We start from the raw sequence: 136999 nt of genomic DNA, 5'->3' as shown, positions 1-136999 counted from the left end.
ATGCTGCAAAATGTAAACAGTGCTGCTTGCACCCATCTTTCCCAATTCCAAGTGCAGCAGAGACCTTCTTCCAATAGTCTGGAGCTTAAAAATCAGTTTTAAAAATACTGGATAGTGCAACTTTTTCAACACATACCTTCAGTCCTCTTGGAAGCAAATTGGGCTGGTTACCCAAGACTTGCTGCCAGGTACAAACAGGGCCCAAGGCTCTCAGTGCCCCAGACTGCTCTTTCCAAGTGGGTTCCCAGGCTCAGAAACATCGTGGAATGGTGCAAGGACTCCCCAGAAGATCCTCAGGACAGCTCTGGTTTATATGAGCAGCTGTTTTCATCAACCACAGCCGGCACTGGGCTGCTCTTTCCAGGGCTGGTGTGAGTGGGGTCACCTTTGGCTCTGGGGGCTCAAACGTGTTCCTAAGGTGTGTGTCCAACCCTTCCCTGCTGTGCAGAGCCCCAGCCTGGCCGAGACCAACGTTCCTGAAGAGGAAAAGATCAGAGTCATGATGATGCAGTCCTGCTCTTACTACGACCCCAGCAAGTGAGTGTGGATTGTGTCAAATCTGGTCGTCGAAGGCGGCGGAAGAATCGTAGAGAGGTTTTGAAAAGGGAGACACGTGCAAGCCTTTTCCTTTTTTTTTCCCCCCAAAAAACCTGCAGTTACCTGAAGGTGCCCTTGGGTCCACTCCCACCACCCGTTACTTGCTTCAAATGCGGACAACAAGGTCACTGGAAGAAGAAGTGCCCAAACCCAGGGGTAAGGCCGGGGAGAACTTCTGGGCTTAATGCAGTTTTTATAATTCTTTCCCTTGGCGATTATGCCACAAACACATGAAGGATTGTTTGTCTTGTGTGGAGGTCAATAATGCTGAGACAATCCCAGCTTGGGGGCAAGAAACTGCAATGCTTTATTGGACTTAAAGTTCATATTGAAAGGGTTTAGGGTCTACATATTCAGCAGAGGGTTGTAACTATTACAGTTGTTACAAATAGGGGTTTTCAGGGGATGACGTAAGGGGAAAACCCAGGTTAATAAATGTGGGGGTTTACACATACATCACAGGGGAAAACCCATTTTATCTTGGGGGAATTACAGGGGGAAAAAGGTATTTGGGTTTACAGAATGCAAGGATTAAGGGAACACAAAGGGAGAGAGAAAGCACAAAAGGTCTTCTGCACAGGTTTGGTGAGATCAGGGTGCTGACTCCCTGGCTTGGGCAGGGCATGTGATAACCATGCAAAGAGTTTCCTCACATCCTGCTGGAGAAGGCAGGAAAAATCCACAAGGATGAGGTCAATGAAGAGGGGTTTTTCCCAGCTTCTGTAGCCCATGGCTTTTTGCAAAGATCCCTCAAATCTCTCTCTGCAGATATTATATTTTGGGGTCCAACACTCTTGGGGTGAAATACAAAGGTTATGTGCCAGTGTTGTAACACTCTTCAAAATTCAAGGGAGACCTGAAGTTATCAATGCAAAATTTCCTTTTTCCTAGGTCATAGACATTAAATATGCCTGTATATCTCTCTCTGTGAGAGACACATATTTTTATATATTGAAATATATATATATTTATAAATATTCTGAAAATTTTGATGGTTTAAACGCTTTTCAATAACAATTCATGGTATTTGGTATTCTGTTTAAAAACACAATGTTTCTGTTGACCTCATCTATTGAATACTTGTGTGTTTTCATTGCACAGGGCTCTGGCTGAGTATTCACACCCTTTAATGTTTAAATGTGTGTGCCTGGGGGATGAATTGAGCCTCAGCTGTAGATGGGGAATAGAAGTTTTCCCCAGTGACTGATTCAGAGCCCTGGAGGAGGGGTGGGTTTGTGTCCCTTCTCTGAGCCAAGGGGTATTTCACCTGAAATTAAGTCCAAGGATGTCAACTGAGTTCAAAACACTGCTTCAGCCTCTGGAACATCCTGGCAAATTCATTATATATCCATGATTATTCCCATATTGACTCTGGGAAATCAGTATTTTGATGGAGCAGCCCCTACATTAGGTAGAAGGAGAGGATTAAAGGTTTTGCCACTTCAAATAATCATTGAAACATCATTCTAAGTGTGGGTTTTTTAGATCAGCTACGTCTGCATTTCTTTTCTCAGCAGAACAAAAGCACTGAGAGTGTTCCCAGGATCAAAAGGAGCTCAGGGATTCCAGCGAGTTTCATGGTGGAGGTGAAGGACCCCAATGCAAAGGGAATAATGATAACCCCCAAGGGAAAATATGCCATACCAATTATTAATGTGTGAGTATGGAATTCACTGGACTGATCCAGAAGGGAACAAGGGGAAACCACGTGGAAACATCTGAGTGCCAGTGTCACCACAGTGGCAGCAAAAAGGAGGGAGAAGGACTTTTTATACGGGCAGATAGGGACAGAGCAAGGGACAGTGGTTTTAACCCAACAGAGGGCAGGGTTAGGTGGGATATTGGGAAGGAATTCTTCCCTGGGAGGGTGGGGAGGCCCTGGCACAGGTTGCCCAGAGAAGCTGTGGCTGCCCCATCCCTGGAAGTGTCCAAGGCCAGGTTGGACAGGGCTTGGAGCAACCTGGGCTAGTGGAAGGTGTCCCTGCCCATGGCAGGGGGAACTAAATGGTCTCCAAGGTCCCTTCAAACACAAAATGTTCTATGATTCTCTGATCTGTCATTATGGGTGTGCTTATGCATTTTAAAAGGCACTTGGTAGCCCTTCTGTTTGTCTGTCTTGAATCTCCTTTGGCAGAAGCTTTAACACAAACTTCTTCTATTTATAAAATGTATTTACCCAGAGACCAGCTTTATTATGAGTCTGTAATTTACCCTCTAGCAAAGGGAAGGTGGAATTCATTTCATCTCATTTCTAGCTGTCAAAAAGTTATTTTCTACTCTGAGCTCATTTTTTAGTTGATGCAATGATGGGAGAGTTTTGCAGAAGGAAAATTGTTTCGCCCTCCCCCTTCTCGTATTAAGGCTACAAAAAAGCAGATTAAACTAAATGCCTGCAGTTTAGGGGGTTAAAGTGGACTGAGAAGAATTCCATCCGTTATTTTACTTTGATAAAACCCAAAGCATGGAAAAGTTTTCCTTTATACACCTTTACCTTTTTTCTTTTTCCTTCCCCTCTCCCCAACCCCCCTCAGGGAAGCTTATGGCAGAGAAAAGAAGGAAAAGCCTCCCCTTTTACAAGAGGAGCCAACTTCTTCCTCCTCCTCCTCCTCCCCAGCTCCCATTCCAGATAAGCTGTCATGTGTCATTTGTAGAGAGATAATGACTGATGCAGATGTGATTCCCTGCTGTGGAAGAAGTTACTGTGATAATTGTAAGTGTTAACCCCACATTTGTAAATTCAGAACATCACACCTGATCTTCTGAGAGCAGAAACTGGATGGAACAAAATGGCTGTGTTACCAGTTCTAATTAATACTTCAGTCTACCCTGAATAGGAAAGGACTTGTCTCATGCAAAGACAAAAAAAAAAAAAAGAAAAGAAAAAAAACAGGAAGCATTTTTCCCTTTGCTGTGATTTAGGTGTGGTATTCCCCAATTTAGTGTTCCCACTGAAACACTCCAAACTTGCTCACTCCCCATCCTCATCCCTCTCCCCCTGCAGCAGGATGGAGAGGAGAACTGGAGGCACAAAAGGTAAAGATCACGGATTGAGATAAGAACAATTTACTAGGAACAGCAATGAATTAAGAAACAAACAGTAGCAGCAACAATATTAAATAGCAGAGTGTACAAAGCAGGCAAACGATCCCCACGCAGAGCCTGGTGCTACCCTGACCACTCCCTGTGCCACTGCCCTGACTGGAAGGGTCCCCCCCCCCGTCTCTTTGTTGCCTAAAATCAAATAAAAATTCTCTGGACAATTTTAGTATAGAAAGGTAGAGAGCTGGTCTTTAATTGAAGGGCCTTAAGGTGCATAAAATACATTTTTGCACAAGCACACAGGATAGCTTCTACAATTCTATGATACTAACTAATTATCATATATATAATTATCATATCCATCCCAAAAATTGTTCATCCCCCAGGACCTTCCTCAGGCACTCCCTCAGGCCCACATCCCTGAATTGGGTGGGTGGTCTTCTACCTTCCTCTACCTTCCTCCATCTTCCTCCATCTTCCTCTTCCTCATGATGTTCTGTCCTGCTTAGAACAATTTCGAGGATTCTGAGCTTTCTGAATAGATTTGACCAAAGTTATATCAACAAATGCACTGGTTATATCTTGTCCTTGTACACTCTCCACAGACTAGATGTCCTTTAGCTTGCTAAAGATCTCTATTTACTGAAATCCTTGACTAGAAACGTAAGCAGTATTTTGGAATTTGGTACAAAAGTATTTAGTTAAAAGCTCCGCCCTAAAATTACTAAAAAGTGCTAAAAGCTACATTAAAATCTATATACTTGTGGATCTTAAGGCATCACCTTGTGCATGGTGTGAGGTGGTACAGATTAGCCCCAGGGTCCTGGCCATGCCCCTCCTGGATGTTTTCCAGCCCTTATTCTAAACCATCTGGGTCATGTTGCTTCCATGGTCAGTGGAGTTCATTTAGCCCATGGCTGTGGGTTCTATCCATCCCAGATGTCTGCCAGAGCAGGAGGGCAGGCTGATGGTTGTAAAGTGCATCAGGAGCCCATGGCTGGTGTATCTGGAGCAGTCCCTGCTCTTGGTCCATGGGAGTGGACACAGGGGCAGTGTCGTTCAGCAGCCAACATCACACAGTCCAACATTACAGACTGTCCTCTCCCAGAAATCAAGTCCCACTAAGGTTCACGTCGTGTCTCCCTGTCCCTCTGCACTGTCCACCCAGTGGACCCAGGTCCTTGAGCAAAAACAATCCCACAGATGGGTTTGCCCGTGGTTGAGGCAGGACTGACCCAAACTGCCACTGTGAGACAGGGGAGTGGAGGCACAGCCTCGACATCTTCAGATGCCACCACAGCTAAATGTCAGAACTGTAATTCGTGGCATATTAGAAACTGCTTCCACTGTTGAACATTTAGAGCCTCATGGTCCCAGTTCAACACCATATTGACCCATTTTCAAGTCCATATTCACCCATTAATCTTGTACATGTTTTTACAATTGGTGAGAACCCCCAAAATTTCTTTCGTTTGGCTAAAACCTGTTTTGATTGCTCTAATTATACACAGGTATTAGAACAGCATTGCTGGAATCAGAGGGACACACCTCCCCAATATGCCATCAGACAGGTGTTTCTGCTGATTCTTTAAATGCCAACCAGCCCCTAGGCCAGGTAACAAAGACTTTTTTTTAAACTCTTTGCAAGAAAAGCCATTTGTAAAAAGCAGAAAGGGAAATAAATATTAATTTACATCGCCTTCAGCAGGGCTAAATTGAATAAGGCTTAATTTATTCCTCAAACACATTTTCTGCCATTGCAGAAGCAGACAGCTCTTTAGACATGGTCTGGCAAACCCAGATCACACTTTTGTTGAACGTGGTCCCCTCACTTCCCAACCTGGTGTTAACACTTTAAATACAGGTGCTCTGGGTTACCACTCATTGCTAACAGTGTTTTGTGGGATGTGTTCCTACATCTGCCACTGAATTACTTTTGGACTGGCAGCAGCTACAGCAGTACACAAGCAATTCTCCTCTGGGGAGGCTTTTGTTCATAAGTCTACCGAAGATTCATGGTACCTGTTTGTAAATGTTCTTCTGCCTCCAGGCTGGGAATGACTTCCAAAGTGGCAAACCGACCTGGGAACTGTAAGTATTCCACAGAAACGCAATATTTTGGACTTGTGATTTATAATGAAACAAGTATGCACAGGTAGTTGTGGAGAATAAAAGTGGTCATTAATTTTTAAATGGCTTAATTTGGGTGGGCTTTCACAAAGGGGATCTGTGCTTACAGTAAGATTATTTAAAATAAAACTCCATCATATGATTGAAAAGAGGACTCTGAGCTCTTTTTGGGGAAACCATAAGTACATATAAAAAAATAAATATAATTAAAGGATGAGGTGGAAAGCTGCCCTTTTGATTCCTGACTGAAGAAGGCTGAAGAAATTAATTTCCCAATAGAAATCAGTCTCCAACATTCTTTCTTTAACAACTTAATTGATTCTGATTGAGCAAATTACTGGAAAAGTCAAGGCTGTTATTTTATGACGATTTTGAACACCTTCAATTTAGTCATCTCAAAGAGCCAGGCTGCTTTCTCAACTGGAGAGGGAGGAATCTGTTTTATTTACTTAGTCCTTCCTTTTGGTACATTTGCTAGAAATGGATTGTAAGGGTGCATTGTGTTTGTAAAATCTTACAGAGAAATCAAAACAAAACCCAGAATCCATCCCACAGATGGTCTAAAAATTCAGTAAGCAAGAAAATAGCACCTGAGGGACAAGAACAGGCCAAATCCATCATCCTGAGCCAACAGCACAGGGAGCCTCTGTAGGAGAATTAAAAGGAGTTTGAGAGCAGATAAGTTAATATCTGCTCAGGTCTGAGGCTGTGGAGTGTGAGGTGCTGGGTGAATCCAGGAGGGCAGAGGAGCCCTGGGCACAGGGGAGTCTCTCTGGAGCACGGGCAGCCTCCCCCACAGTCACAAAGCTGAGTGTGAAAAGAGAGAAGCCTGAGGGAACTGCCAGGGGGAGGATGTGGAAATGAGGGGAGTCTCGAGGGAACAGGCAGCCGGAGAAAAATGAGAAAATTGAAAACATGAAACACTTGCCACTGTGATACCCCTCCGTTCACCTTCCTCTTTAAAATCAGGGCAGAGAGTAACAAACAGGGACACACGTTTTGAGGTTTCTTTAGAAAAGAAAACCTGATGTTTCTTATCTCCCAAAATCACTTGGGCAGGACTCTGTACTACAGGTGTCTGTGGGTGATGCTGTCAGAGCCTCTCCCAGAGTCATGGCTCTGAGTCACCTTCCCAGAGGCCGAGTTTAGAAGCTTTCAGAAATGACTTTTCTCCAGTGTGGTCACTGGCCTTGGTCAGAGCAGAGGGCTGTGCCAGAGGTTTCTCAGACATCTGGCCAACAGAACACCCCTCTGTGTCAGCTGCAGTGCCAGCATTTGTCATCCTGTACAAACTGACAGATGAGGAGTGAATTTAGGCTGAGGTGGCATTTTAAAACGGAGCTCTGCTCTTCAGGCTGAATCGTGTTTTCTCCGTGGCTGGTACTACACTGCAGCCATTCAGACCTGCTCTTTTTGCTTCTTCCTGCAACAAAAACGATTCCAGCTGCATGTAAGTGCAGAGGAGTGCCAGCTGTGTGCATTCTGTACCAGCAGAGGCCAGTGTCACCCTCTTAAATCCATCCATGGCTCTGGCAGTTCAAGTGACACAAAGAGAGTGGAGATAACCTGACCTTTCCTGGGTGGGTTTGCACTCACAGAGCAGCAGCTGTTCTACCTCGTCAGCAGAAACTTTTACATTACCAAGTTCTTCCAGGGGCAGCAGTCAATGATGCCATCCTTGGCAGCAAGCTGAAACAAGCTTTGACATAACCATATGAGGAGGGGGAAAAATAAAAACCCAAACCAAATTCGGGTGGAAAACGACAGAGAAGAGTGACTATTTCGAATGAAGTTCCTTTTTTTTTGTTTTGCTTTGTTTTGTTTTGTTTCACCCCCACACAGAAAACTCCATTCACGGCCAAGGTCTCCAGGTGTGAGAGATGAGCCTGTGAAAGCAGATTCTGTGATTTTCAAACCCAGAACAAGAAATGGTAAGAGGAAGAGGAAAGCAAAAGTGACTGTACAAAGACAATTCAATCAAACCAGCTCAAGCTTCCCAAGACAAAGTAGACACCGACATGGAAAACGTCCTCGAATGGAACCTCCTGTGAAGGAGGTGAAGAAGGAGTAGCCAACCTTATGTTCTTAATTCATCTTACTATTATCCCTTGTAAAGCATTTCTGAACAAGAAACAATATAGGCCAGAAAAAACCCTGATTTAGTGTGGTTTTATTTACATGTGCTGTATATCACAAGCCAGGGCAGGTCACTGGACATTAACTTGATTGGCCACTGCCTCAGGTGGCTGCCTTTGACATGGGTTTTCTTTCTCATTCTGTATGCATCAAAAAGCCCAAGAAAATAAGAACAAATCTTGAAAGGTAAAAGTAAAAAGAGGCAATAGTTGTAAAAGAAATAAACCCCAGGAGATGTGTCACAGATGAGTTGCAGGAGTCTCTCACATTGGCATGTCTGACAAAAGAGCAAAAGGTGGCTGGGCTGGGTTTGGCTGGGGCAGAGTTAATGTCCTTCCCAGGGGCTGGCATGGGGCTGTGTTTGGGATCTGTGCTGAATACAGGGATGATAATGGAGATGTTTTTGTTATTGCTGAGCAGTGATCACAGAGAGCCAAGGCCTTTTCTGCTTTTCATACTGGCGAGGGGGCTGGGGGTGCATGGGAGGTTGGGAGGAGACAGAGCCAGGACAGATGGCCCAAACTGACCAAAGGGATATTCCAGACCACAGGACATCGTGCTCAGTGTACTAAGTGGGGGGAAGAAGAACTCGGGGGGTATGTTTGGGGTGATGGTGTTTGTCTTCCCAAGTCACCATCGCACGTGATGGGGCCCTGCTCTCCTGGAGGGGGCTGAACACCTGCCTGCCCACGGGAAGCAGGGAGTGGATTCCTGGCTTTGCTTCGCTTCCGTGTGCTGCCTTTGCTTCCCATGTTAAATTGTCTTTATCTCAACCCATCAGTTTTCCAGCTTTTACCCTTCTGACTCCCTCCCTGGTCCCGCTGGTGGGGGAGTGAGTGGCTGTGAGGGGCTTGGGTGCTGCTGGGGCTCAACCAGTTTTTCATCGGCTGAAAAACTCAGGATGCAGGAAGTATGTTCCCTCTCCCTGTTTTCAGGTTTCTCAGTCCTTGAAAGGAGACTTGCAAGCCCTCTACGGTTTATTTCCCCCTCCAACTCCAAAGCAAGCTCTTTATCCTTTCAGCCCGACATTGCTGCCATCCAGCTTTGAAAATGGAAGGATTAAGGGTGAACAGAGTATTTTTTAGGAGGGGGGTTGTGAGTGGGGTGTTGAATGGATGAGCTTCTTTTTTCTTCTCTAACAGTTTTAGGGGACATTGGCAGGAGAAATCATTTCACTGGCTTCTTTACAGATCACTGCTCAAGCTGACATCACACCTAACTTTGAGCAAATTGTACAAAGGCTTCACCCTTTGCCCTGAACCCCAGAAAAGAAAGGAGTCCATGCCTCTACAACCCCCTAGCTCAGCGAGGTGGTCACAGGGGTCCTCCTGCACCCCCTCCAAAGGGAACAGCACACATTTGATTCCACTGAAAAAAGTATATCCCCCCCAGACCCTCTAAAACGGGCCTTGGGTTTGCTGTGCAAACTTGAAATCTTTTAGGAAAGGAACAAAAAGAGCCCCAGGCTTCTGACAATAGCTTTCCTACATTATTTGAAGGAACAGTGGGAATTCTGTGGGAAAATGTGACACCTGGAGAGCTTTTACTTGCAGCAGGGTTCATTGCTCAGCTGCTGATTCTGTAGTCGGCTTCCTTACTAGATGCCAGTGCTTCCATGTAGGATTGCTTTACCTCTCTGATCCATAAGGAAAGTGCCAGTTATACTTGTTACAGAGTTTTTGCTGCCAAATGCTTCCCCAGCATCTTAGACCTGAGGCTCAGGTGAGCTAGTGTTTTTTGAGGCATGGAGCTGCACAGACGTATAAATTCTCCAATAATGCAAATATTAATACCTAGAAATGTTTAATGCAAAGCAGATAAGTCCAGGTGAAGAACTGGGGGGTGTAGTCCTGACTGTACTTTGTCTGTGTGTATTAAGTTCTCTTTCTGGGTGCATTTTATGATGACATGACCAAGTTTCAGTGATTTTTTTTTTTCCACCAAGTTTCGGTGATTTTTTTTTTCCTGAGGACACATTATTTTTTTTTCCACACAAGTACGTGTCTTCAGAAACGCTTGATTTTTCTCAGAGGCACTTCACTCACATTCAGCTAGCTGGGAATCCCAAATATAACAATCCTTTCTCTCATGTGCTCGTGCTCTGCCAGGCGTTCAAGCCCAGCGAGTGTTTGTGTCAGTGGGTGGTGAGAACTCGCGTGTTTCTGAAAGGTTTCCGCGGGACACAGGAACGTAAGTGACGGTGTTATGTCTGACTTCTTAAAAATTATGTTTGACGTGTCATAATAACACACGAGAAGCGCTTGGCTTTTACCTGTGCCCTTCCAGTTCTCGCCAAACCACCACACGGTGGCGGTGGGGACTCGCAAAAGGAGTCAGTGTATGAGGACCAAACCCGCCAAAGGGCAGATCCAAGCGGAAAGCATCACTACTACCCTGGAAGAAACTACGTCAGGACAGAAAGGTTTGCCTGCCTTTCATGTGCAAACACTTATTTGCACCACACTCGAGAGGCAGCACGGACTCCTTTCCAGTTATATGTACTAATAAATTTGTTCACTCTCGCAGAATCCAGCTACATAATTGAAAACATCCCACAAAACCAGAGCTCACTGAAGTGCCTCGTTGTTCACACCTGGGGCCGCCCCACCTGGGAGGTGACTCCCCTCAGTGCTCCCAGTGCCCTCCCACTGCTCCCAGTGTCACTCCAATAATTCCATGATTCCACCTCTTCCTGGGGCTTTTCCCTTTCCACAATGTGCCGTGGGGCTGCTGACAGTGAATCCCACAGCCAGGAGCACTGCAAAGCTCCTCAGTGGTGTGGGATAATGAAGAAAGGCTGAGTGTGACTGGCTGCCTTCTGATGGGGAACTGCTCTGCTCTTCCCAGTCTTCTCCACTACCTGAGAAGAGGGAATGATGTAACTTTGCTCTAATATCACCTAAAATCTTTGAATGGGGTTCTGAGCAACCTGGGCTAGTGGAAGGTGTCCCTGCCCATGGCAGGGGGTGGAATGAGATGAGCTTTAAGGTCCCTTCCAACCCAAACCATTCTGAGATTCTATAATCTACTGCTGAGGTGTCTTACTGCTATAACAGGGTGATCCTAAGGCTCTGGTAAGGGTAAAGAATTTCCTCTAGCCTGAAATCATAGAATCACAGAATCAGCTGGGCTGGAAGGGACCTCTGAGATCATCAAGTCCAACCCTTGATCCAACCCCGCTGTGGTTCCCAGCCCATGGCACTGATGCCACATCCAGTCTCTTCTTAAAAACCTCCAGGGATGGAGAATCCACCACTTCCCTGGGCAGCCCATTCCAATGGCTGAGCACCCTCTCTGCAAAGAAATTCTTCCTAATATCCAACCTAAACCTCCCCTGGCACAGCTCAAGACCCAGCCCTCTTGTCTTGCTGATGGTTGCCTGGGAAAAGAGCCCAACCCCCCCATGGCTCCCCCCTCCTGTCAGGGAGTTGCAGAGAGTGAGGAGGTCTCCCCTGAGCCTCCTCTTCTCCAGGCTGAACAGCCCCAGCTCCTTCAGCCTCTCCTCACAGCACTTGTGCTCCAGTCCCTTCCCCAGCCTCGTTGCTCTCCTCTGGACCTGCTCCAGTCCCTCCATGTCCTTCCTGAGCTGAGGGCCCAGAACTGGACACAGCACTGCAGGTGTGAAGCAGTGCCTGCCCTAACTCCTTCAGCCTGGAGGTGGGGATCTGCTCAGGCATCTCGTCCTCACAGCCCCGGGGGTGCAGATGTCAGCAGGAAAGTCTCTTCAACAGAGAGACCTGGTCTTGTCTGCAAGCACCACCTTCTCCCTCCTCCTTAGGGCACCGGTGAAGTCACTGTTTCATCACCATCAGGGCAGCCCACGTGGCTGCAGTGGGCAGTGACATCATGTCATGTGCCTGGGTGAGATGTTGTGAGAACAGGGAAAAGGTTTCTCTAATTAATGCTAATCGTAGTACGGACTGGAGGTTTGTGTGCCACATTCCTGTTAGAAGGAAAGCCAGGGATGCTGGGGCACTGGGAGCTGCCAAATTTAGAGAAATACCAATTTAAAAGGCGAGGTCCAGGGTGGAATGTTCATACTTTTTTCTTTCCTACTCAGAATAAAGGTTGTCAGTGAAATCAGCGGCAAAAATGTTGATTGTGGTGTCAACCCTTAAAACTGGTGTTCTGGGAGGAGGGCAGGCAGACGGGAATGTGCTCTCTGGGCCAGTGTCAGCAAGTCCAGACCACTGCCAGAGCCACTCCTTTATTCTGCCCCTGTTTCAGTGCACTAAACTGGGGAGGTGCCTTGGAAACTCCTCCATTAATCACTTCACCGACTGGTTAGACACAAATAAAAAGCAGCTGAGCTTCCATGAAGGTGAGAGAGAAACACCAACTGATTTTTGCTAAGATTAGGATCTTCCAAGAGAAGATTTCAACCCCAAAATAGAACTGCTATTTCGGATTTCTACACCTCCTGAATCCTTTGGTTTTCCCCTGCTGTAGGTGTAGGGAATGCTGAGATTCCCTGTTTTGAACCCCAGCATCAGAGGTTGTTTCCAATTATTCACCAAAGCAAGGCACTGAGGGTGCTGGATATCCAGGACACAGGATATGGACAAGGCTGAATCCATTGGTGTTGGGATAGTCTTGACAAAATAAATGTGAAGCCACAAGAACTTGCAGCCTTTTCTTCCAGGACAAGAGGAAATGGCTCTTTTGGACTTTTTCAACTGTCCTGGGGCTTTTAGATCAGTGTTGGGCACTGCTGCAAGTATGGCTGGATCGGGAAATTTTGGGGGAGGACTCATCACACAGTTTGGATGAGCTCAGCCCCTCCTGCCCCTCCCTTTTGCCCTGAACATCTCACTCAGCTAAAAGCTTCCTCAGCCAGGGAGATTCATTTAGGGCAGCCAGACAACGCTGTCTAAGGGGGATGAATCTGCAGCTGAGTGCAAAAACCATTCAGGGAGTGGCTTTTCCTTTATTCTCCACTGCAGGAGTTGATATTTCTGGACATGCAGTGGTCTGTGTGAGCAGCAGCTCCCCTCCAGATCCCAGCTGGTTAATCCTGCCAGCACAGCAGCACCAGCTCATCCAATGAGTTCACGTGCCAGTGCTTCAGGTCTGAGAGCTGCACGTCTGATTCTGAGGTGATTCGTTGCCCCACAGAAACGAATTCCTCAAAGTCTTTCTCTTGAAAGGACTTGCACCTCAGAGTCTGTGTGTGGGTTAGGAACACACTGGATTCCCAGAACGAGGTCACATCTTTGCCACTGCAGATCTGTGAAAGAATGGTCTGCTCTGGTGTCAGCTCAATGCTCAAATATTCCACCTTGGGGAGGCAAGAGAAGCTCTTGGCATCTGCCAGCCTGTTCCTGCTCTGTCCTGGCTGTGCAGCTGGGGCAGCTCCTGGATCATTTTAATGCCAAAGGAAGAAGATCCTGTTTGGGGTATTGCCCTGTGTTCTCAGGCACATGGATTCCTTTGTTCCTCTTGGCTAATGGAGCTTCAAACTGGCCCACCCTGGATGCTCTGTTTGCTCAAGGCCAAGCTTGGCTTTGTCCCCAAAGCTGGGATGAAGAAAGGAGGGACAGATGAGCAGAGTCCCTCAGTTTGGAGTGGTTTCTGACACAGGGATGGACACATGACAAGTGCCAAAGGGCATGGGGGCATTTGCCCTGGTAAAACAACACACCTAAAACCCAGGGCATCCCTTAGGGACACACACCATCTGTGTCCCATCCCGGGGCAGAGCAGAGAGGGGCCGAGAAACAGCTTCTGCATTTCCACAGCAGGAATTCCCCATCACTGTTTATGCCACCTGGGCCACTCCTATTCAGACCACCTGGATTTCTCCCACATTTCAAGCCCCACCTTGGAGGTCTGGGTACCTCACTCTGACACAAAGCTCACCCTGGGCTGTGTAATAGGTTTACAGTTCAGTTTTTTTCTAACTCCTTGCCCCTCCACGAGGAACAGTCCAAGGGTTTGAAAGCCAGGGAGACGTGGCAGCACCTGCTAGGAGGGAATAAGCAGGTGGAGGCTTGGCTTCCCTCTGCTTTTCCTAAGCACTTTGTACCTAGTGCTCAGATAAACACCATTTACTTCTTGGTGCTGCAAGACCGGGCAAGGAGGTAAAACACATGGATTTACAAACTATCTCAATAGTACAGACATGCAATTAGGAGTCAAACGTGGCCTGTGTGGCCTGATCAGTGGGTTTGGTTTGGGATTGCAGTGACAGAGCTGTCCAGCTGTGTTTGGAAAGCAGTGCAATAACGAGTCACACTTCTGGCTCCCTGCTCCTGCTGCTGACTTAGGGCAGGAGGGATTGAACCCAAGGCTGGAAGCAGTGGGAATGCTGGTGCTTCTGCAAGGCTTGCTCTGGTTTTTTTAACCCAGGTCATGGAGTTGGGCATCAAAGTTTTCCTTAAGCTCAGGAGCTTTGTGTGCCTTACCACAAAGTAAGTGGGTTTCAAGGGCCACATCCCTCTTGCACCCCATAAGCAGCTCAAAGCAGCTTCTGGGATCAACCCTCTCACTGCAGTTAATTCTTAAGTGTCCCTTGCACTAAAGAGTAGATGGAAAATTATTTGCAGTGCATTTGTGCTCTTCACTAGTCATGGAATATATTTGTTCCTCGCTTGACTCTTCAGTTTTGCTTTGCTCTTTTCCCCCAGCAGCTCAGCACTGGGATCTGCAATGGGCCCACAGGGTGTGTGCAGGGAGCTTAGTGGCTCCTGGGTGGAGCTTGGTGGTGACAGACACTGCTCCCGTGGGGAATTTGGGCTGGATTAACACCGGGGAACGGTTTGGGGGTTAGTGGAGACCACAGCCCAGCTGCTTTGTCACCCCCAGGGGTATTTTGCAGCTCCTTTGCACAGATCAGGGCAGTACCGAGCCACCAAACTCCTCCAGCACTGCCTCAAAACACAGCAAGGGGGAAATAAGCATCTCCAAAGTGGTTTTGGAAGCCTTTTTGCCTGAGGATATTGGGTAGATTTTCCAGAGAAATATGCCCAAATTGTTGTTGATGTTGTTGGTCGTGTTGTCCAGTTGCCTCTGACCTTGCCCAGCTCAGAGCTGATTTTCCCTGTAGGAGTTTCCCCATGTCTCTCCAGGGTGCAGGGCTAAGAAGGCTTTGCATTTTTGGGTGGATAATCAGTAAATCACTGGGTTTGCCAGACTTTTCCCCCCCTCCTCTTTACTTCTTTACGAACCTGCTGCTCCACTGAAACCTTGGCCATTTAGGAGGCAGGTGAAGCCAAAAGTTGTTACCTGGACTCTGTATTTTTACCCTTTATTTAAGCAAACTTGGACCCTGAAATTGTGAAACGAGGAAAACAACCTGGGTTGTGATTTTTTTTTAGTAATCCAACCACCCTTTCCACTCCCTGGGATGGGGTTTGGTAACGTGTTACAAATGGGGCAAGAGAGCTTTGGGGAGCATCTTGCAAGACTCACACCAGGAAATATTTGTTGATTCCTACCTCCCAAGAGGCTGGAATTTCGTGCTGGTACCCTGGGGTACCACTGGAGGAGTTTCACTACTTGGGGAAGCAGCTTTTCCCTCCTGAGGAATCATTTCTGGGGCCCCCCCGAGCTGCTTCCCCAACACATCAGTGTGACGTGTCCCCACGCCCCGGGGCTGCCCAGCAGCTCAGTGCTCACCTCAGGCACCCTGCAATGTAATAATCTGATTTTAATGGGTGGCCTTAGGCATTAAGACATCACACCATCCACTTCTGCCCACTGCTGCTGTTTCACTGGACGTTTGGCTCAGAGGTTTATGACAAACAGAGGGATATAAGACAGTGGGACACAAGCTAAGGGTTGGCTGCCTCTGGAAAACCCTCTGAAGGTGTTGGGCAGCTGCTCTCTCGTGGCTGCAGTGCTTGGTGTTTGCAGAGATGATGAGGATAAGTGGAAAAGAGGGAAGACCTTACTCTGTGTTCTTTAGAGGCTGCAGTTTCTTGATTATATACGAAGCTGGAGTGTTGTCTGCTCTGCTGGAATTGTCTCCTGACATACTGAAATCTGCATCCAGGATCTATGGATCATCTTCAGGATCAATTGTAGCTACAGCTGGATTGTGTGGGTCTGATATAGGTAAGAGCTGTGCACTTCTGTCCATTCTGAGCCTAAAGAGATCAAATATCTTGGAATTTGGGAGTTGCAAAAGGGTTTTTTTTAATTAATCAGTGATTAATTCCTCAGAATTTTGCTTTATTGACTTCTGGAAGAGTGGAAAACATGAGTAAACTGACCAGCAGAGATAAAACAGATTAGATATAATTATTAAATAAGTCATGCATCTTATTAATTTGAATTAATAGTAAGCATGTCTAATATAAAAAACAAGTTCTCTCCTTAATAAGTCATTTGGGCTTGCTGGTAGATTCCCAAAACACAGAGGGGAAAGAAAATACATTAGGGGGGAACACAGATTCAAGAGCCAACAGGAGGAAAAGTTTTACAAAGGCTTCTTGTCAGTTTTCTCCCACATCTCCAAAAATTTTTAAGATGCCTTGTGGAGAAAATCAAGAGAAATGGGATAAGAAAACAAGATACTTCTGTTTCCTGCAATTTTGAAAGTCCTTGGAAAATTTGGGTCCACTCATGAGAGGCTTAGCCCTAATGAAAATAATGGCTCTGTGTGAGCATTTCACAACATGGTAAAATGCCCCCTTCCCAGGTGGAAGTGCAGCTCAGCAAGTACATAAATAATACGTAATAGTATGTAACTAATCATGTAAGGGATGTAGAATGATTGCTCTGCTTTGCTTCAGATGAGTTCAAGAATACCATCCTCAGTCGTCTGACAACCTCCCTCTGGGGGCTTGTTCCTGGAAAAAGAGTCCATAAAGTCTTAAGGTATGGCCTGGACAAACACCTGCCTCCCAATGCCCACGAGCTGGTGTCTGGGAAGCTGCACGTTGTCCTCACCCGTGTGCACGACTGGAGAAGTGTGACCGTGTCCGAGTTTGCCTCCAAGGAGGACCTGATCCAGGTGGGAGCAGCCACAGCAAGGGGAGATGTGTGGGATTTCCTGCCTGGCTATGTCCCACAGCACAGAGTCAGGGAATGGGTTGGGTTGGAGGGGACCTTAAAGCTCATTTCATTCCACCCCCTGCCATGGGCAGGGACACCTCCCACTAGCCCAGGTTGCTCCAAGCCCTGTCCAACCTGGCCTTGGACACTTCCAGGGATGGGGCAGCCACAGCTTCTCTGGGCAACCTGTGCCAGAGTCTCACCATCCTCACTGTAAAAAACTTCTTCCTTATTTCTGATCTAAATCTCACCCTTTTTAGTTTCAAACCCAACCCTAACCCTTGTCTCATCCCGACAGGCCCTGGGGCCTCGCTGTAACCCACCCCATGATTTCTGCCCTTACCCCTCTGAATCCAGACAGGGTCACAAGCTGAAATAATACAATCAATCAGCCCTTTTACTTGCTGGCTGAATTATCCTGAGTATGCAGGGAACAAATTGAGGCATTTCACAGGTTCCCTTCCCACTTCTCCAGCCCTGGCTGTGGATGTCAGGCATGGTCTGGTGCACAATAGTGATGCCCAATAACCCAGCTGGGGGTCTCTGTTTTGGCATTCACAGATGAGCCACCATTCCCAAGGGCAACAGGTTTTGTGGCTCTTTGCTCACCTCTGTCCTTCCTGTCTCACCCACAGGCCATACTGTGCAGCTGCTTCATCCCAGGGTATTTTGGACTTTTCCCTCCTAAATTCCGTGGGGTGGTGAGTACCTTGTGGTCTGGAGACCCTGCCCCAGGTCAGGCCAAGGGCCCCTCTAGGCTGTGCTCTTTCTCCAGTGGTGGTACTGAGGATGTTTATACCTGTGTTTGCCACCAAAGTTGCTCAGTGCCACGTTCCCACAGTGTCTACAGAGGGAAGAAGGTGCCCCGAAATCTGACCTTACTGCAAACTGAGCGGACCCTCTCCCAAAATTGTCCATCCTTCCCCTGTCCCCAGGGTTGGCTCAACTCCTTTCTGCTGCTCTTCCCTCCCAGTTAAAGAGTGCTTTTGTGGCTGGAAGGGAGGAGGTGGTGGGTGTGGACCTGGAGCACACAAAACTGTGCTGCTCCTTCGAAAGGCACCTCTGTACTCCCAGAGCCTCAGCCTGGGTGGGGAAGAAACCCCAAATGGGACACAGCACTGCTCTCCCTGACACCAGGAGGGCCCAGGGTCCCCTGCTGTCCCTCCTAGCGTTACGTGGACGGGGAACTGGCCATGTGGAGAGCTGACTTCGTGTCCCAGAACACCATCACCGTGTCTGCGTTCGCCGGCGAATACGACATCTGCCCCCGGGACGGCGCCGCCGCCTTCTTCAACTTCCAGCTCTCTGACTGCACTTTGCACCTCTCCACGAGGAACCTCTGCCGCTTGCAGCACATTTTTCAGGTCCCCAAACGCCAAGTGAGCTGCTCCTACAGGTACCCAGAGCCACAAGCCCCCTTTTCTCTGGCCCAGCTGCCCTGACTGGCACCTCCCCCCTGCAGGTCATGGACCGGTTTTTTGCCTCTGGCTACCAGGACACGGTCTGCTTCTTAAAGAGACTGAGTAAGTGACTGGGAGTGAGGAGCAGGTAGGTTGGAGGCTTCTCTCACATTTTTGGGTTGCTGACAGAAGGTAAGAGTTGCTGCCAGTGCACCCAGAGGGTCCTGGGCAGAGGGATCCCTGCATCCCTGGCATTACAGGATTATTTGACTCCCAGCCTCTCCTGAAGCTCCCTGGTCACTCTCTGGTGATGTCAGATCTTTTCTCTGCCACAGTGGGCCTGGTAGAACTTTCTCCCAGGGAACTCAGGCCCCCAGGACCTGGACAGAAATGCAGACTTATGTGCCCTGTGAGGTGTTAGATAACCCACTGATCACAAAGCAGCAAAGTTTGGTGATCCCTGACCCCCAAACCCAACTCCAATTAACCATGGGGTCACCAGTATCCCTGTTTTCCAGTCAACCCTGGTCATGCCTCACACTGCTGGAGAACAGGTCGTTGAGGAACAGGCAGTGAGAGCTGGATTCTCTTCCCAACAGTTGATTTCCCTGTAGATTACTTCAAAGGCTTTAAGCTTTCATTCACCAGTGGATCACATCAGAAAGGTGAGGAGACCCTGCACTGGAAGCCAGAACTGAGAGAACTTTGCTCCAGAGCCACAGACCCTGAGGAGGTCACTGAAGAGAATCGAGGGACCACCCAGGCAGAAGATGAAGCCCCACATCACCTTCACCACCCCCAGAAGGGTAAAGAACCAGCACTTCCTTTACCCCACCAGTTTCCATGGGCTAAGTGACACTTGGCCCAGGGCTGTCACTGCCAAAAGGGGTTCTCTGGGACTTTGGAGACTCCAGAAAAGATGTGGGGACATCAGGAATGGGTAAAAAGGCCCCCCTGGGTGAGGGGTTATTAGTGAGGCTTTATGCTGAACCTGTTTTAGGTGAGGATTAAGGCTTGTAGCTGGCTCAGAAGGGCTCTTTGGAACAGCAGCTCTTTCCATGGAGAAAGCCATTTATTTACTCAGCTTGCAAGGTAATAACAGGTTCTGTCCACACATCCTTTCATTAAGGGTGTCTCAAGGGTTCCAGGGTCAAATCCAGATTTCTCCTTAGTCACTCTGGTTGCAGCCAGAGAAATTCTGAGTGCAAGGAAGGCACTGCAGAGCTGGAGGTAAACCTCTACCTGTATCATTTTTGAGCAACACAGGGCAGGTTTAAATCCAAGACTTGTAGTTTTCTGCAATCCTATGCAAAATAATGCCCTCTCCCATTTCAATTTTGAACAGAAAACCAGTGAATCCTCAGCATTTCAGTTCCCAGCTTGTGTTATTATTACTAGAGAAATACGAAGAAGTATCTGCTGGAATGCAACATTTTTTACAATTTTTTTATTTCCTTTTTCTTTTTGAGTCTTTCAACATTTCAGAATTTGTCAGCTTAGGTGAATTGTCACAGCTTTTTCAACATGCTGATTATTTAAAATGTTGCCACATAAATAAAAAGTAAAAAAAAAAAAAAAGACCTGAATATTGTTCTAGGAGGACCACACCAAACGAGGAATATGAAGAGGAAAGAACAGGACTGTTACCCTTCCAGCTCTAAAAGCAAAAGCTTGAAAAGCATAAAATAAAAGCAAGGAAGATCTTTCCATGGAAAACAAACCAGCTCTTGGCCCACTAAGAAGTGCAGGACACAGTATGAGGCTGTTGCTTCCATGGTTGCATTTTTAAAGGCTCCATCAGTCTGAGCTACGTGGAGCTTTTGGAAGCAACACAGTAGGAATGAGGCCTCTTTGGACTCCTGGGCTATCAGGAGTCTCTGTCTCTGGTTTGCAGCTGGGCTGCAACATTTTTCACTGAAATCAGTTTACCTGTGGGAGGAATCAAAACTCCTTTGTTAGGCCAGGGAGCAACCAAGAGATGAGTCTGGGCTCTCAGTCTCCAGAGGAGAAACACAGGAGGTTTTCCATATCCATGAAGGAAAAGCCCTGATGATCTAGGCCAGGAAAAGGCTGTTTTATTGTTTGTCTGTGCAATATCATTGATGTTGCCAAATCAGCAGGGGGATAAACTTGTGAACAACTTTTCTTGAGTAAGTCCTGTTTCCAAAGGACACAATCCACAAGGATTTGCCTCTCTATCCACATGCCCAGCAGGACAATTGCACAGGGAGTTGCACCCTCCTTAGTCCTTGCACTAGAAGCAGAGTCTGGCACAAAGCACCTGCAGCCAACAGCCAGGGCCACAGGCAGGACTGAGCACAGGCTTGGTTTTGTTTGGCTCCATTGCTTGGATCAGATTCTGGGATTCTTCCCTCCCTAGAGCTGGAGGAGCTCCTGCTGCCTTGGGATGCCTCCAAACTCTCATCCCATCCACCCGAGGCTTCACATTTCTGCTGAGTTCAAGGGGGCAAACAACAGCACAGTGGTGGGAGGGCAATATTTGAGGGATATCAAAACCTGCTTATCCTGTTGCCCTTTGGACAGCAGGAGGGAGGGAACAGCTCTGCTCAGGTACTTGAATCCAGTTTGTCTCACAGGAACTGCCAGAAGTGTCTGTCAGACAGAATAATGTGGTTTTCCTCCCTTTAGGGCCAGGCCAGCCACAGAAGAGCATTTTTGGCCCTGCTGCTGCCTTTAGCTCCAGTTTATCTTTCAAAGAGAGAATGAGGAACTTGCAGCCCAGCCTGAAGGCAGAGCCTGACCTGCACTGAGGAGCACAAGGATGTGACAGTGACAGTGACAGTGACATCAGCAGCACAGGCAGGACCAACAGCCCCTTCTATCCCTGCCCCAGACCCTGGTGCTTCCCGTGACCCACCTCAAAGGAGGCATTCCAGAGTGATCTATCCTGATGGGTGCAGCTGGGTTTCCAGTCTGCTTCCTTGGGGTGAAACAATGTCCTGCACAAGGTGATTCCAACTGATGCCAAGATTTATCCATTGCCTCTGGCAGAGCCTCCTGCTGCCCTTAGCTCCAAGCTCGTGCAGAGGAGGCAGCACCAGCTGTGCTTCCTTGAAAAGGTGAGGGATTAATAAAGCAAAAACCAGCTGATTTGAATATTGAGTTGTTAAATATTTCTCTCTTAGCAAATCTCTGCAGGTTTGGAGCAGGAGGGCTTTTTGTGGGACTGTTTTGGTTTGGGTGTTCCTTGTGGGTTGTTTTTTTTGTTGAAGTTCTCGAAGTTTTACTGAGCTTTTATGACTAAGCATCATAGGGGCAGGTGGGACACACAGGGTAGTTCAAACTGTGCTCCTGTTTGTGGCTGAGATTTGCAGACACATTTAGTGGATTTGGGTGTCCAAAAAAAAAAAAAAAGAAAATTTTCTTTGGGGGATTTTAATTCCCATTTGAAGTGTAACTGCTTGAGTCTAACTGAAGTGGGAATATCCTGCCTGGAGGTGCTTGCTAGGAAGCCCAGGACCTTTCCCACCCAAACCATTCCATGATTCTATGAAATAAGCATCCAGGTTTCTTTTTGCAAGCTCATTCCAGAGAAAATATTCCCAAGTCCCTGATTTCAACCAAAGATAGCAGAACTTGGTGTATTAATCTTTCACAGAGCATTCAGAGCTAACTTTGGATCTGTTTACATCAAAGCAGCCTTCAGCTGCTCCCCACATTCATGCCTGCAGTCCCCAGGGCCCTTTGGATGAAACTTCCCTCTGTTCCATTTCCCTTTGTGCAATTAAACAGGCTCTTTATTCACATAAACAGCTTGTGCTGTTGGGATCCATTTGTTGTCCATTGGGAACTATCAAACAGGGGAGACTCAGGTTGAAGCCAACCCATCAGTCTCTGATGTGCAGCTCGGATTTGGGACAGTTAAGAGAGCTGCCAGTTAATTCTCTGTACAGACCAGCAACACGGGGGGTGTTTGCCTGGGCCCTGCACTGTGGGTGGCTGCAAATTAGAGACAATTCCCTGAAAAGAACTAATTTATCTGTGAAATGTCAGGGAATGCACAGACTGCAGGACTCTGAAGTAGGAGGAGGTTAATCTTCAGGTTTCTCCATTCTTGTCCACGGCTGCAAATTTGAGGGGGATCCAAATGTTCTCCCACCTCCACAGGCAGGAGAAGCAGAGCTATGGGGGTGTGTGAAGCTCAAGGAGAGAGAATTGGTAAAGTAACTTCAGAGAACTGGACAAAAATTGGTTCCTGCCCAGTGTGATGCTCCCTAAGGCTTCTCCCTTGCTCAGATGAAACTGCTCTGGAAGTTTTTGAGTGGGAGGAAAACACTTAAAATGTGGCCTTTCATGGCAAATTCCTGCCCTGTAATCTGCATCAAAAGAAGGGATGGGAGGCTGCTGGTGATGAGGAGGGAGAGAGGGGAAGGAAGCAGGTGCTGGGCTGTGGGTGCCTGCAGGTGAAGCTGCCCAGTGGCTCCTGCAGCCTCTGCTGGGTCACAGGAGCAGCACCAGAGCTTTGCCTCGCCTGTCACGTTAGAGCAGGTCAGGCCTGAGCAGGGGCAGCAGCACTGGAGGCAGGATCAGCTCCCAAGTGAAAAAAAAACACCCTCCAAACTATTCCACAGAAAGCCAGCAGCCGTGCTGGTGTGTGAGATGAGCTCTGCTCTCACCCATCCCCTCCCGAGGCAGCAGAACCAGCGGCATCAGAGACCCCCAGGGCCTGTCCAGGACAGTTACCTGTGGGGACAAAGGGACACCTGAGTCGAGATCCACAGACCAGGAGCCATGAGCAGCCCCAGGGGTGTCTGACACCAAAGGGCTTTCTCAGAGCTGAGCAGTTTGTAGCTGTGTGGAATTGTCCTGGGCCAGTCTCCTTCCAGCTGCTCATGAAGGGACTTGCAAGCAGGTTTTGGGGAGATACGACTTAAAAGCTGTCGGTGTGACAAGATAAGTGCCTCAAATCCTTGAGAGTTTAGTGCCAAAACATCTCTCAGGATCTTGGTGAGCGTTCCTGATGTCGTGCCAGGGCAAAGCCCAGCAGATAAATATCTGGAACACGATTATGTTGCAATAGGGAAGCAGCACTGAGCTGTTTTGTAGCTCCTTTGAGATATCAAAATAATATCATGGGGGAAAAAAATAGCTATTTTTAATGTGGGCTACTCCAGATTTGGAGATTTTAGCCATGCTCAGCATCAGTGACCCATGGGTGAGGTCCCCCAGGGTTTCCCTCCTCTCCCTTTGCTGAGGGTTTGCATCCTCTGAGCTTCTCACCTCCTGTCCACAGCTCTCTTGGGCAAACCAGGCACCAAGGTTTGGAGGAGTTTATGGAGTCCTTGTACCAGGGAGGTGACACCTTCCAGCAGCCCCCACACCTTCTTCACCCTGCAAAAGTAAAATAAACAGCCTGAGTTTAATGATGGGCAAAGGCAGGAAAAGGTGTTAATGGTAAATGCACACTGTAACAATCTTTTCCATAACCAAGTGACCCTGTGGTGTTCCCACCAGCCATACCCACTCTCCCTGAGAGTTTGCCTTCAGGGAACACTAAATCCCTTCAGCTGTCTCACCACTGCTGAAGCCACGACCCCTGGTTTGTGTGTCATTCTCTGATGCCTCTCTCAGGGTGTTCTTACCCCTTCCTGAATAAAGCTGGAAGCCTGTATGGCTGCAACAGGATCCTGGCCAGGGGATCCTGCAGTCCATTCATCTGCTCCTTCTTCCACAAGCCTGTGCCCACAAACGACAACACAGAAGGATCAGTAACAGAAATAATCAAATAAATGCAAGAATCCCTCTTGTCCAGTTGCAGCTCAGGTAGATGCTTAAGCCCAGACCCAAGTCCAGCTTGAGCCACCCTTACAAAGACTCTTTGTGAGCAGCTACTGCAGATGTAGAAATATTTACTATAATAAATAACTCAATAATGTCTTAAATATAACACTGCTCCTCTTGAGGACTGCAGCAGCCCTAAACCTGAGCTCAGCACCCCAAATCCTCTACCTGGCAGGAAGTAAGGAGTCAGGCTCTCAGGGACCCTCCTGTACAGGCCGGGGTGTGTCCCCTTGGATTGGGTGGAGTTGTTCTTCCCACAGGTGCTCCCGAAGCGGAAATTGCCATCGAAGTAGTTGAATCCAAAGGCATCTGTGGGACATGGAGAGAAAGGGATGATGTTTGTGTCTGTCAAACATCTGCCCATCAGGTCTTGGGGTGGCACTTACTGTTCCTGTACAGGAAAAGGGCAGTGTCCTGGTACCCCTGGGAGAAAATGTCGTTCAAGACCTGCAAGGAGAAAGACTTGAGGTCACTGAAGAGCCCCAACCCAGGCAGGGCAGGGTAGGGCAGGATCTATCCAAAGCTGTTTGACCATGGAGGGTCGGGATGGCCCATTTGGGAAGGCAGCAAGCACAGGTTGGTTTCCAACCACAGAAACACTGGTCGTGGAATCACAGAATGGTTTGGGTTGGAAGGGACCTTAAAGATCATCTCATTCCATCTGGTCCTTTGCAGGTTGTGGACCCCCACCCCAGGTTGCCCACCCATCAGCAGTGTCCCCCCCAAATAATGTCCTGCCATAACAGCTGGTGCTCCCCCCCACCTTTGAAATCTGATTAATAAGTGGTGGAGATTGAGCTGAACCCTAAAGCTTGGGAAGGCAGGAGCAGAATTGATTTCTTTTAACCAAAACAAAGCTGGGAGAAGCCCTGGTGGGCTCACCATGGTGCTGGGTGGGAAGAGAGCGTAGCTGATCCTGCAGAGGTTCTCTATGGAGATCTGGACGCTGCCATTGAAGATCTGGAAGCAGAAGAAGATGGCAGGACAGTCCCGGGGGCAGATGTCGAGCTCTCCGGTGAAGGGGGACACGGTGATCACGGGCTCCTCCAGGCTGGACACGGGCTGCAGGCCAGTGAACCCCCCGTCCACGTAGCGCTGTGGGCAGGAGCAGAGGGAGGGTTTGCTTTGAGGGTCGTGGCAGTGTCACCAGGATGAGAACCAGCAGCTCCACGGGCGACAGAGAATCAGAGAATCACAGAATCACAGAATCACAGAATCGCAGAATCACAGAACCACAGAATCAGCGGGGTTGGAAGGGACCTCAGAGATCATCAAGTCCAACCCTTGATCCAACCCCGCTGTGGTTCCCAGCCCATGGCACTGATGCCACATCCAGTCTGTCCTTAAACACCTCCAGGGATGGAGAATCCCCCACTTCCCTGGGCAGCCCATTCCAATGGCTGAGCACCCTCTCTGCAAAGAAATTCTTCCTAATATCCAACCTAACCCTCCCCTGGCACAGCTGAAGACCCAGCCCTCTTGTCTTGCTGATGGTTGCCTGGGAAAAGAGACCAACCCCCCCCTGGCTCCCCCCTCCTGTCAGGGAGTTGCAGAGAGTGAGGAGGTCTCCCCTGAGCCTCCTCTTCTCCAGGCTGAGCCCCCCCAGCTCCCTCAGCCTCTCCTCACAGCACTTGTGCTCCAGTCCCTTCCCCAGCCTCGTTGCTCTCCTCTGGACCTGCTCCAGGACCTCCATGTCCTTCCTGAGCTGAGGGCCCAGAACTGGACACAGCACTCCAGGGGTGGCCCCACCAGCGCTGTGTACAGGGAAAGAATCTCCCACCACGAACCAGTCCCAGCACATCCTCTCTTCTTTCAACAGCATCTCTTCCCACCCTTACTCTTAATCCCAGGCTTTACGAGCTCCTCCAGCTGCCCTGCCTGTGGCACCCAGCCAGCCCCTCAACCAGGTGCTGTAATCCACAGCAGTAATTAAGATGGGAATATAATTATTTTAATTCACAAAGGTTTGTAAAAAAAAATAATTTGGCAGTTGTGAGCCAGTTCAAACATCGCCAAATGCACAGTGCTGTATAACTTTCAAGTCCTGAACTCGAGCAGTAGGGCTCCCACTTTAATAATTGTCTGTAAAGCCCTGGGGGATTGCTCACTGGGCAAGGAAAATGTCATTTGCTGTGTCCCAGAAGGAATCTGAATTTGCCATCCACCTCAGTGGGGTTTGAGGTTGCAGCTGATCAAGTTAAATGTTCATGAAGTGACGGTGCAGGGGGGCCTCACACAGCAATCATGGACCCAGGGAATGGTTTGAGCTGGAAGGGACCTCAAAGCTCATCCCGTTCCACCCCCTGCCATGGGCAGAGACACCTTCCACTAGCCCAGGGTGCTCCAAGCCCTGTCCAACCTGGCCTTGGACACTTCCAGGGATGGAGACCTTAGAGCCCCTTCCAGTGCCTAGAGGGGCTCCAGGAGAGCTGGAGAGGAACTTTGGCCAAGGCCTGGAGTGACGGGACAAGGAGAATGGCTTTGCACTGCCAGAGGGGAGGGTTAGATGGAAAATTGGGAAGGAATTGTTCCCTGTGAGGGTGGTGAGGCCCCGGCACAGGTTGCCCAGAGAAGCTGTGGCTGCCCCACCCCTGAAAGCTCTGGAAAACACTGACGTGCTCCTCCTTCACCCAGACAAGCACAGGGTATGAAAATGCACAGGGCTGGGGGAGGATCCTCCCACAGACTCTCGGTGTCTCAGCCATGCAGGTCTGCACCTGATCTCAGTGACACCTGCACTGCAGGCAGACCCTGCCCAGGATAACTGGATTATGTCTCTAATTCCTGAGCGTGGGATTCCTCTCAGCTCACGTTGGAGATCTGCAAGGCAAGACTGAGTCATCCACGCTCTGTCTGTGGGCAAAGCAGGAGAGGCCTCTCCAGATGGCAATTCCACCCAGCTATCACCTTAGGATGGGATGGAGAACAAGCTGAAAGGCTTTATCCTCCTCCATTAGCTAAAGAAAAAGCCTGGACCTACATAGTCCACCCTGCTCAAGGGAACATGAAGTTCAAACCCAAGAACACGCTGCTGGGAGCGTGAGTTTTATTGGAAAGATCACTCACCACTCCTCGGTAGGATGGAGGGATGAATCCACAGTAAATAGGAAGGAAGCAGCTGCAGAGGAGAGCCTGGGGGAGGAGAGGGATTGCAGAAGTCAATGTTCCTGTCAAAGTTCCCCTGGACAAAAGCTGTTGACTGGGTGCCTGAAAATTCAGCCTTGACAAAGTCTGGAGCCAGGCTGCCAGTGCCACCTGGACTGTGGCAAGAAAGGCTTCAAGAAGGGCAAAACAGCTCATTTCGTTAAAGTTGAAGTAATTCTCTTGAGCAGGGCAAAGCCCTTCGGATTTTAATTAATTTTAAAAATTAAATTTATTTAAATTTAATTAAAATTGATTTAATTAAGCCCTGCCAGAATTAATAGGTGTAAATCTACATATCACTGTCCAACACTGCCCTGTGAGAGTGGCAAGGTGAAGCTTTGGGGCCATTGTTCATCTTTGCAGGTTTTTGGACAAAACCAAGACACCCTCACAACTCATCCTCATCCTGCTGGGATTTGTCAATGATAAAGCCACTGCTGTGGCATTTGCAACTATATTCCAGCAACCCCATCAGCTGGGAATGAGCTCCCTGGGCTCCTGGGTTGCCTAGAAGAGGCACCACGGGGTGAACTCCAACATCTCCATGGAGTTGCCACCCTCTGCTGTCACCCTGTGACAAGCAAGTTTAAGACCTCACAGTCTTTGCCCCGGGATTCTTCCCCCAGGTAATTAACCAGATAATTAACTGCTTAATCAGCTGCTTGTTGTTTGGCAGCAGCTTTGTCCAGCTCTTGCCTCCCAGGAAAGTGCTGAGGCAACAAGGAAAACCACTGCCAATGGGATTTGGCTGAGGAGAGGCCTCTCCAGAGAGCTGAGCGCTAACAGAGCTCTTAAAGAGTCATCAGCACTAATTAGAGTATCAACATCAGCTTTATGAGGCTGGAAAGAACCCCACTGCTTTTTTAGCATGATTTGTTCCTGTCTGACTCTGGACCTCACATCTCCCTCCCTCCAAGACTCAGGGAGCTTATTGTGGTAGGACCACAGCTCTGGCAGAGCTTCTTGATCCTCTCAGCAGAAAATCTGGCAAGCACTATAATGTTTATTACTCAGGGTAGAAAACAGTGCAGTTAAAAACACCAGTTTAGGTTCCTGCACCCCGAGCAGTGGGCAGAGATCTTCCTCAGCATCAGAGGAATGACTGTGTACCTGAATGAGCTCCTCTTTGGAGCTGAACTCCGAGGCCATGACATTCTGGCCATCTGCCACCCGTGTGAGTGAGATGTGCAGCCTCCCTGAAGCCAACTGGTAGGAATCCTCTGGGAGCATTCGCTGCAGAACAGCCTTGATATTGGCCAGCAAGCTGCACTTGGGAGAGAGGGGGCCCAGGATGGTTTTCCTGACTTCTGCTGCCAGGGCAAAGAAAAATTCCTTCAGGTCATCTGAAACAGAGACAGGGGAAAGACAGAGAGAAAGTCAATATCCCTGCTGCCCTACCAGTTATATTTTTCATCCTATTCCTAACACTCCCCACAAACAAAGCCTCTTGCAGCCCTTCTGTGTGACCCCAGGATGACATTGCTGGGGAATGTTGTGGCAGGGCAGAAAAGGGGACATCACCCCCACGATGTCCTCAAAAGACAACGTGTTGCTGAGTGTGACCCCGTCTGTGAAATCCCCGTCTGCACCGGAGACAGGTGCTCAAGGGAGGGATTAGGGAAAGGTTCCAAAGAACTCTGCAGACAGAGTTATAGGTGCCAATGTGACCTGCACAACACGTTCCTGCCTTCCACCTCCAGTTTTCCAGCTGCCTGGGGGAGATGGGATGGCTCACGGATGAGGATGAGGGGCACCTACTCTGTGTAGGGCTTTCCTGCAAGCCAAGTGTCCTGGGACTCCCCGCTCACCTGAGCTCCCCCAGCCACCTGTGAGATGGTGTTAATAACCATTACATGTGTCTGCACATCCCAGGAGCTGGATTAAAGGAGCAGAGCCCTGGCCAAAGGCTCAGGACACTCTGGGTTTTAAAGGCTGTGCAGTGATGGGGAGGAAGAGGAGTGCAGCAAACTCCTGATCCCAGGGAGGGAGTTTGGTCTGTGTGCTGACATGGGGAGCTCCCCTGGGGGAATATCCCACCCTGGGGGTTAAACTCCTTCAGCAAAAAGCTCATGTAGCTCCAAAAGAGCCGTCCTTGCACCCAGGGGAGCTCCCTGGGGCCCTGCACTGGCGCGAAGCCTCAGCACCACAGCTTTGTAGGGGCAGAGGTTTCCATGCTGTCTCATGAGACTGCTTGGACAGACAGACGGATTAGATGGAGTGTCCCGAAGGCACCTGGAGCCACACAGGTATTAAGAGGGGTTATGTGTGTTTGAGCGGATGCTGAGGCCATGTGGTGATGATTAGTGCTTGTCAGGGTCACACGGGGTCCTCGGGGATCCCAAAAGAGCCAGAGACACCCCAGGGAGGTGGTGCACCCACAGGGCGCTGTCTGGCTGCTCTGTATCCTGGGAATGAGGAAAATGTGGAAAAACTGCCCACAAGCTGCTGGGTAGGAGGTGAGAGACGATCCCAGCTTGGGGGCTTTGGTTCGGGGCACGCAAGGGATGACCCTGGCAGCAGTGCCATGTCTGTCCCTGCCTGCAGCAGCTTGGTGACCAGGCGTGTCCCCAGGAGATGACCTGTGGGGTGGCAGAGGACAGACTGGCTCGGGGAGCTCAGACCTCCTCACCCAGCCCAGGTCAGGGCAGGGGACAGGGACCTGACTGCAGCCACCCCAGGGACACCAAACACACCTTTCACCCTCTTTTTGCCCCAGTGTGAATTTGACAGAGTTTGTGCCACTTTCATTTTCCTTATTAGAAACCCAACCAGCGTCATCACTACCCAAAATGTCTTTTCTTCCCCTGGGGAAGGTATTTTGAGCACAAGATCATCTCAACCCCTCTAAGTGGAGGGTGCCTTTCACCCCCATGGAAGCAGAGCCCTGTTTCAGGACTGGCGCCCCCAGTAAGAGCAGTTCCTAAATTTATTTACCCTGTTGGACATCCCCAGCTCCATCCATTACACCAGCATGAGGAATCAGGAGGAAAATTTGGGGCCCTTGCTGATTTGTAGAGGAGTTTACCCCATATGGGCAGAAATGTTTATTTCTGCTCTTTCTAAATATATATATATATAAATATATATATATACACTGCTGTTCCATCAGGCACATCCCACTGATGAGCCCTTGAGCTTTTACCACAGGGAAAGATGCTCCATTGTCTGGAAATGGGAATTGCAGCACCTCTTCCCTTGTTCTGGGAAGGTTGGGTGGGATGACTCAAAGTGACATGCAAACAGGGCTGTCACCTCTGTGGATACCTGTGAACACCACCCATGTCCCTTTGTTGCTAAGGAACCCAAGGGACCTGATCCATAGGGACAAAGGGCCTTTCCATGGGCATATCCCATGGAGATGCCAAGTCTGCAGCCATGTAGACTTTCTTTGGGACACATCTCAGCACTCCTCAGATCTCGTAGCAGAAGGGAAGTTCGGCTCCTTCAGCAGGAGAAGGAAAATGAGCCAATGGAATACAGGCACATCCAGATTTCCCCACACAAGCATCTCCCTCCCATCTGATAATGAACACTCAGACTGTCACAACCTGCTGTTGTCCCCTTATACCACCCAAAATTGCTCCAGCTTGGCTGCCAAAAGTGACAACACCTCGGATTTCTTCAGTGCCTCACGAGCGATAGGAATCACACCAGCATTGCATCCCTGTTGCCAAACACCCCTGAAATCCTCAGGAATGACAGAACCCTCTTACTCTGCATTTTGGGTGTCAGAACCACTGCCTTTTTGGTGTTAGAAGACAAGGCCTCACTTCATTTGCAGCTCTGGGTGTACATGTGGCCAACAAAAATCCCGCCTCCACCCAGACACCAACACGTCATTTTTTCACCTGTTTATAAATTTTTAACAAATTTAAAGAAATTAATGTTCATTGGTTCTAAATTACGTCATTCCTTTTCATTAATTATTATTCTACCCACTACTGGTTATTAATGCCTCATTGCTCATGCTAACTAGTTCATACTTTTAGTCTTTTTGGTATCTTTGGTGGGGACTTTCTGACACAAACATTGAGCCTTTGTTAGACTTCTTTGTCATCTGCTGGTTTCTGCAAAAGGTCCTGGTTTCCAGATGTCCAGTTTCAACAACACATCTTTCTCTCACAGGCTTTGTTCACTGAAGCCTATCAAGGTTAACTTTAAAACTTACAGTTTTAGCCCTTTTCCCAAGCTGTGTTCTCACAAAAGTTGCTTACGACAACTTTTTGCTCCGTGCCGGCTAAAAGCGATTTAAGGCCTAACACGCAACCTGTGATCAATGAGAACAACTAATTAAAGGGCTCATTAGGACCATTAAAAAAAGAATTAGAAAAGTTGTATCATTTGCAACACCCCCCCCCCCCCGGCACTTCGAGGCACCATTTTTGAAATAAAACTCTCCAGGGAAAGGAAATGGAGGTGAGGGTTTCCTTACCCAGCCCGATCCCGCACACGACGGCGGCGGCGATCAGGGACCCCGCTGAGGATCCATAGACCTTGCACGCGGATTTGAGGAGCTCGGGAGCCAGTTCCAGGAGGGACTGCACCACCCCAACCTGGTACAGGGCCAGGAAACCACTGCCCGAGAAGGAGAGCGAGAAAGGGGTGCTGGGAGCCCGGAGATCCTCCACAGCCATCCCGGGATCCAAGCGCTGGGTCCGGCTCGGTGTCTCTGGTTGTCCTTTTTCACCAGGTGAAACTCAGGCTCTCTTCTGCTCTGCTCCCTCCAGGCTCATCTCTGGTGCAGAGGAGTCCAGAAGATGGATTTTCTGCCTCCTTTTATGACAGCTCCCCGAGGCGTTGAGATTCCTGAGCTATTTTAATTGCTGCCTGTGCTAAAAACAGAAATTTTCCCCTGATCAAAACAGCTCTTATAATCCTCAACCACAGCCAGGCTGATGCTCAGGGCTGAGTCAAGGCTCCCCTCTCATTCCAAGGGGTCTGCAGTGCCCCAGGAGCTCTCCCAGAGATAGTTCTGATGTTCCTGTGCCCGGCACAATTGGAAACATCCGTGCAAAAATTCCTCTTTGCTTTGTGCTTTCTTCATCAAAGGGTGTTTTCCTAAATAGGATTCTCCATTAATCCTGGCTTAGGCACAGCTCAGTACTGAGTGAGTAAAGGCTTGTATAAGACACTTAAAGCCAGAGGGTGTTACACAAGGGGTGGATGCAGGGCTGGGTTAGGTTTGGAAATATTCCTTATATTTGCTCCCCATTGGAAGGGTTTTTCCTTGCCTGACTCTTGGATATTATTTGGGGGGGTGTAAAAACCAAAGAGCTGGGTTTGTTTTTCTCTCCCCCTCCCAATGAGGTCCTACAGTAGCACCACATTCCCCCAATCTGTGGTTACAGAACCAAAATCAAAGTGCATTTGGGCTGTCTGCATTTCCTGGGGTATAGTTAAAAAAAAACCATGGAGAAATCCAGTAGATTTCTTGTGTCTTTTCAGCCTTAATGCTCCAATGCTGCTGCCAACATACAGAATAAAAAATGCCATTTTCAACAGAAGTGTTTAATAAATATTGGTAAATATTTATGTTTATGTTGTCCAAATCCATACAACCTGAACTGTATGTGAATACTACATATATTGAAATGAGGGATTTGTCTATACAACACTGGCATGTGGATGATGACAGGCTGAAGGAACAAACTCTCCTTCCCCATGTCATGCACCAGCCTGGCCAGGACGATACAGGGAAACAGAGGATGGTCCCAGCATCCTGATACAACCTTTGCAGGGCGGTTTCACCCCCAATTTTTATACATTTTAACTTGTCCTCTCCAGCTGTTGCTGCGTCCCCACGACAAGAGCTGTGTCCTGGGAGCAGAGATGTGCCAACTGTCCCTGGGTTGAAGTGTCACTGGTGGACATTGCCTGAACCCCAGGTAAATGTGACAGCACAGCCAGGGCAGGTCTCTGGTGCTGCCTGGATGTCAGGACACACAGCAGCAAGTTCTCAGCTCCAAGACATGTTGAATAATTATCTGAGTTATCCTGGAGGTGAACAACTGCTTGAATCAGGGCTTTCAGATCACAGCCTTACTGCAGCTTCTCATTTCTTGTCTTTCCAGTGTTTGATGTTTTGTATCATCCCCTCCTTGGGTGAGTCTCCCACACATTCCAGCCTTTCCACCAGCCTCCTGGTGATATCTGAGCTTTGAGCTGTGTGATTCAAGCCACTGGCTCCTGCAGCCCTTGGGAAAGCAAAAATCCTTTCATTTAAAGGACTTTCTTCCAGTACTGCAAAGGTCAAGAAGGACAAAAATATCATCTCTTGCTGCAACTGGTCCAAACACTCCAGAGCATCGGAAGTGCAGGAGTGTTTGCACACTGGAAGGAATTGTTCCTGTGTTCCCTGGGGGTGAGCTGTGCCTGTGGTGCGTGTCAGGCCCCCAGGGAATGCACCAGGCTCTGCATGGAGAGGTGTAGGATGCTCCTGCTCCACTCAGCGCTTGCACTGCCTTGGTTGTGCCCAGCCCCGACTGCCAAGAGTTGGGAAAGGTGTAAATGATCCCACGGGACCTGCAGGAACACGGTCCTCTGTCCTGCAGTGAGTCATGGGGGCTTTCTTAAGGGGTCTGGGAGTTGCCAAATCCGCCCCTGCACCCTCCCCTGCTGCAAACACTGAGGCCCCGGGACAGCATTCCAGGAGACATCATCCCCCCTGGCTCAGCTCCAGGGTCCCGTGAGAAGAAACCTTGTCATCATCCTCTTAGTGACAGCAAATTTTGCATTAATTGGCTCATTAAGTGCCGGGCTGATTTTCTAAGCTGCCCTCCCCACCTGGCAAAGCAGGATTAGGAGGGCCTGACAGCTTCAGAGACAGAGGATCCCGGCAGCAGGTGGGTTTGGGGAGAAGGTCCCCGGCTCACACTGAGCACCAGGCGGGCTGGGGGCTGTGCAGGGCACGGGGCTGCTTCTTGCCTGGGCAGGATCAGTGCCCAGATGGCCGGTGTCTGTGATCCCAGGGATTTTCGTGCGAGGGGATTGTCTTTGCTGTTGGAAGCCACCACGGGGTGTTTAGGAAAGGATGAAGGTAATGCCAAGAGCTGGAAACTGCTCAAACCCCCGGGACTTATAACTTGCCCTTCTTTAAAACCTTCTTAATATCTTCAGTGGCCACAGGCAATCAGGTTCTCAATTTTATAACCAAGAGATTAGCCCAAGATGCCGGAGTCACTCACAAGAAGGACATGAGGTGTTGTACTAAACAGCAGCTGTGGCCACATCTGACCTCATCCCACTGTGCTGGGCTGGAGCAACATCCCTGCTTTGGGTTGGGCTATTTGAGGGCAGGAGCCCCTTGTTCAAGGGGATGGGCACATTTTGCTCCTCGCTTTCCAGGCACTGCTGCCCTGATGGGTTGGAAACAGTCCAGTGACCACGGAAGGAGAGTATTTGGTTCAGCTGTGGTGTTGGGAGAAGCACAGGAGCAGGGAATGGGAGAGATGAGTTGTTTGCCTCACTGATGTTTCACCTGGCGGGTGTGTCCCACGTGCTGATGGAAGATGAAATCCTCTGGGACGTCAGGGAGGAAACAGAACCCTTTTTTGCTCCCACCCCTGGCATTGCACGAGCTCAGATGCAAAACAAATAGAGGCATTGCATGATCCTCCAGATGGGTCCCCACCACCTCCCCACCATCAGCTCAGCCTGCCCTGGTCACAGCCCAGCACAGTCCCCAGGCTCCCAGCAGGGAACGGGGACATCGGGACAGCTACAAACAGCCAAGAGCAGCTTCTGTCTCTCTTGCAGTAAAAGTCTCCCAATTTGGTTCCTGGCCAAAAGGAAACATGGTGCTGATGCTGCACTTGTTGTTGGCAGGATCCAGGAGCGGGATTTGATGTTTTCCACAGTCCTAATTACCCCAGGCTAAATTAGACAGAGCCCCTGCAAGGTATCCCCCCTCCCCGGGGCCTTGAGCAGCCGGTGACTGAACTCTCTGGGTCTGCCAGATGTGCCCTTGAAGGCTTAGCAAACAGGGATGTGGATGTGGGTGGGGAAGGGCTGCTCCCGTCCTGCAAGGGCTCTGCTTCCCTATTTTCTGTTACTTAGGGTTTTAAATGGACTGAGAACCCAGGAGAGGAGGTGCTGGACAGACCCAGCTGGCACCAAAGGTCCACAGGGGACTGTCACCCCACACATGGCCCTGACCCAGACACACATATTTGTTTGCTGCCACCATCACCTTCAGCCTACTAGATCACCCCACCTCTTGCACACTCCAAACCCCAAAACTTCATCTCCTTCACTCCAGGCTGGGTCCAACCTCGCAAGGGAGATGCTCCTGCTGGTGCCACCACACCGAGCCCTGGCAACACTCCCCCCCCACACCCCAAGCTGCCTTAATCCATGGCCCTGCTTAGGGGTCTGGGCAAAGATTAGCTGGAAACATTCCCAGTGATTAGGGTTTAAATCCCTTTGACATTTCACATCTTCTTAGAGCTTGTAGGTGAGACCCTGGCAGCTGCAAATCCCCTCGGTCCTCGAGGGAGTGACAGCTCCTGCGCCGCTCAGGAACGAGCTTTACCCAGTTCTTGGTGTTAACCCAAGCTGCTTTGGGCAGTAAATCTCCTGCTGGAAAGGGAATGACTCTAAATCGTAAAATTGGCAGGACAGCACTGTGTATCTGCTGTCTGAGTCCCTTGTGCCACTTGGAAAGGAGCAGCCACAGCAGCTGGAGCAAAGCAAACGTTATTCCATCTATAAAAACCTCACACAACACCCTGAAGATAAGCCTGGCTGGCATTTAGGCACCAATTTATTTGAGTTTTATGGTTTTTTCCAAACTGGATGCTTGGCCGACAGCAGAAACTACAAAAATTATGTTGTACATTCACAGATACATATAGAAAAGGAGGTAAATAAATACATATACACAAACACCAACAACCCCTGAGGTTCAACACATGCACTTGGTGGGAGCTAAAATCAAATACAGGGTGAAATCTGGGCTTTGTTTGATTTACAGACTCTCTGCCCCCAGCCAGGAGGGTTTTTAGCATTTCACAGTGCTCTGGCTGTTGCTCAGGTTTTCCTTCGAGGATTTTAAATCCAGGGCTCAGAAGTTCACCCCACATCCAGGTCACCATCAGGGATTGTCCTCCCACCAGTAAATCTTCATCCTTGGGTTCCCAGGCACCACAGGCCCTTCACAGCAGCTGATGTCAGTCTGGGCTGTCACAGTGGTCTGTCCTGAGCTTTTCTCTGTTCTGCTGAGACAGAAGAAACGTTCATAAAATCGTGGAATCATGGAATGCTTTGGGTTGGAAGGGACTTTAAAGCTCATCTTGTTCCACCCCTTGCCATGGGCAGGGACACCTTCCACTAGCCCAGGTTGCTCCTAACCCTGTCCAACCTGGGCACTTCCAGGGATGGGGCAGCCACAGCTTCTCTGGGCAACCTGTGCCAGGGCCTCCCCACCCTCACAGGGAAGGATTCCTTCCCAATATCCTACCTAACCATGACCTCTGGCAATGGGAAGTCATTCCCCCTTGTCCTGTCACTCCAGACCCTTGTCCCAAGTCCCTCTCCAGCTCTCCTGGAGCCCCTTTCAGCACTGGAAGGAGCTGTAAGTTCTCCCTGAAGCCTTCCCTTCTCCAGGCTGAACACCCCCAGCTCTCCCAGTCTGGCTCCAGAGCAGAGGGGCTCATGGAATCCCAGAATGTCTGGGTTGAGAAGAGACCTTAAAGCTCATCCAGTTCCACCCCCTGCCTTGTGCAGGGACAGCTTCCACTAGTCCAGGTTGCTCCAAACCCCGTCCAACCTGGCCTTGGACACTTCCAGGGATGGAGCAGCCACAGCTTCCCTGGGCACTTGCCCTGACTCGCTTCTGGAGGCTCAGCCCCGGGCTCATCCTCCTCCTCACCTGGAGAATTTTGCCGTAGGGCGCAAACGAATCCTCCAGGTACCGTGTGCCGAAGCCCATGATCCTGTTCACTGCCTGGCTGCAGATTCCAGCCAGCGTGGCTGTGAGGTGGACCGTGAAGGCAAACTGGATCTCCTGGGGGTTGGCATCGGCCCTGCTGGCCGTCATTTCCCGCCGGACGTAGGCGTCGGCCAAGTCCTTGAAGGAGCTGTAGGACATGTCCCTGAAGAACAGCTGCAGCCGCGCGTCCTCCCGCATCTGGGGGAGAGGCAGGGGAACAACGTCAGGAGCGAGGGATCCCACGGGTCAGCCCCGTGCTGGTGCCTTCACCCCACGCTGAGGGAGGACACACAGACAGCCATGACCACGCCCAGGCAGGGAATTGGGAGTTGCCATTTCCTTGATTTTACTGATCCCTGCGCCAGGGGATCGATGGTGCTGCTGCATTTCACAGCAGTGCAGAGCTTGGGCCAAATTCCCTCAGCTCTCCTCTCACCTGCCTGTCCAGCTCATCTCCTGCGCTCCGGAGCAGGGCCACGATTCTCCTGATGGGTTCATCTGCAGACAGAGATCCCACATTATCTCCAGCCCTTTCTCCAAGCCTCCCACACCCACATGCTCTGTTTAGTCCCCAGAAAAAATTCCCTGAGCAACATTTGTCCATCTCCATCCCTCCAAAAACCATTTCAGCCTGTTGCCAAGTGCCTTGTTACCCTCGCCCAGCAAAACCACGCTCCAGCCTTTGAATTTTGCCCTTTGCGTGGTCTAGTTGGAAGTTGTCCCTGCCCATGGAAGAGGGAGGGAATGAGATGATCTTTAAAATCCTTTCCAACCCAAACCATTCTGAGATTCCATGAATTTCTCTCTCCCCCAATCAAGACCTGATGCTGAAAATCTCCACCAAAGCCTTTGTATTCCCTGGATCAGGACTGCAGCAGGGGTTGGGTGCTGGGCAGGCTCTGTGTGGGGACAAGTCTTGTGTGCATATCTTTTCTGTAGGTGCCAGCAAGGGCAACACTCACCAACCCCATCGGTGCCAGGTGGCTGTGGGGGCTCCCCAAATCCACTTGCTCTCCTCCCCTGGCTCTCACTGCCCTGCACGATCAGCCCAATCTCTTCTGAGACCTCTGTGTAGTAGCCATCGGGCTGCTCCACCTCTGCTGGAAGAAAAACACACATTCAGAAGTGAGGATTATTTTTGTTGGTGATTGATTGAAAGGGAAAAGCAGCTGCAGCAGGGACTGGATGTGCTGGTGCCCACCCTGGATTAGTGCATTCCTGTGCTGGAGGATGTGGCTGCGCTTTCTGAGCCACAGCTGAGCAGCTGTGACTTGCCCCAAATCTGCCAAAGCTCCTTGTAAATCCCCTCACCAGTGTTTTGGCACTGGAAGGGGTGGAATTGGGTGTCCCACGGGCTCTGCTGCACCACACCCACCCCCATGGCAAATGTCAAACACCTTAACATCGGCCCCGGAGTGGTTTAGGATTTAATCTTAGGTCTCAAACACAGGTTTAAACTAAACCACCGTGACCCTTGGTTGCCAGAGGGGCAAAAACTTGTGCTTGGGTGGTTACTGCCAACATCAGGCTTGGGGTGATGTGTGCTCAAAGCACGGGCAGATCAACCCTTTCCTGGGGCAGTGGGTTGGGATTGGAGTCTCCAAAGCCCACCCCAAAACCCCAGAAAGCCCCGGGAGGGTGACACCTCATTAGAAACCAGCACTAAACATGATGGTTTTCCCAAAAGAAGCCCGGGGAGGTCCCGATGGATGAAGGGGTGGGTCAGGGGTGGTTGAGTGGGGGTCCCACCTGGCGTGGCCGGTGCCAGGACGTGCCTCAGGGGAAGGCAGCCGGGTCGCTTGGTCCTCGCCCCGGATCCCGCCTCTCCCCGCTCCTCCTCCCCGTGCTTCTTCAAGGAGAAAACCTTCTTGAGGCTGGTTTTCCTCTTCGGGGCTCTGCCTGGCACTGGGGACGTGCTTGAGTCTACTCTGTGTTTTTTGGCTCCTTCTGGTTTGGAGCCCTGAGAAGCTTTGGCATCTTTCTCCTTGGCTTTTTGCCCTGCGTTTTCCTTCTGGTCCTCAGGGCTCCTCTTGAAGAAGAAATTTAAGAAACTTTTCAACCAGGTTGGTTTTGAACCCGAATGTTGGGTTTTGCCTTGGGAGGAGTTTTTTGTGCTTTTCCTCTTGGGCTTCGGCCCCTCTTTAGGGACCTCCTGGGGAGCTTTGCTGTCATCATCCAGAGCCTCTTCCAAGTCCAGCACTCTGAGTCCCTCCTCCTGGTTCTTCTTGGGGCTGGATTTGGCACCTGAGTATGTACAGAAGTCGCTTTCTGACCGTTGCAGCCCGTCCGTCTTCCTCCCTCGCCCTCCAGTTTTCTCCTGTAGGGTTTGTTTGGCCACTGGTGGGTTCTCACGGCAGCTCAGCGAGCGCCTGACATAAATCTCCAGCACTTTCTTGGCCCCTTGCCTGTCCAGGGAGAGGATCTTGCCCGACGGCTGCCTCCCGACATCCCACCGAGGCACCTCCTCAGCCGGAGCCCTCACGTTGCTGGGGAGAAAAACAACATTTTCAGCCTGGTGTTTTTGCTTTCCCCAAGTGGCTGCACAGTGGGGTTGGGCATGATGGAAATCCCCCCCCCCCATTCTGGCACCCAGGGGTGCCTGGGACTGTTAATGTTCCTGGTTACTGATCAGCCAGTTTTACAGTGGTTATCTGGCTGCTCCTGGTGCAGGGTTTTATGATGGACTGTAGACACCACTGATAAAGGAACTGAAACTACAGGGAGCGGGAGATGGGCTGGGCATGTCTCAGGGGAGAACTTGGTCACCATCCAGGGGGTTTCACCCAGTAAGGTTATCACCCAGACACCCTCCTATCACCCCATTGCAACGTGTTCCCACATTGCCATGAAAAATGACACCCCGGGAGCACACGGTGAATGACACAATGCAGATTTTTGAGTATTTCCCCTTAAAGTATTGGCTGCTAAAAAGAAAATCCTCCCTCAACAAGGCTGGAGAGGTCAAGGGAAACATGGGCTCTTGTAAATCTGCTCAGTGACATTGTCCCTCAGAGCTCCCACCAGCACAGGGCTGTGAACAGAGCTCGGACCACCCACTCCCTGCCTTTCCCATCACCCTTTTTCTCTGTATTGGCAAGCAAAATTAAACAGGAATGTTGCTATTGAAAAACCAGGAAGCCGTGACTGTGCCTTGTGTTGGTTTTATCTTTGAAACCAATTTCACCCTTCAAAGAACCAGACCCAAAACAGACTTTCTCCGCCACTGAACAGCACAGAGGGAGCAAGCACAGAAACCTGGTACACTGGGCTGTAAAACCACCCTGGAGTTGGGCATCAGCCTCCCCTCAGACTCAGTGAACATCATCACAATGCCCAGCACACCCACCCACCCCACCTTGGCCGGTTCTGGGGATCAGGAAGACAAGTTTCCTTCATCCAAGCCAACACCAAAACCCCACCAACCACCCAATAACAAATCATACCACTGAATTTAATCACAGTAAAGCCACAACCCCCATCCTACTTCGATGATTCGAGTGCACTGGCCACACTGTTCATTATTTGGTTTTTACCTTTCCATCAGTATTTCTGCCTGTTTGGACACAGGTCAAGACAAGCTCCTCGGCCACAGGCGCTAAGGGTTCTTCTCAGGCTCTCCTGGGAGGTGCCCTTTTATGCCCAAGCCGGTGGAGGGCTGAGATAATTCCTATTTTTAGCAGCCATTCAGGTAGGAGAGCGGCCGATGCTTCCGCCCGGGATCCCCGTTATCACCGCCCTCGTGGCGGAAACCAGTGGGCGTGAGTTTCACTGGAGGAGAAAACAATTTCCTTATGACAAGTGGCAGCAAAAACAGCATAAAAATCACCTGTCAGCCGGTGTCAGAGCTGGCCTTTGAGACCGGTTATCTCAGGCAGCTGCTTGGCTTTGGGTTTGGTTTGTTTTGTTGTTTTTCACTGTGTGTGGTGCCTTTTATGGGCTTTTCTGGGTTGTTTTTGTAAAGGGAAGTCATAACTTTTCTCAGACAAAAGAAGGAAGCAGATTGCCCTGCTCATGTCAGTTCCCAGAGGATGTTGCGGGACCACAGACACTCTGGGACACGGTGCTGTCAGGTTGTTGAGACACAGAGTCAGAATCACAGAATATTTTGAGTTGGAAGGGACCCACGAGGATCGTCGAGTCCAGTTCTTAAGTGAATGATCCATACAGGGATCAAACCCACAACCTTGGTGTTATTAACACTGGGCATGGCTGGGCTGAAATCCTCAAACCCCACCCTGGGGTCCTTCAGACCCACCCTAAAACATGAATCAGCAGCAGCTCATGACCCGAATCCTTCACACCCCCGGGGCTCCCACTCAGCCTCTCCCAGGAACACAGCATCTCCCACCGGGCACATCCCAACACCTACAAACCGCACCCGAGCCGAGAAAATCTTCTTAAGATCAAACCTTTCTTACACCAAAGCTCCTTTTGACCCCAGGGCCAGCCCTGTGCCCACCCCCCGTGAGTGTGGCACCCTCCGGCAGGTGCTTCCCCCATTCCCCATCACTATTTTGCCACCTGATGGCAAAATTCCGCACTGCACCTCGCGGGGAGGGAGCCGGATGCTTTTGCAGGCTTTGGAAAAACCCCTCCTGGAAAACCCCTCGGAAAGATTCCCAGCCGAGCAGCGATGCACTGTCTCTGGTTTTCAGCTGGGATGATGTGCAGCCAAGGTTTTCCCTGGATACAAATGGCCTTTTCCCGATAATGGGTTCAGTTTGCAGTCAGAACAACCCGGGATTATTTTCTTCCTTTCTGTAAACTCTCTGTCACATGATTTCCTGTGACTGGGAGAGATCCAGTCCACGTCTCTCCTGAGCCCACACTGATGAATCAGAGTCTAGTATTGATTAGGAATTACCTGGCTCGGTTTTTCAGCATCCCCATTTATTGATAAATAATTAAATCCTCCATTAGGAGATCTGTGCTGCTCCCCAGCACATGTCCACATCCTTCCATAAACAGGTCGATTCCGGGGGAGGAGAAGGACTTTCACAATCAATTTTGTTGTTTTTTTAACTCTGAAACATCCATAAAACAAAAAGCCACATCCACTCCAGCAGTTTGGCCACCTCCAGTTTGGAGATCTTGCTACTGGAGGTTATTCAAGGCTGAGTCTAAATCCCACCTCTGCTCATGGAGGGCTTCTCATGGTTCAGCTGGGAATGAGTATTAACTTATGACCTTTGCAGACTTCTGCTCTTTGTAGTAGCAATTCCAGACACAGCCTGGAGATGGGATACCTGAAGTGACACCAGGAAAAATCTTGACCTGAGCTGTGATTCTGGATCCAGATCTCTATCCAAGTTCAGACCCCTCCTGGGATTTGGGACAGGCTCAAAGCCAGTGGGAGAGGGGCATAAGAAAAAGATGTTTGCAAGAGACTGAGACGAACCAAAACCCCACTACAAGAGTGGAGGGGAGGGATCTGGATCCAAGTTTGTCCACTTTTCTCATCAGTATTGGAGAGAAGGAGGAGGCTGGTAGGAAATGTGGTCATGAGGAGGGAGCACACAATGCCAGGGTTGGTATCTTCAGGCCAGAGATGCTGGAGGGAAAAGCAGAACTAAACCCATGGGGACACAGGAGGGGATAACCGACCTCCTTGCAGGAAATTCTTTCAGAAGATGGAACAAAATGAAAGGAGAGGCACTGCCCACATGGAGCTGTGAGGAGCAGGGGATTACAACAGGCTCAGAAGGTGGCAAGGGTCAAATCACCCAAATTTCTTTGGAAGAAGACCGACAGGACACAAGGCTGAGGTTGGACATCAGGAAAACTCTCCTCTGCAGGAGGGTGGGACAATCTCAGACTGGTGTCTAGAGGGGTTGGGAATCACCATCCTTGGAGGTCTTCAAGGCTTGGCTACCCAAAGCCACAGCCAACCTGAGTGGGTGTTGGAGGCTGCTGTGTTTTCCATGGACCACAAAGGTGCCCTGCAGCCAACACCAGCCACCAGCCAACAACAACCTCCTGGGCACAAAAACATCCATAGTTTCAAATCTGAAGCATAACAGGGGTATTGAGGAGAGCACCTGAACCATGACAGGAGTGTTGGGGAGAAAACCTGAACCATGACAGGAGTGTTGAGGAGAAAACCTGAACATCCCCAAATGTTCAGGAGCATTTGGGGAGCACCTGAACCACAACGAGGGGTGTTGAGGGGAGCATGTGAACCATGACAGGGGTGTTGAGGGGAGCCTGTGAACCATGACAGGGGTGTTGAGGGGAGCCTGTGAACCATGACAGGGGTGTTGAGGAGATAACCTGAACCACAACAGGGTGTTCAGGGGAGACACTACTCCCTGCACCAGCCCCAGTTTGGATGGACAGCACAGCCAACACGTGGCTTTGGTGGAAACCTCTCAGCCCAGTTGTGCAGTTCATCTGATCCAAGAGGGTGCTGGGCACCAGCCCCCAAAGAAAATCCTCTTTTCCTCCACCCCTGAGCCTGGTTTTAGCTGCTTCCCCCAGCACATGAGTGGGGTAAGAAAACAGCCACTGTGCAATGCTCTGCCCCAAACACTGCCAGACCTGGTGCTGCTGAACTGTGGGTGATGTTCTCCAGGGATCAAAGCACCTGCAAACCTTTGGGAAAGCCCACATGGGACACCTGCCTGTGTTCCACTGCCCCTGATTCCAGCCATGTCAAAGGCTGTGTGCTCTCCCTCCCCACACACCCACACCAAACTCCCCGGCACAAGCAGTGCTGACTCCATTGTTTACCAACAGGGATGGCTCCCCATTCCAGGAAATCAGCAGATTTACAGCCCTCCTGCCACTGTTTATAGCAGGGAAAGACACACATTGCCCCAGGGAGGATATGAGAGATTCCTAGGAACTCCAAAATTCCCAAATTGCACCTTTCCCCCAGGAACGAAAGCCCTTAGCCCAGGTCTCTCAGGTGCAGGTGGTGGGACACTCTTGGCACTCCATGGGCAGCAGGAGCTTTCTGTGAGGGCACCTTTTGTCTGGGAGGAACCTTTGTCCATATTCAGTTTTGGGAGTGGGACTGGCAATTTCAGCTCAGTGTTCCTGCAAGGGAACAACAGCCCTTCCCCCAGGAAAGAAAGCTCTAACCCTCGGTGTCTCAGGTGTAAGTGGTGGGCCACCCTTGTCCCTACATAGGCAGCAAGAGCTTTCTGTCCTGGCAACTTTTGTCTGGGAGGAATCTTCACCTGTATTCAATACTGGGAGTCGGACTGGCAGTTTAGGGCAGGTTTCTACAAGGAAACAGCAGCCTTTTCCCCCAGGAAAGGAAGGCTGGAAACTTTAGGTTTCAGGTGCACTTGTTGGGCCACCCTGAGCCAAGAGTGGCTGACCAGCTGCACATGAGAGACAGACAGTAAGGGCTTTCTTTCCTGGGGGAAAGGGTTGTTGTTTGTTTGCAGGAGCCTTGCACTGAAATTGCCAGTCCCACTCCCAAAATTCAGCATGGATAAAGATTCCTCCCAGACAAAAGGTGGCAGGACAGAAAGCTCTTGCTGATTATGGAGTGCCAATAGTGGCCCACCAGCTTGACCTGTAACACAGAGGTTCCAGGCTTTCTTTCCTGGGGGGAAGGGTTGTTGTTCCCTTGCAGGAGCCCTGGGCTAAAATTGCCAATCCGACTCCCAAAAGTGAATACAGGCGAAGATTCCTCCCAGACAAAAGGTGGCAGGACAGAAAGCTTTGCTGATTATGGAGTGCCCTGGGTGGCCCACCAGCTTGACCTGTAACACAAAGGTTCCAGGCTTTCTTTCCTGGAAAAAAGGGCTTTGGTTGGCTTGCAGGAGCCCTGTGCTGAAATTGCCAGTCCAACTCCCAAAATTGAATGTGGACGAAGATTCCTCCCAGACAAAAGGTGCCCTCACAGAAAACTCTTGCTGCCTATGGAGTGCCCAGGGTGTCCCACCAACTGCACCTGAAAGCCAAAGATTATAGGCTTTCTCTCCTTGGGGAAGGGGCCATCACTCGTTTGTAGGAGCCCTGCGCTGAAATTGCCAGTCCCGCTCCCAAAATTCAGCACAGATAAAGATTCCTCCCAGACAAAAGGTGGCAGGATAGAAAGCTCTTGCTGATTATGGAGTGCCAAGAGTGCCCCACCAGCTTGACCTGTAACACAGAGGTTCCAGGCTTTCTTTCCTGGAAAAAAGGGCTTTTGTTGGCTTGCAGGAGCCCTGTGCTGAAACTGCCAGTCCCACTCCTGGAAGTCAATACAGGAGAAGATTCCTCCCAGACAAAAGGTGCCAGGACAGAAAGCTCTTGCTGCCCATGGGGTGCCCTGGGTGGCCCACCAACTTTACCTGCATTACAAAGGTTACAGGTTTTCTTTCCTGGGGGAGGGCAGTCATTGACTTGCAGGAACCCTGGGCTGAAATTGCCAGTCCGACTCACAAAACTGAATACAGAGGAAGATTCCTCCCAGACGAAAACTGCTAGGACAGAAAGCTCTTGCTGCCTGTTATGCTCTTCATTAGGCTATAAGCCGCCCAGAGCGGTTACATTTTTATTTAAGACTTTTTAAAAGCCTTTTGGTTCGTTATAACCTCTAATTAGCGTCCGGAGAAAGAGTCACACGCTCTTCTCTAAGAGAAATTCTTTTTAATTTAGTGGGAAAAAAATAAGATATTTTGGCAAAAGGTCTTTACAGGAGTAAAATTCAACCAAGAAAAAAGCATTTCACTAAAACATTTAACATTCCAGGCCAGAGTGAGCTGTGCTGTAGCCAGTCACAGGCTGCAGGGGTGTGGTGTGCTCGGGCTACCAGGCAGGTCTGCCTTGACTGACAGCCCAGCTACAGGCCTTCAGCTCTGCCCTGTGCCCTCAGCACAGGCCTTACCACGTTCCTGCAGGTCCTTCCCCACCTGCACACACACACAGAGTGAGTTGGTTCTGACCCATATCAATAATTCAGCAAGATTCAGATCCAGGATCTCACACCTTCCCCCCAGGAAAGAAAACCCTTACTGCCTGTCTCTCGTGTGCAGGTGGTGGGCCACTCTTGGCACTCTTTGGGCAGCAAAAGCTTTCTGTTGTGGCACCTTTTGTCTGGGAGGAATCTTCTCCTGTATTGACTTCCAGGAGTGGGACTGGCAGTTTCAGCACAGGGCTCCTGCAAGCCAACAAAAGCCCTTTTTTCCAGGAAAGAAAGCCTGGAACCTTTGGATTTCAGGTGCCCTTGGATTTTCACCCTCTGAGATCAAGAGATCAAGGAGTGTTGAGGGTTTTTGGCAGCTTCCCAGGCAGGAGAGGAAATTCCCGTCCAAGTCCAGAGTGATCCTGAGTCATCACAGGAAAAACAAGTGAACAGAGGTCATATCACAAGCACCAGGGTCACCAACTGTCACCTGCTCCAACAAAACAAGCACACAGGTTGGGGAAGTGATGGAATGCTCAGTAACCATCAGGGCTGTTTGCATGGCGAGAAAGTGTAGGGATGTCTTGTTAAGAGAAGGTCATGAAAAATGCACCCATGGGTGTGTGTTCCAGGAGTGGCACAGGGCCAGCGTGGGACAGTTGCCAAGGAAGGAAGTCTGCTGTCCCACCAAAGATGTCCATCAAGGCTGGAGAAGATTTATTTACCCTTACTCTGATGGATTTTATCCCAAGAAAGATCTCGTTTTAATCTTCCCTGGGAAAAAAAGCCCCCTCTGTGAGAGGAAGGATGAGATCTGGGTGCTTCACTGCACCTTCCTGGTGTGGTGCAGCCCCAGGCTGCAGCTTGGTGGGTGCTGGGTAACCTCCAGCCCCTCTCCTAGCAAGGATTTTGGCCTCCCTTCCCGGCCAGGATCTCCCACAGGCTGTGACCTTACGCTCATTTACCCCATTAGAGCTTCTCCTTTCCTTCTCCTCCCTCCCTTGAATTGCCAAGCACCTCTTTTTTGCCAGTGAGCTGGTGGTTTTTTGTGGAAGTGAAACTTCTCGGGCAGTGTTTCTGGAGCTGCTGAAGCTTTGCCAATCAGCCACCACCCATCCCACCTCCACCTCTTGCTGGCTACAGCCCTACCAGCATCTCCAGCCTCCAGCTGTAAAGTAGTTTTGGAGGAGCAACACCAGTTACAGCAAAAAAGGAACTGTAATTTCAGGTTGGAAACAACCAGTTTTGGTGGAAACCTCATGGTGCAAAACCCCCCATGTCTGTGCTGTGTTCACCCATCAGCTCCTGAGTGGCTCAGATTGCTGCACTCAGGTGTAGAAGTTGCCCAAAGACCTTTGTCCTGGGGAGGAAAGCTGGAATTTCCCAGTTTCAGACCTTTAACCAGCAAGAAGTAGGATTTTCAACTTTACACAGTCACAGGATTTTATTTCCTCAATGAAAAGCAATGTGAAAATATTAGTGGGTATTTTGTGTTTTCAAACACACACACACAAACACACTCTGTTCCCTCAAGGCATTCCTGCTTCAAACTCAAAGCAAATAACCACATATCTGACCAGACTGGGCTCATAGTCATGACTTTGTTTCTTTTCACATTATTCAATCAGCTAATTACAAAAAGCATCACCTGGAGGGAAAGGAGTTAAAGTGAGAACCAGCTTAGGGCAACCCTGGAGCTTCAGCCAGGCCTGATCCAGGCAGATATTTCACCACACTCCCACCCTTAATCACAGGGGAGCCACTGTGATTCCAGTGTGCACCATTTCTGCAATACAAGTCCATTTAGAAGTCAGGGAAATGGCTCAGATTCAGAGCAGCACGTTCACACTCAGGGACACCACTCACTGCAAAGGATGCTCAACCCAGAGCACACGCTCTGCCCTGCTCAGCACATCTCACTGGAAGAACAGCATGATCTCTGCCAGCAAGTTCGAGCCTTAAAGACAAGCATCAAAGTTTTCAGAGCAAAAATATCACATTCTCTCCCTGAGGGCAGGGGAGAAACAAGCAGAAGACCAGCCCACACACATTCACATGCACTGTCGGGGCTGGGGGACGGTTTCTGGGGGAGTTTTGCTAATGTGGCCCCAGAGATGTCCCAGCTTTGGCTCAGGGCAGGTTTTGAAATCCAGGGCCAGCTCTGTGGCCTTCTGTCCAGGAGATGCAAGACACACCAGCACTTCCCAGCAGAGCACAAGTCTGTCTGTGAGGCACCTCCAAAGATTTTCTAGAGTGAAACCTCCAGTGGGTCTTCTTTTGAATCTTCATGGTCCTCATTCTCCAGCTGCTCCAGTTTGCTGGATTTCTCATGGACAATCTCCCCAGGAGTCTTCAAAAACCTGTGATACATTTTTGTCATGACTTTAGGGGTATGTCCAAACCCAGCCCCAAAGCAGGCTGTAAATACTGGAGCCTTTGCCCTCAACAAGGCCAGGTTGGATGGGCCTTGGGGCAACCTGGTCTAGTGGAAGATGTCCCTGCCCATGGCAGGGGAGATGAACTTTAAGGCCCTTTCCAATCCAAGCCATGATCAGCTGAGCTCTGGAGCTCACCAGAGGGGATCTGCCACCCTTGGGCCTTGCTGAGGATCCCAGCTCTTGCTTGGAACCCAGGAAGCACCATCAGATGGGGCCTGGGTTCATTTCTCTGTTCTGCTTCGTCTCACCTGAACAGCAGCTTCTGCCCTGGCTCCTTTTTGATGATGTTGAGTTTGTAGTAATGTCTGAGTGCTCGTGACATCTTCTCATAGGTCATGTTCATCCGGTTCTGGAAAGGGGAAGAATTGTGGGGTGTTGAGTGAAAGCAAGTGCCGACACCTGGTTTGGGTCTGTCTGCAGCAGGACCACAAGTGGAACATTCTAGATGGTTCCAAAGTAGGTCTCCAACCCAGACTGCCTTCACAATCATCATTTTCCTTTCCAGGGGATGAGAAAGTCCCTCTTTCTTGACCAGGTTGGCATCTCAGCACCCACCGTGACCCCCCTTCCCCTTCCCTGTGCCATCAGCCCTGGGGGACAGGTCATGAAAGGGACCTGCAGAAGCCCAGGGGTGACAAATTTGTTCTCAGCTGCATTTACCTTGTGGTTCCCCCAGAGCTGGGCGAGTCCATTTGGGTTAACCACCCGGAAGACCTTGGCTTCCTTGTCTTCCCACCTGATGTAGGGCTCGTAGCGGCGGTCGGAGAGGAGCTGGTACACGTATTCCCACAGCAACCTGCAGTCTGAGCATGGGAGGGGGGAATAAATGGTCACAGAGCTCCCACTGTGCTCCAGTGGGGGTGTATCAGCAACAGGATCACACGTGGTAGCAGTGACAATAAATATAAGAAGAGCCCAGAGCACTTCTATTGCGAGATCTCAAAACACAGGCACGAACCACAGTTTGTTCAGGGGGGCAAACTGAGGTGGGGAAGCACGAAATAAAGGGGAGGGAGACAGCTGGGCAGACAGGACAAAGCACCATGTCATTTCCCCAAGGAGCCAGGCTATAAATTCATAATTACCTGCCATTTTCCCATCCACTGGGGCCAACGGGGTTGTAGGAAAGGAGCAGATGGCACCTGCCCTGCAGCCACTCTCTGAGCTGTGATGGGACAGGTTCAGTGGCTCCACGTGGCTGAGGAACACAGGCTGTTGTGCACAGCCCAGCCAGGAGGGAACAAGGACTGGGGCAGCCTCAGCACTGCAGTCTGTCCCTACAAATAAAAGGGAAAAAAAGCCAAATAAACACCCTGTGGCACATTAGGGCAGGTCCCAGATCTTCCAAAGCCATGAAACAGGAGGGGAGGGACAGCCCAGGGTGGTTATCAGCCTGGTGGAGCCCAGACAGGGGAGGAGGGTGCTGAGGAAAGCCTGGGATTTTCCTAAGGCAGGAGCAGCAGAAAGTCCAGGAGGGTCAGAGGAGATGCCAAGTAGGGTCAGGGTCAGGTACAGAGGAAAAACTGGAACAGGAGGATGTGCCAGAGCACAGGCACCCCCTGGCAAATTGTTGTAGAGACTTAAGGTGTTCGTTACTTTACAAGAGCCAGCAGAAGTGCTCAGGATCCACCTCCCAGATCCACCTCCACACACAGCCAGCCACTGATACCAACCTCTCCCCACCCCAACCCCTATTTGGGCCCCCCCAGGGCACTCATAAGCCTCACTGGCCCCCACAGCCTCACCTGGGGCCTCTCCCCACTACCCTTTGGCCCAGAAGCTCTATTTAAGCTCAGCCCTGGCTCCTCAGCCCTTTCCCAGCTATGCAGCAGGACCAGTCTCCAGCAGGGCTGTGCCTCTGCCTGACGATTGACCCTCCCTGATCCAGATCTCACTCTGCAGGCAGATTTCTTAGGGAAGTCACAGACTTGCCTGCTCACTACAGACCCCCCTGGTGCTGCTTAGGCCTGATTCTGACCAGACCTGCTTCATCACTACAAACTTCCCAGATGACCTGGACTTTGTTGGACCTGGTTGCCCCTCTCAGGTGCTGTGGGATGGGTTCAGCTGGCTGAGCTCCAAACCCCAGGTGTGTGTAACCCACTGGAGCTGTGGGCAGGTTCTGCTTGCTGGGCAGCTGCTGTTCTCCATCCTACCTTCCTCCGTGCTCCTGGCCTTCCCAAAGGGTGAGTTCAGCAAAGGGCTGCACACCAGAGCTCTTCTTTGAGTCTTAATTAAGCAGAGTATTTCATAAAGCACATCACCTACAGGGAAGGCAACTCTGCTCAGATGACTTTGAATAACAGACTCTCTCAAGGTGATGTTGCTGAGGTTATAACATAACATAATAACAAGGTTATTCCCCCCCAACAACAAGGGTTGTCCTTGTCCCCAGCACCAAAGTGCTAAAGCCTGGCCTGCTGGGACCCATCCAGCCCCTCTCAGCAGACCACGGGTTGTGCTTGGATGATCCTTGAAAGCCCCTTGCACTGGGTCTAACCTGAGCTGGGAGCTCGGTGTCTGAAGTCCTCCTTGGTGAGGATGCACAGGGCTTTGCCGTTCATTTCGAACTTGCTCTCGTCGGTTTGCCGAAGGGAATATTCCTTCTCAGCCCATCTGAGCCAGTGGATCACGTCATCCTTGCTCCACAGGGCGGGCTGGATCCCTGAAACCAGGAGCAGCCTCTGAAAAAACTCTATCTCCATCCTCCAAACTGCTGAGGGACAGGGTGGGATTTCTTCTCTATCGTCGAACTTTCCCTCTGTATTAAGCACTCACAGATCAAAAACACTCCAAAGAGAGAAAATGAACCCTGATGACACTTTGTCCCTCTTGCCAGCAGGGAATGGTCCCTGGGTGGGACACTGTGGCTGTACCCACCATATCCCACCCTGTCCTTTAGTAAGCAGCTTTGACTTGCTCAACCTCTACTCACTCAGCCTGCCTGGAAGCTTGAAGATCTCCCCAGTGCTGATGAGTGGCTGTCTGGCCTGGGATGGGGGTGGTAATGAAGCTGCCACAACAGGGCTGGAAGAGCTGATGGCCACTTTGCCCTGGGGAAAAGAGATCAGACATGTCAGTGGGGTCAATTCCCAGTTCTGGTCCTGCCTTGGCTTTGGAAATGCCTGCTCCAGTGTTTTCAAGCTGTTTTCTCCCAGCAGCCTGTTGTGCTGTCTGCAGCTCTTCCATACATCTTCCTCACGTTCTTCCTCGCCCCAGCCCCAGGATGAGTCTCTGGTTGCCCAACTCAGTTTTAGTAGCCAGAGATTCCCCTCTCTTTCTCCAGCTCTTGTCTTTAGCAGAGGAACCTGCCCTCATCAGGCTCTGGAAGGAGGTTATCCATCCCCACTGCCCCACGGGCTGCAGGGAGGTAGGAGATGGATCCAAGACTGGCAGAGCCTGCAGTGCCTGTGCTCCCAGTTCCTGCAGGATCCTCAGATTCTCGTTGGATGCCCAGGGTTTTAGGACAGCATTTCAATTATTTAGAACTGAGAAATGAATCTGGTAATAGTGCTTAGATTTTGTCTTAAAAACAATGTATGAAGAGAGATCTCCAGCTTTATCCCCAGTGATCATTTGGGCATAAGGGGAAATGGCCATCCCACCCCTTTCGTTGACCAGCCATTGAGTTCCAGCCCTTCAACAATTATTTTTCTCTCTCAGCCAGAGCTCACGAGCCACAAGGGAGCTCAGATCCTGCTTCCAGCCCCATCTAGATCTTGAATATTACTGGCAGCCAAGCAGATAATATTTCCCCTTAAAAATCTATTCATGTGAATCCCAGCAATTTCTCAGCTTCACCCACTGGAAAATTAACAATTTTGCAGGCAAATGGTATTTTCTAAAGCAGTTGCCAACTCTGAGCACTTCAGGCTCAGGCAGGTTTTTGGAGGTGGTTAAAGCAGCCGCCCCTTGACTGTGTGTGCGGGGTAGAGGAGCTGAGTGTCCTGAAAATCAGAGGTGAAGAATATTACAGTGGTGAGGCTTGGAAACATCTTAAATGCAAAGCTGATGTTCCCAAAACCAGGAGAATGGGGGACAGGAGGAATGCATTGCATCCCTCCAGGGAAAAGTGCTTCCCTGGCAGTGGCAGCAGGTTGGTGAGGGGTTTTCCTCAGCAGAAGGACAATTTGGTGGCTGCTGGTTGTCTCTGCAAAGCAGGCAGGTCCATGACACTGCACAAGCAAACTAGTGGGACTCCAGAATAAACTCTGAGCAGGCTTGGCAGCAATGCAAACTGTCTTTCAGATTCATTCTAAGCAATAAGGGGAAAATAAAAGTGAAAGAAATGAGCAGTGTATTTTGTCTAGAACTATCTAAAAGTTATTTTATTCTCCCATCTGTGCAACTCTCTTACAACAAGATTTACAGTAAAAACAGAACAAATCTGGTATTTTTCTTGCTCCTAAAGATTTCTAGGCCACGAGATACATTCTGAATTTTTATTACTTTATCCTGATTTTATGTTCTCGCTTTTATCCCGCTTATCTGCTTCCACACGTTTCCAAGACAGTTTTTCTTTGCTTCAAGAGGAAATACTGTCCTTGGAGGGGTTGGAGTGGGAAAGTCAGAAAAAGGGGGGTGAAAAGGAACCCCCAGATGTGTGAGAGCAGCTTTTGGCTCAGTCCCAAATGGGTGGGGGGGCGAAGCCCCGCGGCTGCTCCGGGCTCTGCGAGGCCCTTTGGAGGTGGGCTGGGTGGGCTGGGGGGTCACCCTTCGGCGGGGGCATGAGCTTCCACCTCGAATGGAGGGGGAGAAAGCCCGTGGGGACGGGGAGGAGGGAGGACGAGGGCCCGGGCAGGGGGCAGGCGGTTCCTACCTGCATCCCCGGCGCGACCCGGAGCCCTCGGTGTCCGGCACGGTCAGGTCCCGGCCCCGCGGCCGCTGCGGCTTCGGCGCGATCGTGGCGAGAAACGAAATCGAAACGAGCCGGAGCCCCGGGAGGCAGGAGAGCGGCGGGGGGCAGCGCCCGGGGCCGTGGCCTTCACCCCCCACCACCACCACTCCGCCCCTCTCGGGGCCGTGGACCCGAATCTCCTCCCGCTCCTCCGGGGGAATCGCGCTCCGCCCGGAGCATCCCGATCCTCCCGGGGCATCCCGATCCGTTCAGGGGAATCCCGCTCCGCCCGGGGCATCCCGTTCCGTGCGGGGGGTCCCGCACCTCCCGGTACCGGCACCGGGACAGCACCGGGGAACCCTCTTCTCCCGGGGATCCCGTCCGGGAGATCTTCTCCCGGGATCCCGCTGGAGCGCGGCCGCGCGGCTGGAGGAGGGAGAGATCCCGAGACACGCCGGGATCACCTCGAATACCAGGGCTCGTCCTTTCTCTCCGCCGGGCGGGGCGGGGGGACCCGGGGGAGGGGTCTGCGAGCAGCGGGAGGTGGGCGCACACCTGTAAGGTGCGCACCTGCCCGCTCGCACACCTCAGGTGTGGCGAGTAGGCACACGTCGTGGGGGTCTACTGGGAGGGATTGGGAGGCACTGGGATAGACGGAGAGGGGCTGGGACGGGATTGGATGGGGCTGGGAGGGACAAAAAGGGTACTTTTAGGAAGAAAAGGGGGGCTGGGAGCGACTGGGGGGCACTGGGGATAGACTGAGATAGAATTAGAGGGAACTGGATGAGAATGGCAAGGACTGGAAGGGACAAAAGAGGCACTTGGAATGGACTGGGAGGCACTGGGATAGACTGGGAGGGGATTGGGTGGGACTGGGAGGGACAAAAGGGGCACTGGGAGGGGACTGGGAGCCGCTGGGGCTACTGGGGTAGACTGGGATATACTGAGATGGACTGGGAGGGGGCTGGGAGCCATTGGGACAGGACTGGGATAGCCTTGGCGGGGATTGGATGGGACTGGGAAGGACTGGGAGGCACTTTTTAGGGACAAAAGGGGCCCTGGGATGTACAGGGAGGGCACTGGGATAGACTGAGAGCACACTGGGACGTATTGGGAGGGCACTGGGATGTCCTGGAAGGACACTGGGATAGACTGGGAGGGCACTGGAATGTCATGAAGGACACTGGGATAGACTGGGAGAGCACTGGGGTGTCCTGAAGGGCACTGGGATAGACTGGGAGGGCACTGGGATGTCCTGAAGGGCACTGGGATAGACTGGGAGAGCACTGGGGTGTCCTAGGAGGGCACTGGGATAGACTGGGAGAGCACTGGGACGTCCTGAAGGGCACTGGGATAGACCGGGAGAGCACTGGGGTGTCCTAGGAGGGCACTGGGATAGACTGGGAGAGCACTGCGGTGTCCTAGGAGGGCACTGGGATAGACTGGGAGAGCACTGGGACGTCCTGAAGGGCACTGGGATAGACTGGGAGAGCACTGGGGTGTCCTAGGAGGGCACTGGGATAGACTGGGAGAGCACTGGGGTGTCCTAGGAGGGCACTGGGATAGACTGGGAGAGCACTGGGGTGTCCTAGGAGGGCACTGGGATAGACTGGGAGAGCACTGCGGTGTCCTAGGAGGGCACTGGGATAGACTGGGAGAGCACTGGGGTGTCCTGAAGGGCACTGGGATAGACTGGGAGAGCACTGGGGTGTCCTGAAGGGCACTGGGATAGACTGGGAGGGCTCCGCTCCCCGGCCCCCTCAAGCCCCGCCCCTTCCCACTCCTTCGTTTTCCATTGGCCAGTCTGGGAAGTCAATCACGTAGCGGGGCCAATCGCCTGTCGGTGTGGGTGGCGGGCGGGGCTCAGTGGCGGGGCCCCGCCCACCGCCCGCCCGAGGGAGCGGCCGCGGCGGGGACGCGGTGAGTGAGGCCTGGAATGGGGGCGAGGGGTCGGGACTCTTTGGGGGCTTTGAAGGGGCTTCTTCCCGGCTCATTATGAGCCTTTAGGGGTCTTCACGGACCTCTCTGTGCTTTGAGGGCGGTTATGGGCCCGGGGGCGTCTGTGGTGTGCCGTGGGGCTGAGGAGGGGGGGGGCTTCCTTGCGCCGCGGGCAGGGAGGAAGGTGCGGGGCTGAGGGGGAATGTGGGGATCACAGGGGACAGTCGGGGAGTCTGGGGATCACAGGGGACATGGAGGGGGATGCGGAGCCGAGGGGGTTCAGTGGGGGCGTCAGTGTTGTGAATGGGTTAGGTGGGGCCTCAGGGGACATGGAGAGGGGCGCAAGGCTGAGGGAGGGTGCGGGTATCACGGGGGACATGGAGGAGGGGGCTGAGGGGTTGTCTGGGGTGGTCACAAGGGGCTTTATTCTTGTCGCTGGGCTTCAGAGGGGCCTGGGGCGCCAGGGGGTTGTCTGGGCGGTCACAGGGGACATGGAGGAGGGTCTGGGGTCACAGGGGCTGAGAGGGGGTCTAGGGGTCTCAGGGGACTTCATTGTTGTGAGTGGGCTTTGGAAGGGGCTGTGGGGCTGAGAAGGGGTCTGGAGTCACAGGAGACATGGAGGAGAGGTCTGGGGGGGCTACAGGGAGCTTTATTGTTGTCAGTGGGCTTTGGAGGGGCCTGGCAGGCTTTGGGAGCTGCTCTCTGTGTGTTTGGGGGCAGCACCTTGTGTGCACTGAGTGGGAGCGTCTGTGGGGCTGGGGCTGCCTCTTTCTTTTTTGTGTTTACTTGGAAAGGGGGTCTTTAGGGCGTTTCCTACACTCTGTGTTTGCAGGGGGCTGGGGCTGTTGTCTGTGGGTTAGTGCTGCATCCCTGTGTCCCTGACATGTCACCCTGTTTCCTGGGCTGTGTGGGAGGCCAGGACTGTGCCCAGTGCCCTGTGCTGAGCCTGCTGCTGTGCCCACCACCCCCAGAATGGAACCAGCCTCCCCTTGGGGTGTTGCTTGGTCACACACTGCCCTCCCATGCCTGCTCTGGGGCTCTAGGCTGGTGCAGTGTTATTCTTACCATGTTTTTAGGCTTGAGTTTACCTTCCTTGTCCTCCCTCCTTTCTGTCCCCACTGGTCTTTGAAAGGAGCAGATGTTTTAAGGGATTTTCCCCTAAATGAGTGAGTAGGTGAGACCTCAGCCCACTTCTGCTTGTAGGCACTTTCTTGTGTCATCCCTGATCCTGCCTCTCTCTGTGCTGCCTTCTCAGTGACCTGAGGCTTTTCAGGGAAGGGGTGATAATAATGCAGACAGTCTTGGGTATGAGGTTTAATAAGGCCAAGCTCAAGGTGCTGCACCTTGGTTGTGGCGACCCCCGGGATCAGTCCAGGTTGGGGAATGAAGGGATTGATTGCAGATGGGGGGAAGGACTTGGGAATGAGATGTTGGATGTGCCCTCTCCACGTGCACTGGCACCCAGAGACCCCCCATATGCTGGGCTGATCCCACAGTGTGGGCAGCAGGTGAGGGGGGGATTCTGCCCCTCTGCCCCCTCAGGTGAGACCCCACCTGCAGAGCTGCCTCCAGCTCCGGGGGCCCCAAAACAGGAAGGATGTGGAGCTGCTGGAGCAGGTCCAGAGGAGGCACCAAGATGATCAGAGGGATGGAGCAGCTCTGCTGGGAGGAAAGGCTGGAGAATTGGGATTGTTCAGCCTGGAGAGGAGAAGTCTTTGGGGTGACTGACTGCAGCCTTCCAGTACTTGAAGGAGCCAACAGGAAGATGGAGAGAGACTATTTAAAAGGGCATGGAGTGACAGGACAAGGGGAATGGCTTCCCACTTCCAGAGGGCAGGGTTAGATGGGATATCTGGGAGAAATCCTTCCCTGTGAGGGTGGGGAGGCCCTGGCACAGGTTGCCCAGAGAAGCTGTGGCTGCCCCATCCCTGGAAGTGTCCAAGGCCAGGTTGGACAGGGCTTGGAGCAACGTGGGATAGTAGAAGGTGTCCCTGCCCATGGCAGGGGTAGAACAAGCTGAGCTTTAATGTCTCTCCCAACCCAGGCCATTCTCTGGTTCTATAAACCTGGGAGGCTGAGAAGCTCTGTAGGGGGAGTCTTTTGAATGACTTTGCCAGGATTGCTGCAAACCCAAATCCTGTTGTAGCAGTAGGTTATGGCTTTAAGGCAGAAAGTTCTCCCTGAATGTGCCTTATCCTCACCTCAGTCCCAGTCCTTCCTGCACAATCCCAAACAGTTCACTGGGAGGAGGTTGTGGCTGGGAATCAGTGGGAAGGCTCAGCTTTCCCTGATGAGGTGTGTCCCTGTTTACCCTGTGCTGGGGCTGTGAGGCTGCACTACTCACAGTCACCTGGATTTGAGGGCTATAAATACCTCAGTTCAGAGAAGTGTTTTTTGTGATGTAAACATCAAAACAAGTGAATTACTGGGGTCAGAAATTGTAGGTTAGTTTGTAGACAAAGCTGCTTGTGAGAGTTGTTATTATTCTTCAGGCTGGATTGCCACGTGCCTTTATTACTGTTCTATTTAGGGACAGTCACCTTTTACCAAAATAGACTGATGCTGTTTATAACCTCTGAGTACTTACATCACTAAAAAAAGATGCCCTTTTGCAAAGCAGCCTGTACAACAATTGTTTATCCTGGCACAATTGTCTTTATTTCCTATAATAACATCCACGTAAAAGGGTCTTCTGTGCTCTGATCTTACAGCTCAAATGCAGCAGTTTCTGTAGAATAAGTGAAACCTGTGCAGATGATTGTGTCTAGACTTATTTCAGCTTATCTTAAAGCAATTAGGAAGAGGTTAAAGTAAGTTCTGCTGTCATGGAATTAGGCATGTGCTGAGTTATTGGTATTGTTTCAAGACAGACCTATTTGCAGCACACAAAAAGCTTTTGGATCTCTTTCAGTGCTGCCTTTTGCTGGTAGAGTTGGAGGGGGTGAGTTTTCTGTTTGAAAGGAGTGATCTTTGTTGTAGGAGTTCATCACATCATTTTATTTTTGGGGAGCTCTCTGTTTTGTATTAAACTGTATAAATGAGTGGAGTTCAGTGAGCCCAGCCAAGCTGCAGGTGCTGACCTGGAAGAAGTTGTAGTTGGAAGGACCAAACTGGTTATTTCTGTTCTTCTCAACAGTGGTGAGAACCAAGTTATAGCAAAGCCATTTGAGTTTGATGTGGATTGCATGGACCTACAGGCAGAGGAAGTGGTTGGGGGATTTATTTTATTTTTTGGTGGGGTTTCTTGGGGTTGCTTCTTTTCTGGACAGGTTTTGAGACAGTTCTTTGAGTGGAAGGTAAGACAGTCATTCCAGAAGCCTCATCACTGATCCTCTTTGTGCAAACAGAAATGTATCATCTGAGATCAGTCTCAGTTTGTTGGATATGTTCAAAATCACTCAGAGTTACACTTTATTTTCCTGTGCTCCAGAGGAAGCCTTACCTGAGCTATGCACAGCAATCATCTGTCTTTTATAACCATCAGAATTGAGAAACCCTCTTCCCTGAGCTGATTTAGTCATAAATCTGATCCTACCTCAGTGTCTTTGAGGTACCTTCATGTCTTGGCACGTTCAGTCTTTCCTTCTCAGAATCCAACAGGTTTCATAAGCACTGGCTTGGAGTTTTCTGTTCAGGATATTGTACCATTTCTTTGTGTGGTGACTCAGTCTGTCTCTGTAGCTCATGAGAAGTAAGAATCATCATCTTGTTTTATTAGTTGCTGCTTTCAGCACCAAGTTTGGGCCATGCCAGGATGTGTTTGTCACTCAACCTCATCTTGAACTCATTCCCTGTGCCAGTGAGGGGCAGCCAAGTGTTTAGTTCACAGTGTAGCAGCACAGTCAAAGGAAGCAGAGTGTAATATTATTTAAAAATGTTGCTATTAACTCTGCTTTAAACACCTGAAAACCCACAAGCAGAAAATTTTGGGTGTAGAGAAAGGTAAATAACACTTCACCCTTTGTAATGAATTTGCTCTAAGGCTCCAGTGCTGTAGTTAACACCACCTTTGTCCCCTTTTGCCAAAAGCTGGGATCATAAAGGGACATTGGCCAAGCAGTGGGACTGGATTAATAATTGCATCAGAGCTGCAGAGTCCTGTTAGGAAAGTCACTGCAAAAGAGGCCAACCCAGCAGCCAAATAACTTGTGAAAGGAGCCTTGCAGGGCTCCCTGACACTGCACGTCCCTGTGCACTCTCACTTCGGTGCCTGTTCTTGCCAAAGCCACTGTCAGAGGCTCTTCCTCCTTCTAGAAAGTTTAATAAATACAAAGCAAGTCTCCCTAAAGCTTCAGCTCGGGACAGACTCTGGAACTGCTGCATTCTGCTCTGGGATCCCAGAGGAGTGTGTGGATAATGAGCTCTTTCTTTGCAAGAAAAATGCTGAGTTGGTGCCTGCTGATAAAGGTCACTTGAGCTGTCTAAAGGATCTCCTGATTTTTAGATGAATTGCTTAATAAGAAGTGAATTTATCTGGAGGATCAGTTCATTACTGGCTAATTTAACCCACATCCAGACAAGCAGCACAATAAACACCTTTCTGTGAGGGAATGTGGAAGGATGAGGAGCCACCAGCATTTTTTTCCATACTTTAGTCATAAGTAGCATAACCAGAGCTAATGCTGAGTTCAGAAATTACCAATTTGCTAAAATTAACCTTTTCTGTAGAAGCAGTGTAATTGCCATATCTGGTTTTTGGGGAGACCTGGCCAGACTGTTGATGAAAACCCCTCTGATTTCAGGTTTTTGATGCCTGGATTGGATCTCCAGTTCCAGCATGACAATCAGCTAAAGCTTTTGGACCTTCTTTTGCCAAGGTTAGTACAAATTTGGGTCCCTGGCTTTTGGATGGCTTTGCCATGGGACTTCTTTACTGTTCTGAGCCTTGACAGTAGAGAGAACCTGGGACTTGTAAGCCAGGCAGCTGGAAGGGAATGTGTTTTGGGAATCTGTTACAGGGAAATAATGGACAGTTGCTGTAAGTAAATGAAGTCCTGGGAGCTGCCTTCCCTGTGTCTCATTCCATCAGCTTTCATGGACCTTTTCCCTCCTGTGTCTTGTTCTAATTTGCAGTCACAGTGTGTCCTCTGACCTGGCAGAGACTCTAGGCTGGCCTGGGTGGGTTTTGGCTCCACACAAAAGGACTAAGGACTTTTGAAGGGCAGCACAGGCCTGAAATTGAGAAGGAAAATCAATGGCTGTTAGTCTTGGGAGCAGCATTGAAGTGGGCTGTAGTCACTGAAGCTCAACATTCAGTAATTTCATCTGCAATTTGGGATTGTTTTTTCCCTCTTGCCCTCAGAACAACCTCAAATGTGTTATGTGCAGCTATTAGAAATGGTGCTGATCCATGGATTGCTCCTGGGAGCGGGAATGTTCAGTCATTGGTTTTGCTCCTGAACACACAAATATAGTAATACCCTTGTGAACTATAAGTTGGAACGGGTCATATTTATCCCACTGTCAGAGTGGCTGGAGAATTACTCAGCTATTGACTGTGAGAATGAAAATCTGCCTGAGATTCAATACTGAAATAGCCAAAAGAAGCAATAAAAAAAGGGGCGATGGAAGTGGAATGAATATAGAGAAATGAGACTGCAGCTCTGCGTGTCAGGTTTGCCTCTGCGATTTGTGGACAAATAATATAGATTAGCCTTTATTAGTCATGCTTTCAGTAGCAACAGTGAGCATTACAGGAACTGGGAAATGAAATCAGTTACCAACCAGCTCTCATAAAACAGTGCTACGTCCCTCACTTGGGATGGGGTGTTGTAGTTCAGTCTGTGCAATCAGGGAATTTTCAGAAGGAAGCAGAGCTTGGCAGCCATAAAACCAGCAGAACTGCCCCTTGTGACAGCAGTGGGATGGTGTGTGACAGTTATTGATTGCTGCTGGTAGGCAAAGTTGTGGCTGTGTAGCTTTGAAAAACAGATGGGGCAGGTGTAAATAGCAAGGCTGTGTTTAATAAAAGGGATTTTTAATAAATGTCATTCCTGGTCTAGAAAGCACGGCTGAGTTCTCTTGGAGCCCAGTGCTGTGGCTCCCTGTGCTGGGGCAGCAGCTGGTCCCGTTTGCTGGAGGGAATCTCTGAGTCCACAGGATCCCATTGGATGTCCTGTAAACTGCCTGGATTAAGCACCTGCCCCAGTTTGAGTGGTTTTTCTCAATTTAATAATCAGTGATGCTATTTTTCTCCAAGTGTATCTGTTTTGAAACTGTTTTATAACTGCAGTTCTCACTCAGGTTGTGCTGGTAACTTGGAGAAACTGGAGTGAGAGGTCCACAGAGGAGGGGAGTAGGGAAAAGGCAGGAAGGGAGAAACTTCACAGCAGCAGCAGAGTTCCTGCTCGGGCTGGAGATGAGCTGGGTGGATTTTCCAAGTCCCTCAGTTCATGTGCTCCCATTGCATCTGCTAGTTCAACATAACTGGAACAAGCAATGGAGAAAAACAGAATAATGGAGCTTTAACCTACATGAAAGTGAGCTCATTTCTTCTTCCTCTGGGCGGGTGGATTAAAAACTGTGGTGTTACATAATCTCTACCCCCCAGAAAAGCTTCCAGTCTGCCTGGAATGTTATCTGCTGGGGCAGTTGGGAGTTATGAATGAGTTCCCTAATCCATTGACAGAAATGTTCCAGCAGGCACTTGCAGACTTCCCTGTAGTCTAATGGTTTTTGAGAAGCCCTTGGTCAGGTGTTGGGGGCTGATACAGGCTCAGGAGATGGACATTTATGTAGCAAAGGCCTTTATACTGATAGGATTTTTGGAAAAAAGACCTTACTGCCTATATTGGGAAAGGAGTCTTTGGAAATTTTTTAAAAGTTTGCTTTGTTTCTGGAAACTTTAATCAGGAGACCAACTAAGGAATAGAAAAGAAATACAGATTATTAGAATTTCAGTTTCTAATTTGCTGTTACATTTTGATTTCTGAAATCCATGGAGTTTCTCTAATATATGTAAGCACAATCTGGCTCTTTTCTATAGAATCTACTTCATTCTTTTCCATTCAGACAGGCCAAGTTGCAAGCATAAAAAATAAGATTATTCGGTGATGGGCAAATCAGATGATTCAGGTGTGTTTGAGAAATGGTTCAGTTTAATATAAAGCACCTCAAAACCACAAGGCTTTGCTCATATCCAGTTTCTACGAGTTCCCATCTAATGGTGTGTAAATTAGGTAATGTTTGAGTCATTTGGGACTCGGAGGTTTTAGCTTTTACCCCAAATGCTGCTGTGCCACGGAGCCATTTCAGACCTCCCTCTTGAGTGGGATGGAAACCATCCATCTGGGTGCTGCACTAATGGGGAGAAATATTGATCCCTCCCATTTCTTGGGCATGTGGGAGAGCAGCTTTCCCATTCCCAGCTTTCTCCCCCCTGTTTCCCATCCTGTGCCAGAGCTGGAATGTGTCTGTCCCTGCCCCATTTCGGGGGGTTTGGGGTGCTGGCCAGTGGGGGAATGGGAGGGAAGTGCTTCCCTGGGGAGGGAAGTCCCCTCCCAGGGGGAATGATGTGCATCTCAGGAAGACTTAAATGAATGTATTTGATCCGAGGAGCTGCTTTCACGTGGGGTTCTGCTGAGGAGTGATGGACAGCTGGGTTAGAGATGGTCCTCTGGGAATGTGCTGCACGAAACACTGAAGTGAAACCAGTCTAATGATTTCTGTTACCTTGTGTTGCCTGAGCAAGGGGGAAACTGGGGTTCTGTTTATTGATAATTATAAACCTGGGGAGAGCTCAGTGCATTAAGGCTGTGCTATATTTAAATGGTGTTTTGTCTGCCAGATGTCCCTATTATAAAATGTTCTTTGCCAAGATCATGGGCCTCTCCTTCTAAAAGCTGCTTTTGAAGCTCTCAGTTGTTTTCAGAAAATTGGTTAATGTCCATAGCTGGGGCATCTCTGTCTGTCTTCACTTTGTGCTGTTAAGTCATTCCAAGAGCATTTTAAAGGTGGTGGGAGTAGCTACGGGAAATGCCACTTCACCACTTGCAGAGTGGAATTATTGCATTTCTGAAAGATGAAACTATTATTAAAGCAGAAAATGGAGTGTTCTCCAGCCTCTCCCCCTGTGTGCTGCAGACACTCAGCGGTGTCTTTAATTAGGCTGTCACAGCTGAAGCAAAAATAACAAAACCAAACCTCCTATGAACCAGCTGTGAGATTTAAAGGCTTTTACTCCTCCCCAGAGCAGGGAGCCCTGACAGGGAACATTCCAGCCCCTCATCCTACCACGGGGCTGGAGGAAACATTCACCTGCTGGTGTTGAGCCTGTTGGGATTTCTGCTCGTGTGAGGGGCAGTCCAGCTTTACCACCAAGAGCTGATTTCTTGTATCCTCAGTCAGATTGACAAAAGCCAACTCATTTCACGTTCTCCATGTTAAAAGTTCTAAAATGTTGGTCATGTCTGATCAGGACTGAGTCGGAATTCTTGGGTTAGAGAGCTGCTTTGGACATGAACAGACCCTTTAATTAGCAGGCTCTGCACTAAAATCTATCTTGTTAAGGATTTGTTAAAATCATGCATAAACTGGAATATGATTATTTATTTGTGAATCTCTGGGGTTATTCAGCAGAGTTGAATATTCCTCCCAAGGACAGCCTTTGAAGACCATTTCTTTGAAATAAATTAATTTTTTAAAGTCCTGGCCTTTCTTTTGCATGTTGGCTTGGATATAAACATGAAACCAGCTGCAGTTTTGGCAAGAATATTGATGGGTTCTTTCTTGTCAGATTAAAAACAAAATGGAGTGGACTGTTCTGGAATACTCTTCAATTTTAGAACTTTCCTTTTTCAAGAGTGACCTTATTCAATGCCCAAATGAGCACCTTTCCTCTGCACCACCACCTCATTATGTGTGTCGAAACAGGCATCCTCTCTGCTTTTCTCAACTTTGTGTATTTTTTTTTTAGTGGTATTTTCCCTTTTTTTAAACTCCCACAAAATATGGCTCCAGTTCCTGGCTAATTTTGCTGTACCACCGCAGTAGCCAAATATTTTTGTGTAAGAATTATTAGTCACAGGAGAAAGAATGCAACGGAATATTCTTAGAAAGTGTTGGAACTATGCTTGACATGTAAAATATTTATCCAGACGTGTAAACAAATCAAGAGGTGTTTTGCCAGTGTCCCACCGTGAACTTTTGTTGGTTTGAAGTCATGAGCTGCATTTCAGTTCTTGAAAATAAGGTATCAGGTTCTCTGCTGACATAAACTGGGAGTGCTGATGGTTGGCCTCACCTGGCTGAAATTTTAGCCCCTGCTTTTGCCTCCCTAAAAATAAATCAAGATGTGTTTTCCGAAGAGCTGTAACTGTGCTAAAAAAAAAATCCTGTGTTTATTTTGGGTTTGGATCACTCTGCATTGCTTGTGGTTACTAATGTGGCTCCACTCTATGAGTAGCCTTATGTTTGTTTTGCTTTTTGGTATTATCAGTATCTTAGTGAGAGTTAAACAGTGAGTTTGATTCAGGGAACTGTTGTTTTTAAGGACAACACTGATAATCTTCCCTTTGTGCCTCTGCTCCCAAGGAGCATCTCGGCCCTTCAGCAGGAAAATTCAGCTGTGGCTTTATCTGAGGTGGTTTTATCTGAGCTTCCTTCCAGTGACCGTTGTGGTGAGATGTGGCAGTGCCTCGTGGGGATGCCACATAATCCCCCTGGCAGGGCTCCTGTCTCATCCCAAAGTTTGGGAAAGATCTCCTGTGCTGGGTGACAACACCTGAGTTTTTTGCCAAGCCTGGTTCTGCCCTTCCACACTGGGCCTTGAGTCGTGAACCTCTTTCTCAGCTCTGCAATATTTCAAATTAAATTGCATTCCATTGCAGCTTCCCCCGTTCTGTTTCGGTTTTCATTATTGTCATTATTTTGAAATCCCTTTGGTAAACAGCTCCTGTGACTGCATTCAAACTTTCAAAACTGTGCCATCTATTGTTAGTTTTCCAAACTGCTGCTGTGTCATTGGTTAAAAATCAATGGCAGTTGGAGTTGTAGGGCACGAGCTGGGAATGAGGGAGCAGTTACTCGCTGGGATCTCTTCCAGAGGAGGAAGGTGGAGTTTGGAGCTGCTCACAGCCCTTTAAAATAAGAGTCAGAGCAAGTAGGTGCCTTTTTCTATGGGTGACACGCCAGATAACTTTTTGTAGGAGACTAAAAGCTCCAGAAATGAGGAAAGAGTGTTTTGTTTTAGGCTGATTATTCTCTCTGCTGATATTCTGCTCTGAGATAATCCACTCATATTAAAACTTGTGCATTTCAAAATACCCTGATGCTCATCTCGAGGGACCCACATTGGACAGTTCCCGTCCTAAAAACAAAGAGGGTAATTATAAAAGCTAATCTGTAAATTATAGGTATAAAAATGATATAAATTATATAAATTTATTTTATATAATATATACATGTGTATTGTTATTAAAGCTTTTTTTTGTAGTCCTGTTGATGGCCACCTGCCTCACCTGCTGTGGGACAACACACCTTGATTAGAGGCTGTTGCTCTTTACATTTCCCCAATTTCTTTACCAGGCCACAGGTGCTTTGTTGCACCTGAATCTAAACAGGCAAGATAATTGGGCATTAAGGGAATAAAATCTTGCCCCCAAACCAATGCAAAAGTCAGTAAATTAGGGACAACTTGGAATTTTTTATGTTGGATAGGTTGTTTTTAAGTCAGATCCCTCTTAAGGCATCTTTCATTCACAGTTTAAGACTTGTCAGGACATGTTTTGTCACTGGCATTGGTCAGGATAAAAAGAGTTTCCTGCTTCTTCGGGCTCTATTTACATTAAAAATTCCGTATTATTGGTGGTGTGTGATGTATTTAATTCTGTTGTTCTGTGGAATTGTGTTTGGAGCAGTCTCTGGGAAATCCAACTCTTATCTTAGGGGAAGGCAGTGAGAAAACCAGAACAGATTGATTTCATCTTTGAGCTGAGAGAGGGGAACATTTCCAGGTGGCATAAAAGTGTGACACCTCTGCCCTGCTGTGTGAGGGCCCCTGAGCACTGAGGGAGGGGCTCATGATGTATAAAATAACTCATTTTATCCTCATTTACTGTAAATCGATTTGGGCCCAAGGCCAAGGTCTTCTGGCCTTGGGAATCCACGTGCACGTGGTTATGTACATATCCAAAAAATCTGGTAGTTGATTCCTCTCTGCCTGCCCAAGGGACGTGTGGCAGGAGGGTGTTTAACAACACTGGACCTCTTCTACCACACAATTCCCGCAAAAACAGGCTGAACCAGGAATCTGGGAGAGAGAAGGAATTTGGGGGGGGACTTTTGCTCGAAAGAGAAGCCTTAAAATAAAACCGTTTGTCGGGGCTCAGATCGTTGTGTTCAAACATTCCGTGAATCAGCTGCGGGGGGGGGGGGTGAGGACTTTTAAAGTGGAATATTGCCGTGAATCAGCTTTGGGGGAGTGACCAGCGCTGCTCCAGAGGTTAAACCGAGCCTCGCTGTGCCTTCCCTGGGATCCAGGAGGATTTGGGGATCCAGGTGCTGGCAGCACTGAGGACGGATGAGCCGGCAGTAAGTGAGGAGCTGGGAGGGGGTGCTGGGCACAGGCTTTGCTCCAGAGTTACTCCAGGAAAAAGGGGGGGATTAGTTTTCTCTCAGAAGCTCCGATGGCTGCAGGTGGATCAGATTCCCTTTAGAATTCCCTCAAAAATTCTCCTTGTGCTTTTTTTCCTGCAGCTTACAATTAAGAATGTGTGAATTTGAAACGGAGTTCAATTTAGCTGCCCAAGAGCAAAACTTGAGGAAGAAACCAGCATTTTAAAATCCAAAGGGATAAGGCAGCTCTTGCTTTTCTACTCTGTTGGAACACGTGGGTTTTTCTGAAAGCATTATAAGTACTTTTGCAGAAAGTGGTAGAACAGAGAACACAGCAAAACTCTGTTTTCTGCAGCTCTTTCTCTTGTTGCAGGTTTTTACATAAGTATTTGTAGCTTAATCTGACACAGATGAAGGGAAAGTGTAACTCATAGGTGTCACCTGCCTTAAAACTTTATTTAGTGCAGTATTCTCTATTTTAGCAGAGGAACATTTGTTTTTCCTGTCTCTAGATAAAAATAACCTGCTCATACTTGCAACAGCTCATCTTCAGCCAGAGTTTTTCCCTTTTACCCTCATCAGATCTGCACATTCCATCCTTTTGCCAAGGAAGCCAGCTTTATTTAAATTGCTGAATTCAATCAGACAGCACTAGCAAAGCTGCCACTGCCATAGTGGTAAAAAGCTCTTTATGAGGATCAAATACATAATTTTTTTTGCTTTTATTCCAGCAGTGTGAAGAGTGGAAATAGCCTTTATAGTTTGCTTGGTTGTGGCTCTTTAACACAAATACCTTGAGCCTCACAGGGAGGGAAATAGAAAAGCATTAACCTGTTGCCTTGGTGAGGAATTTTGTTCCCTTCTGACCCTCCTGGTGGTGGGACATTGCTGTGGTGGGACAACTTCATCCATCCCATTGATGAGGCTGCCATGAGGACAAGTCTGTAATAGGTTACATCAGGTTCATAAATCTCAATGATTTTTCTGCATGTGTTAATTTTAGTGATTAAAAAGAAGTGATGCTCTGAGTGTGGGGCACTGATGTGGCTCCTTTAACACAGCACTGGTGGTGACAGAAGGACCTGGGGAGCTTTGGGTCTTAACCCAAGGTGTGCAAGTGAAGTGTTAAACCATTAAAAGCAGACTGCCAGCTGTAGTTTTGAATTGCATTGGCTGAAACAGTGGATTTTTGTTAAGCCTCAAGTAAAGGAGTAAGTCAGTAAACTTTGCTAACAGTGCAGCTCTATGCACAGAATGGGAGGAACAATCCAGCATTTCATCAGCTTCCTTGCTGTCTCTTGCCAGAGTTTTTGGGCTGCCCTGCATTGCATCAGTCCTGCTGGACATTATTTTCCATCTATCATTTGGAGCCAGATGGAAAATGAATCCTCTGTATATTGATAGAGTTATTTTATAACAAGGGAAAAGCTTTTTGGCCTGTGCCTGTGCTGGTTCAACCTTTAAATCAGCTTTTATTGTCTGGTTGTGTTCATGTTTGGAAAACGAAATGAGGATCATTAATAGGTACGTGAAGAGCATGAGAAGGCTCCGGGTGGATGTTTTTCTCTCTGGTGCAATCCATGTGGATGCACTTCCATGTTTTTCTCCAGTGGTCCAGGTGTATCCACAGGTGCCAGGGAGTGGCAGCCTCAGACCTGCCAAGTCTCACCTTGCCCTGGGCATCTCCTTTGGTTCAGGTGCACAGGGCAGTGCCTGGGGCTCCACCTGGAGACTCCAACTTCCCTCCTTGTGGGACACCTGTGGAGCCAGGCTGGGAGAGCTGGGAACGTTCAGCCTGGAGCAGAGAAGGCTCCAGGGAGACCTCAGAGCCCCTCGCAGTGCCCGAAGGGGCTTTCCCTTTACAGAGTAGGAAATCAATCATTAGGAGTTTGTTTCTCTGCTTTTATGTTCAGAGAAACTTCTGGCATGTTCCAGGGATGTCTTTTAAGAAATTTATGCTGGTTTTGGCTGATAGAGAGTTAATTTTCTTCCTGGTAACTAGTAGGTGAGTGTGGTTGGGATCTGTGCTGGAAAAGGGGGCTGATAACACAGGGGTGTTTTAGTTATTGCTGAGCAGGAATCACACAGGGCCAAGGTCTGCTCTGCTCCCCACCCCACCACTGAGGAGTTGGGGGGACACAGCCAGGACAGCTGAGCCAAGGGATGGATATTCCACACCACAGGGAATCCTGCTTAGAATATAGAGGTGGGGGAAGAAGAAGGAAGGGAGGGATGTTGGGAGTGATGGTGTTTGTCTTCCCAAGTCCCTGTTAGGTGTAATGGAGCTTTCCTTGGGATGGCTGAACACCTGCCTGCCCATGGGAAGTGGGGAATGAATTCCTTGCTTTGCTTTACTTGCACGTGCAGTTTTTATAGAGTCATAGAATCCCAGAAGTCATCTCATTCCACCCCTCTGCCATGGGCAGGGACATCTTCCACTGTCCCAGGTTGCTCCAAGCCCCATCCAACCTGGCCTTGGACACTTCCAGGGATGGGGCAGCCACAGCTTCTCTGGGCACCCTGTGCCTCAGGGAAGAATTCCCCTCACAGGGAAGAATTTCTCCCAAATATCTGTCTGCCTTTTGGCAGTGGGAAGCCATTCCCCCTTGTCCTGTCAGCCCATTTCCTGACTAAGAGTCCCTCTCCCCCTTCCTTGTAGCCCCTTCAGACCCTGGAAGGGGCTGTGAGGTCTCCACTCAACCTTCTCTTCTCTTTAGCTATTAAAATGTCTTTATGTCAACTCACGAGCTTCTGTTCCAGCTCTCCCCCCATCCCACCAGGGAGCACGAGCACGTGTGAGGCTCAGCTGCCATCTGGGGTTAAACCAGGACAGACATTACAGCCAGGCTTTAGCCATTGTGGAAAAACATGCAGTTCTATTAGAAATCCATCTTGTTCTGAAGGAGTTGACTGTAGAATTAGGTCAGGCACACCCTGCGTACTCGTGTTTCCTGCTGGCTCATATTTCTGACAATAATTGTACATGGGAATGTTTTTGTGGACTTAAAGGAGTGTTGTCACCTTAAAAAGTAGTTGTTTGGAGTTTTATTTCAGTCGTGGTGGTTATGCTGTGGTTTAGGAGGAGGGGGAGGGTTGCTCACCACCTGATTCACTCGCTGCTTGTCCTTCCTTGCCATTTACAAACCGAATGGTGAAGTAAATTACTCATTTCTACTATTTTTACTCTCTTACAACCTCTCTCCTGCCATGCCAGATGACAGTGAAGCCGTGTAAAAGCTGTCAGATGTTACAGCAAGGGCTGTAATTCAATGGGTTTGGACAGCTCAGCTTTTCATTGTTTTCCTTTGAAGTTTCTGTGAAGTTCTTGATACCTAAAATACTCTGTAGTGGTTCTTTAAAACAAAGTCCCAAGGATAAGGAATATATCCTTATCAATATAACAAAATATTATATAATTAATAAAAGTAGAAACCAGCAGGTTTGTACTGATGCTTTTGTTACCTTTTGTTTAATAAAGTGCTGCATCTTAATGGGTTTTCTCTGCTGGGTGTGTTGCTGTAGTTCAATTCCTTTTCGTGGCACACATCACCTTGTTTATGGTGCTCTCTGCAACTTAAGCCATTCAGCTCCTTCCAGCAGCTGAGTGAGAACTGTAAACCTTGGGAATGGCTTTGGATGTGCCCCAGATTCGTTAGGGTGGGGAAGGATAAGGTGCTGAAGATCTTCCCAGCCTCTCAACGTTGCAGAACGCTTCCTTCTTAAGAATTGCACAGAACAAGGATCGCCCTCTTCACCTCTGCAAAGCATTTGGAGCATGAATTGTTTGTGCCAAAGGTTCGTTGCTAAATAAAACTGTTTCCACTTGGTGATTAAAAATAATTTAAATATGACTTCCATATTTTTCTCTCAAGAAAAGACAAGGCTCTAGGCAAGTTCAAATAAAGATTATTTCCCCAGGACCACCAGCACAGGGTTTGGAGACAGATGTTTGTGCAGTTGCACAGCTCATTTTTGGTGCTGGCATGTTCTGGAGGGAGGAGGGACCTACATATCCCAAGTTAAGGTAACCAATGGCCAGAGCCAGATGGGAATTTTGATTTTTGACTCTGATACTGATTTCTTTTAAAAAAATAAAATCTCGGCCTGTTAAGGAGCTCTTTGATCTTTAGTGTTGAATGTGACTTGAGCTTCTGCTACTCCTGAATGCCCAGCTCCCAAAATCCAGCTGAGTCTTCCAGCTTCTCTGTGGACTGATTTTGAGAACACAAACTGCTCCTTACCTGCTCCTCCAGGATTTGAGAACACAAACAGGTCACAGAGAAGTGAGAAAGAGGTTGGGGTGCTCGTTCACTGCTCATGATCCATTCTGTGGTACCAGCCAATTTACACTTCCCAGAGGGTGGAAACATGCATGGAAAGAGCCTTGGAAGGAAGGTGGTAGCCTGGGAGTTGCTGGTGCCTGGAGCTGAGTAGTGAACGTGCTACAAGTCAGAGTAGCACCTGGGTAGGCAGTGGATCTGTTCCTCTGATCCTCAGGATTATGGCTCCTCCTCTGTGTCCCCGTTTTCTCTCATAAAACACTTCCCTGCAGTGTTTCCCAGGGCTGTTAGGAGCAATGAGCAGTTAATATTTGTAAAAAGCTTTGAAGATGAATAGTGCTAATTATTATTTATAGGTATTCACTCTCAGCACAGGTAGTTCTCCTTGATCCTGGGCATGAAAGGAAACCAGGACATTTGTAAGCTGGTCAGGCAGGAGTTCGGCCTTGAAGTCTTTGTGTCCTGGTTTCCCCGCTGGGTTCTGTGTGTTTGCAATATATTTGTCTCATTAAATGACCACTTTGGGGATTTATTGTACCAGCCAGATGTGCTAAAGGAACCTTACTCACTTTCCTCAATTCTGCTGACACCTGGTGTGCAGGATTTGGGATGCCAGGAGGGGCTGCAAGACAGGGAATTGTCATCAGCCTGGCCCAGGTTGGATAATCAGCAGGGCTGGATGTTCCACTTCCTGAAGATTCAATAAGGAAAGTCAGATCTGACACTGGAAGAGCCACCACATTGCAAAGAGCAGCTGTTTGTGAATCTGTTTTAACAGAAGAGAACAAGGAGAAGGGTGTCCATCAGCTGGGGTTTTTCTCCTAAAAATCCTGCTTAGCAGATTAAGCAGCAGAAGAATAGGAAATTATCAGGGAAAATTCATGTGTTGTAGTTCCTGTGTATCTGATGATAGTTCTGTAAATAATTTCAGAGCTGTTGTAGTTGAGGACTGCTGAGGGGTGTTCAGGGTCTCTTCAACTGTGCCTGCATTTAATTAGAGCTTGAGGTGATGAACAAAGATTGCAACATTCACCCAACCCAGTTTGGTGGCTGTGAAATTCAGTCTGCTGGGGCTTTGTTCTGTTTGACACCTCTTCCATAGGGCTTGGAAGGCAGAGCTCTGGGGAAGGTGTGGAGTCTGAGTGTCCCTGGATAAAGCTGATTTATCTGATTCCCTGCCTAAACTCTGCTGAGTAGTGCAGGAAATAATCAGGAGAGCATCCATGAGTCTGTTCCCCAGTGCAGGGCAGTGTTCACAGGCACTGGTGGGTTTCTGGTGGGAGTGATGGGGGGATCTGTCCAGGAAGATGTGGGAGAGGGAGTTTTCCAGGCTGTGGTGGGTGAGAGCAGAGGGGGAGGTGATGCCCTGAGAGCTGCCCAGTTGCTGGGACTGAGATGACCCTCAGAGGCTCCTCCTGTCGCTGTTCCTTCCAGCCAGAGCCATTAAAAAAGAAATGGGTTTGCTGTTGCCAAAAATTTTCCTTCAGATGAACATCACATGATGTGTAAGCAACAGATTTTCTAAAAATACACAGATATAACAATGCTGGCAACTTAATATTGGGTTTACAGAACAAAGGAAAGGAATTGTTTTTCCTTTTTTAAATTCTCATTAAGAATTAAATGGTTCCACTGACTGCCAGTAACAATGGGCTTGAAACCCACCACTGAACTGCTCATTAAGGCTTCACCCTCAGCAGGTCCTGCCCAGAAAACTCGCCAACTCTGCCTTGGCATTTTGTTGTTTTATTAGTGCTGTGTTTTATCTGGTTTGTCTCTACCAGGCAGGGCTCTACCAGGAGACAGAGATGGCACCCACAGGCCCTGGAGTCTTCATTCAGCCAAGGAAAAGACACAGGACAATTGTGCAGCAGGGGGGAAATTGGGAAAATTCATTAATGAGGAAATTGGTACTTTGTGTTTTAGAGAGTAGAAGGAAAAGAGTTGAAGGCAAGAAAGGAGAGCTGGTTCTTGTCCAGGGCAGAAAAAATGCCAGAGAGAATGAGGGAAAGAGGGCAAAGAGATACAGGGAGTGAAGTGGGTCTTAAAGATAGAAACAAGGAGGAAGAATTTCACTTGGAAAAAAAAATGAGAAAAACGGAAGCTGTGTCTGCATATGCTGGAAGAACATTCCAGATCTGAGTGGTGTTGGTTAAATCATCGTGTGTGAGGCTTCTCCAGTCATGGATGTTCTGCATCATACAAGTGGGTTTTGTAGGACTGTTTTGGGTTAAATCCTGGAGTGAGCACTGTGTGACAGCAGGGGCATAAATCAAGAAGGAAAACCCAAAACCAAGGAGTGACTGGGAGCAGGGAACCTCCTGGTCAAACCTCACAGTGGTTAAGTGGCAACTCCTGAGCTGTTAACTGGGAAAATATTATATTTCAGGCTGTAGCCATGTTACAGAGCTCATTTGGCCAGGGCTGGGAATCAAGAGATACATAAACATTTTTAAAGGGCACTAGAGTTCTGGAGGGAGGGTAATTGCCAGGAAGGTATTTGCAGGAATGCACATGTGATCTAAAGACATCAGTGGCTTTAGACTTAGCTTTAAAAAAAGCAAAGGTTTATAGATTAAATATATTTAATAGACCCCTGGTTACTTTAAACGCTTTTTTCGTTTTCCTAAGTGAGTACAGGGGCATCATAAGCCTCTGAAACACAGTTAAATACCTGCAAAAATGCCTTTTGAGCCTGAGGGACTTGGCTTGTGGTGCCAGATACAGGGATTTGAGCTTCATTGCTCGGGAGTTCCCTCCAAAACCAACAACCTGGTGTTTTCTCTGCAGCTCTTCCCTTAGGAAACGCCACCAGCTCCTCACAGCACGGAGGCCCAGCATGAATGTGAACTGTGCTGGGGGGACAGACTGGTCGAGGAACCCGGAGTCCAGTTGCCCTGTGGAAAACAGAACTGTGGCATCTCATGAGTCAGAAGAAAGTGCTGTGGTGGTAGGAGGTCACAGCTCTGCTGCAGTTCCCAGGACTGAGGGTAAGTAAGGATAACGTCCTCACCTCGTAATCCTCAAGGGAGATTATTTTTTGTTCTCTGAGGGCTGTTCAGTTTTGGAAAAGGTTCCAGTATCACAAGGCAGGCTGCACTGGGGAGTGTGTACCCTGCTCTAAAGGACAGCAGTTCGCAGCAGAGTTCAGCAACTTGGCAGCATCATCCCATGGGAATGCCCTGGCTGGCCAGCTCATGGCTCCTGCTGGGATTGTCCCTGAACAGATTCCCTGGAAGCAGCTGGACAGAGTGTCCACCACGGACCAGCATCAAGCACTGCTGACCTGCAGCGCCTGGTGAGGTGTGTGCTGCTGCTGCAGCTGCCTGGGAGGGTCTGTGTCTGTATTTTGAGCTTGTTTAATTCCTGTGCTCCTTGCCACTGAAACCATCATTGGGGTTCGTTAGGAAATTTTTTTATCCAAAACCACAGTCTATTTGTGTCGGGGAGGGTTAGGTTGGACATTAGGAAAAGGTTCTTCCCCCAGAAGTGATTGTGCACTGAACAGGCTCCCCAGGGCAGTGGTCATGGCCCCAAGGCTGACAGAGCTCAAGAAGTGTTTGAACAACACCCTCAGGCATGTGGTGGGATTTTGGGGTTGTCCCGTGCAGGGCCAGGAGTGTGACTGGTAATTCTTGTAGGTTCCTTCTAACTCAGCATATTCTGTGATTTTGTGATATAACATTACTCTGACAGTTATGTCTACTGGAATCCTTAATTGTATGACTCAGTTTTCTCGTTGCAGTAGGAGGTGTTACTATGAAATGATGTTTTCCAATAAATTCTCTCTTACCCTGCAGTATTCATTTGTCTCCCTCAGGTTTGGATCCCGAATGCCGACACAGCACTTGCCCAGGAAGTCCCCAGATCAGCTGCATGCTCTCTGCTCCTGAAGACACTCACAGCTGCCATTTCCCAGATGGAAATAAGAGACAGGTGGAATATTTTAGTCCCCAGGAACGCCATGGATGCTGTGCTTTGTCTTCAAGCAGCAGCTCACAGACAGTGGCTCCTGAGAAAGTGACCCTTGTGGTGGATGGCACTCGCTTTGCAGTGAACCCCCAGATCTTCACTGCTCACCCTGACACCATGCTGGGAAGGTGGGTCACGGCCCTTGTTTTCAAGGTAACTGGAATGGGTCAAATGTTTGTTAAAATGGAGCAAACCCACAATGTTTGTTTTGTGATCTCATCTGTGCACACAAGCAAAGCAAGGGTGACCTCAGTGAGAACTTGCCTGTGAGGGAGGCCCTGAAGACCTGACCAGATGGAGAGCTGGTAGTTCTCTAGATTAAGTCTCCCTTTGGTCCACTTCCATCAGAAAATGCACACTTTTAGCCAAATGTGGTCTCATTTTCTCTTCTGTCCAAGTGTTTGCCTGGTTTGTAAGCAGTACATCTGTCCACAGCTGATAACCTCCCTCCTGAATGGGGAGTATGATAATGCTCCATCCCCTCCTGCTGCCCTCTTTTGATACTCTCCCAAAAGAGAAGTTACTCGGCTCCCTCTAACAGGACTGGAAGGTTGGAACCTGTTTCTGCAACAAGAAACACTCATGTTCTGTATTGCCAGCACTTCCCCCCTCTCTGACCAAAGGGAGATAGTCCTGTCAGGTCACTGACCCTTGCCCTGGTCATTGAGTAAAACACAAATGAAACAAGGGATCAAAAAACGTGGAGTTATCGGGTGTAGGTCAGTGAAAGGGCTTTATTGCCAGGGGATTTTCTGCCCCAGGGCTGAATGATCTGTTCCTTGACTTGTTCCTTGACACAGTAGCCATAGCAACAGAGCCCAGACTTCCCTGAGCCAGCTCCTGTCCCTGTTTAGCATGGAAGTAAAGTTGGAGTGTGGGTTTAAGTCACTGTATCTCTGTGTCAATGGTCTGGGTTGGAAGAGGCCTTAAAGCCCATCTCGTTCCACCCCCTGCCATGGGCAGGGACACCTTCCACTCTCCCAGGTTGCTCCAAGCCCCATCCAACCTGGCCTTGGACACTTCCAGGGATGGGGCAGCCACAGCTTCTCTGGGCAACCTGTGCCAGGGCCTCCCCACCCTCACAGGGGAGCATTTTTTTAACCCCAGTGCACCTCTTTGTCCCTGGAATAAATGCATCTCTGTGTTCTTGTGGAATTACATGGTTTTTTTCTCTCTTCAGAATGTTTGGACCAGGAAGAGAATACAATTTCACCAGGCCAAATGAGAAGGGGGAGTATGAAATCGCAGAGGGAATCAGCTCAGCCGTGTTCCGCACGGTGCTGGTAAGGAGATGTTTGCAGACAGGGGAAAAAAGAGAAATAAACAATCTGTTTGTCACCTGTGCAAAGCTGAGCCATCTCCAGGCAGCTGCACTCCCTGGGACATTCTGTTTTTACGTTTTGCATCGTGATTTTCAAAGAAAAAATATAGGAGATTTTGGTAGAAGTCAATGTTTCAGATATTTGCTCATCTCGCCTTTTACCTTCCCTGAGTCCTGTTGTTGGAATTCCTGAGCTGCACCCTGACCTTGTGGTTGCATATTAATGTCTATTGCATATGAGATATTACTAAACTCTGTGCCATGGGAAAAGTTTTAACTGGAGCTCATCATTTATCAGACCCAAGAGGACCTGCAGATGTAGCTTCTTGAACAATCAGGGTTGTTTTTACTGTTCAAAGAGCTCTAAACAGCCTCTCTAACTCTCAAATGTTGGTTAACAAAACCAAGAACTAATTAAGAATTATCAGAGTCCAAGACATCCTTAATTTTTCTCTCTAAAAACTGTCCTTTTATTCACAGGATTATTACAAAACTGGAATCATTAACTGCCCTGATGGGATTTCCATCCCAGACCTTCGAGACACATGTGATTACCTCTGCATAAACTTTGATTTCAACACAATCAAATGTCAAGACTTAAGTAAGTATGGAAAGAAATCAGCTCCTGGGAGATCAACTGCGTGGATCCTGATTCCGTGCAGCTCTTAATCATGTGCTTTAGTTTAAGCATGAACATGTGGATTCCACTAGGGCTCAAATTGCATTTAAACAGCTTCTTTTTTGCTGCCTTAATCAGAACTGAAGTGATTGAATCCTGCAGAATGCAGACACCTTGGTCAAAAAGCAAATTATAAACATTCTGGTCTCTTTTTGTAACAGAGGCCAAGCAGAGCTTGCTGTTATAGCCCACAAAATGAAAGCTAAAAGCAGGGTTATGACTCGTATCCAAAATGTACCAGAGAATCATGAATAGTTTAAGCTAAAGAATGATGGGCAAAGCAGGAACAAAGGATACCAAAGCTGGGAAGTAACAGAGTTCCTAGACATGAAGGGATTTGATTGGGAGCAGCTTTTTGGTGGGCATGCTGGCCAAGAAAGTACTTTTAGCAGAGGCAAATCTGTGGAAAGCACTGTAGTGAAATGGAGTGTGTGGTACAGGAGCACAGGCCGTGGGTGGAATTTCCTGCCCTCTTCTCTGATGAGTGATCACGGAGAAGGCAGCAAAATGTACTTTCAAGGGTAGAGGTTGTTGCTGGGAATTCAAGTTAAGTATCAAAATGAATTAATTATTCAGTCTGTTACTGTTTCACTGTATTGGTTGGAGCTTGGTGGGGGGGTTTTTTGTGGCCATGAAATGGTTCTGCAGTGTAATTTGTATCCCATTTGAAATGCAGTCTGTACATCTGATTTTGCCAGTTCTGGAGCTAGAGGCTGTTGATGCCTCTGAGCATATGTTGAGCAGTTTGTCTAAGGAAGAATTCCCGCTGTGCTCTTGGATAGATCTGGAAGTGCAGAGCTGGGACATATTTTCATAGTGTAGAACAGCTCATTGTCTGATTTCTGCCTCCCCAGGTGCTCTGTTACACGAGCTCTCCAACGATGGGGCTCACAAGCAGTTTGACAGCTACCTGGAGGAGCTGATCCTGCCCATCATGGTGGACAGTGCCAGGAAGGGGGAGCGGGAATGTCACATCGTCGTGCTGACAGATGAAGACACCGTGGACTGGGATGAAGATCATCCACCTCCCATGGGAGAGGAGTACTCACAAAGTAAGGGCTCTGCACTGGGGCTCCTGGCTCTGTGTGCCAGGAAAGGACCCATTCCCAAACTCCAGGCTTCCTCCAGGAGGAGGTGCTGGCACATGGAGCCCTGTCTTGTGCACTCCTTTTGAGCTGCCACTGCTGGAGGCAGGATACCAGAGCTGTGCTCTGATCCCTGTGTTGGGACTGACAGCACACACTGCAGCTTTTCCTTGTGTTTCTACCTCTCCCTCAGCCTTTTCCTGGCTCCTTAGTGAGGGAATACTCTTTGCTTTCCACTCCCATCACCTCCCAGTCTGTCCTGACTGTGATGTGCATCACTACCCTCCCACAAGGAAGTACAACTAATGCCAGTGAGGAGAACAGGCACCTTGAAAACCACACCTGGTTTTAGGCAGCCTCGCAGCTGAGCACGTCAAAAACAGGGAGAAGGTTCCTCTTTGTAGATTGTAATCACCTCTTTTATTTCTCAAGTCCTTTACAGTTCCAAGCTGTACAGATTCTTCAAGTACATCGAGAACCGGGACGTGGCAAAAGCCGTGTTAAAGGAACGGGGCCTGAAAAACATTCGCATTGGCATTGAAGGTAAGGTGTTGCTTCAGCAAAGGAAATCCTAAAACAGGTGACTCCACAGTCAGTAAAGCCTGGTTTCCTCTGAACTCCAGGCATTTCTTGGTTTACTCTGTGGTTTACATTTATTTTCATGGAACTGGTCAAATCTGGGCATGTTCCTTCGCCTTAAAGGAAGGTAAAAGATACATAAAATGTACCAGTAAGCCTAGGAATGAGTAAACAGGAAACAGGAGTCAAATGCTTCCACCTGCTGCTCCAAGCAGTCCCTTAGGGATTTAGAGAAAGTTGTGCTCTGTCCTGGGAGACTGTCTTATTTTTATAGTAGCTGTGTTTGCTCACAAAATGGCTGGTGCTGTGCAGCATTTGATCCTATGACTGACTACACACAGTGCTGCACCCTCCTGTCAGAGAATCATGGAATCATTTAGTTTGGAAAAACCCTCTAAGATCATTGAGTCCAACCATTAACCCGGCACTGCCAAGCCCACCACTAAAGCCACTGCCAAGCCCACCATGTCCCCAAGCACCACATTCACATATGTTTTAGGTCCCTTCAGGGATGGTGACTTCACCATGGGCAGCTGTGCCAGGGCTGGACAACCCTTTTGGTGAAAAAAATTTCCCCCATATCCAACCTAAACCTCCCCTGCTGCAACTTGAGGCTGTTTCCTCTCCTCCTGGCCCTTGTTCCCTGGGAGCAAAGCCCGACCCCCCCCAGCTCCCCCCTCCTGTCAGGGAGTTGCAGAGCCAGAAGGTCCCCCCTGAACCTCCTTTTCTCCAGGCTGAGCCCCCCCCAGCTCTCTCAGCTGCTCCTGGTGCTCCAGACCCTTCCCCAGCTCCATTCCCTTCTCTGGACACGCTCCAGCCCCTCAATGTCTGTCTTGTTCTCACCCCAGGATTCAAGGTGTGGGCTCAGCAGTGGGACAATCGCTGTCCTGGTCCTACTGGAACATTGTTGCTGGTCCAGGCCAGGATGCCCTTGGCCTCCTTGCCCATCTGGGTACACCTGGCCTCATGTTTAGCCTTGGCCCTTCTCATTTTTTCCCCTGCATAACCTCATGACATCCTCAGAGTCCTCCTGATTTGCCCTTACCCTTCTTCCTCCTTTTCATCCCCACCTTTGGCACATGGGAATGGCCTGCTCCTGCAGCTTCAAGTTTTCCTTCTTGAGGAATGTCCAGCTTTCCAGAACTCCTTGGCAGGGGAAAAGAGAACGGTCTTTTGCAAGCCAGCAATGTAAAATGTGGAATGTGAGCATTTGTCTGCTGAGCTGTGTGTGTGTGTCCCACCCTGACCCCACAGTCACTCCCAGCTGGCTCTTCTGGAATGCTGTTGTGAGTCAGAGGGGTGCAGTGCAGCTGAGGGGCTGTCTGTGTTCCCAGGATATCCCACCTGCAAAGAGAAGGTGAAGAGGAGGCCTGGTGGGCGCTCAGAAGTGATCTACAACTACGTCCAGCGGCCCTTCATCCAGATGTCCTGGGAGAAGGAAGAGGGCAAGAGCCGCCACGTGGATTTCCAGTGTGTTCGGAGCAAATCCCTCACAAACCTGGTCACGGTGGGGGATGATGTCTCAGAGGACCACGAGGTGATAATGCATCACCCCCCCCAGGTGGATGAACTGGACAGGCTGAACGCCCCCTTCTCCCAGATGGTTTTTAACGATGTCCCGGATTAGTGCTGGGGAATCCTGCTGGATGTGGGAACGGCTCAGCGTGGTCTCGTCCCGAGCGGTGGAACACAGACTCCTGCAAGGTGCTTTATCCTCCTTCATGCTCTTACTGCGTTGTCATATTACAAGCATGTTAATAAAGAGCCACACTCCATAGTCTTAATTGTGCAATCAAAAGCAACATCTCCTCAGACAGAAAGGAAACGATGCCCTTTGTTTCTACTACAAAGGCTTCCGGATTGGTGGGTGCTGAATATTTTATCTAAACTTCTAAAAGAAGAGCACAATTATGTAGAAACATCTTGTTTGACATGAGAGAGGAAATTCTGGGCCTGTCAAGACAAAGCTTTCCTTTACCATTAGGCACTTAGCTTTGCTTTTGTGGGAATCAGTTACAGAGGAGTGAACATCAAAGCAGGACAGATGATGCTCTTTCATCAAACCAGCAGAAATGTAGCACAGCTGTGACAGCAAAATCCTGAGCGTGGAGGAATCTGTTTGCACTGCCACCTGGCTTTGGATCCAGCATGCTGTACTGTCTAGGATAAACCAGGTCCATAGGAAGCTTATGCCTGTTCACAGGAATTTCCCATACATACTTCTCCATGAGATGGAATCATTGTTTTTAGGAATGTTTTCTGTTAAGTTCAGTAAAATGAGTAGATGGTGCTGAAGGAAAACCCAAAAGAGACTGTAGCTGATGTTTTACCAACCAAGTAAATCTGTTTAGTAGCCAAGTAGATGTGAACCTTTCTAGAGGTGACTGTGCATGCTACAGACTTTCAGTTGTCTCCTCCATCCCCCTGCTCAGACAAAAAAAGCCAGTGGAGGAGCTCCCAGAACAAACAGTACCTGAGTAAAATCCATGGTCTCATCCCCTTAGTTGGTCAGAATTCCTGTAGGCTCTCCAAGGAACACTGTGCTGCTGCAGCTTTAAAAGGCCAGCTACTTCCCAGTGTGGAACTGAGTGGACTATTTTGTTGTCAGACAGGTAAGAAATACCAATAGTAACCCAGCCCTCAGGAGAGAAAAATACTCATACCTGGCAACAACTCCTTTGCTGCTCTGAGTGTAGTATCCTGGTCTGTGTAAGGCTCTGGGAATTTTGGGTTCAGGGCCAACAAAGCTGTGACTGTGAGAACAGACACATTCCAGGCTGGTTTAGCATAGATAGGTTGGAGCTTGCTGGTCTTGTTCCTGCAGCAGGAGTTTCTTTTAGGAATTTTCTGTAGGAATTACCTGTAGGACTTCCCTCTAGGCTGACTTAAGCACTGATGAGCACATGGTGAGTTCAGCTCTGCCCCAGCTGAGCTGAGGGCACTCAGAACAGGGCAGCCTCACAGAGCCATCCCTTCTGGCTGGAGGGGAGTTTAAAGACTCCAGAACTGCAGTATTTGAACATGGTGCTGCTGCAAAGAAAAGCTGAAACCATTCAGGAAGAAAGAGAGGGACAGGGTTCCTTGCAAAGTTGTTCAGGTCAGTGCTGCTCTTACAATGGTGTTGAAACCTGGACCATTTGGGCACTGAGCTGCCTGGTCAGACTTGGCAAAGCAGAGGTCAGTATTAGTCAGTATTAGTCTGCCCCTAGAAAGTTTAATCATTTATTATCAGGACTGCATCATCAAGGAAATTTGTATTATTCTCCCTCTGACTGCCAAGTGCATGGAGCATTTGTTGACCAGTGAGGATTGCTGCTGTTTGCTGCTGAGGATGGTTGTGGTTTTTGGTGTAACATGACAAGATCAAGCAAAACTTTTTAGTTAGGAGTAACAAATCTCTGCCAAGACACCTCTTGCTGATACGTTCGGTTCCCATTTGTGTGGATACAGGTTTCTGTTTCTGTTCTCAGCTTTTTTCCCAAGTGCAGCAAATAGATCTCTTCTTTTTAAAAGTGCCTATGGGAAGATTTCAGGTCCCAGGGTTTCAGATGCCCAAGTTCCACCTGAGTACTTTTGAAAACTCCTCCCTCTGTGTCACTGGGTCAGTACAAGAAGTGTCCTTCAGTGCCTGCACAGAGCTGGGGGGGTGTGCAGTCACTCCCTCTATTGCTCCAGATGAATTTCTATTTTTGTAGTAGAGAAAGGAAGACATATGGACCATTAACCTCCCCCCAGGGGCCAGAGCAGCCCCATTCCCAGCCCCGGTGATGAGCCGTTCCCTCAGGACAGACAGCAGCACTGGTGAGCCTGTGTGTGCCCAGCAGGGATGGAGGTTGCCCCCAGGCCCTGGGTGCCCAGCAGTGATGACCCCCAGGCCCTGTGATTGTGTTTTTCAGTGTGTATTTATTTTTACTACAGTGTCAGTTTTAATTATTTGAGTATTGGAATTGCCCAGCTGAGTTGGAGTTGGAGCTTACACATGTTCTGCTCTAGGGACTGAAGGGGGGGTGTTGTTGAAAGCTCCTCTTCAGGACTCTGTCAAGGCATCAGGTGCTGAGAATTGGACCTCGATGGCACCTTTTGGGATCTGACAGCAAAGTCCCATGGCCAGCCAAACCAAATCCCACCGTGTGTGTCCCTGAGCCCAAGGGTCAGCTCAGCCTCTGGAAGGATCCGGCCAGTTTGTCAGAAATAGTGGCCATGGGTTACAGACTGTCACTGCCTGTAGGAGCTCGTGGTTCCCTGTGTAATCAACTGGACCTCCAGCTCCCATGATTTCCATGGAGTTTTTACCACTCACCCAGTGTAGTTTATTGGCTTTCCCAAGTAATTAAAGATGAATTCGGGATTTTAATTTTTGTTAGTAAAGTGAATTCCATTGGAACACTGAATAAAATTGAAAAAGAGTTTGCTTTTCCTCCTCTCATGGTCACCTACTTCAGGTACAAGGTCAACTCTTGTCTTATTCTAGATGTACTGAAGTGTTCCCCATGCTGTGTATGAACTCCAGATGTATGGTTTCTGTATTAAAATATAAATTATATGTGGCTTGTTTGGCTGTTTTAAAACTTGTTTTAAAACAAGTAGAAGAGTAGAACAGGTTGGGGACAGGGGGATAGAAGGTTTTGTTTCCTTGCTTCATAAAGTACCTGTGGTTGTGATCCCAAAGCCTCAGGAGTAGTTTGGCATCAGACAGAGCCTGGTTGATTTGGCAGGGACCAACTGCAGAGATGTTCCCACCTTTTGTGCTGAGAGGACTCTGAGTTTATTTCAGCTCATCCCAACTCACTGCAGGGATGTTCCAAAGGCAGCCCAGGCCTGAGACAACACCCCTTGACCCTCAAACTGCAGCATCTCTGACAAGCCCCAGGAGTTTTGGTCAGTGCTGTGAAAGGTGCTCTGCACTTCTGCCTACTTGCCTTTGGAAGAAAACAGCTTTGGAGCAGGTCTGGCTTTGATTTCTGCCTTCAGCCTTGGATGGACTTCCAGGGTTTTCATGATGAAGCTTGGGAAAGGCATTAAGAATTTGAACAAGGTGAGATTTGTGTGGAGACCTCAAGAGCACCTTCCAGTATCTGAAGGGGCTACAAGGAAGGTGGAGAAGGGCCTGTTCATCAGGAACCAGTGACAGGACAAGGGGAATGGGTTCAAACTGCCAGAGGGCAGGATTAGATGGGATATTGGGATGAAATTCTTGGCTGTGAGGGTGGGGAGGCCCTGGCACATGTTCCCAGAGAAGCTGTGGCTGCCCCTGGATCCCTGGAAGTGTCCAAGGCCAGGTTGGACAGGGCTTGGAGCAACCTGGGCTAGTGGAAGGTGTCCCTGCCCATGGCAGGGGGTGGAATTGGATCTCTAAGGTCCCTTCCAACCCAAACTAGTCTGGGATTCCACAATTCCAGTTTGTAAAACACAACATGCCAGCAACAGTGTGTCTACGAAGTGGATTTTATTTATTTACACAACACAATGAGATCTATCCATAAAAAGTTGACTACACCTGCCAAATTTTACAGTGCAATTTTGGAACAGCTTTTAAATATTTACAGAATGCTTTTTCAACTGAAGAGGTTAAGGCAGAGTCGGGGCACAGTGATAAGAAACACTTAGTGCAGCTTTGTGCTAGGCATGATACAGAGATGAACTGGCAGCATAAGGTGTTCAGATCCATTGGAAATTCAGACTGGAATTACTCCTACAAGTCCAGCAACTGCAGGTTAATAAAAAAGAGCCAAAGATACAAACAACCTCAAAACACAAGCAGCTAAGGAAAATGTTTGGCTACCATGGGAGATGGAACAGGCATCCAAAATCCTTAGTTAGCAGTGAATTATGGATCCTGGGAAGGAGACACTGTAGGACACACTTTTTTTCCCTAAAGTTGGTGAAAAACTGGAATAGGAAGCAGGCTTAAAATGCACCTGGGATACAGATGCTACCACTGAAGGTGTGTCCAAGAGGACTGGATTCAAAGACATCCAACTTCTGCTGGAAGACAACTGCTCCTCATGCCTTTGAAAAACCACCTTGAGCTCAGTGACCTGAGGTCACACTTCAAACACAGCACTAAAAATGCACAATACACAGTACTAGAGAGCTGTTTTTTTCACAGCAAGTCATCACAACTTATAATTGTTTAGCTTCTTTGGTATTTATAAATAAAAATGCTGGTCCCTTTCAGTAAAGGGCTACGAATGCAGCTACTATCTCAAAATCATTTGTTGCTAATCCACAGCAGCTTAAAAGGATTTTGATTTTTGTTTTATTTCATTTTAAGGCAGTAACTAAGTAGTTAGGAATTGAAAACAAAAATGGTTTTATATTATTTCCAATGGTTTATAAGGCAACATTTTCAAATGGCTGGAAGAAACTGCAGGAGAAGTTGGTATCAGCCCTTCACACAAAGTACAAAGGGAGCAGAAGGTGATCTTAGGGATGAGTTGGTAAAAGCCTGATCCTATAAGTCATTCCTTCCGTTAGCCCTTATTCATCCAAGTGAGCCCTACTGACTACAGTGATCCTGGGATCACTTCTGATTAAGGCTGCTTTGCATTTCAGCTTGGTAGGATCCAACTGGTACCTAAACTGCTTATGGCAAGTCATTAAAGTCGTGGGACAAGTACAAAAAGCACAGGGGGTGGTGAGGGAGAGGAGAGGACACGAAGGAGTTATGTACAGTACTGGCAATCCCCCATCAGTCCTTCAGGATGGCACTCAAAAGACATGTCGGTTAAAAATTCCCTAAAAGCACCTATTAAAAAAAGTTCCACTACAAACCCATTTTGTTTTGTTTCCTAATCAAGAAATTCAAGACTAAACAGCCCTGGAAGCCTTTTTTTTTTTTTTTCTCCTGTGAAACATCACTTGAGCTTTGTCTTGTCTGTACTCTGGAGTTAGTGTTCAGCACCAACAGAAGTCTGCAGGAATCCAAGATAATTCAAACTGAGACATGCTTTTAGAAACCTCAAAAAGTTATCATTTTTATCAATTTGATTGCAAATTACAGACTGGAGCCAGGCAGCCCCAAAGGGTTAATGCCACCTTGCCCCTGGAAGTGCAGAGTTAACTACAAACGGGCTCAACGTGGAGCTCGTGGTTAGAAAAAGGAATTAGGAAAAGCTCAGCTGAAGCAGAACCCTCCCTCCCAGAATGGTACCATGTTCCCAGAGAGGCTTAGGCAAGGAAAGGCACTTTGGGGCTCTCCTGTAGAGAACCTGATCAGAACTTTTATAAAAGTTATAGTAGGCAGTAATCTAAGAGTGGACACGGTGGGTTCCACTGCCCCAAAAGTGACCCCAGTCTGTGGAAGACTCCAGGGACAGATGGTTCAGCCAGGACAGCAAGAGCAGCTCTGTAAGGAAACACTAGGCAGGTCTCCATCAGCAACATTCTGATCCTGTTCTGCTCAAAACCAAGAGCAAAAACGCCACAGATGTTTTTTTGTCTTTAAAGCAGTGAAGATGTAGCAGAGCTCAGATATGGCCAAGAGATGGCACCAGCCAGCCAAGGGAGCCTTGGGCTGAGCCAGCTCTGCACAACTCACCCACCAAGGATCAGGTTCAGGAAACTTCCCTCCCCCTGCTCTAATTCCAGATGCACAGTGTGACCAGCTGTGGTTTATCTGGGCTGTTTAAAGATTCCCCCCTGTCACACAGTAACCAAAGACTCTGTGCTCGGAGCAGGGAATGGCCCTTTTCTCCTCTATCCGGGGAAGGAAGAGTGTTGCACAATTTCTTAATTTAGAAAAAATATTAAATGGCTTGAGGGTAACTTAGTACCAAAAGTAAAGTGCACCAGGACTGGAGGCCACTGTGACAGAGCTGAGAAATGCTATTGAGAGGCTTCCAAGAAGCATTATAAAAACAGCACTACAAACTAAGGTTAAGGCAATCCGAGTTGTGTCCTTCTGCTTGACAGTTTCCTGGAGAGTTGTCTGTCTCAAGCTTTAATTATTGCTTTGTTACTGGAGTCCTCAGCCACTGGGCAAACAGTGCTGGCAGAATTGGCAGAGTGAGTTTGTCACTAAATGCAGGACTGGCAAACAATCCTACAGAATCCCGTGCTTTGCAAAGCCAAAGGGAAGGCTCCCATCTCCCGATGGACTGTCCAATGTGGCAAAGGATTTAAAAAGGAAAAACTCTTGCTCCTGAAGCAGCAAAAGGTGCTGGCAGCAGAGATGATGCAAACACGTTGTGGAAAAAAAATCCTTAGTAACAACCAGGTGTGTAACAAAACAGGGTCCTGAAGTCTCCTCCGAGAGTTGATAGCCCTCAAGTTTTCTTTAAAAAAAAAAAAAAAAAAAATTCTTTTATGGGTATAAACCCAAAGTACAGCAACAGAATTCCACGGCTCAGAAGTCCCAGGTAAAGCTGTGTCACTTCCCTCCTTTCATGTAGGATGGGATTGCCCCTCGGGCCGTCAGGCCCTCGAAACGCTTGTAGGTGTAATTGATAAAAACCCAGTCTTTGTTCTTGTAGTCGGTCTCTGGGTGGTTGCTTGTTGCCACTGGGAAGACACAGAAGAAATGAAGTTACCCTTTGGAGACTGCCAAGTTTATTTTCATACAAAACACTGGATGTGGAACAGGGCAGGAAAAAATATCATAAACCCAGGATTCAGCTTCGTGCTTCAAGCCCAGGAAAGAACTGCTGGAACACAGGACACGGCACAATGATTTTAAGCTAAAAGAGGGTAGATTCAGACAATTTTTTTACAGTGTGGGCTGTGAAACACTTGCACAGGTTGCCCAGAGAGGTGGTGGATGCCCTGGGAGTGTCCAAGGCCAGGTTGGACAGGGCTTGGAGCAACCTGGGCTAGTATAAGGTGTCCCTGCCCATGGCTGGGGGTTGAATGAGATGAGCTTTAAGGTCCCTCCCAACCCAAACCATTCTGTGATTCTGTATTTAAACTCATGGAGAAATGTGTGACTATGCTGTGATCCTTTAGAAATTTACACCAAAACATCCCCTTTCTGTCCCACCCCTCCCCACCCACTACTCCAAGTGTCAGCTGTGCCAGCAGGGATCAGCCAGTACCAAGGTCCTGCTGAGATCTGAACTCACTGGGAGCTCTGCTGCCTCAGAGATGCCCTTTCTCAGATAATTCCCCCATCATTTCCATCCTGCATCTCCTGGAACCCCAATTCCAGCTTGCACACCCTGCACCACAAGGCTACCAAGGCACGTGGTCATGAGAAAGAAAGTTAGCATCTAGTAAGATCCTTTCTGTGATTAACAGGAAAGATGATTTTACTGGAGGAAAGATTGTTCACATGCAGAATCAAACAGTCATTTACCTGTTGGTTTAAGGATATCAGATTCTGGAAATTCATCAAAGTTTGAGGTATCATCAATGCTTTTAATTTCTATGGAAATCGCAGCAGGTCTCTCTCTGCCAAGGAGAGCAGATGGAGCATTAAGATTTCAAAGACAAAGCAGGATTCAGCCACTTTCCCTTTCTTAACAGAATCAAGACTGAAAGTGCCTAAACCTCAGCAAGCTTCAGGTAGGGAACAAAATACTTTAACCCACGCCTGGATATGATAAATTCCATTCACCTGCTCCCTGCTGCTGAACAGGACTGGCCTGGACAGTCCCTAGAGAAGAGCAGCTTCCTTTTCTGCAAAGCATCTTACCTGATGTGCTCCCAATCAACCCCTTCAAAGAATGGGTTACTCTTTATTTCCTCCACACCAGATGCACCAATTCTGTGCTCCCATTCACAGCAAAATCTGGGATGGAAGGAAGAATGAAAATGAAGGGAGAATGAAAAGGAAAGCATTCCACCCAGAAATGGAACAGCTTTCTGGACTAATACTGCTACAGTTTCTTAACATATAAATGGAGCAGACTAAGAACTCCCACAGCAAAACCAACACACAGAGTTATGTTCAGGAATGTCATGTCCAATGCCACAGTTAAGATGTGCTATTCCTTCACAACAGGATAATGTGGCCTTTCTATTTCAGGACCAGGATAGAGCAGGAGAACATATAAAGTCTATAAATGTAGACCTTTATATTTCTGTCCTGAGAATAGATAATGATTGGAAATACAATGAGTCAGCAAGCACTGGGATACATTTGTATGCTCCAGTGCCTACAATGGCAAAATCATTCCTGTTGTAAGAAGCCAGCTCTGGCAAAAGGATTAAAGTGGCTTCCATGAGAAGCTTGCAAGCAAAATAAGGAGCAGAAACATTTTGCCAGAGCAGTCAGGGAACAACTAAATGACCTGAAAGACAAAAGTATTTGACGAGGGAGTTCAGCGTTTGGTGCATGTGCACAACGGTTTGCACCATCAGGGTTTTTCCATGTGAAACAAGCCATGAGAGGCACAGAACACAGTTAGCAAGACAAGAAAATCAGTGCTATATTAACTGGCAAACCATGTGACTGGCACCTTAAAATAAGATCCTTTGCTTTATCAGAGATTGGAACTTCTGGAGGAAATGTCAGGGTCTCTTTCCAGTTCATCACCTTCTTATAAGTCTCTTGAGGAGTCTCGGAACAGAAGGGTGGGTAACCTGAAAAGAAACAAAAATACAGTCTTAGATAAAGGAAAAACAGTTCCTGAAGTCTGCAGTGTGCTGGTCAGAGCACACCTCACTGACCAGGGAAGGAGTGGATGCTCTGAGCACATAAACAGGCTGCCCAGAGAAGCTGTGGCTGCCCCATCCCTGGAAGTGTCCAAGGCCAGGCTGGACGGGGCTTGGAGCAACCTGGGCTAGTGGAAGGTGTCCCTGCCCGTGGCAGGGGATGGGACTGGATGAGCTTTAAGGTCTTTCCCAGCCCAAACCAGTCTGGAATTCCATGATTTACAATCCCTGCACTTACCAATCAACATCTCGTACATGATGACCCCCAGGGACCACCAGTCACACAGCTTGTTGTACCCAGTCTGCATGAAAACTTCAGGAGCAATATAATCTGGAGTTCCCACAGTAGAAAAAGCCTGGAACAAACACCATCAGTCATGCATCTTTAGGGAAAACTGCCTGATGTGGAACTGGGGACTTACACAACACTGGTTATGTTAAGGAAGACACCAGATTGTCCCTGAGATCCTTTAGCAAAGCTGGGTAAAGCCTTTATTTCCTGATATATAGAGACAAAGTCAACATGTTCATGTGCAGGTGTCTTAAAATACCATCAGGAATGTGGGGAAAGGTACCACTGTCCAGATACACCTTGGAATGGGTCAGCAGCCCTTTGTTAGATTGCATGGCAAGAACCTTTAGTTTTGGCTGGCAGGCATCAGATATCCATGCAAATAATTCTGGCAGTGCCATCTCAGGCACATGTGTCACCAGCTGTTCAGCAGATGGGTGAAGGACAAATTAGAGTACTTTCTCTCTTTTTTTTTTTTTTAAAAAAAAAAAAAAAAAAGCATCAATCTCTTCCTTTCAGGATTGTTCAGAACTCTGGAATGCTTTAACCCCTTTCCATGTGCATCCATGGGCCATTTGGATGCAGGAACATTTCCAGCCAGGTGAGACCTACTTACCAACTGCCTTCGATTCCTCTTCCAAGTCTCTGCTTTCCTTTTGGAATTCATGTTCTGAAAAGCTAAAGGAGATTCAATATCTGTGACTGAATCCTAATAGTCACCCAGTACACATTTTAACCCCCAAACTGTTACACCCTAAATCTAAATCTACCAGCAACTTCCAAACCCATGTAAGATTGACAACATCTGACTGACAACAGCCTTTCATTATTGATCCATGCTTGCAGGGTTTATTTAAATCCATGATCCAAGTTATTCCATATCCAAGTATGTTCAAAGAGCCTGTCCTTGCTTATTAATTTAAATAACACTTGAGATCCAGCCATCATCTTTTCATGCCAGGTTTATTACACAGGCAAAGGGCTACAGCAGAGCCTGTTTCAGAGACAAACTTCTGGAAGTGAAGATGGGTTTGTACATTAAAGTAACTGAAACTATTTTTATTTTACAGAAAATCAAAATTACATCTCAAGATGTAATTTAATTATTAAACCCCCCACTGTAGCCTTCTGCCTTCACACTAAAATGAGTTATGTCAGGCACTGAGAACAACCACCCAGATACCCTTTGGAGCCAAAGAACTTACTGAAGTCACTGGGAAGACTGTGGTTCAAGTTTCTATAAAATTCTGTCCTGTGGGCTTTCTTCAGTCCAGTACACAGACCAAAGTCTGAGAGTTTCACGTGGCCCTAGAAATGAACAAACCAACCAAAAGACAGAACCAAGACAAGACATTATCAGAGCAAATCACAGAATCAGCAAGGTTGGAAGAGAGCCCAGCATCATCTTCACCCCCTAAACTGTGTCCCCAAGTGCCACATCCAGATGCCTCTTGAACACTTCCAGAGACTGTGACTCCACCACTTCCCTGGGCAACTTATTCCAGTGGCTGATCACGCTTTCCAGGAAAAAAATCTTTTCTAATATCCAACCTAAACCTCCCCTGGCACAGCTTGAGGCAGTTTCCTCTTGTGCTGTCCCTTATTCCCTGGGAGCAGAACCTGACCCCTACCTGGCCACAACCTCCTTTCAGGAGTTGCAGAGAGCCAGAAGGTCCCCCTTGAGCCTCCTTTTCTCCAGGCTGAGCCCCCCCAGCTCTCTCATTCACTCCTGCTGCTCCAGCCCCTTCCCCAGCTCTGTTCCCTTCCCTGGACACGCTCCAGCACCTCCATGTCCTTTGCATTCCTTGTTTTAGCCTAACACTGGTTGTGTACATGGAATGAAGCTATTGATACTTTCATAACTATTCCACAAAGAAAGCTCTTCAAGAAGCCTCTGCTCCTGCAGCTCCTGATCACTTCAGAGTGAAAGGAAACATCTCCAGATGCAGCTGCAGCCCCTGGGTTGTGAACTGACCCCAAGAGACAGAGAAACACCTTAAATTCAGTGACTGGATCTGTCCTGGTGCATAACATGACCACACTAAGTGCAATTTTTAGAAGTATATCTAAAATATATATTTTCAAAGCCCCAAATTTATCTACATCTAGATGTAAACACACTGAATTGGACACAGTGCCCAGAGAAGCTGTGGCTGCCCCATTCCTGGAGGTGTCCAAGGTCAGGTTGGACAGGGCTTGGAGCAACCTGGGCTAGTGGAAGGTGTCTCTGTCCATGGCAGGGGGTGGAATTGGATCTCTAAGGTCCCTTCCAACCCAAATCAGTCCAGGATTCTGTGATTCTATTATTTACATCAGTAATTCCAACCTGGTAGTGGGAAAGGAATTATTTACTGCTGGCAAACCTTTTCCAAGCAAGCTTGATTTTAGGTATATTTGGAGTGAGCAACAGGAGGATACTCAAACAATGAGGCTTTCTGCAAACTGCCTGCAATAACCAGGTAGCCTGGCCAGCCCTCAGGAATAGATCCTGATCCTGAGGGAGATCCCACCTCCATTCTCAGTCTGGAACAGCCACATCCTTCATGTCTGATAGAACCATCTATGCCCATGCTGGCAAGTGGGAGTGTAACAGATGTGAGAGCAAAAGGAAACAGCTTTGACTACGAGGGGAGAACTGAAACTCCAGCTGAAACAGCCAAAAATAGCTTAAACAGTTGTCAGAGGGCTCGAGGTCTGAGCACAGCTGGGGTGGAAGGGAGGTCTTTCCTGGCTTGGGTTTTTCCCAGGATTATGGCAGCTACACCTCAAAAGCTGGAAAGAACAGGGCTAAAAAAAGCAGCACCATCTTCTTTCACAACCCTCATCACTAGTTCAGGTCAATATTAAAAATCACAAGGCCTATTAATCCTCCCCAGGGAGTGGCCAGTCCATACCTTGCTATCCAGGAGGAGGTTGTCTGGTTTTATATCCCGGTGGATAAAGCCCAGCTGATGGATGGAATCAATGGCAAGCACGGTCTCAGCGATGTAGAACTGTGTCTCCTCCTCTGTTAGAGTGTCTTTCTTCATCAACAGTGTCATCATGTCCCCTGGAAACCCCCCAAAGGTGAACACACAGGCTCCACTCTCACTAATTTAAGACATTAAATTAACAGTCCATGTGACAGTCCAGGTTGTGATGAGGAAAGAATTGGGACCTTCTGTCCAGTTTCCCACTGGAACTTCTCCCCCTGCAGCCTCCAGGTATCACTGTCCCACCACTTTCAATTTTCAATCAGGAAAACCAGATTTGGGATTTTATCAGTCCATGTGGTCAGTCCAGGTCATTATGAGGAAAGAACTGGGACCTTTATAGAAAAAAAGCTATTTCTGCTGCATTCAGTTAAAACCAACAGGTTAGAGAATCCAAACCTGGTTATGTGGGGGTTCTGCTGACAGCCAGGGGAGGAACTAGAAGAATATTTAGGTCAAGTTTAAACACCTGCAGCTCAAACCCAAGCAGGAGACCTCAAGCTTGTCCCAAACATCTCAGTACCCCAAAAAGCAGAAACCTTTCCAAAGACTTGTTCCTTCCCAGATGTACAAACACAGGGTACCCACACACACTCTGATCTCAGACTGCATTTGCTAATTAAGAAATTAGCAATCCCCAAACAACAGGAAAGCAGGTTTTGGATTCCAGTTACCTCCAGGCAGGAACTCCATGATCAGGTAGAGGTTCAGCTTGTCCTGGAAACTATAGAACATCTTCACAACCCACAGGCTGTCAGCCTCCACCAGGATGTCCCGCTCCGCACGGATATGGCCAACCTGGACACACACAGATGCCCTGGGTTAGTTTTAGCAGATGCATTTATTGCACAGGCAATTCAAGTATTATACTGGAAAGCAGCAAATACTGAGAATTCAACGGTCAAACCTCTGCACAAGGGCAGAAACACCATCAGAATTTCAATATATGGTTAATTATATAGTATGGTTTATATATTATATATACCTATTAAACTTATATATAAATCATACACTCAAAAATATCTCAATTCTTTACAAAAATATCAAACCATTAGATCTCTTTTTGAAAACCCAGAGCTTCACCCCAGTGCTGAACAAGAAGTGACTGTCTCAGATCATTTTATTCCCAGAAGCACTACAGGAAAGCCTTAAAAATGTTAAATGCTGCTCCTTTATGTCTGTCTGAGTCTGAATTCCAGCAGTTGTATCACTTTGATATTTATATCTGATCCCATAAGTCAGAAATGCAAGAAAACACTGATCTTGAAGTTCACAACGAATCATTTGCATGAGTTTGTGTTGAAAGACCCACTAGAAGACGAGTCCTTAGGAATTCAGAGGTTTTTCTGACTTATTTCCTCAGTAAAAAAAGAGGGGAAAAAAAAAAAGCCCACAATTTTTTAGCTACTAAACCTAAACCAGAGTTGCCTGTTCCTCCTCTGCACATCCCAGTGACCTCCTGGAGTCACTCAGTGCTGCTCCAGGGGGGTATTTACCTGCTCTTTCTCGAGCATATCAGCCTTGCGCAGTATTTTCATGGCATAAACGTGCCCCGTGTCCTTCTTCTGCACCAGCCTCACCTGGGGAGCACACAAAGACTGCAGTGAGACCCAGCACACCTCTGGACAAAGCTGGGGATCAAGCCCTTGGCTTCCATTTAATGAAAACAGATTATAAAGCCCCCAAAAGCACAGTGCACAGAAGCAGCAAAAAGTCCCGTTAATTCTAAGAGATAATTTTCACAGAGATGGCACCGAGCAATTCACACCTTTGCAAGGGCCCTCCAGCCCTCCCTGAGCCCAGCCCCAGGAGTTCACCATTAAAACCCTCTCCAAACCTGCCCATCAAGTCCTTTTCGACATCATTCAGGTTCCTTTAAAGCACAGAATGTTTTAAACCAGCATTTATTAGGCAAAAAGATGCACGTGACTGTTCAGCTAAAAATCAATCTGTGGTTGCTACAACATTTACCTTTTGCTTGTATAAACTAAGCAAGCCTTTAACAGACTCCAGAGCCAGTTAAAACCACATTTTTTTCTGGACTCACCTCTCCAAATGCTCCTCTGCCTATTACTTTTAAAGACTCAAAGTCCTCCAATCCAAGCCTTGTTCTCTTTAGGCGAAGAAACTCCGTTTCCTTTTGTGCATGAGCTGATCTCCTGATTCTTTTCTAGAATTTAAGAAACCCCAGTGAGAATTCTGCAGGTGGGTTCCACAGGGATCACAGCAACTTCAAGGAAAGATCCCAGATCTCCATTTAGAAAAGAAAAATACTTGTATTTAAGCATTAAGATAATTTTTCCATATTTGTTACCTCTTCATCTTTTAAGCCTTCTTCTTCCATCATTTGTTCTAGTTTCTTTTGTCTAGAGCAGAGAGAAATCAGAAAAATAAAGGTTGAATCATTAACCCTGTTTTTTAATCGAATTAGAAAAATAAAGGTTGAATCATTAACATTGTTTCTTAATCACGTGCACAGATCCACCAGCCCTGCTCTTTGCCAGCAAATAGCAAATGTATTATGTACAAGGGAGACTCAGGAGATTAATTTTGAAGCATCTACTATCCAAATTTAAAATTCCAGCTTTGTCCTCTTTAATTTTAATAATCTAAACCTGCCTTGAGTTTCTCATGTTATTCAACTGTGCATTTTTGTTGTACACAAACCCAGATTGAGGAGATCTGGGTTCAATTCTTGTCTCGTTCTGACAGCTGGGCAAGTCACTTCAGGGCAGAGCCGTAATAAATAAACATCAAAGTCTCACCTATTCCAGGGAGAATTGGCTTTTTAAAAACCCTTAAAATTTCTCTGCATCTCAAACTCATCATATGCGGGAGGAGAAAAGTTACTTTAGATTTCCTAAGACCTGAGATACTCCAAATATTTGGGAAGAGGAAACGTGTCTGTACATGTTCTCCTCTTTAAAGAATTCAGAAATATTTACAGCCTCAGTCCACAAGGGTCATTTGGGAGAAAGAAAAGAAGGAAGCAAGACTTCAGAAGGGGAATGGCTTCAGGGGACACTTGCAATGATTATCCTCTGGGAATTTTTTCCCAATGCCAACGATATTTACAGCTGGCTGAACTGGGATTGGTGGTTTGGGGGGGTTTCATTGTCTAACATTACAAATGCACTAAAAAATTCCTTCTCTTTCTGCAAGTCATCCTTCACAAGATCCTCTTCCTGTCTCCTGGGGCCCTGTGCAGCTGCTGCAAAGTGATAACATTTGGGGTTATCACTTCACCATCAGGCACATTTCAATCCCTTTGCCCTCGTTTAAGAACCCACTGAGTCCAGTCCTCCCAGTCCACACTCAAACCAGTGACTCCAGCAGTCAGTGCAGTACACAGAATTAAACAGCTCAGGTCAGAACTCCCTCAAATATCCTTACTAGGCCCAATCTGCACTTCAGGGTACAGTGTCAACACCACTGAAACTCCAAACTGCACAACCACAGACACAGCTGCTGTTACAAAAAACATGCAACTTATAAAGTCCAGTCTGTTTGTTCAGACAAAGTCTTGATCCCAAACAGGAAAAAAACCAAACATTGAGATTTTGGGGAGTAGACAATAGTGCTCATAATAAATAAGTACATTTAAAAAGCAAGAGCTGTGCAAAGAGAAAGAAAGGAATTAAATCACTGATATTTTCTGTCTGAATTAGACCTCGATCTCTCCTAATCTGAAACTTTGAAGGAAATATCTCTGCAAGTTAGGATTTATTTCTAAATTGCTGCCTCATTTCTGCAGCTCCTGTAGTGAGCTGGCATTCATTGCTCCAGGAGCTCGTTATGGCTTTGGCAGCAAGGCCAAAAGGGAACCAACACTGAACCGTTTTCCAAATTCTGATTACAGACTCCATGGCAAGCTGGGAGAACAGCACAAGTCCCAGGGCTCCAGCTTGAGGGTATTCAGCAAATGGGAAGATCCAGCCAAAGGAAAGTCACACAGCTCAGTCCAATCCCATTTCATACTGGATTGATGGATTTAAAGAGGTGCCACAGGTTCAGGCAGCATTGAGTGACTCCTCACAGCAACCCCTCCTTGTCCCTGAAAAGACTGTCTTCCTTTAGGTCCTGCACATGGATCGAGGCAATCCCAGCACTAACACAGGCTGGGCAGATAACTGGGACTGGGAGCAGCCTTGGGGAGAAGGACTCTGGGGTTTGGTGGATGAGAGGCTGGACATGACCCAGCCCAGAAACCTCCCGTGCCCTGGGCTGATCCCACAGAGTGGGCAGCAGGGTGGGATTCTGCCCCTCTGCCCCCTCAGGTGAGACCCCACCTGCAGAGCTGCCTCCAGCCCTGGGGAACAACAGAAGGACGTGGAGCTGCTGGAGAGAGTCCAGAGGAGGCCTCAGAGATGCTCCAAGGGCTGGAGCCCCTCTGCTCTGGAGCTGGGGGTGCTCACCTGGAGAAGAGAAGGCTCCAGAGAGACCTGAGAGCCCCTCCCAGGGCCTAAAGGGGCTCCAGGAGAGCTGGAGAGGGACTTTGGACAAGGGATGGAGAGACAGGACAAGGGGGAATGGCTTCCCACTGCCAGAGGGCAGGGATAGATGGGATACTGGGGAGGAGTTCTTCCCTGTGAGAGTGGGGAGGCCCTGGCACAGGCTGCCCAGAGAAGCTGTGGCTGCCCCATCCCTGGAAGTGTCCAAGGCCAGGTTGGACAGGGCTTGGAGCAACCTGGGGCTAGTGGAAGGTGTCCCTGCCCATGGCAGGGGGTGGAATGAGATGAGCTTTAAGGTCCCTTCCCACCCAAACCATCCTGGGATTTTATGATTTTTTGCTTTGGCTCAGGAAAGCTAAATGCAGTTAATATAAATTTGGGCTCTTACCCAGTTTGGAAAAGAAACAAGGAAGATCTTTACCTCATCTCTCTCTCCTCGTGCTGTGCTATGAGGTTGCTGTAGAAGTTTTCTAACGTCACCTTTGTCATCGTAACTCGCTCCTTGGTGTGGTTGCTCATGGACGAGCACGGCGTGGGGCCTGTCATTGCCATGGCTGCTAGGAGAGAAAAAGGGAGGAGAAAACGAAACATTCTAAATGGCAAATAACCTTCAAACAAGAGCTGAAATCAATTAAATGATGCTGAATCACAGAGCTCGGATTTTAACAACGAATACCACCAGTCTGAACTAAGACGAAGTAGGGAAAAGTCTTACAAAATAAAAGGTACAAGTCAAACTTCCTGTTTTGAACATATTTGATCTGAAAATAAGAGGGAAGGAAACTTAAGAAATATGGTGCCTCAAAAACCACAATTTCAGCCAGTACTGCGTACGTTTGTTGCTCCCAACACATTCTATCTTTAGTAAATGTTTAAAATTGAGGAATATCACCCTGAAACACCTAATCCAGAAGTTGTGCTTCCTGTAAGCCCGGCAGAAATAACTCCATCAGTCGCCTCCTGGCTCCTCTGCTGTGAAAGTCATCAAAATCCTGAAAGTCATCCCACCAACAGAGCAACCGAGGAAGGAACAAAAAAGGCATTTAGTTGCCTCTGAGCACTTTTCCTAGATGTTTTCACCCAAAAATTTGGACAAATCCAGAAGATCACTGCCTTTGAACACACTGCAGTTTAACAAAATACCCCAAAAAAACAAACCCTAGTGTAAGTATCCTACATATTTATTTATGAGAAAAAATATATATTTTCATATTTTCATTTCTGTCTTTGTGAATCCAACATGTAAATACTGGTGTGTGCCACTTCCGACCAGTAGCAGTTTCAGGGCATATCTGACAACCAAGCTGTGCTTCCTAAAATGCATTAAAAACAAAGATTTCAAATGTGCAGCTACCCCTTAAACTGGTTTTCCTGGGTATCACGTAACTCACAGTGAGGTAACACTTTTGCAACTGTTACTAGAAGTTGCAGACAAACACAGGTGAGACACTTCCCCTTTGTACAACCCTGGGTGATGCCAACGAGCTCTGAGTGACTCTTTCTGTTCACTTTTTGCAGCTGTTTACGAGGCGTCACCGCCGGGCCCCTGCAAACCACCTCCTCTACAGACACCAGCTCCTTGTGTGCTGCCTGTGCAGGATCCTGGCGGAAAAGGACCTTCAGCTGGATGATTTTTGGGATGGTGCTATTCCTTTATGCGAGGTGGGACTGTGGCTTTATGGAGGAGTGACTCCACACAAAGGGGGGTCACATTCTCCATGCACTCCCAGAGAGAGGTTTTACACCCTGCAGAGATGAGCTGTTACAACCCCAGAGATGGGGCTGTTACAACCCCAGAGATGGGGTGTGACCCTCTGGCAGAGATGGGGCTGTTACAACCCCAGAGATGGGGTGTGACCCTCTGCAGAGATGGGGCTGTTACAACCCCAGAGACGGGCTGTTACACCCTCGGAGATGGGTGGCACACTCTGCAGAGATGAGGATGTTACAACCCCAGAGATGGGGCTGTTACACCCCCGGAGATGGGGCTGTTACACCCCCGGAGGTGGGGTGTTACACCCCCGGAGATGGGGCTGTTACACCCCCGGAGATGGGGCTGTTAAAACCCCAGAGATGGGGCTGTTACACCCTCGGAGATGGGGCTGTTACACCCCCGGAGATGGGGCTGTTACACCCCCGGAGATGGGGTGTTACACCCCAGAGATGGGGCTGTTACACCCTCGGAGATGGGGTGGCACACTCTGCAGAGATGAGGATGTTACAACCCCAGAGATGGGGCTGTTACACTCCCAGAGATGGGGCTGTTACACCCCCGGAGATGGGGCTGTTACACCCCCGGAGATGGGGCTGTTACACCCCCGGAGATGGGGCTGTTAAAACCCCAGAGATGGGGCTGTTACACTCCCAGAGATGGGGCTGTTACACCCCCGGAGATGGGCTGTTACACCCCCGGAGATGGGCTGTTACACCCCCGGAGATGGGCTGTTACACCTATAGCTCTAAGCGGGAGGTGTGAAAGCCATGAGCGGTTCTCACTTCCTAGAGATCAAACCAGGAGAATTATCTGACAGAAGGAGGTGCGGGGATAAAAAGACAAGGGGAAGAAAGGAGAAAGTATCAGTGTCAAACCACCTGTTGGTGGCGGCGGCCCCTTCCACGGGGACGGGGCTCAGAGCCCGCCGACCCCCACGGGGGCGGGTGGGACGGTGCGGGGCTGGATCGACCGGAGAGGGGGCACCGGGGGAGGCGGTTCCGCGGCCCGACGGGCGGAGGGGCCCTGCGGCATCACCGGGAGCGGACAAAGGCGGCCCGAGCCCCCCACACTGAGGGGAGCAGGGGGAACCCACCGCGGGAGAGACCCCGGCCCGCAGCACCCCCGCTCCCAGCCCCACCACACCCGGGAGCTTTGGGGGGGGCCCCACACCCGCTCCCCTCCCCCGGCGGCGGCGAAGGGCCCGGGGGAAGGAGGAGAGGAATCAGGAGGGCGGGGAGGGGATGCGGAGCAGCGGGTGGGAGCGGCTTACCGGAGCCCCCCGGGAGGGGCGGGCTGGAGGCGAGGCGGGGTCTCGGCGAGGCGGGTGGGGGGCACGGGACCGGGGGGACCGGGGGCACCGGAGCCCCCGCGCCGCTACCGCCGCGCCCCCCCCGCTCCGACGGCGACCCGGCCGGGACGGGCGGCCCAGGCACCGCTCCGGCAGCGCAGGCGCCCCGCGCCCGGCCCGCCCCGCCCGGCAGCGACCGCCCGGCCCGCCCGCCGCGCCTGCGCCGGGGCTGAGGGGCCGGGCCGGGGCTGAGGGGCCGGGCCGGGGCTGAGGGGGGGCTTTGTGAGGGGGCTCCGGAATGGGGGCTCCGGGGCGGCGTCTCTGGATGGGGGTCCTGGATGGAGGCTCAAGGATGGGGAGTTCGGGATGGAGGTTCTGTATTGGGGGCTGCAAAATGGGGAGATCCGAGGGGGGGGGGGTCCGTGCGGAGCGTCTGCAACGGGGGCTCCGGGAGGGGGGTTCTGTGCTGAGGGCTCCGGAATGGGGGCTCCTCGATGGGGGATCTGCGGCTGGGGCTCGGCAGCGGAGGCTCCAAGGTTGGGATCCGTGCCGGGGGCTCTGCAGCTGGGCTCTGGGCCCGCCCGGGGGGCTCCGGGGCTGGAGGGGCTCGGGGGCTGGTGCGGACCCAGCCGTGGGGGCAGCGGGCGCACCCCCGCGCTTTGCATCGGGTCGGGTCGGCCCGTGTTCTCCCCTCAGAGGGAGTACCGGGGTACCAGCCTTCCTCCTGCTCCCGGCACTGCTCTTGGGGTGGTCCCGCAGGGCTGGGGAGCCCTGTCCTGCTGCCTTCCCCCCTTCCCACAGTGGTGCTGTGACCTGCGGGCTCACAGCGTGGGGACTCGGCACAGTCTCACCTCCCCGCTCACAGCCTGTTCTCGCCATCCAGGGCAGGTCGGTTTTCCCCATCCCCACACGGGTGACACACATCAGGAGGGTGGCACAGCCAGGGACAGGTGCCACCGAGATGCCCATAGTCACCTCCACCTCCCAGGGCTCAAAGGGAGTCATTCCCAGAGGAATCCACGTCTGCAGGGGCAGAGGGGCTGCTCCAGAGTGTGCTGGGCGGGACACAGCCAGTTCTGGAGAGGTTTGAGCTGGTCACAGTCAGGTTCCCAGGGTTCCATCCTATGGGTTCCAGGGAGGAAGAGTTCCCACATCCCAGCTCAGCAAATTCATTGCTTGGGCAGTGTAACGTGGTTTTGCCTCACCCCTCTCAGCTCTTCACCTCACCATCTGCTTCAGTAATGGTTTGATTGGCCTTGGGAATCTAACAGGGACCTGTGGGGAGTGACACAACCAAAAAAACGTGACTCCATACTCATCCCAAATGTGTGGACATATATTGGCAAAAGGGTTTTTTTATTTATTTGTTCGTTTATTTATTTACATTTCTACCAAAACAAAAGCAAGTACAATTCAGAGGGTGAAAAGAGTTTTTATTATCAACATTTTAATCACTGAGAAATACATTCTGCACAGTTGAAGTCTATCGGCAACAGAGGAATTTCAGGATTTAAAATGCTGTGTGGAGTCCCTACACGATGGAAACGCTGATAAATTTGTAACACACAAGAGATTTCATTTCTGAAAGACTGATTTTACAATTAAACTGGTCCTTGCTTTGCTTAGGCAGAGATGATGGCAAAGGTGAACAGCAAAATCCTGTGGTACCTACTCCAGGAAATGCAGGTGGCCTCATGAAGCTGGTTTTCTGCTGCTGTGGGAGCTCTTGGGAGAGGATTTCACATGAGGAAAGGAAAGGAAGGAAGTGTTGGAACAAAAGGCTGAAATAGAGACCCTGGAAGCTGGTTCTCATCCTTCCACCAGCAGAACAAGGTAAATGTTTAGGGCTTTGGCTGAGTGGGGATCACTGTCAACTTTTACCTGGCAAAAGGAAGGACAAACTGAGGGATGAGAGGCTTAAAACTTTCATTATGCTGAAGAAGCAGGGAAAAAACCCCTTTGGACCTACAGTATAAGAAAAGTCATTATTAGAGCAGGGCAGAACTGCAGGCAGGGGTGAAATGAAAGAGAACCTGTATTAGGAGATAACTTTCTTCAGGAGTCAAAACATTAGGCTCCAGTGAGCCTCCAAATATGCACATTAATGACCCAAACTTCCTGCTGAGTAGGCTACAGGAGCTCCAAGAGGCTGCAGCACCCCTAAGATATCCAGGACAGACAGGGAGGGCCCTGATGTAAAAGAGGAGTGCCTGTGACAAGTGACCCATCTCACAGTCACAGCACTCAGCTGCTCAGGAGAGAACTTGGCTCCTTATAAGGGTCTCTATCAACAGCTGGAGGTGTAAATGCAGTTACTTATCTTTATTTTGCAGTTCACCTTTGTGCTGGAGCTTTTCCCTACAAGAGCACATGTATAAAGCAAGGGACAGCCCGGGGGGGGTTGAGGGCTAACGGGAATAGTCCTGTGGCTGCGTGCTGGGATTTCTCTTGCTGCCCAGCTCTTTGGTTTGGAGCAGCTCAAAAAGGCCTTGTGGGTTCCAGTTCCCCTTTGGGCTCTTCAAATCCAGCTGCTTTAACGGGAGGAATCCCTGTGCTTCCCTCAGCTCCAGCAGCTGCTTCATCAGGCTGGAAGTCTCGTCTCCATCGATGCTGTTGTGGAGATCTGAGGGATTTTGGCTCTTCTGCACATCCCACGTGGCATTTGGAGGTGGGATGTCCCTGCTGCTGGCTGTGTGCACAGTGCCCAGGGCGTTGTGGAGCCACAGCAGGCGCTTCAGCCCTTGGAAGGCCCTCCCTTTGTCGTGCATGAGCTGGTGCTCCGTCACTGCTCTTCTGCTGCAGGGAAAAAAGAGGGAATGAGGGACCAGAGATGCTGATTGGCATCCACCAACCCCACACAGGAGCATTTTGGGGGTGCCACAGCCCACCATTCCCACTCAGGCTGGCCCAGCAGCCTGTCAGCCAGGAAGCTGGAACGCTGTGCCATTCCCAAAGGTGTACCTTGAACCTCCTTTTTCTAAAAAAGGCAAACTGGGAAGACCAACAAAATGATCTGAGCAGGTTTAAAGAGCTCTCACAGAGTTTTGGGCTTTCCCAGATTTAGATTCTTTTCAGAATAAAGTTCCCTTTCCTTCACCTCAGTGTTACAGGATTTTGGGGTTTGTTTCTCTCCTCCCAGAGCTGGAATCACTGGAATTTAGCTGGAATCACTGATGTCCATGAAATAAAAACAAAACCTTATTTTCTTCAGATACTTCAGATTCCTTAAAAATATTGAGCCCAGTGTTGAGTGAGGAGGGCAGGCTAATTCTGGGATGCAAATATTTCAGGATTTCAGGCTGTTCAGATAACATCTAACTGCAGCTATAGGCTCCTGCTGCAGATTTGAATCCAAATGGGAACCTAAATATGGAGTTTTAGCATGTGCCATCTCCATGGCCTGTGTTGAACATCCTTACATGGTTTGTACACTGTGTTTAAAAGCATCAACTGATGTGATACGTTACACATCTAAAAATGCAATTGGACTAATTTTATACTGCAGAGAGAGTGATGTAAAATGTTGCTGTATCAAATATATTGAATTTTCTTTCCCCCATGCCTGAAGTTACTGACAGCAGTGCAGAACACAGCCTGTTAAATCAGAACCAAGCAGTTTTCTAATTATAATAACAAAGTAAAAGGATGATGTTACTTACTTTTCAATCTCTTGACACATTGCAAAACAGGCAAAAAAAAGAATTGCCAAAAATGTAACTGTCTGCAGAGACCTCTGGGGCAGGAACATTTTCTCTCTTCTTAAATCCACTCCACAGGACCAGCAGCTGATGGTGGGATCAGAAATCTTTCCCTCTGTTCTTCCTTTCACCTGACAAAATGAATTTCAGCCTTTAAGCACAGGTAAAAGTGGAGCACTGTGCTATGGGAAATCATCCCAGGACCTCCCAGAACATCAGTCATGTGGATTTGAACATACACCAGAAAAGATGAATAGGATTCACAGTATAGTTCTGTATTTCCTTGCTCAGAGTCCTAAATCTCCTTTCCCAGTGTTGCCTCTCAATATAACACCTCCCACTCTCCTGCATTTGCAAGCACATTTCAGGACTGGGAAGAGACCTCCCTGATAAAACTTCACAGAAATTTGTCAAGAAGATCAGGATTGCTGAAAATCACAGAACAAAGTATTTAAAAGTGGAGCAGGAATATCAAGTTAAAAGGTGTTCATAGCCCTGGGGGTTGGGCCTTTTCCATGTGCAGTACAAGTGCTGACATGCAAATATCTGGGGTTTTATTAGACTGATGCCAGATTTCTTTTCAGTGAAGGAGTGGATTTCTGGCTTAGGGAAGGGACAACCAGATGATGTAATTGTGCAATAATTATTTTAATCTAAATTATAACTTCATCCAGTTCTATATCTGCTTCTGGCATTGATACACCTCTTCCTACCCATTCCTTCAACCCACCATGGTTTTTTTGCCAGGTCTATCCCTAAAATCTCTGCATTTTTCACACTAATGACTGTACTCTGCTTTAGGACTGGCTCCAGTCTGTCCCTTTAGTCATTTACCTGAAAATCCTGTATTAATCGTTACATCAAAACCTGGAGGGACAACAAAACAAAAGCTGCAGCATTTAAATGATTATGTAAGAATAGTAAAGATATATTCCCATATAACTCTTTGAAGAAATACTTCTTTTTGTGCAGGGGAAGTTTGGGATAATAAAAAACTCAGCATCTCCTCAAATGACTTGTCTTTATACTAACTTGAATATTGAATTGTCAAGGGTTGGATAGAAAGGCAAATTATACATTAATGTAATACAAATAAATTACATATTTGCTTGTAACAATTAAGCTTGTTCTTAATAAGTCTGCTCCACTAATTTGTGAGTGATTTCCTTGGGCAGCACGTTGAAATCAAACTAGATATGAAATAACAAATGAGTATTAGTCCTGATTAAAAATATCTGTATTAAAAGCAGATACATGCACATAAATATACATATAGATGTGTATATCTACTTGCTGAATGACATTTTAAATTGTGCTAATGTAGAACTCCTGCTCATACACAAAAGAGAAGCAACACTACTTTGATCAACAGTAAAATATATCTTAATTACAAAGCATCTTGCAGTTACAAAAGGAACATTACCTACTCACTGGTGGTGTTGTTTGATGCCAGTGAAGTCCTGACCTGCACAACGTGTCTCCTGCAGTGACACCGAGTGCCCTTCGCCTGCTTTTATACCAGCCCCGGGAGCACAGAGACAATGGGCATCCTCTCTGTGACTAAGGCCTTTCCTCTCGTGTCACTGAAACGAGACAGCTCCCTGTTCCCACTGATAATAAATCCTGGATTCTAGAATGTTCGGCTGTGACTAAGGCAAACATCACAACTTCATGGGCAGTTTGTTATTCCTTTGCTGTCTCTCCTGTTCTGTGTGAACTCGATTTTACCACAAGGTTCCTGTGCCCCGAGGTGATGGTGAACCCTGTTGTTCCAGGGTTGATCAGGAAAAGGGTCTCTGGATGCAGAAGAGATCTCCCTCCTTTGCTGTCCCTGTGGACTCAAGTGTGGGACACCGGATTTGGGTAGGAGGAATCTAAATTATTAATACTGGTGAGTTCAGCAATGCCAGTTGTCATAAAATCTGCAAAACGGGGTAGTTATTCACTGAAAGTCTAACTGAGGGGTTGGTAAATCATAGAATCATGGAATTCCAGAATGACTTGGGTTGGAAGGGACCTTAGAGATCATCCAGCTCCACCCACTGCCATGGGCAGAGACACTTTCCACTAAACCCCGTTGCTCCAAGCCCCATCCTACCTGGCCTTGGACACTTCCAGGGATGGGGCAGCCACAGCTTCTCTGGGCAATCTAAATAAGATCCCACTGGATTTTAATGCTCAGTAGAAAGTTCATTTAAATCTGTTGATTGTACAGTAAAGAAATTAGTTTGAAATCTTGGAAGCTGAGGAGAAACAGAGAAGACTTATCGAGTGACTGAACAATAGAAGTGCAAGCCGTGGCTCAGGCAAAAAGCCAAATTCTGATATGTTTTGAAACCCTATGAGTTGGCACCACGTGAGGTTTGATACTCACTGTATGAGCTCTAACAGATAACTGGAGCAGAGTTTGGGTACTCAGGATGTGGCTGGATCATTAGGCTGAAACTACTTAAGAGGACCAGTTCCTGTTTCTCAAAGTGAAAGACAACGAATGTATTTGTCATCTCTGAGGAGCAATTCCCCGGAAGGATTGAAAAGATCCTTTGCTTAGTTACCAGAAGCAGTGGATTCCTTTCCCATAGGCACAGTCAAAGCCAGGCTCAGGTGGATGCAGACACATTGTCCTGCAGAGACAGGGCTAGCACAGCCTCGTGTGATCTCGCGGCTTCCATGGACACCAAATTGGGTTTTATTGTGTTCCTCACACAGATTTGGAGCCCCACTTTTCCTGAGTGATCCGATAAGTGTTCCCGATTTCGTTACCTGATTGTTAAGGAGCGTGTCACTCATTAAAGTGTCACCAATTAAAGATGACATTTGTTAAATATTGGTAAATCAGGGCCTGGCTTCACATCCGAGTCTCCAGGGCAGCAGCTGCACCGCGGTTACACCGAATTACCCACCGTGGGTCCAAGGTTCCTTAGTTACATCTTCAAGGATTAATAAGCCTTGGCCAAAGTCATGTCTGAAGCATCTGGTCCAATTCATCCTTGAACTTTTCGAGTCTCCAGTGTACAATGGGTTTTCATTGGATGCAGTTTTCAGCATCTCTGCTGGAAGAGCATTAATTGAGTGACCGCTGGCGATGTGGGGTTGGTACATGGGCACATATCCTAATGGTCACACCACACTGCCATGGCTACGCTCTGCCACTGGCCCTTTCCTTCCACCCAAGGACTTGGCACAAGTCAAAATTAACTTGGTCGTGACTTTGTAACATCTCCCCGAGAGCCAGACCTGCACTGGAGTTCCCGTGTATCCCTGAGAGGAGCCCAGAGCAAGGAAGAGACACTGGCAGGGATGGACTCCTGCTTTATAATATTTCTAAAAATACATAAAATGTGTCAATAGCACATTTATACACCAGCCACTCACACAGGAGGTAATGTTTTGAGCTATGATTTCTGACTTATGGAAGGGACAACTAGAAAGTGCAATTGTGCAATGATTATTTTGACTTAAACTATAGCCTCATCGAGCTCTAAATCTGCTCCTGGTGCTGGTACAGCTCTACCTACCCACCCCTTCAACCCCACCACGCACACAGTGCCAATGTCACAACGGGAAATTGTGCCAACAGCACAACCAGGTGATATTTTTAGTTGAGATAAATTAACCTCTGCAGGAGCCCTGGATGGTGCAGAGCAGAGCCTGTTCTGCCATGGCATTAACCGGGATGACCGGAGTTTGGTTACCTCGAGGCTCCCTCAAAGCTCTCTTGGAGTCATCAAAGCTTTGAGCCTTGGCTTCAAAGCCTTCGCTCCCTCCCTCCAGCTTTTCCTGGTCTGACTCCCCACGGGAGGGGCCTTTGCTGTTCCCTCACCTTCTCCAGTGGGAGGTTTGGAGCGAGAAGGGTTGTGCCAATTATAGTTTCCCAGCGAGTGATTCCTTTGTTTTGCTTTCCAGTCCTTCCCCCAGGGAGCCAGGTGGGGGAGGAAGGGAATATGGCTTTTGCTGCAGAGCAAAGAAAAAGGGAAGAGAAAGCCTGGAGGCCCCGTTGAGGGGGAAGAAGAAACTGGGGGAGGGAACAGAAAGCAAAGCAAATGTGCAAATAGCCTCGTTAGGGCAAGGGGGATGCTCTGGCCTGGGATTTGAAAACTTAATTAAACAAAGACTGTACTGCATCAAAGGGATCCTCTATCTGCAGGGAGATGGGCAGACAGATCTGAGGAATTTTTTCCACGTGCTGTTCTCTGTTACTCACCAGTAACAGGAGCGTGGGCTCCAGAAGAGCTTCCCTGATGTAAAAGTCAACTCATTTTTTTGGGGATTGTTTTTTGGGCTGTGTTTTTTTTTTTTTTTCCCTTACTGCTCTTACCCATCAGACCAGAATTCCTGTGAGCTGCTGAGTGCTGTGTGTGGAAAACCAGACACCGCCCTGCCGAGAGGAAACGGTTTGACCACAGTCCTGGTAAATATAGTTCCCCTGAGCTGCTGGTGGAGCAGCAGCTGATGAAGGGCTGCTCAGGGCTGCTCTCCCTTCCTGGCCTCCCTCACCTAGAGATGGGAGGAAATGACACCTCGCAGCAAACCCCAAGGCCACAAAGACTTTGGCACCTCCACACTCACACCTCGAGGTGGTTCAGGGGCGTCACCAGCAGCCAGCAGCGCCTTTGCTTCCACAACCATTTAAAGAGGTGGATTTCAGCTCTTAGGAGCAGGTTCCAGGCTTTTCCATTTTGCTTTGGGTGCTTTTAGCTCCTCTGTGTCACCTCCTTGTTGCTGTAGGACAGTCCTGTGCCAGTAATACCATTTGGGAGGGGGGTAAACTCCAGGAGCAGTTTGAAATCTTGGCCCCTAATCCACTACATACTGCATCATTCCAGAGAGAACTCCCATCTTCCAGGGAATTAAAATTAGAGTTGAATAGCAGTGAGTCAGACTCTCTGTTTTCATTTCCCATTTTCTGATTTCAAGCCAGATTTACAGAAGCTCCTGGGACTGGCAGCTCTGTCAGAACACAGTAGCAAGGGTGAGTGTTTTGTCCTTCAAAACCTGCCCTGCAGCCAAGCCTGGGGCTGACTCTATTTTTCCTTCCCCATAACAGTTTCCAGATGGGATATTTTCTGTGTGCAAAACAAATTCAGGTGAAGCTGAGACAAAGCCTCAGGTCCCTTGTGCTGCTTCTGTAACACTCCCTGGGCTTTCTGAGTTAATCCCTGGTTCCACAGCCTTGCAGTGCCTGGAGGTCTCCTGAGAACCTCACCTGAGCAAAAGCAAAACACAAGGAGATGTGTCTCCCTGTTCCATGGGGCCTGTCCCCCCGAAAAGGAGCTCTGTGGGATCTGCCCCTGCAAGAGAATGTCACCCTCTGCTGCCCACACCTTGGAGTGGGACCCCAACAGTGGCAGAAGGCTCACACCTGGAAAGATGGGGATGAAGGATGAGCAACTAAAAGTCTCCAAATAACATGTCATTCAAATAAATGAACTTTTCGCTAATTAATCCCCAAGTGCTGAGTCTTGGGGATGTGCTGTGCCCCTGCACTGGGAGCTGAGTCTCTTAGTTTAGGTCTGTGATGATTGTTGTTTCACTCTCCCTTTAGATGAGGTCTGAGGTGCAGCTAAAAACTTTCACAGTGTAAAAATACATATGTTTTAAAAGCGAGGGAATAAGGGATAGGGACCTTAAGCTGTAAACACAAGAATTTGTGGGAATAAGCTCACTCAAGCTGGTTGTAATATACCTAAATATCTATCTATGTAATATATCTAAAGATCAGGCAAGTGTAAGTCGTCGTTTCAGTAGAAAATGCCCTTCACCAAGACTGGGCAGGATGTGAAAATGGGTCGAATCCACAGGAACCTCACGAGCAGCCTGAGCTGTGCCTGTGAGCAGTTAGTTGGTTTGTGACTGAAGACGTGTCCCCTCCACCAGTTCCTGTTGTGTTCGTGCAATGACATTTCCCAGCAAGAGCCCTTTCTGCAGGCAGAACCATGCCAGTAAATAACTGTTTTTGTTAATGTCTAGTTTCACTTGAGGAGCAGCTCTGAGAGATCCTGAAAGAAATATTCTCCAGTAAATACTGTCTGTCTCCTGAAGTATCCAGGGCTCACAGAATGTTTGGGTAATGCCCTCAGGCACATGGTGGGATTGTTGGAGTGTCCTGTGCAAGGCCAGGAGTTGGACTCGATGATCCTTGTGGGTCCCTTCCAACTCAGGATATTTGTGATCCCTTAAATTTGGCTCACACAGCTGAGGTTTCTTCCAAATCACGTCTAGAATATGTTCCTTTTCTTCTGTGGGATTGAAATCTCAGGAACCACGACAGCAGCTTGACTGGAACACCTTACTCCAGGTCCGTGTGGTCATGGATCCTGGTCTGGAGGTTTATAAAACAGATGACTGTGCTCCCCTGCACTGTGCAGCTCTTAAATACCTTGTCAATCTAGTCTTGACCCACCTGTTCACAGCAGGTCTGGTTTGGTTTGTGAGGTCAATGTTCTCTCCTTCCTTTCACACAAGATCTGATGAATGTAAAAGTTCTGTACCTCTCATCAATATCAGACGTGAGTGGCATTTTCTTATTGTGAAAGCCAGAAAGTTCGATCCAGCAGGATTTTTCAGACCCTTACAGACTTGGAATAAGGAAGAGAGTAACGTAACACAATTCAGCTTCCATGTATGTGCAACACACACATATAATGCTCTCAGAGCTGGCTCAGGGACTGTCTTTGGGAGAGGACAAGCAAAATGCTGATTTTGGGATGACAGAAGTGCTGCGTGCCTGTACTGGGACATCCCAACCCCGACTGTGGGAATTAGGCTGAATATTCCAATAGGCCTTTTGTCCCAGTGATGGGCCACATTTAGTTTCTTTATGATGCCAAAAGCAAACTGAAAACAGATTATGTTTATGTGACATGACTTTTATGGGCTGTGGTTTATGAAACACGGTGATGGGCTTAACCCCAGGTAAGAAGCACCTTGAATAGAGCAGGTAGCATGTCCTAGGTGAGTGCTGAATGCTGTGTTTGCTTTGCAGGAGGTGAACTTACTTCTGAACAAATCCTTTGTTGCCAAATCTGTCGTCTGGAATTATTTTCCTGTATCATGTGTAACTTTGGGATGAAGATAAAAGTTCTGTTAGGATTACAGGCTTGTCCACGTTGCTCTCTAACTAATATTTGTTTGGTTTGGTTTTTTAAAAAATATTCATTATTGCAAATCTTAAATCATATTTGAAATGTACATTATGTGATATGAGCAGGGCCTAGGAGTGTTGCAAACCCCTTGGAGAAGAGTCCTGGAAATCACTGTCTCCAAGAAGTCACAAAGTGAAATGGTTGAACAGCCCCAAGCTTCAAATTATTTCCTTTGTTTGTGTTGCCTCAGGAAATTAACCATCAGCTAATTTAGATTACAATGGATTAGATTTCCTTAATTAAAGGCAGGTAACTGTGAGATAACTGCACACATGATAAAGATACTTTAGGGCATTCGTTACCTCAAAATCATTGTTGTGTTTCTGTCTCCTGGCCAGTTTTGACCCTTGGAGGATTTTACTGAGAAAAAGCTCTTAAAAATAATGGACGATGCTGCAAAATATTTTGGAAAATTCTAAGGAATTATCTCAGCTAGTTGTTTCTAATGCCAGCTGGGTTTTATTTACATGCTGGTAGAATTCCCGTAGACTGAGGACGTCCCATCCTCTGCACAGTTCCTGCTTGGAAAACACAGTCCACATGCATTAATTTGTACTCAGAATGCCTTATCTCATATAATTTGATTTAAACTGTTATTAATTCTACTTGTACAGAGAAATTTGTCTTCCCTGGCCCAGGTCAAAGACATAAAGTCTGGATTAAACACAGCTTAGCTGCAAAGGGAGGTTTTGGGAGGTTATTGCAGCAACAGCCTCAGATGGGGATTCTTATATTACCTGATAACCCAAAATAAAAGTTTTTTTATCTAGGGAAACCCCTTCAGAGCAAGTGATTTGTTTAATTCATGTTAAAACTCATGTTGTATAAATGTCATGTATGAAGGAGAGTTTAGTAAAGCACATCAACAGCACTGTGTATCTGTAAATAAAATTCCTCAGTTCTAATACTGTTTTCTCAAGTGCTAAAAAAATCCATTCCCTCTCTTGGGCCTTATAAACCCATATAAAATCTACCAAAACTTGTGAGTTTACAGCAGTTTGCTCGTACGAAGTGTTGGTACGTGTAAACCCCAGTGCTGAGAGGATGATGCTTAAAAACCACGGCCCGTAGGGACCCGACCGGGCAAGAGACACGAGGAAATAAAACTTTATTTTTCATTTTGGCCATTAAAAAGCAACATTTTCGAGGGTGTTGCCGCTCTCTGATCCCAGGGCCCGGGCGGGGCCCGCAGAGCCGCCTCAGCACTCCCGCCATTGGCGCGGAGGCACCGCCCACCCGCGCACGCCGAGTGACGCCACCTGTCAATCAGCTCAACGGCGCTCTCTGATTCGCTGTCGCCTCGTGTCACGTGGGAGAGGGCTGGCCGTATATAAGGCGGGCGGGGTAAGCGCCAGCCGCCATTTTGTCCAGTGAGGAAAAGCGGAGCTGGGGTCTCGCTGAGGGGTCGAGTCGGCTGAGTTTAGCGCGGGCTCCCTTCGCGCGCCCTCCCTCTGAGCATCGGTGAGGACCTTCACCCCAGAGGGCTTGTGGGGGGAGGCGGCGGCACCCGTGGTCTCGGGCCCCGGCGGGGCGGATGGAGGCGGCATCGGCGGCAAACAAAGAGCGGCCGCCATTTTGTGAGGCCGGGCCGCGGGCGGCGGCCGCCGCAACGCTGAGGGGAGGCGGCGGGGAGGCCACGGGTTGCCTGGACGAGCCCGTGCTCAGCCTGCTCTCGGTGGTGTGCGAGGCAAAGCGGGAGGTGCCGCGGGGGCGGAGTGGCGCCGTGCCGCCCGCCCGCGGCAGCGCTGGTCCCTCACGACGCACCGAGGAGCCGCTCCGTAGGGATTCCCCGGGCGCTGCCGGCGGGGCTCGGCTGGGGATGGCGCTGCCACCCCCGCATGTGCAGATCCCCCTGATCCCGATCCTAATCCCGATCCGGGAACAATGGAGCCTCCCCCGCGCTGCGCCCCCTGCGGGCCCCCCCGCGCTAAGCAGGGAAAGGGCGTAGGGACACCCTCCCCCCCCTCCCCTTTAAGGCCGTAAACCTTAAAAGTAGCCGAAATTCCCCCAAACAGTGAATTTTAATCACACTGCGACATAACAACTCGGATTTTTTTGTTCGATATTAACCCCCCCCCCGCCCGCCCGTTGCACACAGATTAATATTTCCATCGCATCAGGTCGTATCTCCGCTGAAGTTTCAGGCGGAAGGAGCCAACAGAACGACTTCCTTGGAAGCGAACAAGTGCACGCTCTGTGTTTAAATAGGCGTGAACTTCTTTTTTCTTGTCCTAGCAATGCATCGCGACTCTTGTCCGCTGGACTGCAAGGTTTATGTGGGTAACCTTGGAAACAATGGCAACAAAACGGAATTAGAGCGAGCTTTTGGCTACTATGGACCACTGCGCAGTGTGTGGGTGGCGAGAAATCCTCCCGGTTTTGCCTTTGTGGAATTCGAAGATCCACGAGATGCAGCTGATGCAGTAAGAGAACTAGATGGAAGGTAAGATGTGCTGCTTGTATGTTTGGCTCGGCTTGTGAAAAAGAAATTTTGGGTAGTTTTGCTGTGTAAATTGGAAAGTTTCAACTGCAGGGCCAAAGACTTGATGTGGTTATTTGTGTGATCCAGGGGTTTTCTTAATAGTGCAGAAGTAGAATCCCAGAATGGTTTGAGCTGGAAGGGACCTTAAAGCTCATGTAGTCCCACCCCCTTCCATGGGCAGGGACACCTTCCACCAGCCCAGGTTGCTCCAAGCCCCGTCCAACCTGGCCTTGGACACTTCCAGGGATGGGGCAGCCACAGCTTCTCTGGGCAACCTGTGCCAGGGCCTCAACACCCTCACAGGAAAAGATTTCTTCCCAATATCCAGTCAAAATCATCCTGATGCTATTCAGGAAGAAGGGCAGGTTAATTTTGCACTTCCGAATTGGACTCTCAAGTTAGAAATGATTTGGGTGTCTGCGTATGTGCTAAATTGAAGATGGTGTAACTATGAAGAGGTAAAACTGATTAGAGAAACTCGCCTTGGTTTCTTCCCTGCCTCCTTTACTGGCACAGTAGCTTTCAGAAGCAACCAAACCTTTTGTCTGCCCTAGAATCCCAAGCTGGTCTGGGGAGGAAGGAACCTTAGAACACGTCTCATTCCACCCCTTGCCGTGGGCAGGGACACCTTCCACTAGACCAGGTTGCTCAGAGCTTCCTTCAGCCTGGCCTTGAACGCTTCCAGGGGTGGTGCAGCCACTGTCACGCAGAAGTTGTTCTGAACACTTTTACTTTTACCTGTAGACAGAATGTTTTTACCTTATCTGCTCCTTATTCTTCTCTGGACTTGGCAGCTTTTATTCCACGCTGACTTCTCCCTGGGAACACTAACGTGTCCGTGTCTCTTCCCAGAACGCTGTGTGGGTGCCGAGTCCGAGTGGAGCTCTCCAATGGGGAGAAGCGGAGTCGGAACCGTGGCCCCCCTCCCTCGTGGGGCCGGCGTCCCCGGGACGACTATCGCAGGAGGAGTCCTCCCCCTCGGCGCAGGTACCTGGGGGCACAGCACACCTAGAGCTCTTGGCACTGTTACCACTGTAGCGTCCTAGAAGCAGGCTTGTTAAAGGCATGTTGATGGATAACATTCATCTATCTGATCATGATTTGGAGATGACAAATGCTGGAAAAAAAAAAAAAGAAAAAAATCCCCAAATCAACCCCTCCACAAAATCGAGGTGAACTTTAAGTTGTGTTGAATGTTGGCTTTTGTCCTTAGGTGACTGTGCAGTTGGTAGTCAGTGCCCTCTGTCCTGGGCTTATCCTCATTCCTCCTAAAATCTGCTCGTCTTCTAGTCACACTTTCCCTTTCTTCCCCATACTTCAACTTAGGCTGTTCCATTCCTTTATTCCATAATGGCAGAACATGACATACAGCAGTTTAGCATTTCCATACCGATGGGTTTCTCCGCTTTGTTTGCAGAATTTAAATACTTCCCAAGCAGGCAGCTGTTTAATAATGGATCGAGTAACAGTTGCTTTAAACATCTGGAATCTTTACACTTTAGTGTTAGAATTAAAGCATCGTGTGATAATCCTGTCAGTCGAGGTTTGCAAACACACCTCTAATATATAGCAGGACTTTTGGGAACTGGCACGTTCTTGGACCCAGACTAGTTAGTCTGGCTGTTCAGATGTGCAGCGTGCTTTTTACAGGACTGAATTTACCTGTGGCAGGTGAGTGAAGTCCTCCCGAGTCAGGGTTTTCAAGCTTACCCTTTTGCTGTTGAAAAGAAAAAAAAAAAAAAATAACACATTAGGAGTATTGTTAGCTAATAGATGGTTGTACTGATGGCTTGTTTTTCATTTTTTTTATGCTTTTTGGTCCATCTATTAATAAAAATGAACCCGTTACAGAGTCACCATCATGTCTCTTCTCACCACCCTCTGAGTCTGCATTAGCCAGCCAACTAGCCCTTTCAGCGTCATGTGACCAGCGCGCCCCATGCAGCTTGGCTGGTGTCGTTTCACATGACCCAGGCATGGCCAGTCGTCAGGTTGCACCGCCCTTTGGTTCCCGAGCATGCTGTTTTCTCTCAGCCTTCTCTCCAACCTTAACCAAATCGGCAGCAGCCACCTCGACCGCCCACACATTCCCGGCCAATCAGCTCAGCTGTTTATTTACCAAATGTCTTCACAACAACTACAGCAGCAGCCTTCGGCTAACAAAAAAGCAGGAAAAATCCACAACACCCCCTCCGCCAACCAACTAAATACAACGCAACATCTGGCAAAACCTTTTCAGCAAATTCTTCTTGGCAGTCAGTCCGGCAGCCTCACCTCACCATTTCTAGCTTGTTGAAACCAAAGACTTGTAAGTTTTTCCTGCTTATACAGTTTACTGCTGGTTAAAATAAGGAGTAAGCGGCTTATAAGTAATTACTTTTCTCAATCAAAGGCTGGCTGTGCATAATTGAGTGGTAACGTACATATGTTGCTTGAGAAAACTTTTAAGGGTGATACGGAAGCTCTTACACTGTGAATAACGTAAAAACCAGGATATTTGCATGTGAGATGCCAAACTAAATTTTTAATAAAGCTCTAACAAATGTAGCTTTTCCTTGCCAGAAAAATCCTATCACCTTTAAATGGTTTTACTAACAGTTTTCAAAACTTAAAACAATTACTTTTTGGGATGAACTGGGCCGAGCTAAGGTTATATTTTTAATTTTTTAATTTTTTTATAAGAAAGTAGTCTAAACACACTCGATGGCATTAAAAATGACAATCACAAATATGCAGTTCTAATGTAGCACTTAATGGCATTATCAAATTGACACTGAGCGCATTTTCACTTTTTTTTCCCACTTGATATCTCTTATGCCTTGTTACGGACCTTTTTGGCTTGCATGGGTTCCAAAACATTTGCTCTGTGCTATTTTTTTTTTTTATTTTTTTTTTTTTTTTTTTTTTTTTTTTTTTTTGGAACCACTTGTGGGACTTTGGTGTGGTGTTCTGGGCAGTGTATTTAGTTGAAATGGAAAGTGTTGCATTGGACAACTCTGCTCTGACGCATTCTTAGTTAAAGTGAATTCGTGGTTGGAAACGTGCTGTTCACACTGAGCTTGGTTTTACTGCCTAATCTTTCCATGCCTTTTACTGGATGATGGATGCCAGTTATTCTTGGCACGTTCCCTGGGCCCAACAGTGAGTTTGACAAGTTGGGAAATGCCTCACCCCGTTAATGCTCAAAGAATGGATAAAGTGCCTCACGTCTGGTTTTCTGGTTTTAGATCACCACGAAGGAGAAGCTTCTCCCGGAGCCGCAGCAGGTACGAATCCCTTCCTTCCCCCACGGACTGCTCTGGCCCGGAGGTGTGAAAAGGAACAGCCCAAAACAGCCCCATGTGCTGTGCACATTCAGACCATAGTTTGGTAAAAAGGAAATAGGTTTGCTTCTGCCATGTCATTTGCCTGGAATTACTCAGCTGTTTGAGATTCCAGAGTTAGCAGTGGAAGGATATTAAGAATAGAAGTATTTTCCATTCTGCAGCTGCCCTGTGGTTTTCTGCCAGTTTTTCCACAGAGTTTGTGTTAATGTGCTGCTCTTTGCCAGAAGTGTAGAATCATAGAACCATTTGGGTGGGAAAAGACCTTCAGTATTGAATCAGCCATAAATCAGGACGGTGATGAGGTTGGATTCTGAAAAAAAACCTGCTGCAGAGGACTAGGTGCCTGTACACAGCACAGCATAAGCTGTTGGCTCAAGCTGATCCTTCTTCCCTGAAGGGAAGGTTAATGGCATCTGCAACAGGTTTCCTCTGGTTGAATAGTTCAAAAACTTCACTCCTGAAGGGAAGCTTCAGGAGCCTTGTTGGCCTAATTGAGCTTTGCTCTGATCATCTGATCATCTTTGCTCTGTGATCTGTACCAGGTCCCTCTCCAGAGACAGAAGAAGAGAGAGATCACTCTCACGGGAGAGGAACCACAAGCCTTCTCGCTCCTTTTCCAGGTCTCGCAGGTAAGAAGAGTCTTCCAGTACTTGTGTTCTGAGTAAACATGTAAAAATGACTTTCTGTGCCTTGGTAATACTGATAAAGGTGGTGGTGGAGAAATACCTCTAGTATCTTACAAGGTTCTTCACCTTGAAGAATTAAATACTCAGTTTTATTAAATGAACAGTATCTTTTAAAGGCTTTAATATCTGCTGATCGGGACTGGGGGGTTTAAAGGAAAATCTGCTGCTCTTGGCACCTTGGATTTAAGCAAACCTAACCTGTCTGTTGTCCTTCAGTCGCTCCAGGTCAAATGAGAGGAAATAGGACTGTGGGAAGGAGCTGTGTACAGGAAGTCACCAGGTCCCAGGCCAGGAGTATGTACAGAACATTGTTTTGTTTTGAAACTTCATAAAGCTTGGTGCATTTTTAAAATGTTTTAGCTGTTGAACTTGCTTTGTTCCTTGTATCTTGTAACAGGTGGCAAATGTAAAGATGTGAATCTGTATATGGTTCTGAGCAGATCCTATGATTTTTATTATTAATGGTTTTCCAATGTACCATCAGACATGGTTTGTGTGTGTGTGGAATGGTAAATGGTCTGTGTCCGTAGCTGGGGGGGTTTGCTGGGGCTCAGCTCTCAAGGAAGTGTGCTGGGATGGTGTATTCCTTGTGGAATTGTGGCCCGGAGCAGAGCAGGATGTGGGTGCTCCAAAGCCCAGTTGCAGGGAAGAGTCAGAGCAGCGAGCCAGTGGCACGGGGAGGGAAGGGCTGGGCTGCAGCTTCATCCAGCTCCAGTTCTGACTGCATTACTTGGAACTGAGCTGCTTTATATTCCATGAATTACAAATTTTTAGCTGTAGGATCAGTTAATTTTGTACTTGGTGTGAGTAGAGTCCTTAATTAGCGATTGTTGATTGACCATCTATTCCAGAACCTCTGAATAGACCAAATCCACAAGCAGAACTGACACCTGGAGTGGATGTGTTAAGTGTCTAATGGTACATTGTAAACTTTAGGAGTTAAACATTTCTTTACTGTAAAAGACTTTTCATGTCACTTGTAAAATGTCTTTTGTGAGATCCTTGGGATTAAAGTTTTGGTTACAACTCGTTGTTCGGTATTTAACTCGTACCTGACTGACAGTCACCACACCTGGCTATATATAGCTCACCTGAACTGTCCAACAGGGCTGTGCCTGCAGTCTCTGCTCACCTCTGCTCCTCAGGGAATTCCACGGGAATCCAATCCCTTCAGCCAGGGTGGATTCAGGAGCTGATGGCACTTCTTGCCCAACAGGGATCCCCATAATGCTTCCTTGGAAAACCAGCTAGAGATGCAAGGGTTCACTGGCTTTGCATCTTGGGTGTGGGTTGGGCACAGCATTGAAGGTGTTCTTCCTTTCTCAGTTTGGGAATTACTGGTCTGGAAACCAGAGCTTTGCATGAAGATTCACTCCCTGTAAAACTGTGGCACAACTGGAGAGCAAGTGGATGTCCCACACTGCCCTGTTCCCTTGGTCCTGTATCCAAGAGAAGATGTGCTCCATTGGTTCAGTTGTGTGGTTTAGATATTAAATCCCTCACACTGAACAGTCTGATGATGGAGTTTCTTTCACTGGTGCTGTCCAGGCAAGGACAAGGTGATGGTGAAGCTGTAAAGGAAGGACCTGCTGGTGCTGCCCCCTTGGCTGCTGAGTTCAGTGTCTGGATTGATTGATTTTTTAATTAGTCAGTACTATTTGTGGTAGGGCTTGATCTTAAAAGTCTTTTCTAACCTAAACGAGTGATTCTCCTGAGCAGTTAATGCTGTGTGCTGCGGTGTGTCACTGAAATGCAGGTGAGCTGGGAAGGCGGAGGCAGGTTCCCTGGCTCTTCCCTGACCCTCTTTTCCATGAGGAGGACCCTGTTTCACCGAGGAGGGTGAGGGAGCAGCGGGTGGAGCCGGCCCGGGCCGTGCACTGCTGCAGGCCCCCGGCAGAGGTCAGGGCGGGCCCGGCCCGGGCGGCTCCTCCGCGCCGGGGCTGGGCCGCGTTTGCTCCCCAAGTGCCACATCCCGACTGCGCTGGCGCTGCCCAGGGGCGTGCACAGCTCTGTTCCCTTTCCCTACGTGCTTCTGGCAGTGTCTGAGGTGTGGAAGGGTCACAGCTTGTGGTGTCTCACGGCTGTTCCTCCTGTGGTTACGTGGGGGCACAAGGAGCCTTCGGTTGTTTCAGCTGCTGCAGGGACAGAAGTCTGAAGTGCCAGCGGGGAAGCAGGTTGTGGTTTTCATACCCAACAGAGTCTGCGGAACTGGAAGTATTTCAGCTTCGGGTTTCTGACTATTTTACTCCTCAGCTGAATAAGGAAGTTGCCTCTTTGATCAGAACTGTGCTGGTTTTATATAATGGGGGGCATTGAAGGGAAACAAAGTGAGTAGCTTCTAGAGAAAGATGGGAAATATATAAATATGTAAAAATGCTGACTGATCAGCCCTTCCCCCAGGGTGTAATTAGCAAGAGTTATTTTTTAGGCAGCAACACATTCATGGATTTCAGGCTTCCCATTCCTTTCTGTGAGGGAGTGACCGGCCTGGGAGTGTGATTTACAGGTAGAGCCTTGTGGCTTGTGTTTAATACTCTGAAATTAAATGTACAAGGAAGTGTTGGTGTTGTAAGACCAGGGACAGCCCTTGCCTCTCCCCAGAGATTCTGAAACCAGGAAAAGCCACCAAGCAGTGTGTCCTGGCCAGGAGAGGACAGAGGGACACTATCCAAGGCTCCTTGGCAGCACCCCATCCTCAGCCACAGCCCTGCTCCGAAGACCCCAGGGGTGGTGGGTCACTCACTGCTGCCTGACACCTTCCAAGTTGTCTCAGTGTCCTATTTCATGGTGTTGACAGTGATCTCAGCTGTGTTTCTAATTAGAGGAGAGGTTTAGCTGCCCCAGCTTCAGGCAGGAGCATCCTGGGGTTAATCCTGAGTTCTCTCAGGCTCCTCAGCAGTGCCTGAGCACATCCCAGAGGTTCTTTTCTCACACTGTCCCCGGGGAGATCATTGTGTGCAAATGGGTTTGGGAAGAAAAGGATCTTGTTTTTTTCTTTTTATGTCCATGCTGCTCCTTATTTATGACAGAAGATCATGTTAAGAATGTGCCTTGCACTTAGAAAAGGGAGAGGTTAAGGATGTTCCTGGTTTTGTTGCGATTTGTTCCACTGACCTTTGGGCGGGGTCGTGTTTGGGTGAGGAGTTGTGGCCCTCCCCAATAATGACAGTGCTTTTGGTTAAAAAAACTGTGTTTCAGCTACTCTGGAGAGCTGCTGCAGTTCAATGTGCAGGATGACATGTCCACATCCACGTGGTAGTTGTGACAGGAAACTGGAGAAAAGCAGTGCTGACAGACAGTGTTAGAAAAACAAGGTAAAAAATTTCCTTGAAAAACAAAGTGAAGTATTTGCAACATTAGTTTTTGTCTGTTCCACTCAAATTCACCAGGTTTTGGGCTACAAGTGACCCTCTTCAGCAAGCTGAAGGAAGCCAGTGTAATCATATTCAGTGCTAATGTCAAAATTGAGCCTTGGGAAGAGTTGCAGCCAAAGCCCAGTTTAGGGGGAGAGCCTGGTAATTTCTGCTTTCTCCTCTATTAAACTGATTTGCCTCCTTGCTAAAAGAGCAGAAAAGAACTTCAGAAGTCCAGAGCCGAATGTAGTAGCTTTTATTTTTTTCTTGGACAAGCAGGTGTGCTGTGTTATCCCCCCCTCTTCCTCCAAACCCGACCTGGTTGTGGAGCTCTGCTCTTCTTGTCCTCCAGCCATACCAGGAACCGAAATACCTTACTGATCGAAGATCCTTGTGTTTCATCCTTTCTCTGCCTTTGCATTTGCTTTTGTTTGAAGTCAGAGGAGATCAGAGAGAACCACACAGTGCCTGCAGATGTTGTGCACCAGCCCTGGAGCAGGTTACAGGTTCTTATCTCTGAACTTCTTTGTGGGGACCTGCCAGCAGAACCCACCTCTGGATGTGACCAGTGCCTGAGCAGTTCTGCAGCCTTTTTCTGCTGTTATCACCTCTTTTCAGCTTCTAGTTTTACTTTCATCTGCCATTATCTCATCACCTTGAGATACCCCCAATGTCTCCTGACATAAAGATCCTCAGAGTGTTTGAACATTTGACAAACTTTGCAGTTTCTGCCGGATTTAATCCCTGTCCTGTACCCACATTCAAATCCTACACCAGAAATACCACCCAAAACCTGAGCTGCAGTCCCCACCACGAATCCCCCTGCTCTGGTGCTGTTGTAGTGCAGAGTCTCTTGGCTGGAAAAGGAAAAACACTGAAAAAACCGGGGCATCAACCCCTTTTGCAAACAGAAGGCCGAAGGGCAGGAGTGCAATTCCAGTCGCTCCGGTTCGACCTTAGCTCCCGCACATGAGGTGCTGGCACAGGGCTGTAAAGGGGCACGTCTGCATTTCCCTGGTGCTGGAATGCAGCTGGCTCCCATTTCACACCTCAACCTGCCAAGGAGAGGCAAAATAAAGCCAATTTTCGCTTTGGCAACATTCACAGTCAGCCGGTGAAGCGGCTGCCGGAGCTGAAGCCGCATCCCCTCTGCGTGAGGAGTGTTCTGGCTTCCTAGAAACAGTCACTGTCTGGGGTGGCTCTTTCATTTCTGCAGCTTCACTGGGGCACGGCCACAAGTTCTCTCTGTTAGTGCCCTTCAAACAAACACTGTTGGGGACTAAAATAAACACGAGATCCAGACAAATATAAAGTAGACGATGCAAGAGGAACGCTATGTTCGTTCCCAAGTGATTCATCCGGCTATTATTTAATAATTTAGTGTCTGACATAACTTGGGAGTTGAACAAATCTTCACATGGATTCGGGTGGTGTTTGTGCTTGGTCCTCTAAGTAAGATTTTCTGTGGGAGTGATCCCAGCCAGGAAAGGGAAGTGTGTGTCCTTCCCAGATAGATTCTGTCACTGATTACAATGGTATTACTCCCTGACTACCAGAGGATTCATCCTGCTACAGTCAGATTGTTGTCCCTAGGCATTTGCTGGACAACACAGACACTGACAGGCTGTGATGGGCTGATGGTACCACCCCCAAAACAACGAGGACGTGGTGTGACAGGCCCTGGGCAGCCCCAGCCCTCCCTGCTATCAGGGTGGGGCAGTGGTAGCAGGGTGGGGCACTGTGTCACCCTGGGTGTCACTTGGGAAAATCAGCCCTGCCAGCTGTGAGACAGGCATTATCTCCCTGTGGGCAGAGGCTGCTTAGAACATGAATATTCAACAATATTCATCAGGAAGACCCAGCACCATCCGGCCTCCCCCACTGACTGACAGCTCAACGTCAGTGTTTGCAGTCACTGTTTCATAAAATCCCAGACTGGTTTGCATTGGAAGAGACCTTAAAGCTCATCTCATTCCGCAGCCCTTCCACTAGCCCAGCTTGCTCAGAGCTTCATCCAGCCTGGCCTTGGACACTTCCAGGGTGGCAGCCACAGCTTCCCTGGGCAACCTGTGCCAGGGCCTCACCCCCCTTTCAGGGAACATTCCTCCCAATATCACACCTAACACTGCCCTCTGGCAGTAGGAAGCCATTCCCCCTTGTCCTTTCCCTCCAGTTCTGGATGAAGAATCCCCCTTCCCTGTAGCCCTTCAGGCACTGGAAGGTGCTGTGAGGGCTCCATGTATTTCTGACTAACACCAGTGGTTTTGCTCTGCCTGCACTGGGGCCGCGCCTTCCTGGTGCTGGATTGATCAGCTTTTCATGCACTTGTACTATAAACTTTGTGGGAGGAGGCTGCCCCAGCTGGGGAGATAGGCTGGCTCCAGGTGTGTCCACTGCAGCTCCTGCCAAGTTGTCCCTCAGCTGCCTGGCTGCCACGTGCCACTCGGAAACTCGTGGAGGAAAGTTCACCAGAACTGGACTCAGGAGTTCCCCTGCGCAGGGGACATTTGGCAGGGACCCGTGGGGTGTTTTTTGACCTGTAGACATGTTTTTAGGGTTTCAAGTTTCTTAGAATCACGGAGTCATTTAGGTTGGAAAAGCCCTCTAAGTTCAAGTCCAGCCGTTCCCCCATGGCCGTGTTCACCACTAACCCGTGTCCCCAAGAGCCTTGTCCACGCTTTTCTAACACTTCCAAGGGTGGTGACTCCACCACTGCACTGGACAGCCTGTTCCAGAGCCTGACCACCCTTTTGGGGAAGAAATTTTCCTGATGTCCAACCTGAATTTCCATGGCACAGCTTGAGGCCATTTCCTCTTGTCCTGTCCCTTGTTCCCTGGGAGCAGAGCCCAACCCCCACCCAGCTCCACCCTCCTGTCAGGGAGTTGCAGAGAGTGAGAAGGAGCCTCCTTTTCTCCAGGCTGAGCCCCCCCAGCTCCCTGAGCTGCTCCTGCTGCTCCAGACCCTTCCCCAGCTCCATTCTCTTCTCTGGACACGCTCCAGCACCTCGATGGCTTTCCTGTCATGAGGAGTCCAGAACTGAACCCAGGATTCGAGGTGCCTTAGCAGTGCCCAGCACAAAGGGACAGTCCCCAGTTTCACAATCTCCCTCTCCCTCTTTGTCTCCCTCTTGCTCCCTTTGTGGATATACAGTTGATCATCTCTAAACTTTTCAGTGTTCTGCAAAGCCCAGGTTTGTTACGGAGGTGGGAAGGGCTCTGGTGCAGCACCACTGCTGGTGGGTGAAGTACAGGACATTTTAAACCTGTTTCCATCCTCTGTGGCCCTGCTGAGAGCAGCTCCAAGTCCCAGTGAATTTCCTTTCCAAAGGCGAGGCCCAGAAACCAGCGAGGGTGGCTGAAACCGAAAGAAAAAGGTTTTATTTTGGCACCTGGAATTCCCCGACCTTGATCCCTGTTTGGTGGGCCAGGGCAGAGCTCCATCAGAGTGTGTGGAGCACGTTCATCCCCACTGTCCAGCTCAGGGCCAAGCAGGGGCTTGGTGTGGGGTGAGAGCTGCTGCTTCATCCCCACTCCCAGAAATCCTGCTCTGCACAGAGAAGGGAAAGTGCAATCGACCCTTACCCTGGTGTCAAGGTGGTGGCTCTCATATCGCCACCGGCGGGTTTATTGCCATGTCAGCTGTCCCCTCCCATTCCCTCTGCTCCACACCAGACTGTGCACAGCACAAGTCACTGTGCAAGACAGGGGTCTGTCCATCTGTCTGTCTGTCCATGGACCGAGTGCTGCCCTCCTGGCAGCATGATCGGGCATGATCAGGGCTGATCTGCCCCTGGCTCTTCCCCTTCCCTCCCTCTCCCCACGCCCAGCCCTTCCCCTTGCCCCCGAGCACAGGGGAGAATGAATCACGACCCTGTGCCCACCCTCACCTGGAGTGGTGGCATTCCCAAAATGCATGACATGGACAGGGAGATCCCAGGGGATGGTGACACACGGTGAGCCAGCGGGATGGGCGAGCGGGCCAGCAGGCACCTCCCAGAGCACAGGTTTGTGTGGGACAGACCATTTTGGTATCACCAAAATACTTATTTTGGAGTGGGAGTGGAGGGACTTGCCTTGCACCCTCCTGTCTGAGTGCTCTGAGCAGAGGGTGCTCCACCAAATCGGGGCTGTTTTAGAGGTGACATCGTGAGCAAGTGTTCAGTCAGCAGCTCCTGCTGTCACCTCCTTCTCACACAGAGCTGTGAGGGGCCAGATCGAGCTCCCGATGGATTTCAAACCATCCCATGGCTTGGGGACCAACAAATCCCTCGTCAGCAGCACTGTGCCACACGTGGGAAGAAGCTTCCATGGGCCTGGCTGCACCAAGAGCTGCCAAGGGCTGAGGACTCCAGGAGCCACATGGATGGGAGCAATCCCACCCCATGCTCCCCTTCCTTATTCCCACCCAGGGGGTGAATCCTGCTGTGGAAGATCCCGGTGTTCCTGGAGCAGTCCCTGTCCTCTCGCTGCGATGCCTGCAGGGAATTGCTGGCTGCAAAACAACCCCCCGTGTGGACGTTTTGGACGGACCTTTTTCCCTGCAGGAAGCTGTGCAGGAGGCTGGAGCCGCTCGGTTCCCAGCGGGGTGTCCGTGCCCCCTCCGTGGTGCCAGGGGTCTGCCCCGTCCTGCGCCGGGGCCGTGGGCAATGAGGTGAAGCAGCAAGTGAATAAAGGGGCAGACGGGCGCGGGGTTCGGAGCCAGGTACTCCAGCCATGCTCCGAACAATGAGGCCTTTGCTGCCAGCAAAAAAACCCCACAAAGCTTCCAAGCTGCTCATGGAAAGTCAGTGAAGCAATTACGTTAATGACTCTGAATGGGGCTAAAAACAATCTTGGATGAAAACGAGTGAGGGGCCGAATGAAGCGACCGATTCATAGCCCGGCTCCGCATCCAGGAATATTTCCAGTAAGCAAAGGCCTTGTTTTAGGCACTGTCTCATCCCCTATTTGTGCCTGGTGGGACTGTATTTCCACTCTGCTGGGTCTGGTGTCTCATCAAAATGCCTTCATAAATGGGGCAAACAAGGGCTGGATATGGCAGGGAAACAGTCAATTAACACGATCCGAGTTCTTTTAGGGGCAGAGTTAATCAAGCATTCAGCGTTTTGTCATTCTTGTCTTTCTTTCCTGGGAAAATCCTATTAGTATAAAATCACTTAATTGGGCACTTCAAAGAGCTGATGGGAAAACAGGCTTCGCTGGGATATAAACGCCCTCCAGCCGAACACTGGGTTCATTTAGATTTCTGCTGGAGCGTGAGGCTTTCATTAAGAGCCTTCACGTTTCCCACTTAAAAGAAAAAAGCTTGTTAGTAGAGATAATAAAAAAAAAAAACTCACGCACAAAAAAAATTCTTGGTGATTTGAATGTTGCTGAAGAGGGTTTTTATGGCTGGAATACCCAGGACTTTGTCCCAGCAGAGCCTCCTACGCCTCCGGAGAGCCCCTGTCGATCTGCTGTCCCAACTCAGTGATTTCACACCTGCCCGGGGTGTTCTGGCGAGTAAAAGCTGTCTGAGGAGGAAAAAAAGTCACCCCAGTGCCCCACAGAGGGGGGGGACACAGCCCTGGTTGGACCTTTGGGGTGTAGGAAGGTGTGTTTTGTAGGACTGAGCCCCAACCCCGTGGGCTCGTCCCTCTCTCTGTGCTGGGATGGAGATGCTGTGTTAGTTCCCCCCATTCTCAGGTTGTTTCCCTGGGCAGAAATTCAGGTTTTTGCAGAGTTTATGTTTATCCCACCTTGAAAAAGAAGTGTGTGCCCTGATCTCTGCCAACTCCATCCCAAAAGACCTGAGGGATGCTCATCTGCCCGACTCTTTGCTGTTTTTCCCTCTATGCTGGTTGATGTAACAGGAATATTATATTCCCCCCTCCCCAAAAAAACCCTACTTCACGTACACCTTTGACCACTAAATCTCAAAACCATCTCAAATCCCTACATGTAGGTATTGGTGTGCATTTAAAACAGTCGTTATGAGCACGGGTTGGACCTCAGCATGTGATTCCCACCACATGTGGCTCCACAAAGCCGCATTTCCCCGGTTTCCATCCCATCCAAGCCTGGAGCATTCAAAGCCTGACTCTTTCCCTCGATTCAAACCACTCCCTGCTCCATGCTGGAGCTCCCACCCACACCCCCTTGGCTTTTGGGGGTGCTGCTGCCCATGTCAGAGCGGGACACGGGGCAGGGGATGAGGCTGGCAGTCAGAAGTGATGTGCCCCAGCACGTTCCCTGATGGATCTCTGGCTGTGCTGGGCTCAGGACGGGCTGAGTCACCCTCTCCTGCTGTGAGTAATGTGTTTGCATCCGTGTCTTCAGAGACTTCCACTCCCTTCAGTGTCTGCAGAACCCACCTGGGGAGATCCCCTGGGGATGAAACCAAAGGCTCCATGGCCAAGGCAGTGGCAGCCACTCAGTATTTGGGTGCCCCTGATGCTGGGAAGGAGGTTTCTTTGAAATGTGCAGGCATTTAATATGTTCCTCTTGCTTCCAGGCATTAGGATGAGCTGTTCAAGGAAATATAAAGACTGATTCTCCCACAGTCACATCCCTCCAGGGACCCCTCGTTTGGGACCCCTCGGGGAGGGGCACAGGGGAGGTGACAGATCCCACAGGGTGGCTATAAATGGTGAGGAGGAAATACCCCATCAGCCCTCGGCACTGATCCTGGTCCCCAGCTCCCTGTCTGCCTTCCCCCTCCTCATTCTTGTTGTGGGACTGAACATGAGTCACCTTTGGGATTTTCTTAAAGTTCCTGTACCACCTTCTTTCTTAATCACACTTCCCCCTCTCCCCCTTTTTCTCTGGTGATGCCACTGCAGATGTGCCCATGGACTCCCTGACCCAGACCCTGACGCCATCCCTCTCCCCACTTCCCATTTCCAATAACCCACTTGGCTGAGGTCTCCTCTGACTCTGCTGTGCAGCCAGAGCTCCCCAGTTCCCAGAGCAAGGGAAGCGAGAGTGGAGCTGGCAACAGCCAGAAACCTGCTCCCCCCATCCCAGGGCACAGGGAGCAGATCCCCACCCCACCAAAAATCACTGAGAGAATTATGGAGTCACTTTCCTAGGGGAAAATCTGTGTCTGATTGACTTTCTGGCTGGTTTAGCCCTGGGATGGATCCCTGGTGGAACTGGGATGTTCTCAGCAGCCAGGCTGGTCGGTTATCTCACTGTCACTTCACTTTTTGAATCCTTCACTGTTGCATCAGCAGCTACAGAGCTGCTCCAGGTTGCACAAGCTCCTTCCTCTACCACTTTAAAAAGCTGCTGGCTGGATGTTCCCATTCCCTTCTGATTCCCTTCTGTGTACTTGGGGGGCTTTTATGGGAAAAACAAAAGAGGTGGTTTAAGCAGGGAGCATCCTCTGGTAAATGTTGCTTCATCCCAGAGCCCCAGCTGGAGGCTGTGCTGCCCCAGTGCTGAATCAGGATCCATCACATCCCTCACATCCAGAGGGATCAAACCCACACCTGCAGCTGGAGCAGAGCTGGAGCTTGGCAAGGAAATGATCTGCTACCACACAGCACCATGTCCACCCTCTGCAGTGCAGCTCTCAAAGCTGCTCACTGCAGCCAGCAGCAGAAATCATTCCCAGGTGGAAAAACCAGTGACAGCTTCCCTGTCCCAGCTTGCCCCCTCCTCTCCCTGCATGTTACAAATGGAAAGACAGGACGAGTTTGGGAGTGTTTGGGTCCAGACTGCAGCTTTCCAGGATGGATTTTCTGCGGTGTGTGGTTATTAATTTAAGACACTTTACATTCTCCTTTCACCTTTCCTGCCCATCCCACTGTGCCTGTCAGGAGGCAGCCAAGGTGCTGAGCAGCCACCACCCACCCAAATCCCAGCAACTTGACCTGGCCCAGCACCACGGAGTGGGGACTAGTGATGTCAAAACCCTCTTGCACTGTGGCAGCCTCCAGCCAAACATGCCCAAACATATTCTCCAGCTTCTCCAGCCAGTGGGAAGCTGCTGGTCCAGCCGGGACAAGCACAAGTGGTTTCCACACTGAGGGTCCTGCTCAGCACCCCAGACCCCACCAGCTCCAGGGGCCTTCGAGGAGGTCTGGCATTCCTAAGGGATCACTTTAACATGGTCTTTGTCACTTGGAAGTGTGCTGTCACCTTCTTGTGCCCACGCCAGCAGGTTGTGTTTGTCCCCGTGTGCCCAGGCCGTGATGCCTCAGTGTCTGGGCAGCGTGTGCTGGGCTGGGAGGGGGCTGCAGGATATGGCCCCCCATGCACTGGGTGGGCTAAATCCAAGGGCATAATTTATCCTGCCACAGGGCATGGATGGACCAAAAACCAGGCACAGGGGCAGGTGCCCTCTGGCCCCAGCAGAAGCTGCCCTGGCTTCACACCTTTCCTGCCTGTGGACTTGGATGCACTTTCCACCTAAGCCACGGATTCCCCCCAGATACTCGCCACCGGTTCCTGCAGGACATGCATGGACTTGTTCCTCCTCCTCATCCCTGCCCTGGAGCCTGCAGGACTCAGACAGCAGATCCTTCCCCAAACACTTTCCTCCGGCCACAGCGGGTGCTGGGGGTCCAGCACGTGGAGCAGAGCCAGACCCAGGGGAGAAAATCCATCTGGAGGGGCCAGGGGTGGCCCAGGATGGGTTGGGCAGCACTTGGGGACCAGGGCAGCATCATCCTGGCACGGCTCTGAGGTGGGCACCCCGAGGGGCTGAACTGTCCCTTCCTTAATCCACTATCCCCCTTCCCACAGTGACCCGGTGGGCGGGACAGCCTGGGTGGGGTGGGACCCCCCTGGGTGGGATGGGACCCCCCCTCGAGCCAACTAAACCCCTGCATCTCCCAGTTGGGATGGGGCACCCCTGTATCCATTGCTGAGGGCTCCCTGTATCCTCTATCCTGTATTCCCTATCCCCCTGTGTCCCTGATGGGGGGTCTCTCTGTCCCAACTCCCCTCTAGGAAGGGGGTCACTGTATCTCCTAACAGGGGCGTCCCTGTATCCCCTGATGGGGGGATCCTTGCAACCCCCTAGGAACGGGGTCCCTACATCCCCTGATGGGAGGGGTCCCTCCATCCCTTACTGGGGGTTGGCCCTGAGCCCACCCAACGTTCCTGTATTTCCTAACAGGGGGATCCCTGCAACCCCCTAGGAAGGAGGTCCCTGTATGTGCTAACTGGGGGGTTCCTGTGGCCCCTAATGCCGGGTCCCTGCACCCCCTAAGGAAGGGGGTCGTTGGACCTCCTAACGCGGGGGCCCCTGTAGCCCCTAATACCAGGTCCCCGCACCCCCTAGAAGGGGGGGGGGGTCCCCTCTCCCTGTGCCCGGGGTCCCATCCCGTCCCGCTGGGGACCGGGGACCGGGACGGCGGCGGCGGTGGGGGGATCACATACGGGGTACGTGGGTTATGGGGACACGCGAGCGGTGCCCGGGGCGGGGCGGGGCCGGGAGGGAAATCCCTGGCGACGCGGGAGCGGCGGGCTCGCCCCGCCCCGGCTCTCCGCTATAAAGGCGGCGAGAGGCGGCGGCACCGGGAGGCGCGGCGGGACCTGACGGTGAGTGCGGCGACGCCGGTCCCGGTGGCTTCCAGTCGTTCCCTCCCCCTCCCTCCCTAGTCCTGGTGGCTCCGGCCCTTCGCTGGCCGGGGAGGGAGGAGCCGGTTCCACCGGGGAAGCGCCGGTTTGCCCGGGGAGCTGCCGGTGCCTGGAGCGGGGGCGGCTCCGCCCGGGGCCGCGGGGAGGGAGCGGGGCCGCGCCCGGTGCCGGGGGTGTCGGTGCGGACCCCCGGGAGCCCCCGGAGCCCCCCGGGCGGGCGCGGGGCCGCCGGGGCCGGGCCGCGCTCGCCCCCCGGTGGCGGCGGAGCGGGGCGCGGTGCGGGGCGCGGTCCCGCCGCCGAGCATCCTCCGTGACCGCCGTCCCGCGGGGTCCGGCCACCCGCGTGTCAGCCCCCCCGTGACGCCCCCGTGCCAGCCCCGCCTCGGCCCCATCGGTGTCGTGAGCCGGCCGTTCTCTGCGCGGGCTCAGCGGCTTCATCCCCCGGGTGCGGGTGCTCCCAGCCCCTCCTGCCCCCCCCCCCCCCAGCTTTCCCCGAACTGGTGTGACTGGTCCTGGCTGTCGCAGGTGCCTGTGGACCCCAGTGGGGTGTGTGTGTGTCCCCGGGGGTGCCCAGCCCGGCCGGGTGAGGCTCTAACGCAGCCGAGCACCTGCCACTTCCTTGCCCAAATCTTGGGGCTCCCCAGCCGGGTACGGGGAGCCTCGAAAGCTCTCGCTGGGCAGAGGTCGCTGGAAGCGGCGCCAGCCCCGAGGGAGGGGACGCTGACCCGGCCCCGGTCCGTCCCTCCCTCATTGGTGGCTTTGGCAAATCTGCAGCCGTGAGTCAGGGCGGAGGTTTTATCTCCAGGCTCCGGGGTGGCACCTGGGCCGTGTCGTTGGCCCGAGGATCGGGACATCGGCGCGTGACGCGGGCGGCGAGGGCTGGGGGGGGTCTGGTCAGGGTGTGGGAACACGTCCCCCCCCCCCGCCCACTACCTGCCAGGGCTTGCCTGGACATGCTGGGACTTGCCTCGCAGTGAGGTCATCCTGTTTGTGTGCTCAGACTGCCAGGAGATAGGGAAGCTGGATTTCTATTTTTACTCCGGGATGCTGAGTCTTGGGCACAGGGTTGGGGTGGCCCCCGGGACAGAGCGTGGTCCCCCCCAGCCCCCGGGCTGGAGGCTCTTCAGCTGCCCAGTGGCACAACGTGCCTGGTAATGGAATCATGGAATCATTTAGGTTGGAAAAGATCTCCAAGATCGAGTCCAGCCTTTGACTGAAGACCACCTTGTGAACTAAACTGGAGCATTAATGCCATGTCCAGTCATTCCTTGAACACTTTCAGGAATCTGGGAAAGAAATGTGGCACAGGTGATCCAGAGGGGCTGCAGGTGCTGAATTTGGGCAGCAATCCTCCCTGCAGGAGACTGAGAACCCCGTCCTTGTGGAAGTTTGGGGGTGTGAGTGAAAGTCTGGGTGGGGGTGTCTTTCATGGTCTGGATTTGGGGGTCCTAGACTGGCTGGGCAGTCAGAGCTGTCTTGCAGGGATTTTATTTCCGTGAATCTTTTTTTCTTAAACAATTTTAACGAGTGTGGCTGTCCCAGCAGGGGCAACCCTTAGCTTGGAAAGCTGTCAAATCCCAGAGCATTGCTCGTCTTATCAGTTGGACTCGATGATCTGGGAGGTCTTTTTTCCACCTCGACAATTCTGATTCTATATTGAGGTTCCTCATAACCGTGGGTGGTGTGAGGGATCCATTATCCCCACACATGTGTCAGGGGAAGGACTGCTCGGAAGGAAAGGCTTTGCCAATTACTGTGAAGGTCAAGGCTTTTGGCACCGATTTGAAAAAAAACAAACAAGGTCTTGTCTCTGGTTACTCAACAGCTCCCTGCAGATAAGGAGGGTGGTTAGCACAGTGGTCAAGCCTGTGGCATGTTCTTGCAGTTGCTTAAAGGTTTCCTTACCACTGGGTCTGGGTTCTTGTGATGAAGAAACTGGCCAGGAAAACATCCTGTTGCTTCACTTGCCCGTGTGCCAGCTTGCCTTGTGGCTGTGTGGAAGTGGGAATGCAGTGGGGTTGTGGATGGAGCCTGTGGCAGCATCCAGGTGCCGGATGCTCTGCCCTGACAGGGCTTTCCCTGCTGGAGGAAGGATGTGGGGAATGTCGACATCTGCACCTTCCCCATCCTTCTGCATCTCCCTGGGCTGTGTGTGACCTCAGCCATGCTCAAGCCTCTGCCTAAGGTGCCACTAAAATCCCAAAAGTCAAAGTCTGGATGAAGCTGGTGGGTGTCAGTCCCCTCTGGGCTGGCTCACTGCAGAGCCCAGCCCAGCTTGTCCCACCTTGGCTACCGTGTGCTTTGCTCTGGTAGCCAGCACGCTACCCTGGAGTTTGCTCCTGGCTTTCCCAATACCTGGTAACTCTCTCTGGTTTCCCCCCAGCTGCCACGATGCCCCTGTCCCACAGCAGGGCTGGGCAGACACCCTGCAGCAGCAAAGTGTGCAGGAACCTCTTTGGCCCCGTGGACCACGACCAGCTCCAGAATGACTTTGAGGACAAGCTGAGGCAGCAACTGGAAGAAGCTCAGCAGCGCTGGAACTTCGACTTTGAGACGGAGACTCCCTTGGAAGGACCCTTCAAGTGGGAGAGGATCTTCCTGGCTGAGCAGCCACCCCAGGGGGCCCACAGCCTGGTCAGGGCTGTCATCAGCAGTGACAGCAGGAGCTCCTTGGTCCGCAAGGTCCCCTCCAGGGACTGTGTTGGCAGGATTCGCCCCGAGGAGTCTCAGCAGAGCTCGGAGGTTTACAAGGCTGGTTCCCCACAGGGCTTGAAACGTGGGCAGACCACCATCAAAGGTGAGTGCTGGGGGCTTGGTGTCACTCCGTGGGTGCTCGGTGGCATTGGTGTCATGGTAGGGACAGACAGAGGGGACTTGGGTGCCAGAGCCCTGCCTGCCTCCAGGGCATGGGGAGGAGACCACCTTCCATGGATCTCCCTTGGGTGAGCAGGGCCCACCTTCCAAGGGGAAAAAGGCCACCAACTGGGTGCCTTTTGGTTGCTGGGGGTTAGGCAGGGGAATTCCATTGGGCTTGTGGGTTTTGTAGGTGAAGATGCCCCAAAATGGTTCATCACTTTCAGTTCCTATGGCCAGACCCAGTCACAGAACATTAAGGGGTTGGAATGGACCTTAAAGATCATCTAGTTCCAAACCCCCCTCTCATGGGCAGGGACACCTCCCACTAGCCCAGGTTGCTCCAAACCCTGTCCAGCCTGGCCTTGGACACTTCCAGGGATGGGGCAGCCACAGCTTCTCTGGGCAACCTGTGCCAGGGCCCCCCACCCTCACTGTAAAAAATTTCTTCCTAAGAAATTTCTGCCCTCTCAGGTCAGGGCCTGGGGTGGAAACACGGGTGAGACCAAACAGAAGAGATGGTGGAGACGAGACATGCAGGCTCTTCTCCCCAGGAGCTTTGGGTGGGGGAGCTCTAGGATGGAACCCTTGGCTGATTTTGGGGTGCCTCGCTGGGGACACCTTCCTCGTCCTGCCCCACTGCTCCCAGCAGGCTGGAGGCACTTCCCAACCCTTTCCTTCTGCCCTCCAGACTTCTACAGTGCCAAGAGGAGGATCGTCCCTGCCAAGCCCAAGCCGTGACACGTTGGTGGCTCCTCTGCCATGGGGGACAGTTGCTGATGCTGCCGAGCACGGGGGGTCTGTGGCTTCCCCCCACCCTGTGCTGTGTAAGCTGTTCTGCATGAAGCAATGTAGAGTCTGTAGTTCCCTATTTATGAGTAGCTCTGGGGTCCCGAGGGACCTTCACTGTGTGCAATGTAGAGGAGGAGCCTCTGGTGAGGGCTGGAGCCCCACACTGGGGGTGGAGGAGGACTGAGATGGGCCTGGTGGGACTGAGGCACTGCCCTGCCTGTGCAGAAGTGCCCTCTGCCCTGTGGTGGTGGGGCCAAGCATCATCCCTGCACCGTCCTGCTGTCCCCTGCCTGAGGGCTGGCCGTGGGGGACACTTGTGTCCCAACCACCTGGTGGCACCAGATATCTTTAAGACGAAGCCACTGATGTGGGTTGAGGAGCCCTGAGACAGCCTGGCCCTGAGGACACCCCGGCTGCTGGCAGTGAGAGTGCCCTCTGTCCAGCAGGATGGACCCAGCAGTGCCAAGCACTTGTCCATGAGTGACCTGGAGGCTGCTCCTTCCTACGGCTGCTTGGGAGAGGAAGCTGCTCCCTGGGCAGCCCTTCCTTGGGGTGACCCACCGGTGCTGTCACTGGCAGGAGGTGACAAACCCACTGGAGGCCCCCAGTTGGAACAGTAGTTGGGGGCCCAACACTGCCTGGGAGGCTTTGGGATCCCCTGTGCTGTACTGGCCCAAAATCCCACTTTCTTACCTTGTTGTTGGCTTGAGTGGTACTGTTTGCCCTCACATTCCTGCCTCCTCCAACACTGACACCGGGCCGGGGAGCCCCTGCTCTGGCTCTGTTGGGCTCCTCTGGGGATGATGCTGAAATAGGAATTGTAGCTTGTTTTTCTGGACTTTTTCTCCTTTGGGGCTGAGGGGAGAGGACCCTCACCTGGCTCTGCAGAGCAAGGACTTTGGTCACCTCTGGGATGGCCTGGAGCAAAGGCTGCTCAGTCCCAGCACTGAAGGATGAGTCCCTGCTCCTGAGGGACTCTACACTGTCGGGTCTCAGCACTTTCATGGGGTTCATCTCCTCCTCTGCTGGATTTGGACTCTGGAAACTGGTGCAAGATGGTCCCAGGAAGGAAAGGGATGGGGTTGACCTCTCACCTTGCACCACGATGCACTTTGCTGTTGGTGAAGCTGCCAAGCTCCCAGCACTAAATGTTTATTTATATTAAAAATAATACTATTAAGTGTACGTGGGGAAATGGAGATACATGTTTGTCTACAAATGTTAACTTTCAATAAACACTTGCCTTGTGTAAGGGAGTTGGTGTCTCTGGGTTAATGGGAATATTTGGGAGCAGGGCCTGGCTGTGGGGAGGAAGGTGCTCTGGGTCCCTGCCTGGTTCTGGAGGCTGGGGGTCCCTCTGGGGGTGCAGCCCTGAGCTGAGAGCTGCTGTTGTGAGGGCTGAGAGGGATAAGCACAGGGCTTATGGCACGTTTTTTTAACCCCATTGCCTTAGGACAGGGGTCTGGTGCTGCCACCATGAACCCAGCAGAAGACACTGTGTGAAGGTGATTCCTCTTATGCACATTTTTCCCCCTTTCCCACTGTGCCCCCACTCCTCCTAACCCTCAGTGCACTGTCCTGGGGGACAAGTGGCCATCAGCCACGGGCAGCCTGGTCCCATCCCTTCCTCCTGTGGTGCTGGGTGGGTAAAGTGGGTGGCCATGAGGGCGACCCACACTGTGGGATGGGGACACACGTGGTGTCACCGCTGAAGGAAATGTGTGGCAGCAAGTCCCAGGTGGGACTGAGATCCCCTGAGAGTCAGGGGAACCTCCAGCACCAGCTGCTTCCTCCGAGGACTGAGCAAGACCTGGATGCAGACTCAGGTTCTGGTTAATGTGACAAGTGACCTGCTTTGCAGAGGGCCCAGATGAAATTAAAGTTTTGATGGTAACAGCCTCATGTCATTGCTCAGCACCTGCCTGTCCCCAGGGTGTGGGGTGACACCCACGCAAGCCCGTGTCCCTGGCTGTGCCTGTGGGGCACAGTCACACAGCCTTTGAGCTGCTGCTGAGTCAAACCCTACAGATTTAGCCCCTGTAATCTTTCCCCTTACGTCAGCCCTTCCAGCCCCCGTGGCTGCTGCCAACTGCTCCCCCCTGTGTCACCTCCCGTTTGCCAGGAGAGCTGGCGAAGAAGAAATGAGAAATAAACCAGTGAAAAGCCCCTTGTCCCTGTTTGCAGGGACAGCCAGGGTCTGGCCCTGCCGTGCCAGAGGGAGCTGGGCACTGAGGCTTGAGCTTTGAGTCCCTGGGACACTCCAGGACTGTGTGTCCCCAGCTCTGGGTCACAAAATGGGCTTCTAGCAGCTGAGGAACGGATGGAATTCTCCCTCTTTCAGCCCAGGTTGTGTTTTGCTGCTCTCATCCCAGCCTGGCCTCAGCACGGAGGAGGGATGTTGGAGTTCAAACTCCCACAGGAGGAGGGTCAGGTGCTTCCCCTCCTTTCCCTACCGTATTGAATCCCCTTTCTCTGAGACCTGCCCAGCATCTCATCAGGGTTGGATCCTCTCTCCTGGATCTTACCCTCCCGTGGCTGGTGCTGACCCTGGCACAGGCTGCTGGCACAGCTCTGCCACTGGAAACACGATGTCAGAGCCTTGCTGGGGCAAGAGGGCACAAACCAAGCTTGCTTAGGGATATTTAGGGGTTTCCCCTTAAAAGCCTCCTTGGGGAGAGCAAAGCAAAAACTCAACCAGCAACCAGCTCCAGGGGTTGTGAGATGTGGGGACAAACAGCTCAGAGGAGGGTTTTGCAAACCGAGCCCCCCAGCCCAGCTGTGGGGATGATTCAGGGTGGGGCAACCAGCACCAGCTTTGCTCAGATGAGTGGAGAAGAACCAGCTGAGCCCTCAGCTGCCCCATAAATGCCCTGATGGAGCAGATGGACCTGAGGTGGCTGCTGCTTCTTTAGGTCAAACTGCAAATGAGCAGGATGTGTCTGGGAGGGTGGGATGGGTTAGGTTCCCAGCGAGGGATTTAACCAGCTGAGATGGGCAGTTACTCAGGGCATTGGCTTCCACCTCCTAAGTCCTGCCTTGTGAGCCTGGGGATGTTAATTCTAGTTATGACCTAAAGATAATAGTTTG

General features: G+C 49.5%; 10 protein-coding genes across 20 annotated transcripts in view; 5 read left to right on the top strand and 5 right to left on the bottom strand.

The window, feature by feature from the left end:
- Nucleotides 1–7916, top strand: part of LOC113992030 (E3 ubiquitin-protein ligase RBBP6-like) — a 14159-nt gene extending 6243 nt beyond the window's left edge. Inside the window, exons 5-11 of one of the 2 annotated variants that reach the window (XM_027728892.2) lie at nt 449–537; nt 657–753; nt 2115–2254; nt 3129–3307; nt 5148–5251; nt 5687–5727; nt 7609–7916. In XM_027728892.2, coding sequence (XP_027584693.2) covers nt 449–537; nt 657–753; nt 2115–2254; nt 3129–3307; nt 5148–5251; nt 5687–5727; nt 7609–7837 — 879 coding nt within the window. In that variant the 3' untranslated portion in view covers nt 7838–7916. Of the gene's footprint in view, nt 1–448; nt 538–656; nt 754–2111; nt 2255–3128; nt 3308–5147; nt 5252–5686; nt 5728–7608 lie in introns of both variants that reach the window. The other variant, XM_027728891.2, reaches the window with a different exon arrangement.
- Nucleotides 7917–16101: 8185 nt separating this feature from the next.
- LOC113992022 (patatin-like phospholipase domain-containing protein 1) lies at nt 16102–18430 on the top strand. The gene is made up of 4 exons (XM_027728871.1): nt 16102–16105; nt 16638–16858; nt 18069–18278; nt 18362–18430. Exons 1-4 carry the CDS (start codon nt 16102–16104, stop codon nt 18428–18430), a joined length of 504 nt encoding a protein of 167 aa, XP_027584672.1.
- A 1306-nt stretch (nt 18431–19736) lies between these two features.
- On the bottom strand, nt 19737–32189 carry PNPLA1 (patatin like phospholipase domain containing 1). Its single transcript, XM_027728893.2, has 9 exons — nt 31678–32189; nt 28356–28588; nt 27168–27233; nt 24984–25196; nt 24488–24548; nt 24270–24410; nt 23903–23996; nt 23541–23651; nt 19737–23003 (listed from the first exon to the last, which is right to left on the bottom strand). Exons 1-9 carry the CDS (start codon nt 31877–31879, stop codon nt 23000–23002), a joined length of 1125 nt encoding a protein of 374 aa, XP_027584694.2. The 5' UTR covers nt 31880–32189; the 3' UTR covers nt 19737–22999.
- Nucleotides 32190–36054: 3865 nt separating this feature from the next.
- Nucleotides 36055–40741, bottom strand: BNIP5 (BCL2 interacting protein 5; the record flags this gene model as incomplete). The annotated part of the gene is made up of 6 exons (XM_039379694.1): nt 36055–36457; nt 37114–37371; nt 37610–37671; nt 38136–38270; nt 38923–39659; nt 40707–40741. Coding segments are annotated over 6 exons (1272 nt in total), but the record flags the coding sequence as incomplete, so codon positions are not given.
- A 7225-nt stretch (nt 40742–47966) lies between these two features.
- ETV7 (ETS variant transcription factor 7) lies at nt 47967–53349 on the bottom strand. Its single transcript, XM_039379702.1, has 8 exons — nt 53273–53349; nt 51389–51506; nt 50954–51118; nt 50610–50717; nt 49539–49730; nt 49114–49256; nt 48702–48802; nt 47967–48375 (listed from the first exon to the last, which is right to left on the bottom strand). Exons 1-8 carry the CDS (start codon nt 53276–53278, stop codon nt 48264–48266), a joined length of 945 nt encoding a protein of 314 aa, XP_039235636.1. The 5' UTR covers nt 53279–53349; the 3' UTR covers nt 47967–48263.
- A 1828-nt stretch (nt 53350–55177) lies between these two features.
- Nucleotides 55178–83245, top strand: KCTD20 (potassium channel tetramerization domain containing 20). Of its 2 annotated transcripts, XM_027728847.2 has the most exons (9): nt 55178–55210; nt 59971–60045; nt 73852–74051; nt 74882–75161; nt 76214–76316; nt 76835–76955; nt 77888–78085; nt 78551–78661; nt 80032–83245. In XM_027728847.2, the coding sequence occupies exons 2-9, from the start codon at nt 59978–59980 to the stop codon at nt 80322–80324; spliced, it is 1374 nt and encodes a 457-aa protein (XP_027584648.2). In that variant the 5' UTR covers nt 55178–55210; nt 59971–59977; the 3' UTR covers nt 80325–83245. The 2 variants fall into 2 exon arrangements, with proteins under 2 accessions (XP_027584648.2, XP_027584649.2); XM_027728848.2 differs by lacking the exons at nt 55178–55210; nt 59971–60045 and adding an exon at nt 66732–66757 and having other exon boundaries at nt 80032–80471.
- Nucleotides 83246–84124: 879 nt separating this feature from the next.
- Nucleotides 84125–100067, bottom strand: STK38 (serine/threonine kinase 38). Of its 4 annotated transcripts, none has more exons than XM_027728855.2 (14): nt 99990–100067; nt 97427–97559; nt 94869–94920; nt 94602–94724; nt 94051–94134; nt 93229–93352; nt 92477–92631; nt 90788–90890; nt 90199–90260; nt 89529–89646; nt 89095–89218; nt 88329–88424; nt 87990–88084; nt 84125–87199 (listed from the first exon to the last, which is right to left on the bottom strand). In XM_027728855.2, the coding sequence occupies exons 2-14, from the start codon at nt 97555–97557 to the stop codon at nt 87069–87071; spliced, it is 1398 nt and encodes a 465-aa protein (XP_027584656.1). In that variant the 5' UTR covers nt 97558–97559; nt 99990–100067; the 3' UTR covers nt 84125–87068. The 4 variants fall into 4 exon arrangements, with proteins under 4 accessions (XP_027584656.1, XP_027584657.1, XP_039235595.1 ...); XM_027728856.2 differs by having other exon boundaries at nt 97427–97562; nt 99990–100064; XM_039379661.1 differs by lacking the exon at nt 99990–100067 and adding an exon at nt 99598–99679.
- Nucleotides 100068–101344: 1277 nt separating this feature from the next.
- LOC113992028 (parathyroid hormone 4-like) lies at nt 101345–105239 on the bottom strand. Of its 4 annotated transcripts, none has more exons than XM_027728887.2 (3): nt 105137–105239; nt 103667–103836; nt 101345–102803 (listed from the first exon to the last, which is right to left on the bottom strand). In XM_027728887.2, the coding sequence occupies exons 2-3, from the start codon at nt 103753–103755 to the stop codon at nt 102416–102418; spliced, it is 477 nt and encodes a 158-aa protein (XP_027584688.1). In that variant the 5' UTR covers nt 103756–103836; nt 105137–105239; the 3' UTR covers nt 101345–102415. The 4 variants fall into 4 exon arrangements, with proteins under 4 accessions (XP_027584688.1, XP_027584689.1, XP_027584686.1 ...); XM_027728888.2 differs by having other exon boundaries at nt 105133–105234; XM_027728885.2 differs by having other exon boundaries at nt 105129–105229.
- A 6965-nt stretch (nt 105240–112204) lies between these two features.
- Nucleotides 112205–118375, top strand: SRSF3 (serine and arginine rich splicing factor 3). Of its 2 annotated transcripts, none has more exons than XR_005562939.1 (6): nt 112205–112311; nt 113086–113293; nt 114185–114319; nt 115184–116598; nt 117201–117287; nt 117561–118375. XR_005562939.1 is itself a non-coding variant. In XM_027728834.2 (6 exons), exons 2-6 carry the CDS (start codon nt 113088–113090, stop codon nt 117586–117588), a joined length of 495 nt encoding a protein of 164 aa, XP_027584635.1. In that variant the 5' UTR covers nt 112205–112311; nt 113086–113087; the 3' UTR covers nt 117589–118375. The 2 variants fall into 2 exon arrangements, 1 of the variants encoding a protein (XP_027584635.1); XM_027728834.2 differs by having other exon boundaries at nt 116560–116598.
- Nucleotides 118376–130163: 11788 nt separating this feature from the next.
- On the top strand, nt 130164–135168 carry CDKN1A (cyclin dependent kinase inhibitor 1A). Of its 2 annotated transcripts, XM_027728835.2 has the most exons (3): nt 130164–130228; nt 132651–133064; nt 133812–135168. In XM_027728835.2, the coding sequence occupies exons 2-3, from the start codon at nt 132659–132661 to the stop codon at nt 133859–133861; spliced, it is 456 nt and encodes a 151-aa protein (XP_027584636.1). In that variant the 5' UTR covers nt 130164–130228; nt 132651–132658; the 3' UTR covers nt 133862–135168. The 2 variants fall into 2 exon arrangements, with proteins under 2 accessions (XP_027584636.1, XP_039235601.1); XM_039379667.1 differs by lacking the exon at nt 130164–130228 and having other exon boundaries at nt 131246–133064.
- The last annotated feature ends 1831 nt before the right edge of the window (nt 135169–136999 follow it).

The sequence above is a fragment of the Pipra filicauda genome, unplaced genomic scaffold (genome assembly GCF_003945595.2).
Source record: "Pipra filicauda isolate LSUMZ 115617 unplaced genomic scaffold, ASM394559v2 scaffold172_size1731463_pilon, whole genome shotgun sequence".
NCBI lineage: Eukaryota > Metazoa > Chordata > Aves > Passeriformes > Pipridae > Pipra > Pipra filicauda.
Note: the sequence above shows the minus strand (reverse complement) of the source record. Positions and strands in the feature narration are given on the sequence as shown.

Excerpts from the sequence above, each read along its gene's own strand:
- KCTD20 (XM_027728847.2), top strand. The coding sequence starts at position 59,978 with ATGCCTGGATTGGATCTCCAGTTCCAGCATGACAATCAGCTAAAGCTT. Across the intron at positions 60,046-73,851 it reads TTGGACCTTCTTTTGCCAAG|CTCTTCCCTTAGGAAACGCC; the intron begins GTTAGTACAAAT and ends TTTTCTCTGCAG. Across the intron at positions 76,317-76,834 it reads CCGTGTTCCGCACGGTGCTG|GATTATTACAAAACTGGAAT; the intron begins GTAAGGAGATGT and ends TTTTATTCACAG.
- SRSF3 (XM_027728834.2), top strand. The coding sequence starts at position 113,088 with ATGCATCGCGACTCTTGTCCGCTGGACTGCAAGGTTTATGTGGGTAAC. Across the intron at positions 114,320-116,559 it reads AGTCCTCCCCCTCGGCGCAG|ATCACCACGAAGGAGAAGCT; the intron begins GTACCTGGGGGC and ends TTCTGGTTTTAG. Across the intron at positions 117,288-117,560 it reads TCCTTTTCCAGGTCTCGCAG|TCGCTCCAGGTCAAATGAGA; the intron begins GTAAGAAGAGTC and ends GTTGTCCTTCAG.
- LOC113992022 (XM_027728871.1), top strand. Across the intron at positions 16,859-18,068 it reads CCAAGGAGGACCTGATCCAG|CGTTACGTGGACGGGGAACT; the intron begins GTGGGAGCAGCC and ends TGTCCCTCCTAG. Across the intron at positions 18,279-18,361 it reads TTCAGGTCCCCAAACGCCAA|GTCATGGACCGGTTTTTTGC; the intron begins GTGAGCTGCTCC and ends TCCCCCCTGCAG.
- PNPLA1 (XM_027728893.2), bottom strand. The coding sequence starts at position 31,879 with ATGGCTGTGGAGGATCTCCGGGCTCCCAGCACCCCTTTCTCGCTCTCC. Across the intron at positions 23,997-24,269 it reads GACTCCTTACTTCCTGCCAG|GCTTGTGGAAGAAGGAGCAG; the intron begins GTAGAGGATTTG and ends TTGTGGGCACAG. Across the intron at positions 23,652-23,902 it reads CCAGCTTTATTCAGGAAGGG|GGTGAAGAAGGTGTGGGGGC; the intron begins GTAAGAACACCC and ends TTACTTTTGCAG.
- CDKN1A (XM_027728835.2), top strand. The coding sequence starts at position 132,659 with ATGCCCCTGTCCCACAGCAGGGCTGGGCAGACACCCTGCAGCAGCAAA. Across the intron at positions 133,065-133,811 it reads TGGGCAGACCACCATCAAAG|ACTTCTACAGTGCCAAGAGG; the intron begins GTGAGTGCTGGG and ends TCTGCCCTCCAG.
- ETV7 (XM_039379702.1), bottom strand. Across the intron at positions 49,731-50,609 it reads GGCCAGGAGCACGGAGGAAG|GGACAGACTGCAGTGCTGAG; the intron begins GTAGGATGGAGA and ends TTTTATTTGTAG. Across the intron at positions 49,257-49,538 it reads AGTGGATGGGAAAATGGCAG|ACTGCAGGTTGCTGTGGGAA; the intron begins GTAATTATGAAT and ends TCCCATGCTCAG.
- LOC113992028 (XM_027728887.2), bottom strand. The coding sequence starts at position 103,755 with ATGTTCCTGCCCCAGAGGTCTCTGCAGACAGTTACATTTTTGGCAATT. Across the intron at positions 102,804-103,666 it reads ATGTGTCAAGAGATTGAAAA|CAGAAGAGCAGTGACGGAGC; the intron begins GTAAGTAACATC and ends TTTTCCCTGCAG.
- STK38 (XM_027728855.2), bottom strand. The coding sequence starts at position 97,557 with ATGGCAATGACAGGCCCCACGCCGTGCTCGTCCATGAGCAACCACACC. Across the intron at positions 94,725-94,868 it reads AAGGCTTAAAAGATGAAGAG|AAAAGAATCAGGAGATCAGC; the intron begins GTAACAAATATG and ends CTTAAATTCTAG. Across the intron at positions 92,632-93,228 it reads CATGGAGTTCCTGCCTGGAG|GGGACATGATGACACTGTTG; the intron begins GTAACTGGAATC and ends GGGGGTTTCCAG.